Genomic DNA, 144,179 nt, shown 5'->3' with positions numbered 1-144,179 from the left:
TAAGGTGTATGCATATTAACTTTCTGTCCCCAAACACATGGGGTAGCCTAAGAGAAATAAAAGTTCAAGTTGTGCCTTCCAAACCAACATTTACAAATGGGGTTCAAAGGAATATAGGAAACTTTGGATCTCAGGTTTCATTGTGGCCAAATGTCAGTTGAATTCATACTGTATGTAGGAAATCAACACAAGTTGGGGGATAAGGTGAGTTTGGCACCGATGTGGTGATAAAAAATACACATTGAAGACAGAAGTTAGGCCTCTATGGCGTCCCATGTGGTTTTGCCAATGCTGGTTTATGTGCCACACCCAATGGGCCTTTACAAGAAGCTCATCCTAGTCCAGTAGCCACTAATACCTTTTGTTTAACAGCTGTTTTTTGCAAGAAAGATTCCTTGCCTTTGTTTTGTTAATAATTAAAAATGGGATGATCAAGTTATATCTGTGTGGTGATTTTGATTGATTGTGAAGCCGTTGCTTATTTGTCTGAGGATTATAACATAAAAAAAAGAAAACTGCCTTAGGTGCCCTAATAGAAGCAGTGGGTTTTCAAAGTAAATGAAAGGATTATATTAAATACCTCATTTATGCATAAATCAACTATTTAAACACCATAGTATTTTTTAGAAAATACTAAATAAAGTACATTAAAATGCTCACTGTTTGGTGTTACATTAATTCAATTTTGATTGATTCAGGTTTTTCTGTATGTGACCTACAGATTGACAGTCAATCTCAGTCAAAGGAAAACTTGGCAGATGGGTTGGTGTGACTCAGCTTGATCATTGTTAATCTTTCCCCTTTTTTCATATTTTAGCTGCGGACTGATGCTCGCCCTCTCCACAAATCTTGTTTTATGGATGACTGAAGTTACAGAGGAGTCCCTTCACCAAACAATTTCTCCTGAGTTCTCAACCGGCCACGCTAAGCTCTCAGGACGGCAGTAGTACATCAAGAGCGGTAGGCTCAGCAAATGAAAGCTGATTTTTGCAGTCAATATGCAGAAACAATGGAACACTTTTATATCGTGTTATATGATTTGTGGTCTTACAGCCAGTTATGGAGATGACCAGTGTACGTGCAGCCACACTTCCTGTGACATCTTCAAGGATGCCTATTACTACCTGTACCCCTTCAACATCGAGTACAGCCTCTTTGCCTCCACCATGGCGTTCGTCATGTGGAAGAATGTGGGCCGAGCAACGCCCGAAAGCAACCACCACCACCACCACGCCAGATTCAGCCTCAAGGATGTGGTCATTGGCCTCGTTTTGGGCATCCTCCTCGTGGCAGCAGGCATCGCGACCTTCGTTGTGTATGAAATCGATATGAAAACGAATTTCTCTGACAAAGAAAGCCATGACACAGCATTGATGATGCACTTTGTCATGAACATAGTCATTGCGACCACGATGTGTGTCTGCACCATCGTCGGAAGCGCTATCTTCATGGTGGACCACAGGGAGCACATCTCGGAGAAGAACCCCACCCAGAGTCTGGACGTGGGGCTGCTGGTGGGTGCCTCACTGGGGAAATTCATTGTTAGTTATTTCTCCATTATTGCCATGGTTGCAACTGGGGCCAAGGGCCACCTGAACAGGCTCAACTTGAGTTGGGGCATACTGATGGTACTCCAGCTCGGCCTACAGAACTTTTTCATAATTGTGGGCCTGCACCGGGAGCCCTTTCATGAGGCTGAGCCTGACACAGTGGTTGCAAATCCATATGCAGCGGAGTCCAGCAAAGATGGAAGCGGACTACAAGTTAGAGACTTAGGCCAAAAATCCAACCCTGACACTGAAGCACGTGGCCACAGTAAGGCAGCGGAAGACAGACACAAACAGCAGTGGAAGAGGCGAGTGTTGAGAGAGGTCTGCGCGTTCCTGCTACTGGGTAACGTCATTGTAAGTATCTTTCTCCCGTTCTCTCTCACATTCACAGCAGCCAACTTCCCGGACGCTAAGCCTCTTCTTTTTGTATTTCACAGCTATGGATCATGCCAGCCTTTGGTGCTCGTCCCCAGTTTGATCACGACACTGAAACACAGTTCTACCAGTTCAGCATGTGGGCTGCTGTTGTGAACGTGGGCCTTCCTTTTGGCATCTTTTACCGAATGCACTCCGTTGCCAGTTTATTTGAAGTCTACCAGAAGTTGTAAATAAGCACATAGAAAAGAGTGTACAGAAAGTTGTAAACTGGCATTTTTAACTGTTTTGTGGAGCCTTTTTTGATTTGCATTTTTTGTCAAGGAGAAACTAAATAACTTGTTTTATTTTTTTCTATTTTTTATTTAGTAGTATGTTTATGCAACAATGTAAATATATTAAAACTTTATTTTTGCAATTTAAATGTCTTGTAAAGCTTATCTTGTGCAATCCAGTTTACACAGTAATATCTGTTTGCAAGCAATAAAAAAGAAGAATCTAAGTCCAAGCCAATGTTATTATTATTATTAAATATTATTATTATTATTATTATTATTATTATTATTATTATTATTATTATTATTATTATTATTATTATTATTATTATTATTATCATCATAAATTGCAGTTGACTTTGCTGCCCTTAGTCTAATGTAAAGCAATACATTTGTCAGAGACCATGTTTTGGTGCACAATTAACAACCATGGTTTCCCATTATTAGTTCTAAAATTAATAAATAAATGTATATACATAATTGACCCAGATTTAATAACGTGAATTTTAGTTTTGAAAAATCATCCAGTTGGTCCCACAATAATATAACTAGGCGTTATATCAAAACTAAAGTCATAGAATAGAAAATATCTCATTCATCTTAAATCTTATGCTTTCTAAAGGAACAAACGGGTATGTGCTTAACGGAGCCCCCTGGTGGTACAAAAGTGTCACTATAATACCCAAAGAGCAAGCTTGAAAAGCTGGGCTCACAAAACCTTTACGTTCATAATCTATAAAAGAACAATGGAAAGTGTTGCCAGCAATGACTTATTTAAAAAAAAAATATAAACCTATAGAAAAAACTATAGAATGACATTGTTAGGACTCAGCAGGCAACGCCAGTCAGGCCTCTGCTGGCTCTGACCCCTTTGAGTAAGGAATAACCGCAGCGCTGTGTGGGCGTCCCTACTGCATGTCATTACCGGGTGTGACGTCATCCTCCCATTGTTTTGTTTTATTCTTATTTCCATTATTTTTTATTAAACAAAGCATACATTGCAAAATCTTGCAGAGGTACACAACAACTGCAAAACTGCAATAATGGAGGAAAGAACACAATAATAACGGATTACGGTAGGGTGACCACGCGTCTGGCGTAAGGCAGACAGTCTGAGTTTTGAATGCCCCACCCAAATATTTGTCTTTCGTTTTGAGGCACTAGGCTTGGGAGCAGATTATTTTTTTTTTTCAAAGGGTATAACTGCGGAGACAACCAGCAGCAAACACGCCCCTCTGGGAGGTCCGACAGTGTGGGTGTGTTGTTAGTGCAAATGCTTATTGGTTTGTTTATTTACCAACCTCAATCCCAATTTTTTTCCTTCCATTTTCTTCATTGTCACTGGATTTGCCTTCTGTCGTTTTTCTGCTGATTCCCCTGAACACCTTTTTTACTTGTCCTATCGCAAGTACATTCTGGAGAGACATCAAAGAAGGGTTATGTTGAAAATAACTAAACATTCTACAGTTTTCAATCACCCATCATGTGTACTATGTTGATGGTCTAGATAATGAATCGTCTGATGTGGTAAATATTGTTTTCTTGCTAGCTAAGTATTACATACACTGCTGTTCACTGAAAAAAATATATGTACATTTTCCATCTACTTAGGCATAGTTACTTTAGCACAATTGTTTTATGTTAGCAGGGTAGGACCTGAAACAATTGCGTCAAAGTAACTAAATATGCCCAAGTAGTTGCAAATGATGCATGAAATCTTTAAGTGGAAAGACTCTCCTACGTGCTTCCCTGTCTCCCGCACTCCCTGTTGCCTTCTACGTCATAACACTGCCCATGCTCCACCCTGTACAGCCTGTAGCCTAAACAAACATCTTAACCATTCTCCTGCCTCACGAGTGTGTTCTGCACGTTGGCCAAACACGAAAACACCATGACAGACATTATGACAATATTATTCTACCTGTATCAATTTCATCACATTTATTATAACAGTTGTGGCATAACTGTTCCACAAAGTTACTTTTAATTATAAAATGACTTATATGGATCATGCCAACATTTTTTTACAGAAACCGATACGTTAGTGGCTTATTTTCAAAGGCAACACATGGCTGAAACTATAGTACACATTTAGATTTAACTCAGGCAAACTGACGGCCACCCTTTCTCTGGGTCCTTCCACGCCACCAGGTAAAATCCTGCGTCAGAAATGCATCAACTGGTGATTTTCTTTTAATAGTTATATTTTTTTGTCGCATTTAGGAGCGTATTGCATATTTCAGTCACATTTTCGTTAATATCTAAAATAGACAAAAATGCGTGCTTAGAGTCGGCAGCAAGATTCTTGTTAATCTTTCTGGTGGATTTTGTTGTGCGTTCTATTTTCCAGGACTCTCAAGAGTCTCCTTTTTTTGGTGAGGAGGACGAAACCTTTAGGCTAAAATGATCTAACATTAGGTGAAATTGTTTGTATGTGTACTTGCTGCTCAGTGAGGAAAAATTTAGCATTTTAATTGTAACGTGAGGACATGTAACCCTTCTTTTTGGTCCCCGCATTTTTTGGGCTAGAGTTAAGAGTTAGGATTAAGGTGTCAGTTAGGTTTAGGTTAGGATTAGGTTTATACTGGAAAAGGTTAAGTTTAGGGTTAAGGTCAGAGTAAGTACCCATAGATAGGATTGAAAATGAAAGGAAGTCAAGGCACGATCCTCAGTAAGTATTTAAACCAAGGATGTGTGTGTGTGTTTACACCCTATCAGTACATTATCATTACCAAGCGGATCTTTGAAACATAAAATGCAACGGATGTTGCAGACACCCTTTGGCATCCTTCTTCCACCTCTTAATCCGGACATGTACCATCTTTGTTTATTTACTATGTGAATTTCTCAGTTTTGGCTTTATTCTCTGCATGGTCACCATCATCCTTTTGCTGTTGTGCGACTTCTGGACTGTGAAGGTTAGTAAAATACTTAGTAATAGGGTTTGTGATTATTTTTATTTGTTTATAAAACAGACCTACATGGAATTAATAGTAACAAACACATTAACTAAACCAGGCGTGGAATTTTCATAGAAAGAAATTCAAAGAGGTATGAGAAATAGCGTTCTTATATTTACTTGGAATATGGTCCAACCCATTCTGACCCTCTTTGTTTTTCTTCTCATAAAAAGGCAACGAAGGAAACAGAAAACCTGAAACTGAACAGGAAACCTTCAGACAAAAACAGTTTCAGAATCGAAGGGATCCATTATATTCGCTTGATAAGGTAGAGGGTCTTCTTAAAGTTCCTTCACATGTGGTGGTTCTGAGGAAATTCAGTGTCAGATTATAATGAGGATAAAAATGAAAGCTTAAGCGTTTTTTTGTAAAAACATTTGGTAGCTTGAGGACGTGTAAATGTAAAACTGTATAAATATAAAAATGTTTTTTGACCAAACTGTATGTTTCTTTGTGAAAGTTTATTATAGTTTGCTATTTGATCAATTCTGATACATTTATAACTATGAAAATAAAATAATTATCTACAAATAGCATTTTTGAGAATGTTTGTTTTGTTTTTCGGTTTGTCCAAAAAATGTGTCAAATATGTACTTATTTTAGAATATTTCAGCTAGGGGCTCTTTTAGTAATAACATTGGATAAATCTAATTTAGTAGGAGGGGGAAGGGGACACTCCAGGTAAAAATTTGTCCACACGGTGGCAACAAACATCATGGTTAAAGTATTAACCATGTGTTAAATTATTTGGCAAATAAATGCACTTTAATATACCTAGCTTGATTATTATTGATAATCATAATAATTGATTATTAGTTATTGTATCTCCCCATTGCACCCCCTTAGTAATGAGGACTGCTCGTTACTAAGGGGGTGGAGCTGTTTCAGTTCAATTTGCATGTTATCTAAGCCATTACAAGGTCTTTGTTGGACAGTAGTATAAAGCTTGTAACTCCACACTACTCCAGACGTTTTGAATTGAGAAAGCTTCCAGGACACGAAGCTAAATATTTTCAAACTTTGGACAAAAGTCCAGTTGTTTTGTTTTTTGCTTTTTTGGAATGACCATTTTCACCAGCATCTAGTTGCTTTAGACCACGTTACATTCTTTCTTAGTACCAGAGACCAATCTATATGCTCCCTTGACCAAAATTATTTGCTTTTGTATCACATTCCTTTCACGATGATGAAGGGTCCCCACAATCCCTTCAGTTTCAGTAATGTCTTGGACAGCTCCTGACCCAGGTCGATCCATCCATTCATTATCTATACAAGCTTATCCCTCATGGGATCGCGATGCGTGCTGGTGTCTATCTCCAGCTATCAATGGGCGAGAGGTGGGGTACACCCTTGGCGGGGTGTACCCCACCTCTCGCCAGTCTATCACAGGGCAACATAGAGACAGACAGGACAAAGAGCCATCCACGCACTAAGGAGAACTTCGAGAGACCAATTAACCTAACAGTCATGGTTTTGGTCTGTGGGAGGAAGCCGGAGTACCTGGAGAGAACCCACCCACGCACAGGGAGAACATGCAAACTCCATGCAGAAAGACCCAGGGTTGGAGTCAAACCCAGGACCTTCTTGCTGCAAGGCATAGTGTACTTATGGGAGGCCTAGTACCTATTTGCTTTGGTAAATTTAGGTAGTGACTTTTTTTGCCTCTGAAAAGCTGTGTATTTGTTTTGAATTTGTTTTACTATACCCTTCGATGTGAAGCTTGCAGTTTGCTTATATTATTTACTGTATTTCTAGTTTTTAATAAAAAGTGGCCCTATACACGAGTACCTTGATGAAATAGTTGGAAATGCTTAAGTACTGACAAGTAACATGGTTTAAGACAACAGTGCTTTTAGCAAATAATCCTATTATAAGGATCTACATCTATTATTAATTTAGGGATCAAAGACAATTAGGTATTATCTGCTTGCTATGTTACTCCCAAAAAGTAAATTGGTGAAATCTGCAATCATAATGTAGAATATTAGAGGATTTGGCAGCAATGTATACCACATTAACAATAAAAGGTCTTATCCAGCTTATCTGCAAGCATCTAATAATGTTCACTTTCTGCTTGTTTGGTGTCATAAGCAATCTGACCATCTTCAGGAGCCTTTGAGAGTCCTCAGACGCATCACGCCGTATGATGCTGATGTCACCTTTGGCTTCTGCAGAGATCAAAGTTATAGATAGAGTTGGTCACTCCATGGGACAAAATTCACTGAGAAAATGCTTCAGTCTCGATATGTGTACCCTGTTCCCCTGGCAACAAACCCAGACTCATCTCCATCCTCGTTTTCTTTGTGGTCTCTGGCATTTTGACGTTTTTACAGAAGCAGGCATAAAAGACAAACCCATCTTGAGCCACCTTTGTCAACACTATTGACACCAGGATGCTTGTCACCATCAGGACTTAAGAAATTCAGAAATGGATTCCTGTGCCGCATTAAGATGATAATAGTTATTTGTCTTGCTTATCATTTTTTTATGTTTTGCTCTATTTGCACAGTACAAATCGTTTTGTCTGTACCCCGACTCACAGCATCTACTGTCTTCAGGGAGCACGTTGGTGAGGATGTTTAGGAACAAGATGAAACTGAGCACCAACGTAACCTTGAACGAGTTGCGTTCACCACCTTGCAGTGGCAGAGCACCGCTGAATATATCAGCCAACACAATCAGTAAATTGGGCAAGAGTAATGTGATGAAGGGTTGCTATATCCTGATCTCCACATGCAAGTTTTTTTTAAGGGTTTTAATAAATCTTCCAATAATTTTGTTAGAACATGCTGAGAGTTCCTGCAAGCTACCAAAGAGCAATGGTTCTGGGTGTAATACTTTATGGGAACAGAATATATAAAATGCCAGCGTGAGCAGAAGGGAAAAGAGCTCTGAGTGCCTTAAAGTAAATCAAATAATCCTCATACTGAGATCAAGGCACATCAGTGAAGACGCTGTCAACGTCCTGCAGTGTACCAGAAAGAACCACATTAATATAAACTGTAAACTCAGTTTTCAAAGGAGAAGATTTAAATTGTCATTTTTAACAATCATATTATATCAAGTTAAATTTTCTTACATGGATTTCATTAACTTTACCTGATCACAATTAGTAAAAACAATAAATCACATGGCAGCAACCTGATGCATTTAAGCATCTAGCTCTGGTATTTACAGAAACAATAAGTAAGAATAACACCTAGTAGTTAAAATTTAGAACCGAACAGACACACAGCCTGTAGTTTCATAACGCTCCGTTGATTCTGGGAAACCCCACAGAATTTTTCTTCCACAGGACAAATTTATGATGTTGTATTCTGTTCTATTTCTGGGCCGCTTCTCTTACTGGCTTCCATGTTTGCAGGCAAATCTAATCTATGCTTTTATATTTAGACGAATTGATTAGTGCAACAGTGTTTTCACAGGTCTGCCTAAAAAGCGGATCAGACAGCTGCAGCTGATCCAGAACCTGCTGCCCGCGTCCTCACTAAGACTAAGAACGTAGAGAATATGGACCCGGTTCTAAAGTCCTTCCATGGCTCCCTATATCTCAGAGAATAGACTTTAAAATACTTCTGTTGGTCTATAAATCCCTGAATGGCTTAGCACCTAAATACATCACAGACTTGTTATCAGGGCATCAACCCTCCAGACCACTAAGGTCTTCTGGCTCCAGCCTGCTCTGCAGAACCAGAACCAGAACCAGACATGGAGAAGCAGCATTTAGTTCCTATGCTCCACTGATCTGGAACAAACTTCCAGAAAACTGTAAAAGTGCTGAAAGCCTGAGTTCCTTTAAATCAAGATAAAAAAAACACATCTGTTTAGGATTGCATTCAACTGTTCTAGTTAAACTAATTTACTGAAACATCATTAGTTAAACTTTGTAGTCCAGCAGTTTTTAAAATTATTCATATTTGGTTTCTGTTTCCATTTCCTATTTTTTATTTTGCTTATTTTTTCTAAATTTTTTCCAACTTGCTTTTATTCTGTTTTTATTGTCCTATATTTTAATCATGTCAAGCCCTTTGCATTATCTTTGTACTGAAATTTGCTACAAATAAAATTGCCTAGTGACCAGTTGGCAAGGCATTCTTATTTGAAGCACATTTAAGTAACAAGACAATTCAAAGTGCCGTAAAAGAACGGAACAAAGAAAAGCATACCCCCCCCCCCCCCCCCCCCCCCCAAAAGGTGACCTCTGCTCCTTATTCTGCAGGCTGTAAAACCTGATAACCCTCCCTGTTCTTCCTGCTCTCAGACACACCTTGAAGCTGGTGGAGCAACATCTGCTGGAGGTGAAAGCTGATTGGCTGCAGCCTCTCTGCTCTGACACGTGATTCGTAGATCAGAGCTCAGAGCTGTTGCTGTTTTCAGGAAGTGAAACTCACACAGTCACTGTGACCGAGAGGAGAAATGGAGCAGAACCAGCTGGACCGAGAAACCTTGTCCTGTTCGATCTGTCTGGATCTACTGAAGGATCCGGTGGCTATTCCCTGTGGACACAGCTACTGTATGAAGTGTATTAAAAACTTCTGGGATGAAGAGGATCAGAAAGGAATCCACAGCTGCCCTCAGTGCAGGGAGACCTTCACACCGAGGCCCGTTCTGAAGAAAAACACCATGTTAGCAGCTTTAGTGGAGCAGCTGAAGAAGACTGGACTCCAAGCTGCTCCTGCTGATCTCTGCTATGCTGGACCTGAAGATGTGGCCTGTGATTTCTGCTCTGGAAGAAAACTGAAAGCCATCAAGTCCTGTTTAGTCTGTCTGGCCTCTTTCTGTGAGAAACACCTTCAGCCTCATTATGATTCAGCTGCATTTAAGAAACACAAGCTGGTGGAGCCCTCCAAGAACCTCCAGGAGAACATCTGCTCTCGTCATGATGAGGTGATGAAGATGTTCTGTCGTACTGATCAGAAGTGTATCTGTTATCTCTGCCCTGTGGATGAACATAAAGGCCACGACACAGTGTCAGCTGCAGCAGAAAGGACTGAGAGGCAGAGAGAGCTGGAGGTGAGACGAGAAAACATCCAGCAGAGAATCCAGGACAGAGAGAAAGATGTGAAGCTGCTTCAACAGGAGCTGGAGGCCATCAAGCACTCTGCTGATAAAACAGTGGAGGACAGTGAGAAGATCTTCACTCAGCTGATCCGTCTCATCCAGAAAAGAAGCTCTGATGTGAAGCAGCAGATCAGATCCCAGCAGGAAACTGAAGGGAGTCGAGTCAAAGAGCTTCAGGAGAAGCTGGAGCAGGAGATCACTGAGCTGAAGAGGAAAGACGCTGAGCTGAAGCAGCTCTCAGACACAGAGGATCACAACCAGTTTCTCCACAACTACCCCTCACTGTCAGCACTCAGTGAGTCTACACACTCATCCAGCATCAAGATCCGTCCTCTGAGCTACTTTGAGGATGTGACAGCAGCTGTGTCAGAGCTCAGAGATCAACTACAGGACATCCTGAGAGACGCATGGACAAACATCTCACTGAGACTCACTGAGGTGGATGTTTCACTGTCAGAACCAGAACCAGAGAGCAGAGCTGGATTCTTGAGATATTCATGTGAAATCACACTGGATCCAAACACAGCAAACAGTTATCTGTTACTATCAGAGGTGAACAGGAAGGTGACATGGATGAAACAACCTCAGTCTTATTCTAGTCATCCAGACAGATTCACTTATTGGTATCAGGTTCTGAGTAGAGAGAGTCTGACTGGACGTTGTTACTGGGAGGTGGAGAGGAGAGAGAGAGTTTATGTAGCAGTCGCATACAAGAATATCAGCAGAGGAGGATATGGGAATGAATGTTTATTTGGAGCTAATGACAAATCTTGGGCATTAGTTTGTTACCAAGGAGGTTATACATTTGGTCACAACAACATCTGGACCTCCATCTCAGGTCCTGGTTCCTCCAGAGTAGGAGTGTACCTGGATCACAGAGCAGGTATTCTGTCCTTCTACAGCGTCTCTGAAACCATGACTCTCCTCCACAGAGTCCAGACCACCTTCACTCAGCCGCTACATGCTGGAGTTTGGGTTTATCCTGGAGGTTCTGCTGAGTTCTGTAAACCCAAATAGACAGAATCCACTGAAGGTGGAGTTTGATTCTGGTTTTTAAATCTCCAGCAGATTATTTTCTCGATCTTTGTTGTTTTATGTCTAAACTGCACAGAAATCAATAGCCAGAGATTGTCAGCACTTGTTTTTCTTCAGAATTGATGTTCTGGTTCTGTTGGGTTTGTTCATTTCTCAACATTGTTTTCTAAACCAGCTGATCAGCACCAGAATATTTGCTGTTTTTCCTCCTTGTTGCTTTTAGCAGCAAAAACTGTGAACTCAGCAATAAAATGTCAAATGATTCCCCAGGTTTAAAAAGTGGAACCAGTTCTTTGATCCGGTTCTGGTTTGGACCCGTTTTGTTGAGTCCAGACACACATGAGACAACAGATATCATCTAATATTGTAAATTTCTCATCTGAGAATTATCATATTTTGAATGTTTTACTATGTTTAACCATTCATTTAAAACATCTTTAAGGTAAATAAACTCAAAACAACAAAATCACCACAACTCTAATTAGTATTTCAGTAAAAATGACAATGCAGCTGTACAATATAGTTTTATTTGAAACTTAAAACTTACAGGATGTGTTTAGCAGCAAAATCTGTGATTAAGAGATATAATGTGAATTTATGGTGTTTCATTGAATGAGGCGTTACAGATTTATACCACAATTATGACCTAAATCTAATATTTTTGATGAAAATTAACGTGTTTTCAATAAATAAAGACTTTAAGTATTAAAGTGAGACATTGTTCCTGTCCACTGATAAAACTCTGGGCCCGTTCCTACTCCAATATTACCACGGCCCGTCTCACCCATCTGGTTCGATGATTTGGCAGCAAGAGAGGACACAAATAATCAAAGGCAGAAACAGTTAAAACATATATTTATTTTAATTTGGAATTCCAAATGGGAGACAACTTACAAGTTTTATCAACGACACGGATAGCCTAATCTTATTCCGAAGTATCTTCCATGAATTGTAAGTTGTGTCTGTCCGTTTACCCTGGGAACATGTCTTTTATCACACACACGGCTCCAAAAGGGGGCTGGACTAACCCCCCTTTCTGGAGACATTCAGTCTGCCACAGACATGTGCTTTCTGACACTCGGCCGTTAAATGCAATCTATTTAAAGCTTTTTAAAAAGCATTATCTGCTCTACAAGGCTCTCGTAAATTTCTCGTTCAGTCCTGCAGCTGGCACCATTACTGAAGTCTGAATATAACCATTGTATTCAATAGTTACATATTTTTGTGGTGTCATAAACTCCTAGTTTTCCCAGCTTCACATGGTGCTTCCTGTCAGACAGGAAGTCTGTAATCCACCTGCAGGTGGAGTCGGGCACATTCAGCTGGGAGAGCTTCTCCTGAAGCAGAGCTGGGATGATTGTATTGAAGGCAGAGCTGAAATCCACAAACAGGATCCTGGTGTAGGTTCCTGCAGAGTCCAGGTGCTGGAGGATGTGGTGAAGGGCCAGGTTGACAGCGTCGTCTGCAGACCTGTTGGCTCTGTAGGCAAACTGTAGGGGGTCCAGGAGGGGGTCGGTGATTTCTTTCAGGTGTGAAAGCACAAGGCGCTCAAAGGACTTCATAACCACTGAGGTCAGAGCGGCGGGTCATATACCTCATGCACCTTTTCCTTCTTTTGGCACCTTCTTTTGATCATTGAGCCGATGTGACACGTGAATTTCTCCACTGCGAGATCAATAAAGTCTCTTATTTTATCTTTCCTCCACACATGCGACCACAACATTTCTCCTTTGAGTCAGGCTAACGATGAGCCTAACGACTCTTCATTGTGGGGGCGACCAGTTCCAGGTGAACCTAAGCTCTAAAAAGGCCTCGTCTGCAGGTCTGTAAAGCTTGGAACTCCAGGATGGGAAACAGAACGCCTTCAGCTTCAGAAAAGAAATCCTGTTTTATTTTTTTTAACCTTTTTTAGATTGATCATGACCTGGATGACTGAGAATCTTCACCACCACACCATATATTTCACATCATACCCATAAACTTAAAATAATGTATAAGGACTTCCTGTTCAGGGTAGAAGTAGACCAGCTATGTCACTAGAAAGACACAATATATATTTACGGTATATCTGCCGTAAAATCAGAAGCTAGCTGAATATTTCAATATCCTTTATATATTTATCTATTATAGATTAGTTCCACATTTTGAAAAAGGTCTTCATAATGACATTACACTGAGCTTAATTGGATGTTAACAGATTGTGTTTCAATAGTCAAACTCTAGACCCTAAAGTAGTAAGAAACAGGCTACATTGTTACCATAAATGATCAAATAACCTATTTGTGTAAAAATCTTGTTTGCTAGTTTAGAACTCTGTAACCTTTCACAAATTATCCATTAGTAATTTGTACAAAGTTCTCCTTTTTAATACTTTTCTATTTTATTACTTTCTTGATGCATGACTTAGATTAGATTTGCTTCATTCAGCATGTTTGCCTCAAAAACCTCTGAAGATGTAAATAGGTTTGTTTAAAATTATTTAATTTGACCTTCACTGTATAAAGTCACTTTCCAAGTGTTCTGAAAATATAATTATTGTTTAAAATATACGGCATAGAATTATGCTTTAAAAAGGATGTACATGAAATGCTTATTTTGTGTCACGTAGTTAAACTGACTAGCTGTTGTGGAAACCTTGAGGCGTCCGTCTGGATTCCTGAAGCGGTTTCCTGCCTCTCAATGCTGCGACGTCAAATGCCGACGTCTTGAATGTGATGTTTAAACAACTGTGAGTTGAACTAAGATTTGCTAACCGCTCACTTTAATCCATTTTTGACTTTTATTTCCACATACATTGTGCATGATTTAGTTTAGTAGCGAGTAGTGTTCCAAGGTTGTTGAATCAGATAATTACTGTAACAGGGAATTACCTTTGGTTTAATAAAACAACAACTGTGGAATAGTAATTGTTTGTGTTCATTGCAATTCACAGTTGCATGGTTATTCAGAACTCAGAGCTACTTCTTTTCGGAATTAACATACGATTTTAACACAGACATTTTATTTGAATTGGTGATAAAAAGGGTAACGGTTTAAACTCTAATTGCAGTTATAAGTTGAGTTATCACCGTTGCTGGATAAATCTTAACCGTCAGAGTCCGATCAGATCATTTGTTCCAGCACAACTGAGTTCATAACAGCTAATTAATAAATGCATTAGTAGTATAAATCATTACAAGCTTCTAGCTCTGGCATCACCAACATTTGAATCATATTTGTTATAGCTAATTTTTGAGTTTGAATGAATTATTTAAAGTATAATACCAATTTATAATTAATAATAATAATAATCATATTCAATCGGCGGAATTGGACTTCAGATTGGGACGAAAGGACAAGGGACACTGGCTGGCCACAACAAAACAAGGTAAGCAGAACCTGTTTTATCAAATCTGCATTTTCGGTTAAGCAACATAGTCTAAATTATGTGTCCCAAGTCTCAGTAGTACCAAATCTGCTAAATTAATGCTTTGGAGTGCCTTGGAGCAGTATTAAATAAGTGTGGTTCAGAGATGTATTGAGTTTTTTTTATATAAAAAAAAAACAAAAAAACATTGAGAACGACAAGGCAAATAGTTCTGACATAAAATGACAGAACTAAGAATAGAGTAAGTCTTGTGACTTCAAGAAATCTAAAGGCTTTCTTGAGCGTGGCGGCTCACTGCGGTTCTCGACGGGGAACCGTATTTTTGCTGGGTTAGAGGCCCGAGGACCTGAGGAACCTCGAATTTTACATAAAAGGTTGAGAGCGAGATCAGGCAATACACACTGAATGGATGCGGAGATCTAACAGAGTGACTCTGTGAAGCTCCGATTACATACGTAATAAAGTTCTAAAATGAAGCTGAAGGCGCAAGTTCAATTGAAGAAACTCATCGCCTGCCTCCATTCAATCAGAGTCCGATACGCCTCTGATGTGAGCCAATCAGCTACGAACCGCACCTCCATGAAGCCAATCAGCATCCCACGCTCATCTTAAAAGCAACTTCAAATCCACGTCTCAGCCTGCTAACCAGCAAGCGCAAACGGATTGCATGTTGGATTTCGAATCAGATGTCCGATTCAAGACGATAACAACTCATCCTCAAATCCTGCTGCTCTTAGGAACGCCATCTAGCCGCGCATCCATCCTCTGCAATCTCTGTATTCGCTCCAGCATATCTTAATCAGCACTGACCTGGATTCGCTCTCTTAGCGGGCCTTCTTCCGCCGTGGCGTCTCATTCCGTCTCCCAACCTCTGTTTTCATCAGCTCCGATTCCTGGCGCTATGAACTTGCAAATCCCCGCTTTTCACAAGCGACGTAGACGCCGTCACAACTCTAACTCAGTTCCGGTCCCGCTCTGCTTCGTAGCCGAGAGCGGCTATCGTCCTGCGCAACTTTCAGTCTGATCTCCTCTCATGCCCGCTCCTAGCAGCTCAAGGTAACACGTATCCATTCATGTTTTCATTCTTATTACATGCATTTCGCTCATCATGCTCCTGAACTGTCCGTCTGTTAGGCAGAAGTATCCCATCCATTCTGTTTGTTTTCGTTTTCTTCTTCTTCTGGTTTTGGCGGTTGGCTACAGGCTTGTAGTAGCATTACTGCCACCTACTGGTTGCAGTATGGTTCGTGATGGACTCCATTAATCTTCTCTTATTTCATAATTATGTCATTCTAATTCAACTCATTGTTCATATTTTCTACAGTAATTTCTTGTCCATAGTATGCTTGATTTTAAGTGTTAATTAAGTTTGTAAGTTGAAATGTTAACCTTACCATTTTCCTCTTTGGTTTTTCCCATTCCTGTGTTCTCTTACTATCTTTGATATGGCAACGTTCTTCTCGTCTCCCCTTTATCATCAACCTGCAGGCTGTATTAGCAAATGTCTCAGCATTTTAAATCTCTGATTTCGTCATTCAAAGACTTACTATTGGCAATCCTTCCGCATTAAGTATCTTCAATGTCATTCACGTTCAGTTTAACCGGACAGTAGGGTTGAGTTGTTACTTAACCCATTTTATTTCAGAAGTGCATTTTAAATCCAGCGATTTATACCAATTGTTGTGCCCTTCACGAGCTCTGCTGCTCTGGCCAGGCATTCATAAAGTATTCTGTCAAATTCTCTTCACCTACTTTCATCGTGCACTGCCACGTGCTACGTTGTGTGCCTTGTCTCGTGCCCTGTCTCGTACCCCGCTCGTACCTGTCTCATACCCCTGCCATGTGCCCTGCCATGTGCCCTGCCATGTGCCCGGCCATGTGCCCGCCATGTGCCCTGCCATGTGCCCGTCTCCTACTCCTCATGTACTCTGTATGTGCCTGTTTCGTGTCCTTCATGTCATGAGCATTCATTCTTTCATGTCCCCATGCATCAGCCCCATGCATCAGCCATGCAGCAACCCCGAGCACCAGCCGAGCACCTCACCATTCATCTCACCTCATCTCACCATCCATCTCACCGTTCCCCTCACCTCACCTCACCATTCACCTCACCTTCATCTCCCATTCCACATCACTGTTTTGTAGGCCTTCGCGGCAACGGCCCTGTTTTGTAGGCCTTCGCGGCAACGGCCCTGTTTTGGTAGGCCTTCGCGGCAACGGCCCTGTTTTGGTAGGCCTTCGCGGCAACGGCCCTGTTTGGTAGGACTTCGCGGCAAACGGCCCTCTCATTAAGCTACGCTGCTTCTCCTTTTCATTCTTCTCTGCCCGTCTGGTGCACGCTTTCTCTGTGGTGCCTGAATTAGCACAATGTTCAGTCATGTTACCATCTTCATCCTCTTCATTCATTCATCTTGTGGTCACTTCCTCTCCTAGATCTTCCTTTCACTATTCTCAGTTTGTCCTTTTTAAATTAAACCTGTCGGCCTGCAAATCGAGTTCTAGGTATTGATCTCAACTTGGTTCCAGCATGGTTCCTGCCTGCAGTTAAGCTCTTGAATTCACAAGATATCAGTCTCGTCCCATATCAGTTATTTTCAACTGTCAGCTGCCCTCCTTGCTTGGTCACCTCAATCTCACAAATGCATCATTGCCAGAGTCATGCTTTATTTCCAGGCAGCTAGAGTTCACTAAATTTGTTCTTTCCTTCTTGAACAGGATACTCTGGTTGAGAGCTGCCGTTTTGACCGTCTGGTCTGCTTCTCGCCTGATCGAAATATATTCTATAATGCCTTTCTGTCGTGGATGTGTTTAAAAATTTACGGATGCTGCCATCCGTAGGTTTTGGTGGGGGGGTTCTTTATAATTGTTTCACAGGTTCCTGATCACTCAAACAATGGGCTCGGTCATCATCATCATGCCTCACACATCGTTCTGAGCTTCCATTCATTTTAGCTGCCCAATGCCTCTCGGCTTTAAGGTAATCTAACTGCAAATACTGGTGGTGGATTGAAACTTTTCACATGTTTCGTCAGACCCTTCATGTTTCACTCTTTCAAATTGAGTTTATCATTCATAATCATCACAGTTCGTAACTCTCCTATCATATAGTTGATCTTTCACGCTTCTTTCATATCATCATTAATCATATGTATACTTTCATTCATATCGCAACTCATATTGACAGTTATCCCGTCACTCATTCTGTTATGTATCCTTTCATGCATTCTTTATGTATCCTGCAATGCACTCTCTCGTGCGTCTCGTAGTATCTGGTCCTGCGTCTTGTCATGTGTTCTTTCATGCCTGCGTCAAGCATTCTGTTATGCATCCTGTTATGCATCATGTCACCTGTGTCGCATCTTGTCATGATTACTCATTTCTCTATGTGCATCATCTGCAAGACATCTTCCGCAAGAAAGCATAATCAAGACATCTTCCGCAAGAAAGCATACGCAAGACATCTTCCGCAAGAAGCATACGCAAGACATCTTCCGCAAGACATCTTCCGCAAGAAGCATATGCAAGACATCTTCCGCAAGACATCTTCCGCAAGAAAGCGTACGCAAGACATCTTCCGCAAGAAAGCGTACGCAAGACATCTTCTGCAAGAAAGCATAATCAAGACATCTTCCGCAAGAAAGCGTACGCAAGACATCTTCCGCAAGAAAGCGTACGCAAGACATCTTCCGCAAGAAAGCGTACGCAAGACATCTTCCGCAAGAAAGCGTACGCAAGACATCTTCCGCAAGAAAGCATACGCAAGACATCTTCTGCAAGAAAGCATACGCAAGACATCTTCCGCAAGAAAAGCATCTATGCTCACATCTTCCGCAAGAAAGCATACGCAAGACATCTTCCGCAAGCAAAGCATTCATGCTCACATCTTCCGCAAGAATGCATACGCAAGACATCTTCCGCAAGAAAGCATCTCTGCTCACTTCTCCTTGTTCATTTCGTTCATTTCATTCACCTAATCATCTCCCATTCAAATCACTATTCCGTCACACTGCCTTATGAGCCAGGCGCTCTGACCTCGGCATTTTTGGGGGGAACATCCCTGTTCTCATACATCTACTTATGCATATTAAAGTATAATTCAGCATTAATGTTCCTGCCGAGGTCTGAGCGCCAAAGACTTAAAATATTGTATCAATAAAATCCTTCTAATTGCCATTTCTTTCTCTGTGAGTTTTTCAGATTGAAATGAAGCTGAAGGCGCAAGTTCAATTGAAGAAACTCATCGCCTGCCTCCATTCAATCAGAGTCCGATACGCCTCTGATGTGAGCCAATCAGCTACGAACCGCACCTCCATGAAGCCAATCAGCATCCCACGCTCATCTTAAAAGCAACTTCCAATCCACGTCTCAGCCTGCTAACCAGCAAGCGCAAACGGATTGCATGTTGGATTTCGAATCAGATGTCCGATTCAACCCACCCCCAACCCCTTCTCCACCATCGTAGCTGAGTTCATCTAGCTTCCAAGACGTTCCTCCATCCTCAACCCATCAGAGTGTTTTCTCCCTTCAGTCTTCATCACTCCCTATCGCCTGTTATTGGTCCGGCAGAAGACCACCATGTTGGGCCCGGTTCTGCCAGAGGTTTCTTCCCAAAGGGGAGTTTTTCCTCTCCACAGTCGCTTCAAGCTTGCTCATCATGGACAGTTCATGCAAACCTGTGTTTATCAAGTTGGACATCTATCTTAAACAGATCACCATATGGACTGAACAAACTTCTTCTATCTCCACTCCACCACCAGTTTCAGACCTGGGGGGAACATCCCTGTTCTCATACATCTACTTATGCATATTAAAGTATAATTCAGCATTAATGTTCCTGCCGAGGTCTGAGCGCCAAAGACTTAAAATATTGTATCAATAAAATCCTTCTAATTGCCATTTCTTTCTCTGTGACTTTTTCAGATTGAAATAACAGAACTAAGAACAGAGTAAAAAGATAAGTTGTGCGGATAACACAACAAGAAAAAAAGTCCTGTGAGTTCAAGAATTTTTTTTATATAAGAAACCGTGACCTGACGTAGAAACAGGGAGAAAGGTATATATGAGTCGTGAAGCTGGACACACAACTGGGGAATCGGACGAGGGATAAAGATAAAAAAAGAGCTCTTAATTGAACACACAATCAGCTATAAGACTAATTTAGCAAAAAACAGTTTGAATGTTGAGCGCGACTGGGGGAGAACGCCAAAGCGTGAGCGATTACCATGGCTGCGGGGTTTTCATGTGACATAACATTGAACAGCAGGACCCTGATAAAATTAAACATTTAGCTACATGGGTAAAATAATATAATGCAGGTTTAAGGGGTGATTTAACAGACAAAAAACAGCTAAAATTCCAGGAAGCTATTGTTAATAAATCAGGAGATTTAAAGGGGAATCCCCGAGCAACAATTTGGGAGTTTTTTGGAGACTCTTTACGCGCAAGCTGTCTGTCTGATATTGTGTCCTTGTCATATCTTATCCAACATATTGTGTCGGTTAAAATGGGATCATTGTGTTTGAATGAGTAAAGGAGAGACTGAATCAGCGGCTCTGAACAGAGTGTGTGTGTGTGTGTGTGTGTGGCTCAGAAGATATTTACGGTGGAAAGTCACTGTGCGGAGTTGAGTTTACTCTCGAGAAACAAGTAAAAATTGTTCATCCACTGGCACCTCTAGAAATTTTTCATAGGGGTGGCCAGATGGTGCCACTTAAATTCTTGGGGTGGCACACTGAAACTAAAAGCCATATTTTCAGGATTTTATTCTACGGTTGTAGTAAAGCTGCCTGTAGAAAACTACCAGAAAGACTTAAATAAACACCTATTGATATATTTTGGGTTATTGTGTGATTTTTAATGTTACTAATGATCTAATGTGCATAGATATAGACAAATAACAGTACAGTTAACATTTTGAGTTGAACAATAATTGCTTTGTATTATGGAATCATATTAGGAATAAGGTGTAATTTTATTTCTTTATTGAAAACTAAATGATACTGGGGAAAAGCAGATACTGGCAGATAAAAATAAAATCAACAACAGAAATGATATCTTTATTTATGTAACAGAAAGACCTTCCTATATGGCTCCAGAAAGACAGTGAGCTCTGTTAATGTCTTTGGTGTTTCCTGACCACTACTTTGCTTCCTTTCAAGAATCAGCTTAAGCTCGGGGATCTCATACTGCAGATCCTCAGTACTGCAGTTGTATTGTGAGGCAAATGGAAACACATCCTTCTCACAAAATGTGGCACTGCACGGGTTCAAGGCCTGTATCCCCTAGCAAACATGAGATCTATTTGGGCTAATAAACCTCTTGCCTCTATAGCTCTGTCACCATTTTGCTCTTCTGATATTTCTTTTAGTAGCCGTATGATGGCTGGCATTCTGTCCCTTACTGTCTTGCAGGCATTATACCTACATGCCCATCGTGTCTCTATCAGTCTTTGTAAATCTCTTGGGGTCCCCGAAAACATCTCTCTCTGTACCTCAAGCCATTTTTGGTGCACATATGACCCTGACACAAAGATATAAAGTTTCCGCAAAATAGAAAAGAAACAATTAGCTTCAGGAATGCATTTCACACTGTCAACTAATACTAAATTCAAACAATGTGCATTGCAATGCACATAAAAGGCTAATGGGGCCTCTAATTTCATGCGTGCCTGCACACCTGTGTTTTTTCCGCTCATGACTCAGGCGCCGTCATATGCTTGCCCTACAAGGTGGTTTTTGTCGTCAAGACCATGCTTCTGCAAAAGGTGAATTATTTTCTGTTAAAGTGATGCAGCATCGAGGCGCTGTGCTGCTTCAAAGGCAAGGAAGCTCTCACATACTGACCCATTGTAATAGTATCTTATTACAAAGGACATATGTTCTTTTTTGCTGAGGTCTTTAGTCTCATCAACCAAGATGCTGAAAGCCTCACTTTGGGCAACTTCACTCGTTATTGAAGAGCGGACCATTTCAGCTAGACAGTCAACCAAGATATGTTGCATTTTTTTGACTTGTATTTTTTTTTGACTGTGTTTGGCTATCAGTTCCATAATAGAGAGAAAATTTCCTTTATTCTCACCATCTGATTCTTTATGTGCTCTCTGTGCTATGTTCTGTGTAGCTGTGAGGAGCAAGGTTTCTCCAATAATTTTAATGTACTCTATATTTTCCTTCACCAATTTATTGTATTCTGCACTTAAGGAAGCGGAGAGAGAGGATGTGCCTGCTGTGGATTTTTCATACTCTGCCCATGCTAACATGACATTAGTATGGGCGTCAGATTTGGCATGGCCTAAAAGTCCCCCATCTTTAAAGGTTGCCTTTTTCCAATTTTTAAAGCCCTCTTCAGATGTAAATACAGAATCACCTGAGGAGGGCAGACTGAAGTGCCGACAGGCATAACAGTAAGCAGAGTCTTTACTCTGAGAATATTCAAGCCATTTATATCTGCTGTACCACTCTTTAGAAAAGCATCTTTTTCTGTCCCCATGACAGGCACCCTCTGCCTCACATAGAGCCTGTCACCGTATCTCTCAGCTGATCAGCTACACCTGTCATGCCTAATCAGATCCGGACTCATTTCACCTGCCAACCCCTCTATAAAAGCTTACCTCAGTGTACCATTCCCCGCCGGATAGTCTGCAGTTGTCTTCTCAGTGTCATTATGGCATCCTTACCTGATCCTTGCTGCCTGCCTGCTCCCTTCATCTGCCAGCTTCAGCTCTGCCGTCCAGCTCCAGCCATCTCCACAATTCCTCTGCAGCAGCCTGGTACACTCTTCGGTTCTTCATCCACTGTTCAACCTCTTCAATAAAGACTCTTTAAGTGTGGCTGAATTCGGGTTCAACTCCACAAAAACCTGACAAATGCTGTCAATAATTCTATCAGCAGACAAAAAAATTAACAATTTTACAACTGATGATCCTGATCATATTGCTAAATACTGATGTTCATTTTATGAGAATCTGTATCGTTCTAACCTCTGTCAAGCCTCAATTGATTCCTTATTAAATAATTTAATAATGAAACTGATTTCTAACATTGACCAGAAACGCTGTCAGGAATCAATCACCACTCATGAAATTCTTGATGCTATTGAACATCTCAAAACCAACAAATCCCCTGGGACCAATGGTCTAAGTGTTGATTTCAATAAAAAAAATTCTAACGCCCTCGCCCCTTTTTTAATAGAGGTATTTAATGAATGCATAAAAAATGTCTCTCTGCCTACAACTCTTACTCAGGGCTTATCCAGCCTTATACCAAAACCCAACAAGGATCCTTCTTGATAATTGCCAACCTATTTGCCTTTTTAATACCCACTATAAAATATTAGCCTTGGTGATCACTAAAAGATTAAAATCAGTTCTTCATTCAATCAGGATTTATGAAAAATCGGCATATCACAAATAACATAAGACTTGTTCTTGATGTCTTAGATTATCCTATTTTGTTTCTGATAATGGATTTATTTTAGACTTCTATAAGGCTTTTGACACTGTAGAATATGGTTTTAGATTTGAAAGTTTAGAAAAGTTTGGATTTGGAAAGCTTTTTATATCGACTATCAAAACTCTGTATAAAAACAACAACAGCTCTATCAAATGAAGGAACGGCTCCTCTCCTAGATCTAACATCAGCAGAGGAACCAGACAGGGGTGTCCTGTCTCCCCCTACCTGTTTCTTTTGTTAGCTCAGCTTCTGGCAGATCATATTAAAGGAGAAGTCCGGTCAACAAGGAAAAATCAGGGGACCATAAGCTATAACTAAAACTAATACGTTTGTGGTTATTTAATGAACTTATCTTTAATCAATAAGAAAATAAAACCATAAATTGTCGTCTGGATCACTGTGTATGGACATCACTGACATCACATCCTGCGACGTGGAAAAGCGGAAGCGGCGACAACATTTCTCCGCTCTTTCCATGCAAAGTCAATAGAAGCCGTTCTACACAGCTGCGATCATCAACAATTTTTTCGGATTTCCAGAGGACTTCACCACTGACATTTGCAAGAGCTATTGTTAAAGCAACAATGGTCACGTGCATGGCCATTGGATGTTCCAACACAACTGGTAAAAGTGGAAAAAACATTGCTTATTTAAACTTTCCGATTCATGAGGGGCGGAGGGATACCACATGTTATGTGGTATCCCTCCGCCCCAGCATGTGCTGGAACGCTTTTATATTTTAATATTTATACAATAATGACCACCTGCCCTATTTACTAGGGGGCAAATATAACTCAAGTCACTTCAGTCATCTCTCCTCTGCTGCAGTGCCGGTAAAGCCGAGCTGCGGCGGAGCGAGCGCGCGCACACACATACACACGCGTACGTATATATATATATATCTTGGGGGGCCCGACTGAGTTTGCACTGCAAATAAGTCCGGTTTATGTCAAGAAACTCTTCTAAAAAATCCATATCGCTATCAGATGATGATAGCTCCACGGAACTCCCATCACTGTCACTAAGTATTTCATCACTCTCTGCTTCGTACAGAGCACCAGTCGTCGCCATCTTGGAAAATAGTGCGTCGTGACAAACCACAGAGCGTTGGGACTTGCTCAACAGTGGGTCCGCCGAGTGACGTCACAAAATGGGAGGTGACAGTACTATAGGGTAGTTCATTGTTATTGTTTTCATCCGGGTTTTTCGCACATGCGCGCCGGACTGGTAGGCAAAAGGCAAACACAATGGCGGACGCAAGCAAAGAAACTGACGAATTCTCCACGTATTTTTCTTCCTTAGATAACGTATCACAAGATCGTTTTAAGAGTAACTTTATGGTTGATGGTATCAGATTGCCAGATCCACACAGCAAAAGCCGGAAGGGACGGAGCCAGTCTGTGAAATGCTGGCCAAGTGTTCCGTACCGTGACATAAGCATTACAGCTGCCTTATAAACACGCAGGCCAGTGCAGACGAGAGAGCAAGAAAGCCCTGAAATTACTGGACGGCTACAATTATTTTATATCGGGACATAGGCACCAGCGACGCCATGAGGGATTGAGAGGGTCAGAAAATGGATGGATGGATGTTCAGACATGTTTGTGTAACATACGAAAGTGGTGTCGGACACAGACCACACCTCAGCAGAGAGGAAGACCCGCCCGGTAGGTTAAAAAAACATTGTTCACTACAGATTATTTTGGTGTTTTTGTCTTGTTAAAATGGGTGTGGGTGTCGGCGACATTGCAGCGTAAACACAGACGTACTAGTGTCCGTGAACGGGGGCGTAATGGAGCCGCTGTCTGCTGCTCCAGACAGCGGCTGCTGCTGCTGCATCAACTCCGCTTCTCTCGGCCCCGTCTAGCGATCGCCACCTCCCCTTCGCCGCTATTTAAGTAGAACAACGACTAGAGCAGAATTAAGTTGTATTTACCGGAGATGTGTAGACTGCAAATTCTGTCGTAGTATGATGCCTCCCACAGTCCATTCGGATCGTCTGCCTGTGCTCTTTTCATTGAAATTATCCATTTCTTTCTTCTTTCTTCGTCCTTCGGTAAACGAAAGAAACGTACATCCAATGATTTGGAATGCCTCTGTGTGCAACCGGGAGCACAACAAGTCGTAGGCATTGTTTAGATTCCAAAAATAAACTAACCAAAAGTACGCTCTAAATCACCCGTTTTGTCATGTAGTAGACGAGAACAGTCCTGTTTTTTGCCTACCCGCGGGACCCGGATGTAGCGCCGACGTCACACGTGACCTTGTCTATAGAGAACAGTGATTTGCTTCAAGCAGGGCTACCCGTGTGATTGTTTGACCAGCAGTGATTTATGTGAGCCCTGCAGGACGACAGCTGAGGACAGGGAGCAAGAGGAGGCACATTTCTCCAACAGCATAAATGCAGCAGACTCAGCCAGCGGTGTGAGTGAGTCAAACATGGACACCTCTTCAGCTCAGATGGCGTGGGACAGGGGCAAAAACTGGGGTTGGATGCTTTCTGCATTCATCTGCCTGAACATCCTGATTCTGGGTTGCGCCTTTGTCAGCGCGGGCACTTCAGAGATTGTCAAAATCAGCAGCCTGGACCTGCAGAGTTTCCTCATCTTCCTCTTTCTGCTCACCTCGATCTGGATGGTCTATTTCACCTACAATTCCAGGGCGGGAAATGTTTCTGTCTTCAAGGATAGACATGCGGGACCCATTTGGCTCAGAGGTAAAGTACAATTTTAACAATTAAACATTTAATGTAAGGAGTTTTATTTGGACAAATCGATAATTGTCTGCTTCTCTAAATGTTGGTTGTCCTTCAGGTGGACTTCTGCTCTTTGGAATCCTCAGTATCATCATGGACATCTTTAAGATAGTCAGCTATGTGGGGTACCTCCACTGTGATTCAGCCATTAAAGTTGCATTCCCTGTGGTGCAAGTTGTCTTTGTTCTCGTACAGGTAGAAATCAAATATTGTTTAATGTTCTTCAGTCCTGATGTTTGAAAAGTATTGATATTTTGCATATTGCACTTGTAGACATACTTTTTCTGGATCCATTCAAGGGACTGTGTGCAGGTCCAAAAGAACCTTTCACGGTAAGCTTTTAAGGTGTATGCATATTATCTGCCAACTTTCTGTCCCCAAACACATGGGGTAGCCTATAAAGAAGAGAAATAAAAAGAGAAATAAAAGTTCAAGTTGTGCCTTCCAAACCAACATTTACAAATGGGGTCCAGAGGAATATAGGAAACTTTGGATCTCAGGTCTCATTGTGGCCAAATGTCAGTTGAATTAATACTGTATGTGGGAAATCAACACAACTTGGGGGATAAGGTGAGTTTGGCACCGATGTGGTGATAAGAAATACACATTGAAGACACAAGTAAGGCCTCTATGGTGTGCCCATGTGGTTTTGCCAATACTGGTTTATGTGCCTCACCCAAATGGGCCTTTACAAGAAGCTCATCGTAGTCCAGTGGCCCACTTAATAACCTTTTGTTATTAAGTAAGCTGAGCATTGTTAATCTTTTCCCTTTTTTGATATTTTAGCTGCGGACTGATGCTCGCCCTCTCCACAAATCTTGTTTTATGGATGACTGAAGTTACAGAGGAGTCCCTTCACCAAACAATTTCTCCTGAGTTCTCAACCGACCACGCTAAGCTCTCACGACGGCAGCAGTACATCAAGAGCGGTAGGCTCAGCAAATGAAAGCTGATTTTTTGCAGTCAATATGCAGAAACAATGGAACACTTTTATATCGTGTTATGTGATTTGTGGTCTTACAGCCAGTTATGGAGATGACCAGTGTACGTGCAGCCACACTTCCTGTGACATCTTCAAGGATGCCTATTACTACCTGTACCCCTTCAACATCGAGTACAGCCTCTTTGCCTCCACCATGGCGTTCGTCATGTGGAAGAATGTGGGCCGAGCGGCGCCCGAAAGCAACCACCACCACCACCACGCCAGATTCAGCCTCAAGGATGTGGTCATTGGCCTCGTTTTGGGCATCCTCCTCGTGGCAGCAGGCATCGCGACCTTCGTTGTGTATGAAATCGATATGAAAACGAATTTCTCTGACAAAGAAAGCCATGACACAGCATTGATGATGCACTTTGTCATGAACATAGTCATTGCGACCACGATGTGTGTCTGCACCATCGTCGGAAGCGCTATCTTCATGGTGGACCACAGGGAGCACATCTCAGAGAAGAACCCCACCCAGAGTCTGGACGTGGGGCTGCTGGTGGGTGCCTCACTGGGGAAATTCATTGTTAGTTATTTCTCCATTATTGCCATGGTTGCAACTGGGGCCAAGGGCCACCTGAACAGGCTCAACTTGAGTTGGGGCATACTGATGGTACTCTAGCTTGGCCTACAGAACTTTTTCATAATTGTGGGCCTGCACCGGGAGCAGTGGCGGCTGGTGCTAAAAAAACTGAGGGGGGCGCACACAAACAAACAAATGAAAAACAAACAAAGCAAATCTTAAAAAATAGCACTATTTGAACATGAATTTTGCCCTCCTTTCCTTCTGCCCAGCAAATTTCTCAATTATATTCTTAATTGTTAAAGTCAGTCATCTCTGTGACTAGTCTTTTCTCCATTGACAACATGGCCAATGCATTCAGCCTGTCCTGAGTCATTGAGTTTCTCAGAAAAGTCTTGATTCTTTTCAGAGTTGAAAAGCACCTTTCAGCTTCTGCTGTGGTCATGGGTGTGGTGATGAGGATCTTCAAGAGCGTGACAGTTTCTGAAAAGACTTCTTCTAGATTGTTTTCCTGATTTTAATAACATTTGCTGCCATTTTTTAAGGCTGCGTTATGAAATGTGTTACAGCATTTTTGTGGGACAAGATTATACAAAATTCAGTAACCAAATGTTTTATTCCCCATTACCCATAAACTTCAGTACAACTTAAATAATAAAATATCTTGCTGACAAACATTACATCAACATACCTACACAGCATAGACACAACTAAAGGTATTTCTAACTACAAAGCACATCTTCCTAATATATTAAATAACATTACTATAAACCAGTGTAACAGTGATTTTCCACAACAACTCACCTCTGCAGCAATCCTTTCATGGTCTTCTACACTGAGTGTCCAACACTTCTTCACTGGCTGACTACTACCTACACTGCTTTTTCCAACCACGGAGTGGAGAGATCACTTGCCTGCTGCTGAATTTGTAAATTAAGACAATCCGGTCCAAGCTCCTTTATCCTGTTATTTTCTTCAAGTGAACGCTTTGTAAAAGCATTTTTTGTAAAGACAAAACAGAAGTTTCTCTCATTTTGAAACTACTCAACTTTGCAAGCATAACCGTGAATCAACCTAACGAACTGCAGCTGTGCTGAGTCGAATCGGGGATTGTCCAATCACACAATGTTTTAAAAAAAATTAGCCAGTACTGACACTCTACCAGTAATGACACAACAGAATGGGTGTGTCCGGGGCGCAGAGCCGTGCGCCCCTATGCAAAAGCCTAGATGACCAATTAAAAGTCAGCCTCAGGTCACCTGCTTACCAAAGTTGACGCGGCTACATTCACTCTCATTAGACCGGCGCCCTGCACATAGGAAGTGTGCACAATGTGAGCAATTAAATAGAATTATGTATTTACTATTTTAATAAATTCTAACATGTCTATTGAACACAGTATGAATAAATACATTTCTAAGTACTTTGCAGTTCAGAAATCATTTATTATCTAAACGATTTAAAGGGGGCGGCGCCCGAGCGCCCCCTACTGGCCAGCCGCCACTGACCGGGAGCCCTTTCATGAGGCTGAGCCTGACACGGTGGTTGCAAATCCATATGCAGCGGAGTCCAGCAAAGATGGAAGCGGATTACAAGTTAGAGACTTAGGCCAAAAATCCAACCCTGACACTGAAGCACGTGGCCACAGTAGGGCAGCAGAAGACAGACACAAACAGCTGTGGAAGAGGCGAGTGTTGAGAGAGGTCTGCGCGTTCCTGCTACTGGGTAACGTCATTGTAAGTATCTTTCTCCCGTTCTCTCTCACATTCAGAGCAGCCAATTTCCCGGACGCTAAGCCTCTTCTTTCTGTATTTCACAGCTGTGGATCATGCCAGCCTTTGGTGCTCGTCCCCAGTTTGATCACGACACTGAAACACAGTTCTACCAGTTCAGCATGTGGGCTGCTGTTGTGAACGTGGGCCTTCCTTTTGGCATCTTTTACCGAATGCACTCCGTTGCCAGTTTATTTGAAGTCTACCAGAAGTTGTAAATAAGCACATGGAAAAGAGGGTACAGAAAGTTATAAACTGCCATTTTTAACTGTTTTGTGGAGCCTTTTTTGATTTGCATTTTTTGTCAAGGAGAAACTAAATAACTTGTTTTATTTTTTTCAATTTTTTATTTAGTAGTATGTTTATGCAACAATGTAAATATATTAAAACTTTATTTTTGCAATTTAAATGTCTTGTAAAGCTTATCTTGTGCAATCCAGTTTACACAGTAATATCTGTTTGCAAGCAATAAAAAAGAGGAATCTAAGTCCAAGCCAATGTTATTATTATTATTATTAAATATTATTATTATTATTATTATTATTATTATTATTATTATTATTATTATTATTATTATTATTATTATTATCATCATAAATTGCAGTTGACTTTGCTGCCCTTAGGCTAATGTAAAGCAATACATTTGTCAGAGACCATGTTTTGGTGTTAGTGCACAATTAACAACAATGGTTTCCCATTATTAGTTCTAAAAATAATAAATAAATGTATATATATAATTGACCCAGATTAAATTACGTGAATTTTAGTTTTGAAAAATCATCCAGTTGGTCCCACAAAAATGTAACTAGGCGTTATATCAAAACTAAAGTCATAGAATAGAAAATATCTCATTCATCTTAAATCTTATGCTTTCTAAAGGAACAAACGGGTATGTGCTTAACGGAGCCCCCTGGTGGTACAAAAGTGTCACTATAATACCCAAAGAGCAAGCTTGAAAAACTGGGCTCACAAAACCTTTACGTTCATAATCTATAAAAGAACAATGGAAACTGTTGCCAGCAATGGCGGATTTAAGAAAACAAAATATACCTCAAGAAAAAAACTAAAGAATGACATTGTTAGGACTCAGCAGGCAACGCCAGTCAGGCCTCTGCTGGCTCTGACCCCTTTGAGTAAGGAATGACCGCAGCGCTGTGTGGGCGTCCCTACTGCACGTCATTACCGGGTGTGACGTCATCCTCCCATTGTTTTGTTTTATTCTTATTTCCATTATTTTTTTTATTAAACAAAGCATACATTGCAAAATCTTGCAGAGGTACACAACAACTGCAAAACTGCAATAACAGAGGAAAGAACACAATAATAACGGATTACGGTAGGGTGACCACGCGTCTGGCGTAAGGTAGACAGTCTGAGTTTTGAATGCCACACACACATATTTGTCTTTCGTTTTGAGGCACTAGGCTTGGGAGCAGATTTTTTTTCTTCAAAGGGTATAACTGCAGAGACAACCAGCAGCAAACACGCCCCTATTGGAACGCCCACACACGCCCCTCTGGGAGGTCCGACAGTGTGGGCGTGTTGTTAGTGCAAAGGCTTATTGGTTTGTTTATTTACCAACTTCAATCCTTTTTTTTCCTTCCATTTTCTTCATTGTCACTGGATTTGCCTTCTGTCGTTTTTCTGCTGATTCCCCTGAACACCTTTTTTACTTGTACTTCCTATCGCAAGTACATTCTGGAGAGACATCAAAAAAGGGTTATGTTGAAAATAACTAAATATTCTACAGTTTTCAATCACCCATAATGTGTAGACTGCTGTTCACTGAAAAAAATATATGCACATTTCCATCTACTTAAGCATAGTTACTTTAGCACAATTGCTTCATGTTAGCAGGGTAGGACCTGATACAATTGCGTCAAAGTAACTAAATATGCCTAAGTAGTTGCAAATGATGCATGAAATCTTTAAGTGGAAAGACTCTCCTGCGTGCTTCCCTGTCTCCCGCACTCCCCGTAGCCTTCTACGTCATAACACTGCCCATGCTCCACCCTGTACAGCCCGTAGCCTAAACAAACATCTTAACCATTCTCCTGCCTCACGAGTGTGTTCTGCACGTTGGCCAAATACCAAAACACCATGACAGACATTATGATAATATTATTCTACCTGTATCAATTTCATCACATTTATTATAACAGTTGTGGCATAACTGTTCCACAAAGTTACTTTTAATTATAAAATGACTTATATGGATCATGCCAACACTTTTTTTCATAAACCGATGTTACGTTAGTGGCTTATTTTCAAAGGCAACACATGGCTGAAACTATAGTACACATTTAGATTTAACTCAGGCAAACTGACGGCCACTCTTTCTCTGGGTCCTTCCATGCCACCAGGTAAAATCCTGTGTCAGAAATGCATGAACTGGTGATTTTCTTTTAATTTTTATATTTCTTTGGCACATTTAGGAGGTTTTTGCATGATTCAGTCACATGTTTGTTAATATCTAAAATAGACAAAAATGCGTGCTTAGAGTCGGCAGCAAGATTCTTGTTAATCTTTCTGGTGGATTTTGTTGTGCGTTCTATTTTCCAGGACTCTCAAGAGTCTCCTTTTTTTTGGCGAGGAGGATGAAAGCTTTAGGCTAAAATGATCTAATATTAGGTTAAATTGTTTGTATGTGTACTTGCTGCTCAGTGAGGAAAAATTGGGCATTTTAATTGTAACGTGAGGACATTGATGTAACCCTTCTTTTTGGTCCCCGCATTTTTTGGGCTAGAGTTAAGAGTTTGGATTAAGGTGTCAGTTAGGTTTCATTGAAAATGAAAGGAAGTCAAGGCACGGTCCTCAGTAAGTATTTAAACCAAGGATGTGTGAGTTTGTTTACACCCTATCATTACTAAGCGGATCTTTGAAACAAAAAAAATGTAACGGATGTTGCAGACAACCTTTGGCATCCTTCTTCCACCTCTTCATCCAGACATGCACCATCTTTGTTTATTTACTATGTGAATTTCTCAGTGTTGGCTTTATTGTCTGCATGGTCACCATCATCCTTTTGCTGTTGTGCGACTTCTGGACTGTGAAGGTTAGTAAAATAATACTTAGTAATAGGGTTTATGGTTATTTTTATTTGTTTATAAAACAGACCTACATGGAATTAATAGTAACAAACCCATTAACTAAACCAGGCGTGGAATTTTCATAGAAAGAAATTCAAAGAGGTATGAGAAATAGCGTTCTTATATTTACTTGGAATATGGTCCAACCCATTCTGACCCTCTTTGTTTTTCTTCTCCTAAAAAGGCAACGAAGGAAACAGAAAACCTGAAACTGAACAGGAAACCTTCAGACAAAAACAGTTTCAGAATCGAAGGGATCCATTATATTCGCTTGATAAGGTAGAGGGTCTTCTTTTTGTTCCTTCACATGTGGTGGTTCTGAGGAAATTCAGTGTCAGATTATAATGAGGGTAAAAATGAAAGCTTAAGTGTGTTTTTGTAAAAAAAATATTTGGTAGTTTGAGGACGTGTAAATGTAAAACTGAATAAATATAAAAATGTTTTTTGACCAAACTGTATGTTTCTTTGTGAAAGTTTATTATAGTTTGCTATATGATCAAATTATGATATGTTTCTAACTATAAAAATAAAATAATTATCTACAAATAGCATTTTTGAGAATGTTTGTTTTGTTTTTGGGTTTGTCCAAAATATGTGTCAAATTTGTACAGGCACCCTGTTATTTCAGAATATTTCAGCTAAGGGCTCTTTTAGTAATAACATTGGATAAATCTAATTTAGTAGGAGGGGGAAGGGGACACTTTCTAGGTAAAAATTTGTCCACAAGGTGGCAACAAACATCATGGTTAAAGTATTAACCGTGTTAGAATTATTTGTCAAACAAATGCACTTTAATATACCTAGCTTGATTATTATTGAATATTATAATAATTGATTATTATTTATTGCATTTCCCTATTGCACCCCCTTAGTAATGAGGACTGCTCGTTACTAAGGGGGTGGAGCTGTTTCAGTTCAATTTGCATGTTATCTAAGCCATTACAAGGTCTTTGTTGGACAGTAGTATAAAGCTTGTAACTCCACACTACTCCAGACTTTTTCAGTTGAGAAAGCTTCCAGGATAGGAAGCGAAACATTTTCAAACTTCGGACAAAAGTCCAGTTGTTTTGTTTTTAACTTTTTTGGAATTACCATTTTCACCAGCATCTAGTTGCTTCAGACCACGTCACATTCTTTCTCGGTACCAGAGACCAATCTATATGCTCCCTTGACCAAAATGATTTGCTTTTGTGTCACATTCCTTTCATGATGATGAAGGGTCCCCACAATCCCTTCAGTTTCAATAATGTCTTGGACAGCTCCTGACCCAGGTCGATCCATCCATTCATTATCTATACAAGTTTATCCCTCATAGGATTACATGGAGTGCTTGTGTCTATCTCCAGCTATCAATGGGCGAGAGGTGGGGTACACCCTTTCTCGGGGTGTACTCCGCCTCTCGGCAGTCTATCGCAGGGCAACATAGAGACAGACAGGACAAAGAACCATCCACGCACTAATTTCAAGAGACCAATTAATGACGCTGATGTCACCTTTGGTTTCTGCAGAGATCAAAGTTACAGATAGAGTTGGTCACTCCATGGGACAAAATTCGCTGAGAAAAAACTGAATCCCTGAATGGCTTAGCACCTAAATACATCACAGACTTGTTATCAGTGCATCAACCCTCCAGACCACTCAGGTCTTCTGGCTCCAGCCTGCTCTGCAGAATCAGAACCAGAACCAGAAATGGAGAAGCAGCATTTAGTTCCTATGCTCCACTGATCTGGAACAAACTTCCAGAAAACTGGAAAAGTGCTGAAAGCCTGAGTTCCTTTAAATCAAGATTAAAAACACATTTGTTTAGGATTTCCTTTGACTGTTCTAGTTAAACTGTTTTACTGAAACATCACTAGTTCAAGTTTGTAGTCGAACTGATTTTAATATTTGCTTTTAGTTTCTATTATGCCATGTTTTATTTTGTTTAAAGTTTTTCTACATTTTATTCCAACTTACTTTTAATCTGTTTTAGTCTTTGTACTAAAATGCTCTACAAATAACTTTGCCTTGCCTAGTGACCAGTTGGCAAGGCAAATTTATTTGTAGCACATTTTAGTAACAAGACAATTCAAACTATGAGTGCTGTAAAAGAACAGAGCAAATAAATACATACTGCCCAACCCACCAGAAAAGAATAAATATAAATGAATACCAAAAAAAGAAAAAACATTTTAGTTAGCTGATGGACACTGAGTGCTGCATGGTCACCTTTTCTGCGCTCTGGGGTTGGAGAGCTGCCTTTCAGCACCTGGAGGCGGGTGTAGCCTCTTCTCCCTGCAGGTTATGGCAGAATGTAAAGCTCAGAGTCTAAAGCGGTATATAGGCCAGTCATCATCATTGGTTAGGAAATATTTTAACCTTGAAAATGTGTTTCCTCCTAATTCTCCCTCATCCAAGGTCTTCCAACAGTACCAATGCATCGTCAGCATTACACATGAGTGTGTTTGACCGTTTACAGCAATTAATTGCTGCACACCTTTTCACAATAATCTTGTAATCTATGGAACACGTCACCCTGGTAATAATCGGGGAAATTGATGGTAGAAAACCCTGATAAAATGTTAAGATTTAAGTTGGCTTATGGGCATTTTTATTTTATTTATTTAAAGGTCCTTTTTGTGGTTTTAAAGGCTAATGATGAAGTTGATCTACGATTAAAGTCTGATATGGAGTGAAATTGAACGTCTGAGAGGAATCATGACGCAGTTTGGCTGCAACCACTTTACCATCTGTGTCGCCAATTTCCTCCGTTTTCAAAATGAGCGTCAGCCTGGGTCAGAGCTGCCGTGAGGACCGAACATTTTCCCCACAAGTAATTTTTTATTCTAGATCTGAATTTTGCGTGGAAATGGTGATTCACACGTTTCAGGCCCATTTTGTTCAAACGCAAGCTTTATAAAGGCGACCTCTGCTCCTTATTCTGCAGGCTGTAAAACCTGATAACCCTCCCTGTTCTTCCTGCTCTCAGACACACCTTGAAGCTGGTGGAGCAACATCTGCTGGAGGTGAAAGCTGATTGGCTGCAGCCTCTCTGCTCTGACATGTGATTCGTAGATCAGAGCTCAGAGCTGTTGCTGTTTTCAGGAAATGAAACTCACACAGTCACTGTGACCGAGAGGAGAAATGGAGCAGAACCAGCTGGACCGAGAAACCTTGTCCTGTTCGATCTGTCTGGATCTACTGAAGGATCCGGTGACTATTCCCTGTGGAGACAGCTACTGTATGAAGTGTATTAGAAACTTCTGGGATGAAGAGGATCAGAAAGGAATCCACAGCTGCCCTCAGTGCAGGGAGACCTTCACACCGAGGCCCGTTCTGAAGAAAAACACCATGTTAGCAGCTTTAGTGGAGCAGCTGAAGAAGACTGGACTCCAAGCTGCTCCTGCTGATCTCTGCTATGCTGGACCTGAAGATGTGGCCTGTGATTTCTGCTCTGGAAGAAAACGAAAAGCCACCGAGTCCTGTTTAGTCTGTCTGACCTCTTTCTGTCAGAAACATCTTCAACCTCATTATGATGTGGCTCCATTAAAGAAACACAAGCTGATGAAGCCCTCCAAGAACCTCCAGGAGAACATCTGCTCTTGTCATGATGAGGTGATGAAGATGTTCTGTCGTACTGATCAGAAGTGTATCTGTTATCTCTGCTCTGTGGATGAACATAAAGGCCACGACACAGTGTCAGCTGCAGCAGAAAGGACTGAGAGGCAGAGAGAGCTGGAGGTGAGACGAGAAAACATCCAGCAGAGAATCCAGGACAGAGAGAAAGATGTGAAGCTGCTTCAACAGGAGCTGGAGGCCATCAAGCACTCTGCTGATAAAACAGTGGAGGACAGTGGGAAGATCTTCACTCAGCTGATCCGTCTCATCCAGAAAAGAAGCTCTGATGTGAAGCAGCAGATCAGATCCCAGCAGGAAACTGAAGGGAGTCGAGTCAAAGAGCTTCAGGAGAAGCTGGAGCAGGAGATCACTGAGCTGAAGAGGAAAGACGCTGAGCTGAAGCAGCTCTCAGACACAGAGGATCACAACCAGTTTCTCCACAACTACCCCTCACTGTCAGCACTCAGTGAGTCTACACACTCATCCAGCATCAAGATCCGTCCTCTGAGCTACTTTGAGGATGTGACAGCAGCTGTGTCAGAGCTCAGAGATCAACTACAGGACATCCTGAGAGACGCATGGACAAACATCTCACTGAGACTCACTGAGGTGGATGTTTTACTGTCAGAACCAGAACCAAAGAGCAGAGCTGGATTCTTGAGATATTCATGTGAAATCACACAGGATCCAAACACAGCAAACAGTCGTCTGTTACTATCAGAGGGGAACAGGAAGGTGACATGGAGGAATAAACCTCAGTCTTATTCTAGTCATCCAGACAGATTCACTGATTATCTTCAGGTTCTGAGTAGAGAGAGTCTGACTGGACGTTGTTACTGGGAGGTGGAGTGGAGAGGGATACAAGTTTTTGTAGCAGTCGCATACAAGAATATCAGCAGAGCAGGAAGAGGGAATGAATGTGTATTTGGAGCTAATGACAAATCTTGGGCATTAGAATGTTACCAAGGAAGTTATACATTTGTTCACAACCGCATCAGGACCTCCATCTCAGGTCCTGGTTCCTCCAGAGTAGGAGTGTACCTGGATCACGGAGCAGGTATTCTGTCCTTCTACAGCGTCTCTGAAACCATGACTCTCCTCCACAGAGTCCAGACCACCTTCACTCAGACGCTACATGCTGGAGTTTATGTTGTAGGTTCTGCTGAGTTCTGTAAACCCAAATAGAGAGAATCCACTGAAGGTTCAGTGACTTTGATTCTGGTTTTTAAATCACCAGCAGATTATTTTCTTGATCGTTGTTGTTTTATGTCTAAACTGCACAGAAATCAATAGTCAGAGATTGTCAGCACTTGTTTTTCTTCAGAATTGATGTTCTGGTTCTGTTGGGTTTGTTCATTTCTCATCATTGTTTTCTAAACCAGCTGATCAGAACCAGAATATTTGCTGTTTTTCCTCCTTGTTGCTTTTAGCAGCAAAAACTGTGAACTGAGCAATAAAATGTCAAATTATTCCCCAGGTTTAAAAAGTGGAACCAGTTCTTTGATCCGGTTCTGGTTTGGACCCGTTTTGTTGAGTCCAGACACATATGAGACAACAGATATCATCTAATATTGTAAATTTGTCATCTGAGAATAATCATATTTTGAATGTTTTACTATGTTTGATCATTATTTCAAAACATCTTTAAGGTAAATAACCTCAAAACAACAAAATCACCACAACTCTAATTAGTATTTCAGTTAAAATTACAATCCAGCTGTACATTATAGTTTTATTTGAAACTTAAAATTTACAGGATGTGTTTAGCAGCAAAAGCTGTAATAAAGAGATATAATGTGAATTTATAGCATTTTACTGAATGAGGTGGTACAGATTTATACCACAATTATTAATCTAATATGTGTGATGAACATTACTGTGTTTTCAATAAATAAAGAAACTTCAAGTGTTAAGGTGAGACATTATTTCTATACAGCGAATCACTTTATTTCATTTTTCTGTTGACATTAAAAACATTTTTATAATTATCTTTCACATTGTAGTGCGATTAAGCCATGATAAGAAAAATTAAGTCAGATTGAATTCCGAACATGTAGCTGGAGGACAACTCAAAAGGGGTTTGTGAGCAAAAGAATTTACACTTCCAGAGAGACAACCCTCTCTGCAGGGTGCGATCAGGTGGAGGAAGAGCTTCCACATCAGAGGAGGATCTCTGAAACCACATCAACACCTGGAGAAACATCTAATCAGCTCCTTGTTGTTGACTGGAACCAGATGTTTGAAACTCACCTCCACAGATCCAGAGAATGGAGCCTGTTGGATTCTCTGCAGATCTTCAGCCAACTTTCCCCAGTCCACTCTGGGTCCTCACATCCAGGGGCGGTCCTAGCCTGTTTGGTGCCCTGGGCCAACAACCCAACCACTGAACTCAAGTCGCACTCAGTGGACTAAATACATTACAGACTTATCAGTGCATCAACCCTCCAGACCACTCAGGTCTTCTGGCTCTAGCCTACTCTGCAGAACCAGAACCAGAACCAGACATGGAGAAGCAGCATTTAGTTCCTATGCTCCACTGATCTGGAACAAACTTCCAGAAAACTTCTGGAGTTCTTTTAAATCAAGATTAAAAACACATTTGTATATGGCTGCCTTCAACTGTTGTAGTTAAACTTGTTTTACTAGAACATCATTAGTTCAACTTTGTAGTCTAACTGTTTTAAACATTATTAATATTTGCTTTTTGTTTCCATTGTCTCATTTTTTATTTTGTTTAAATTTTCAAAACTCACTTTTATTCTCTTTTTAGTTTCCTGTCTATAAATCATGTAGAGCAATCGTCTTCCTTGTACTAAAAAGTGATTTGCAAATTACAAATATACATAAAGCGAGAAAAAACAACTTTAAACAGAGGAGGACTCAGGTTTTAACTTTCAAAAACTTACAACACAGCTATAGATTTGATTCCTGCCAAGTTTCACCCTAATTCATACCTCAATGCATTTGATCACAACATTCCTCCTGTGAGCCAGGCTAACGATGAGCCTAACGATGAGCCTAACGATGAGCCTAACGACTCTACGTTGTTGGGACGACCAGTTCCAGGTGAATCTAAGCTCTAAAAAGGCCTGGTCAGCAGATCTATAAAGCTTGGAACTCCACATTACTCCAGACATTTTGAATAGGGTAGTTCACGCGTGACGTCAGCACTACATCCGGGTACTGTGGTTGGCAAAAAAAAGAGCTGCTCTCGTCTACTACATGACAAAACGGGTGATTTAGAGTGTACTTTTAGTTTGTTTAATAATTCATATTGTGCCTTTTATAATCAACTACAGTATTTTCTTATCAAGCGAGCTCTGCATAATTCACCCAGCGCGATGGGAGACTCGTTTTGAGGAAACTATGGTTGTAGCTCAGTGTCTCCCTTGCTGTGGTTGCGGAGAGGTGTCTGTTTTGTAGAATAAATCATCCGCCGATGAGTTACTGATCTGGAAAAGCCGAATCTGAAACCACAGAAAAAACATTCAGATCCCAAATGTACAGCGTTCTAATTCTTCCAGTCTATTAGCAGCTTTCCTTAAGAGGTCGGACACTGAACGTCTGCCTGCTGAGTTTGACATTACTTAAGCTTTAGTGCGGGGAAAAGCCATGTAGATTGACCGATGCAGTAAAAATGCTAACCAACCAATGGGAAGAAGTTGAGCCCTTAAGACACAGCCCCTCCTCATTTGCATAATGAGGCAGAAATGCATACAGAAATGTAAAAAGGACAGGCAGAAATGTAAAAAGGACAGGCAGAAATGTAAAAACGACAGGCAGAAATAAATAGCATCACAGAAATATATAGGGTAAAAAAATACAAAGGAAGAATAAAACAAAAACAAACAAAAATATTATAACATGCACATAAATAAATACTTAAAAAATATAAGTAATTAATAAATAAAGTTGAAGATTATAACACACAATAAATAAATAAGGTAATTATTACAAAGGCGAATAAATAAATAAGCTAATTAAAAGAGATATATACATTTATGTCTCACTGTATAATTTAATTTCTACCTATTCAATTCAATTCAATTCAATTTTATTTATATAGCGCCAAATCATGAAACATGTCATCTCAAGGCACTTTACAAAGTCAAGTTCAATCATATTATACAGATTGGGTCAGATTATACAGATTGGTCAAAAATGTCCTATATAAGGAAACCAGTTGATTGCATCAAAGTCCCGACAAGCAGCATTCACTCCTGGGGAACCGTAGAGCCACAGGAAGAGTCATCTGCATTGTACATGGCTTTGCTGCAATCCCTCATACTGAGCAAGCATGAAGCGACAGTGGGAAGAAAAACCACCCATTAACGGGAAAAAAAAAAAAAAAACCTCCGGCAGAACCGGGCTCAGTATGAACGGTCATCTGCCTCGACCGACTGGGGTTACAGAAGACAGAACAGATACAACAAGAGAGACAAAAAAGCACAGAAGCACACATTGATCTAGTAATCTGTTCTACATTAGATGGTAGTAGCGGGTGAGCCGTCTTCTCTGGATGATGTCACAGTTAACAGAACGCCAGACCAGGTGTACCTACTATGAAGAGAAAAGAGAGAGAACAGAAAGTTAAAGCAGAAATGACAACACATAATGCATAATTGAAGAACAGTAGAACTCAATATAGTGAGAAAATTAGATCCTGATATACTCCAGTAACCTAAGCCTATAGCAGTAAAACTACAAAGGTGGCTGAGAGCAACATGAGTCACTAGTTATAATTTTTGTCAAAAAGAAAAGTTTTAAGCCTAGTCTTAAAAGTAGACAGGGTGTCTGCCTCACGGACCAAAACTGGGAGTTGGTTCCACAGGAGAGGAGCCTGATAGCTAAAGGATCTGCCTCCCATTCTACTTTTAGAGACTCTAGGAACCACCAGCAGACCTGCGGTCTGAGAGCGAAGTGCTCTGTTAGGAACATACGGGGTAATCAGAGCTCTGATATATGATGGAGTTTGATTATGAAGGGCTTTATACGTTAGAAGAAGAATTTTAAATTCTATTCTTGATTTAACAGGAAGCCAATGAAGGGAAGCTAAAATTGGAGAAATATGATCCCTCTTGTTGATTTTCATCAGAACTCTTGCTGCAGCATTTTGGATCAGCTGAAGGCTTTGAACTGCATTTTGTGGAATTCCTGATAGTAAAGAATTACAATAGTCCAGCCTTGAAGTAACAAATGCATGGACCAGTTTTTCAGCATCACTCCTGGACAGAATGTTTCTAATTTTGGCGATATTCCGGAGGTGAAAAAAGGAAACTCTGGAAACCTGTTTAATATGGGATTTAAATGACATGTCTTGGTCAAAAATAACACCAAGATTTTTTACTTTATTACCAGAGGCCAGTTTAATGCCACCCAGATTAAGTGATTGGTTAAGAAGTTTATTTTTTGAGGACTCTGGCCCAAAGATTAAAACTTCGGTCTTGTCAGAATTTAGATGCAGGAAATTTAAAGTCATCCAGCTTTTGATGTCATCAAGACATGACTGCAGTCGAAGTAATTGATTGGATTCATCAGGATTTATGGATAAATATAGCTGAGTATCATCAGCATAACAGTGGAAATTAATCCCATGCTGTCTGATAATTCGGAATCGGAAGCATATATATAGTAAAGAGAATTGGTCCAAGGACTGAACCCTGTGGTACTCCACAAGTGACCCTAGAGTTTGAGGAAGATTTATTATTAACATGAACAAATTGGAATATGTCTGACAGATAAGATTTAAACCAGCCTAATGCTTTCCCCTTAATCCCTACAGTATGTTCAAGTCTTTGTAGGAGAATATTGTGATCAACTGTATCAAACGCAGCACTGAGATCTAACAGGACAAGTATAGACACAAGTCCATTATCTGAGGCCATGAGAATATCATTAGTGACCTTCACCAGAGCTGTTTCAGTGCTATGATGTGCTCTGAAGCCTGACTGAAACTCCTCAAGTAGGTCATTACTTTGTAAATGTTCACAAAGTTGATTAGCAACTACTTTCTCAAGAATTTTAGATAAGAAAAGAAGATTAGATATAGGTCTGTAATTTACTAACTCATCTTGATCAAGAGAAGGTTTCTTAAGTAAAGGTTTAATAACAGCTACTTTCAAAACCTGTGGTACATATCCATTTACTAAGGATAGATTAATCATGTCTAAAATAGTGCCACTGATCAGAGGGAATACCTCCTTAAACAACTTGGTTGGGATTGGGTCTAACATACAGGTAGAAGGTTTAGATGAAGCTAAAATTTTAGATAGCTCAGAAAGCTCTACTGCTTCTAAACAGTTCAAACACTGCGCAGATTCTAAAGATTCCTCCAATGCTGCCTCACTTACTGAGGACGAGGTAATCATGTTTGGGAGGATGCCAATTATTTTATTTTTAATGGCATCAATTTTATTTATGAAGAATCCCATAAAATCATTACTACTGAGAGCTAAGGGAATGGATGGATCAACAGAGCTGTGGCTCTGGGTAAGTTTGGCAACTGTACTAAAGAGAAATCTAGGATTATTTTTATTCTCTTCAATTAATGATGAAAAATATGCTGCTCTAACTCTGCAGAGGGTCTTGTTATACAACAATAGTCTGTCCCTCCAGATTAAGTAGGATTCCTCTTGGTGTGTAGAGCGCCATTTTCTCTCCAATTTCCTAACATTGCGCTTCAAGGAACGCAGCTCTGAATTAAACCAAGGAGCCAGCTTCCTGTGAATAATCACCTTCTTTTCACCTACATTTATTAATTTGGTGGCAATTAATTGTATGCTTATTTATTTATTGAGCATTTATTTATTTCTGTATTTATTTTTAGATATGGAAGACTTGGTCCTCCATAGCGAAAAACCCGGATCAAAACAATAACAATGAACTGATCTATAGAGAAAGCTTCCTGGATGGGAAGTGAAACGCCTTCAGCTTCAGAATAGAAGTTCACTTGTTTTATTTTGAACCTTTTTTGGATTAATTATGACCAGGATGACTGAGAATATTCACCACCACACCACGTATTTCACATCTTACCCAGAAACGTATCTATAAGAACTTCCTGTTCAGGGTAGAAGTAGACCAGCTATGTCACTAGAAATACACGATATATCTGCTGTAAAATCAGAAGCTAGCTGAACATTTCAATATCTGTTGTATATTTATCGGTTACAGATTAGTTCCACGTTTTCAAAAAGGTCGTCATGATGACATTACACTGAGCTTAATTAGATGCTTTTACAACAGATTGTGTTTCATTAATAGTCAGACTGTATGACCCTAAAGCAGTAAGAAAACAAGGAACAATGTTACAAGGAAAGATCAAACAGTCTTTTCATCTAAAATCATATTTGCTAGTTTAGAACTCTGTAACCTTTCAAAAATTATCCATTAGTAATTTTTACAAAGTTCTCCTTTGTAATGCTTTTCCATTTTATTCCTTTCTTGATGCATGACTGAGATTAGATTTGCTTCAGTCAGCATGTTTGCTTCAGTCAGCCTCAAAAAACTCTGTAGATGTAAATAGGTTTGTTGAAATTATTGAATTTGACCTTCACTGTAAAAAGTCACTTTCCAAGTGCCCTGAAAACAGAATTATAGTCCAAAAAATACGGCATAGAAAAAGGCTTTAAAAAGGATGTACATGAAATGCTGGTTTTGTTTTTATCGTGAATCACTTTGATTTTAATGTCTGTGAAAGGTGCTATACAAATACATTTTACTCACTTTTACTAACTTACAACCTTAATATGGGAAATAAATGCAACTTTATTATATAGACTGTCTGGATTTTCAAAGCCTCCAGAGTAATAAATAAGACTGGCAGATCATTTTGTGTCAAAATTGTTGAAATGTTTATTTAAATGAAAGTCATGACATAAACACAATTTTAAAACTTAGAAAAAAAAATCTGACATACATTTGGTGAACAGAAAAAGAGGAATAGTGAAGAAAGTGCTTTATTTGTTTAAAAAAAATGGAACCGCATGTTTGTGTAAAAATACGAAGGGCTCCTCTCTGTGACATTTCCAGCTGGAGTGGCGTCTCCAGATGAAGTCAGCGAGGCGGGAGTGCAGAAACGAGGCCGGCGCTGCTGCTGATCTGTCTGAAGGGACCAGTTTCATCCCAGTGAACACAGGTTAAATAAATTTAATACCTACTATAATTAAAAGTTTTGAAAATATGCTTGTTTCCTGGTAAAAGGGAAATAAACAGCATCCTTTACAATTAGCATCAGCCCTGGTAGAGACGTGTTTTAGCCTGAAAATAAATCCATATTCTACTGCTGTAGCACAATCCAAAAAACGGGGACTCTTAACAATTAATTACCTTATAAAATCAACATAACTTTAACACTTTTGATAATTTATTTATAATTTAAGTTGATTATTTAGGTCAGTCAGGTGTGCCAATCATTAGTCAGCAAATGGTGATGACAGAACAGCTGTTAAATTTGCCCACATTTACGGTCAGAGAAGAAAAAAAGACTCTTTCTGTCTTACCATCACAAATGTAAACATGATGGTGGGTCTTTACCTGAAACCTTTTGCTTTGGTGAACTGGTTTGAAACAAAGGATGACTGTTTCTCACTGTTAACTACAGACAAGGACCTGCGATGTTGTGGGCCTGTTTTTCTCCAAAGATCAAAGTACCAGGACATTAGCATTGAATCTGGTGTTTCCTCTGCAACTAAACTAAGATCTGGTTTGGCCAAAATAACAGAAATAATTCACCAGACACAAAATCAACGTTCTTCCAAGGCCGTCTCCGTCCCCAGACCTAAACACTAGAGAGAGCTGACGAGACCATCATAGAGGATTATAAATAACTTCATAAATTAACCAATGTTATTGGTTCCTACATTTTTCTATGTGAGATCATTCTGCTTCAAAAAATATGAATTTATCATAAGGATTTCTACACATCTTTATCAGAGCTGGCAATAATTGTAGAGGGTGATGTGTTTTAAAAAAGGTCTTGTTCAAAAGGACTGCGTGTGCTACTCCTGGTGACCACTAGAGGGAAGCAGAGCCACAGATCTCAGAGCTCTGTTTATAGTGAGGAAACTTTCACCTTAAAACAATTTATTTACCCAAGTTTCCTCTTGTTCTATAATATTAGGCTCAAAAATATAGTTCCTTTTGATTTCTAAAAACTTTACCTTGAACTGGCAATTAATAGTAAGTTGATGAAGGAATCTGACAATTTAACATTTAGAGAATTGAACAAGCACGTATGATCAATGCCACTTGGATAGTTACGTTTATTTCCCTTGCTAAAGAAAACCCCCAAGGAAACTTCATGCACAAACTTCTTGGAAACTGGATCTGGATGTTTCTTTTGTGAGCTGGAATAAAACTTAAAGTATTTATTTTTTTAAACTGGACATGTTTTAGACCAAAACGCAGACAAGCAGCATCGTAAACCAACCTGCTTTTTGCTGAGATATTACCCTTCGTCTTCAATATAATCTTTCATTATATATTTGTATTTTATATAATATGCTTAAAGTGAGTCTGTTTCACTCAAGATAATACAATTTCTTTTTATATTAGCAAATATTCAAGAGCAAAAGAACATTCTTGAATCATAAACTTTTAAAAGAGAAAATAAATTAAATTAGTTTCTTTTTTGTAAGTACTTACATGATACAAGTTGTTTAGGGAAAAATAAACGGAGATAAAGGCTGCGCCTGTGTGAACGTGAGCACAGACATGTATACGTAGACGCCGCGTTCTCGGGTGAGAGGCGTGCCGACAGAGCGGCCATCTTAGGTCAGACCAAGCTGCAGTCAGACAGAATACAAGTCAGTTCAGGTAAGTGGTGCTTTATGTTTTCAGACACTCCGGTGTCTGAAAACTGAATCCGGTGAATTCTCACCCGATTTCCAGATGAATCAACTGACTGAAAACGTCACCCCTTTAGGGGCTACATGGGACCAATTGATTGAATTAAATGATTGTCTTACTTAATAAATAATTTCGATTTTGTATTGAAAGTAAGCAAACTTCCAGAGCTCCGTCTCAGGAAGCCCGACTTTTACTCTGCTTATGGGTGCGCAGATAAAAGGACACTAGGAACCAGATCCTGGGGAATTACCTTCCATAAGTAAGATTGTCTGATAGATAATCCTCATGCTTTACAGTTACAATTTTTCCAGCATAAACACAATATGTGCTAATGGGTAGCAGGGATGGAAGCAGAGAAAAGTACATTAAACACCCTGATTTCTAAAAGATCTGACTGAGTATATATATATATATATATATATATATATATATATATATATATATATATATATATATATATATATATATATATATATACAAACAAACAAACAAGATGGTGCTAAATTACTGGACGGACATGATTTATGGGTAAAAATAATAATATACAGTATAATATACAGATTTTGAATGAGCTGCCGTCTGCGTCTTCCCACGCCACAACCTCAGACCTCAGCCCTGCGTCAGCATCTCTATTATGAAACCTGAGAATTTACTAGTGTACTATTCCCACCTAAATAGGCTATTTTATTTATTTATTTGGTATATTTATTTCGGTCATTTTACTGGTCACTTTAGTTTATTCTTTGTCATTATTTAATAACATAACTCAGGTCTCTTAAGTTAGTTTTCTTTAAAAAAAATTCTGGACACCTCTTCAGCTGAGATGGCGTGGGAAAGGGGCAAAAACTGGGGGTGGATGCTTTCTGCATTCATCTGTCTGAACATCCTGATCCTGGGTTGCGCCTTTGTCAGCGCGGGCACTTCAGAGATTGTCAAAATCAGCAGCCTGGACCTGCAGAGTTTCCTCATCTTCCTCTTTCTGCTCACCTCGATCTGGATGGTCTATTTCACCTACAATTCCAGGGCAAGAAATGTTTCTGTCTTCAAGGATAGACATGCGGGACCCATTTGGCTCAGAGGTAAAGTACAATTTTAACAATTAAACATTTAATGTAAGGAGTTTTATTTGGACAAATCGATAATTGTCTGCTTCTCTAAATGTTGGTTGTCCTTCAGGTGGACTTCTGCTCTTTGGAATCCTCAGTATCATCATGGACATCTTTAAGATAGTCAGCTATGTGGGGTACCTCCACTGTGATTCAGCCATTAAAGTTGCATTCCCTGTGGTGCAAGTTGTCTTTGTTCTCGTACAGGTAGAAATCAAATATTGTTTAATGTTCTTCAGTCCTGATGTTTGAAAAGTATTGATATTTTGCATATTGCACTTGTAGACATACTTTTTCTGGATCCATTCAAGGGACTGTGTGCAGGTCCAAAAGAACCTTTCACGGTAAGCTTTTAAGGTGTATGCATATTATCTGCCAACTTTCTGTCCCCAAACACATGGGGTAGCCTAAGAGAAATAAAAGTTAAAGTTGTGCCTTCCAAACCAACATTTACAAATGGGGTTCAAAGGAATATAGGAAACGGCCTAAAATTTGGATCTCAGGTTTCATTGTGGCCAAATGTCAGTTGAATTCATACTGTATGTGGGAAATTAACACAACTTGGGAGATAAGGTGAGTTTGGCACCGATGTGGTGATAAAAAATACACATTGAAGACAGAAGTTAGGCCTCTATGGTGTGCCCATGTGGTTTTGCCAATGCTGGTTTATGTGCCTCACCCAAATGGGCCTTTACAAGAAGCTCATCCTAGTCCAGTAGCCCACTTAATAACCTTTTGTTTAACAGCTATTTTTGCGAGACAGATTCTTTGCCTTTGTTTTGTAATAATTAAAAATGGGCTGATCAAGTTATATCTGGGTGATTTTGATTGATTGTAAAGCCGTTGCTTATTTGTCTGAGGATTATAACATAAAAAAAAGAAAACTGCTTTAGGTGCCTTAATAGAAGCAGTGGGTTTCAAACAGTAAATGAAAGGATTACATTAAATACATCATTTATGCATAAATCAACTATTTAAACATCATAGTATTTTTTAGAAAATACTAAATAAAGTACATTAAAATGCTCACTGTTTGGTGTTACATTAATTTAATATTGAATGATTCAGGTTTTTTCTGTATGTGACCTACAGATTGCCAGTCAATCTCAGTCAAAGGAAAACTTAGCAGATGGGTTGGTGCCACTCAGCTTGATCATTGTTAATCTTTTCCCTTTTTTCATATTTTAGCTGCGGACTGATGCTCACCCTCTCCACAAACCTTGTTTTATGGATGACTGAAGTTACAGAGGAGTCCCTTCACCAAACAATTTCTCCTGAGTTCTCAACCGACCACGCTAAGCTCTCACGACGGCAGCAGTACATCAAGAGTGGTAGGCTCAGCAAATGAAAGCTGATTTTTGCAGTCAATATGCAGAAACAATGGAACACTTTTATATCGTGTTATATGATTTGTGGTCTTACAGCCAGCTATGGAGATGACCAGTGTACGTGCAGCCACACTTCCTGTGACATCTTCAAGGATGCCTATTACTACCTGTACCCCTTCAACATCGAGTACAGCCTCTTTGCCTCCACCATGGCGTTCGTCATGTGGAAGAATGTGGGCCGAGCGGCGCCCGAAAGCAACCACCACCACCACCACGCCAGATTCAGCCTCAAAGATGTGGTCATTGGCCTCGTTTTGGGCATCCTCCTCGTGGCAGCAGGCATCGCGACCTTCGTTGTGTATGAAATCGATATGAAAACGAATTTCTCTGACAAAGAAAGCCATGACACAGCATTGATGATGCACTTTGTCATGAACATAGTCATTGCGACCACGATGTGTGTCTGCACCATCGTCGGAAGCGCTATCTTCATGGTGGACCACAGGGAGCACATCTCGGAGAAGAACCCCACCCAGAGTCTGGACGTGGGGCTGCTGGTGGGTGCCTCACTGGGGAAATTCATTGTTAGTTATTTCTCCATTATTGCCATGGTTGCAACTGGGGCCAAGGGCCACCTGAACAGGCTCAACTTGAGTTGGGGCATACTGATGGTACTCCAGCTCGGCCTACAGAACTTTTTCATAATTGTGGGCCTGCACCGGGAGCCCTTTCATGAGGCTGAGCCTGACACAGTGGTTGCAAATCCATATGCGGCGGAGTCCAGCAAAGATGGAAGCGGACTACAAGTTAGAGACTTAGACCAAAAATCCAACCCTGACACTGAAGCACGTGGCCACAGTAGGGCAGCAGAAGACAGACACAAACAGCTGTGGAAGAGGCGAGTGTTGAGAGAGGTCTGCGCGTTCCTGCTACTGGGTAACGTCATTGTAAGTATCTTTCTCCCGTTCTCTCTCACATTCACAGCAGCCAATTTCCCGGACGCTAAGCCTCTTCTTTCTGTATTTCACAGCTGTGGATCATGCCAGCCTTTGGTGCTCGTCCCCAGTTTGATCACGACACTGAAACACAGTTCTACCAGTTCAGCATGTGGGCTGCTGTTGTGAACGTGGGCCTTCCTTTTGGCATCTTTTACCGAATGCACTCCGTTGCCAGTTTATTTGAAGTCTACCAGAAGTTGTAAATAAGCACATGGAAAAGAGTGTACGGAAAGTTGTAAACTGGCATTTTTAACTGTTTTGTGGAGCCTTTTTTGATTTGCATTTTTTGTCAAGGAGAAACTGAATAACTTGTTTTATTTTTTTCTATTTTTTATTTAGAAGTATGTTTATGCAACAATGTAAATATATTAAAACTTTATTTTTGCAATTTAAATGTCTTGTAAAGCTTATCTTGTGCAATCCAGTTTACACAGTAATATCTGTTTGCAAGCAATAAAAAAGAGGAATCTAAGTCCAAGCCAATGTTATTATTATTATTATTAATTATTATTATTATTATTATTATTATTATTATTATTATTATTATTATTATTATTATTATTATTATTATCATCATCATAAATTACAGTTGACTTTGCTGCCCTTAGTCTAATGTAAAGCAATACATTTGTCAGAGACCATGTTTTGGTGTTAGTGCACAATTAACAAGAATGGTTTCCCATTATTAGTTCTAAAAATAATAAATAAATGTATATACATAATTGACCCAGATTTAATAACGTGAATTTTAGTTTTGCAAAATTATCCAGTTGGTCCCACAATAATATAACTAGGCATTATATCAAAACTAAAGTCATAGAATAGAAAATATCTCATTCATCTTAAATCTTATGCTTAGGAACAAACGGGTATGTGCTTAACGGAGCCCCCTGGTGATACAAAAGTGTCACTATAATAGCCAAAGAGCAAGCTTGAAAAACTGGGCTCACAAAACCTTTACGTTCATAATCTATAAAAGAACAATGGAAAGTGTTGCCAGCAATGGCGGATTTAAGAAAAAATATAAACCTATAGAAAAAAATAAAGAATGACATTGTTAGGACTCAGCAGGCAACGGCAGTCAGGCCTCTGCTGGCTCTGACCCCTTTGAGTAAGGAATAACCGCAGCGCTGTGTGGGCGTCCCTACTGCACGTCATTACCGGGTGTGATGTCATCCTCCTATTGTTTTGTTTTATTCTTATTTACATTATTTTTTATTAAACAAAGCATACATTGCAAAATCTTGCAGAGGTACACAACAACTGCAAAACTGCAATAACGGAGGAAAGAACACAATAACAACGGATTACAGTAGGGTGACCACTTTGAATGCCCCACACACATATTTGTCTTTCGTTTTGAGGCACTAGGCTTGGGAGCGGATTTTTTTTTCCCAAAGGGAATAACTGCAGAGACAACCAGCAACAATCACGCCCCTATTGGAACGCCCACACTGTCGGACCTCACAGAGGGGCGTGTGTGGGCGTGTTGTTAGTGCAAATGCTTATTGGTTCGTTTATTTACTAACTTCAGTCCTAATTTTTTTTCCTTCCATCTTCTTCATTGTCACTGGATTTGCCTTCTGTCGTTTTTCTGCTGATTCCCCTGAACACCTTTTTTACTTGTTCTATCGCAAGTACATTCTGGAGAGACATCAAAGAAGGGTTATGTTGAAAATAACTAAATATTCTACAGTTTTCAATCACCCATCATGTGTAGACTGCTGTTCACTGAAAAAAAATATATGCACATTTCCATCTACTTAAGCATAGTTACTTTAGCACAATTGTTTTATGTTAGCAGGGTAGAACATGAAACAATTGCGTCAAAGTAACTAAATATGCCTAAGTAGTTGCAAATGATGCATGAAATCTTTAAGTGGAAAGACTCTCCTGCGTGCTTCCCTGTCTCCCGCACTTCCTGTTGCCTTCTACGTCATAACACTGCCCATGCTCCACCCTGTACAGCCTGTAGCCTAAACAAACATCTTAACCATTCTCCTGACTGACGAGTGTGTTCTGCACGTTGGCCAAACACCATGACAGACATTATGACTGAATATTATGACTGAATAATACTCTACCTGTATCGATGTCATTACATTTATTGTAACAGTTATGGCACAACTGTTCCACAAAGTTACTTTTAATTATAAAATGACTTATATGGATCATGCCAACATTTTTTTTCAGAAACCGATGTTACGTTAGTGGCTTATTTTCAAAGGCAACACATGGCTGAAACTATAGTACATATTTAGGTTTAACTCAGGCAAACTGACGGCCACCCATTCTCTGGATCCTTCCACGCCACCAGGAAACATCCTGCATCAGAAATGCATCAACTAGTGATTTTCCTTTAATATTTTTTTTTTCGCATTTAGGAGCGTATTGCATATTTCAGTCACATTTTCGTTAATATCTAAAATAGACAAAAATGCGTATAGAGTCGGCAGCAAGATTCTTGTTAATCTTTCTGATGGATTTTGTTGTGCGTTCTATTTTCCAGGACTCTCAATAGTCTCCTTTTTTTTGGTGAGAAGTATAAAAGCTTTAGGCTAAAATGATCTAACATTAGGTGAAATTGTTTGTATGTGTACTTGCTGCTCAGTGAGGAAAAATTGGGCATTTTAATTGTAACGTGAGGACATTGATGTAACCCTTTCTTTTTGGTCCCCGCATTTTTTGGGCTAGAGTTAAGAGTTAGGATTAAGGTGTCAGTTAGGTTTAGGTTAGGATTAGATTTATACTGGAAAAGGTTAGGTTTAGGGTTAAGGTCAGAGTAAGTACCCATAGATAGGATTGAAAATGAAAGGAAGTCAAGGCACTATCCTCAGTAAGAATTTAAACCAAGGTTGTGTGTGTGTGTTTACACCCTATCATTACATTATCATATTAAGCGGATCTTTGAAACAAAAAATGTAACGGATGTTGCAGACACCCTTTGGCATCCTTCTTCCACCTCTTCATCCGGACTTGCACCATCTTTGTTTATTTACTATGTGAATTTCTCAGTTTTGGCTTTATTGTCTGCATGGTCACCATCATCCTTTTGCTGTTGTGCGACTTCTGGACTGTGAAGGTTAGTAAAATAATACTTAGTAATAGGGTTTGTGGTTATTTTTATTTGTTTATTAAACAAACCTACATGGAATTAATAGTAACAAACACATTAACTAAACCAGGCGTGGAATTTTCATAGAAAAAATTTCAAAGAGGTATGAGAAATAGCGTTCTTATATTTACTTGGAATATGGTCCAACCCATTCTGACCCTCTTTGTTTTTCTTCTCCTAAAAAGGCAGTGAAGGAAACAGAAAACCTGAAACTGAACAGGAAACCTTCAGAATAGAAGGGATCCATTATATTCGCTTGATAAGGTAGAGGGTCTTCTTTTTGTTCCTTCACATGTGGTGGTTCTGAGGAAATTCAGTGTCAGATTATAATGAGGGTAAAAATGAAAGCTTAAGCGTGTTTTTGTAAAAAAATATTTGGTAGCTTGAGGACGTGTAAATGTAAAACTGTATAAATATAAAAATGTTTTTTGACCAAACTGTATGTTTCTTTGTGAAAGTTATTATAGTTTGCTATATGATCAAATTATGATATGTTTCTAACTATAAAAATAAAATAATTATCTACAAATAGCATTTTTGAGAATGTTGGTTTTGTTTTTGGGTTTCTCCAAAATATGTGTCAAATATGAACAGGCACCCTTTTATTTTAGAATATTTCAGCTAAGGGCTCTTTTAGTAATAACATTGGATAAATCTAATTTAGTAGGAGGGGGAAGGGGACACTTTCTAGGTAAAAATTTGTCCACAAGGTGGCAACAAACATCATGGTTAAAGTATTAACCGTGTTAGAGTTATTTGTCAAACAAATGCACTTTAATATACCTAGCTTGATTATTATTGATAATCATAGTAATTGATTATTATTTATTGCATCTCCCTATTGCACCCCCTTAGTAATGGGGACTGCTCATTACTAAGGGGGTGAAGCTGTTTCAGTTCAATTTGCATGTTATCTAAGCCATTACAAGGTCTTTGTTGGACAGTAGTATAAAGCTTGTAACTCCACACTACTCCAGACTTTTTGAATTGAGAAAGCTTCCAGGATAGGAAGCGAAACATTTTCAAACTTCGGACAAAAGTCCAGTTGTTTTGTTTTTTGCTTTTTTGGAATGACCATTTTCACCAGCATCTAGTTGCTTCAGACCACGTCACATTCTTTCTCAGTACCAGAGACCAATCTATATGCTCCCTTGACCAAAATGATTTGCTTTTGTGTCACATTCCTTTCATGATGATGAAGGGTCCCCACAATCCCTTCAGTTTCAAAAAATGTCTTGGACAGCTCCTGACCCAGGTCGATCCATCCATTCATTATCTATACAAGCTTATCCCTCATAGGATTACATGGAGTGCTTGTGTCTATCTCCAGCTATCAATGGGCGAGAGGTGGGGTACACCCTTTCTGGGGTGTACCTCACCTCTCGCCTCTCGGCAGTCTATCGCAGGGCAACATAGAGACAGACAGGACAAAGAACCATCCACGCACTAATTTCAAGAGACCAATTAATGACACTGATGTCACCTTTGGCTTCTGCAGAGATCAAAGTTACAGATAGAGTTGGTCACTCCATGGGACAAAATTCGCTGAGAAAAAACTAAATCCCTGAATGGTTTAGCACCTAAATACATCACAGACTTGTTATCAGGGCATCAACCCTCCAGACCACTCAGGTCTTCTGGCTCCAGCCTGCTCTGCAGAACCAGAACCAGAACCAGACATGGAGAAGCAGCATTTAGTTCCTATGCTCCACTTATCTGGAACAAACTCCCAGAAAACTGTAAAAGTGCTGAAAGTTCCTTTAAATCAAGATTAAAAACACATTTGTTTAGGATTTCCTTTGACTGTTCTAGTTAAACTGTTTTACTGAAACATCACTAGTTCAAGTTTGTAGTCGAACTGATTTTAATATTTGCTTTTAGTTTCTATTATGCCATGTTTTATTTTGTTTAAAGTTTTTCTACATTTTATTCCAACTTACTTTTAATCTGTTTTAGTCTTTGTACTAAAATGCTCTACAAATAACTTTGCCTTGCCTAGTGACCAGTTGGCAAGGCATTTTTATTTGTAGCACATTTTAGTAACAAGACAATTCAAACTCTGAGTGCTGTAAAAGAACAGAACAAATAAATACATACTGCCCAACCCACCAAAAAAGAATAAATATAAATGAATACCAAAAAAAGAAAAAACATTTTAGTTAGCTGATGGACACTGAGTGCTGCATGGTCACCTTTTCTGCTCTCTAGGGTTGGAGAGCTGCCTTTCAGCACCTGGAGGCGGGTGTAGCCTCTTTCCCCTGCAGGTTATGGCAGAATGTAAAGCTCAGAGTCTAAAGCGGTATAAAGGCCAGTCATCATCATTGGTTAGGAAATATTTTAACCTTGAAAATGTGTTTCCTCCTAATTCTCCCCCATCCAAGGTCTTCCAACAGTGCCAATGCATCCTCAGCATTACGCATGAGTGTGTTTGACCATTTACAGAAATTAATTGCTGCACACCTTTTCACAATAATCTTGTAATCTATGGAACAAGTCACCCTGGTAATAATCGGGGAAATTGATGGTAGAAAACCCTGATAAAATGTTAAGATTTAAGTTGGCTTATGGGCATTTTTATTTTATTTATTTAAAGGTCCTTTTTGTGGTTTTAAAGGCTAACGATGAAGTTGATCTACGATTAAAGTCTGATATGGAGTGAAATTGAACGTCTGAGAGGAATCATGACGCAGTTTGGCTGCAACTCACCACTTTACCATCTGCGTCACCAATTTCCTCCGTTTTCAAAATGAGCGTCAGCCTGGGTCAGAGCTGCTGTGAGGACCGAACATTTTCCCCACAAGTTATTTTTTATTCTAGATCTGAATTTTGCGTGGAAATGGTGATTCACACGTTTTAGGCCCATTTTGTGCGTATGCAAGCTTTATAAAGGCGACCTCTGCTCCTTATTCTGCAGGCTGTAAAACCTGATAACCCTCCCTGTTCTTCCTGCTCTCAGACACACCTTGAAGCTGGTGGAGCAACAGCTGCTGGAGGTGAAAGCTGATTGGCTGCAGCCTCTCTGCTCTGACACGTGATTCGTAGATCAGAGCTCAGAGCTGTTTCTGTTTTCAGGAAATGAAACTCACACAGTCACTGTGACCGCGAGGAGAAATGGAGCAGAACCAGCTGGACCGAGAAACCTTGTCCTGTTCGATCTGTCTGGATCTACTGAAGGATCCGGTGACTATTCCCTGTGGACACAGCTACTGTATGAAGTGTATTAAAAACTTCTGGGATGAAGAGGATCACAAAGGAATCCACAGCTGCCCTCAGTGCAGGGAGACCTTCACACCGAGGCCCGTTCTGAAGAAAAGCACCATGTTAGCAGCTTTAGTGGAGCAGCTGAAGAAGACTGGACTCCAAGCTGCTCCTGCTGATCTCTGCTATGCTGGACCTGAAGATGTGGCCTGTGATTTCTGCTCTGGAAGAAAACTGAAAGCCATCAAGTCCTGTTTAGTCTGTCTGGCCTCTTTCTGTGAGAAACACCTTCAGCCTCATTATGATTCAGCTGCATTTAAGAAACACAAGCTGGTGGAGCCCTCCAAGAACCTCCAGGAGAACATCTGCTCTCGTCATGATGAGGTGATGAAGATGTTCTGTCGTACTGATCAGAAGTGTATCTGTCTTATCTGTTTAATGGAAGAACATAAAGGCCACGACACAGTGTCAGCTGCAGCAGAAAGGACTGAGAGGCAGAGAGAGCTGGAGGTGAGACGAGAAAACATCCAGCAGAGAATCCAGGACAGAGAGAAAGATGTGAAGCTGCTTCAACAGGAGCTGGAGGCCATCAAGCACTCTGCTGATAAAACAGTGGAGGACAGTGAGAAGATCTTCACTCAGCTGATCCGTCTCATCCAGAAAAGAAGCTCTGATGTGAAGCAGCAGATCAGATCCCAGCAGGAAACTGAAGGGAGTCGAGTCAAAGAGCTTCAGGAGAAGCTGGAGCAGGAGATCACTGAGCTGAAGAGGAAAGACGCTGAGCTGAAGCAGCTCTCAGACACAGAGGATCACAACCAGTTTCTCCACAACTACCCCTCACTGTCAGCACTCAGTGAGTCTACACACTCATCCAGCATCAAGATCCGTCCTCTGAGCTACTTTGAGGATGTGACAGCAGCTGTGTCAGAGCTCAGAGATCAACTACAGGACATCCTGAGAGACGCATGGACAAACATCTCACTGAGACTCACTGAGGTGGATGTTTTACTGTCAGAACCAGAACCAAAGAGCAGAGCTGGATTCTTGAGATATTCATGTGAAATCACACTGGATCCAAACACAGCAAACAGTCGTCTGTTACTATCAGAGGGGAACAGGAAGGTGACATTTATGAATCAACCTCAGTCTGATTCTAGTCATCCAGACAGATTCACTGATTATCTTCAGGTTCTGAGTAGAGAGAGTCTGACTGGACGTTGTTACTGGGAGGTGGAGAGGAGAGGAATAGTTTATGTAGCAGTCGCATACAAGAATATCAGCAGAACAGGAGAAGGGAATGAATGTTTATTTGGAGCTAATGACAAATCTTGGGCATTATATTGTTCCCAAGGAGGTTATAAATTTGGTCACAACAACATCTGGACCTCCATCTCAGGTCCTGGTTCCTCCAGAGTAGGAGTGTACCTGGATCACAGAGCAGGTATTCTGTCCTTCTACAGCGTCTCTGAAACCATGACTCTCCTCCACAGAGTCCAGACCACCTTCACTCAGCCGCTACATGCTGGAGTTTATGTTTATTATGGAGGTTCTGCTGAGTTCTGTAAACCCAAATAGACAGAATCCACTGAAGGTTCAGTGAGTTTGATTCTGGTTTTTAAATCTCCAGCAGATTATTTTCTTGATCGTTGTTGTTTTATGTCTAAACAGCACAGAAATCAATAGTCAGAGATTGTCAGCACTTGTTTTCCTTCAGAATTGATGTTCTGGTTCTGTTGGGTTTGTTCATTTCTCATCATTGTTTTCTAAACCAGCTGATAAGCACCAGAATATTTGTTGTTTTTCCTCCTTGTTGCTTTTAGCAGCAAAAACTGTGAACTCAGCAATAAAATGTCGAATGATTCCCCAGGTTTAAAAAGTGGAACCGGTTCTTTGATCCGGTTCTGGTTTGGACCCGTTTTGTTGAGTCCAGACACACATGAGACAACAGATATCATCTAATATTGCAAAATTCTCATCTGATAATTGTCATATTTTGAATGTTTTATTATGTTTGATCATTATTTTAAAACATCTTTTAGGTGAATAACATCAAAACTACAAAATCACCACAACTCTAATTAGTATTTCAGTAAAAATGACAATGCAGCTGTACAATATAGTTTTATTTGAAACTTAAAATTTACAGGATGTGTTTAGCAGCAAAATCTGTAATGAAGAGATATAATGTGAATTTATGGTGTTTTATTGAATGAAGTGTTACAGATTTATACCACAATTATGAACTAAATCTAATATTTGTGATGATCATTAATGTGATTTCAATAAATAAAGACTTTAAGTATTAAAGTGAGACATTGTTTCTATCCACTGAGTCACTTTATTTTATTTTTGTTGGCATTAAACTGTTTTTTTAACATAATCTTTTTTAACCATATTCTTTTTACTTTTCTGTATTTCAGATATTTTCTGACCCAAACTCTTTGAAACACTTTCCACTTGTTTTTGGACCAGAACTGCAGGGATTTAAAGCTGATTTTTGCTGCTTTTCATTCTAATTCAGTTGATCTTGAACTCTTTTTGCTGGTGGAAACATTTCTTTGCTTCAGTTTGCAGACAGCAGCAGTAAAGTGTGACTGAATATCCAAACCCAGAAGCTATGGCTCTCCACAGAACCTGGCTTTGTTCTGCTGAAGAGAGGAAACCTTCATGTCAGCGTCCTGCTGTGAATAAACATGCTCTACAGATCTGAGGTCAGATTCACCAGCAGCTTGAAATTAACTGATTGTTGCTCGTCTTGCTGCTGTGACTCATGCAGCCTGTGGAAAACACAGCAGAACTGCTCCTTATTCCAACACCAAACACATTTAATCCCACTTTGGATCGTCTCACCAGAACAGACACACAGACTTTGTTCTGATGAAGCGTTTCAAACACCCACAAACAGCAGAATGTCCCATTTCCCTTGAACGCAGCTTCTGCTGAGTGTTTTCCAGGCAGAAAGCTGAGCAGGTGATGGAGAAGGTGTTGCATCGCTCCTCAGAGATTGGACTTGTTCTGAAGACGCAGAACCAGAGAGACGCTGCCAGAATCCTCCCAACAGTCCAACACTAATGAGCAAAAGGTGCTGCCATAAAAACTGAAGTTGTTTTTACCATCATCAAGTAGAAACAACATCAGGACCAGACGTCTGAGGAAGAGCTTCCACATCAGAGGAGGATCTCTGAAACTTATGACTTCCTGTTCAGGGTAGAAGTAGACCAGCTATGTCACTAGAAATACACGATATATCTGCCGTAAAATCAGAAGCTAGCTGAATATTTCAATATCTGTTGTATATTTATCGGTTCTTCGTTTTGAAAAATGTCATGATGACATTACACTGAGCTTAATTGGATGCTTTTTCAACAGATTGTGTTTCATTAATAATCAGACTCTATGACCCCAAAGCAGTATGAAAACAGGGAACAATGTTACAACAAATGATCAAACAGTCTATTCATTTAAAAACCATATTTGCTAGTTTAGAACACTGTAACCCTTCACAAATGATCCATTAGTAATTTTTACAAAGTTCTCCTTTTTAATACTTTTGTATTTTATTCCTTCCTTGATGCATGACTTAGATTAGATTTCCTTCAGTCAGCATGTTTGCCTCAAAAAACTCTGTAGATGTAAATAAGTTTGTTGAAATTATTTAATTTGACCTTCACTGTATAAAGTCACTTTCCAAGTGTTCTGAAAACAGAATTATAGTCCGAAAACTACAGTATAGAAAAATGCTTTAAAAAGGATGTACATGAAATGATTTTGTTTATCGTGAATCACTTTGATTTTAATGTCTGTGAAAGGTGCTATGCAAATACATTTTTCTCACTTTTGTAACTTACAACCTTAATATGGGAAATAAATTCAACTTTATTATAAATACTTCATGTCTGGATTTTCAAAGCCTCCAGAGTAATAAATAAAACTGGCAGATCATTTTGTGTCAAAATTGTTGAAATGTTTATTTAAATGAAAGTCATGACATAAACATAATTTTAAAACTTAAAAAAACCTGACATACATTTTGCTGAACAGAAAAAGAGGAATAGTGAAGAAAGTGCTTTATTTGTTTAAAAAAATGGATCCCCATGGGTTGAGTGTGGAGCATTCTCAGTTGCGCTTTAATGAGTTAAAGGGTCTCTGATAAAACACTTTTATTTCTATCAATGACATCACTGTTTGAGCCCTGAACCGTGTGTTTGTGTAAAAATACGAAGGGCTCCTCTCTGTGATATTTCCAGCTGGAGTGGCGTCTCCAGATAAAGTCGGCGAGGCGGGAGTGCAGAAATGAGGCTGCTGCTGCTGCTGCTCTGTCTGAAGGGACCAGTTTCATCCCAGTGAACACAGGTTAAATAAATTTAATACCTACTATAATTAAAATTTTGAAAATATGCTTGTTTCCTGGTAAAAGGGAAATAACCAGCAGCCTTTCCAATTAGCATCAGTCCTGGTAGAGACGTGTTTTAGCCTGAAAAGAAATCCATATTCTACTGCAATTAATTACCTTATAAAATCAACATAACTTTAACACTTTTGATAATTTATTTATAATTTAAGTTGATTATTTAGGTCAGTCAGGTGTGCCAATCATTAGTCAGCAAATGGTGACGACAGAACAGCTGTTAAATTTGCCCACATTTACGGTCAGAGCAGAAAAAAAGACTCTTTCTGTCTTACCATCACAAATGTAAACATGATGGCGGATCTTTACCTGAAACCTTTTGCCTTGGTGAACTGGTGTGAAACAAAGGATGACTGTTGCTCACTATTAACTACAGACAAGGACCTGCGATGTTGTGGGCCTGTTTTTCTCCAAAGATCAAAGTACCAGGACATTAGCAATGAATCTGGTGTTTCCTCTGCAACTAAACTAAGATCTGGTTTGGCCAAAATAACAGAAATAATTCACCAGACACAAAATCAACGTTCTTCCAAGGCCATCTCTGTCCCCAGACCTAAACACTGTAGAGAGCTGAAGAGACCATCATAGAGGATTATACATAACTTCATAAATTAACCAATGTTATTGGTTCCTACATTTTTCTATGTGAGATCATTCTGCTTCAAAAATATGAATTTATCATAAGGCTTTCTACACATCTTTATCAGAGCTGGCAATAATTGTAGAGGGTGATGTGTTTTAAAAAAGGTCTTGTTCAAAAGGACTGCGTGTGCTACTCCTGGTGACCACTAGAGGGAAGCACAGCCACGGATCTGAGAGCTCTGTTTATAGTGAGAGGAAACTTTCACCTGAAACCTATTTATTTACCCAAGTTTCCTCTTGTTCTATCATATTAGGCTCAGAAAATATAGTTCCTTTTGATTTCTAAAAACTTTACCTTGAACTGGCAATTAATCGCAAGTTGATGAAGGAATCTGTCCATTTAACATTTAGAGAATTTAACAAGCACGTATGATCAATGCCACTTGGACAGTTAAGTTTATTTCCCTTGCTAAAGAAAACCCCCAAGGAAACTTCATGCATAAACTTCTTGGGAAACTGGATCTGGATGTTTCTTTTGTGAGCTGGAATAAAACTTAAAGTATTTATTTTTTAAGTGAATTCTCACTCGATTTCCAGATAAATCAACTGACTGAAAACGTCACCCTTTAGGGGCTACGTGGGACCAATTGATTGAATTAAATTTTTGTCTTACTTGATAAATAATTTCGATTTTGTATTAAAAGTAAGCAAACGTCTAGAGCTACATCCCAGAAAGCCCGACTTTTGCTCCGCTTATGGGTGCGCAAATAAAAGGACACTAGGAACCAGATCCTGGGGAATTACCTTCCATAAGTAAGATTGTCTGATAGATAATCCTCATCCTTTACAGTTACAATTTTTCCCGCATAAACACAATATGTGCTAATGGGTAGCAGGGATGGAAGCAGAGAAAAGTACATTAAACACCCTGATTTCTAAAAGATCTGACTGAGTATATATATATATATATATATATATATATATATATATATATATATATATATATATATATATATATATATATTAGTGCTGTCAGTTAAACGCGTTATTAACGGTGTTAACGTAAACCCATTTTAACGCCGACAATTTTTTTGTCGCCGTTAATCGCGCGTCAAAACACACACACCGTTCCCTAATGTTTTTCCCCCCGCCGCGCTCTTCGCACTGTGTTTCTTTTACCCTCGGCGCTTTCCGTAGTTTCAAGAGTGCTAGAAAACTGTAGCAGAACAGACCCGCGCTGCGCTCTTTTACCCTCGGACACATGCGACTTTGGGCTTCTTTTTTCTAAAAGCGCTTCTAAATTGCGGTTGCGGTTTTTTTTGGGCACGTTTCTGAAAGTGAAATAGCTTATTTAGGCTCTAAAATAAGTGACAAAATAGGGGTTATTATGAGACCTGCCTTCACTACATTTGAGTGTATCCAGCTGAAATATCCCTCCGCCATAGGAGCCGACGGTAGTAAAGGCAGACAGAACAACTCTGACCGTATTTTCTGCAGTTTACGGTGCAATAACCGCTGATAACTGCTGAAAGTAGATTACTTGGTGCAGATCACCATTTTAAGCAGACATTGGTTCTGAAGATGAGTTTTTAACATGCTGATAACATTGCAGAAACCCAACCCATAAACCGTACTTTAATGCTTATTCATTTGTTGTCTGTATTTGACAAACTAAGGCTGAATTACGTTGCCAAACGAAGGACCTGGAGTTACTAAACAGTTGCTAAACAGTCTCTTTCAGGGTATTAAGCTCCTGCCCAGTTGCAAGCAAAGTGTAAGACTGGAATGACCTGGAAATTTAAAATCTTTTTCCAGGCTTAAACTCTATGAATTTGGATAGAAATAGCAAGCAAAAATATTCAAAGAAATGATGGTTGTTGGTGTGAAATCTCAGAATTAGATGTGTGTGAGAGAGAGAGAGAGAGAGAGTGAAGAAATGAACAAAACTTATGACTTTATTGAAATGTACAATTTTTATTAATTTATATGTTTATGCATAATACCATGTCTATCTTTGTTTAAGAGGCAAAGAAAATATATCGGCATGAAAACAGGTATTTATTTACACATTTGTTTACACACTGTGTAAACATCAGGGCGTCATGATTAGTCATTTAGTTATCATAGTCCAGAGTTTGGCACCAGGATGTTTTCATTCCAATTATGAAAAGTGCGTGAAAAATAACAAAATAAAAATATTTTTGTACAAGCATGTATTTTAATAGTGTCATTTATTGCAAAATTGCATATTAAAAATGCCCAAACAGGCTATTACACTTTCAGAAATAAAAGGATAAAATATGCGATTAATTTGCGATTAATCTCGAGTTAACTATCGACATTATGCGATTAATCGCGATAAAAATGTTTAATCGTTTGACAGCACTAATATATGTATATATATATATATATATATATATATATATATATATATATATATATATATATATATACAAACAAACAAGATGGTGCTAAATTACTGGACGGACATGATTTATGGGTAAAAATAATAATATACAGTATAATATACAGATTTTGAATGAGCTGCCGTCTGCGTCTTCCCACGCCACAACCTCAGACCTCAGCCCTGCGTCAGCCTCTCAATTATGAAACCTGAGAAGTGACTAGTGTACTATTCCCACCTAAATAGGCTATTTTATTTATTTATTTGGTATATTTATTTTGGTCATTTTACTGGTCACTTTAGTTTATTCTTTGTCATTATTTAATAACATAACTCAGGTCTCTTAAGTTGTTTTTCTTTAAAAAAGAAATTCAATCTGAAAAACTCACACAGAAAGAAAAGGCAATTAGAAGAATTTTATTGATACGATATTTTAAGAGTTTGGCGCTCAGACCTCGGCAGGAAAAATTCACGCTGAATTATACTTGAATATGCATTAGCAGGCGTATGAGAATAGGGATATTTCCCCCCGGGTCTGAAACTGGTGGTGGAGTGGAGATAAGCAAAGTTTGTTCAGTCCATATGATGATCTGTTTGAGCTAGATGTCCAACTTGATAAACACAGGTTTGCATGAACTGTCCATGATGAGCAAGCATGAAGCGACTGTGGAGAGAAAAAACTCCCCCTTGGGAAGAAACCTCTGGCAGAACCAGGCTCAGCATGGTGGTCTTCTGCCGGACCGTTTTAAGGAGTGACAGGGAATTCCATGAGAGTCCAGGAGGAACTACACTCTGATAGGGACGAGGTTGAAGGAGGACCGTAGGAAAGCCAGGCGGAGCTTGGTACGATGGTGGAGAAGGGGATGGAGGTGGGTTGAAACCGGTCGACAGAGTCCAAACCGGACACGCGCAGCCACTGCTTGCTCGCTGAGGAGAAGGCCGAGATGAGGATGTGGAGTTCTTTTTAAGATGAACCCAGGATGCTGATTGGCTTCGAGGAGGAGCAGTTCAAAGCTGATTGCCTTGCGTCGGAGGCGGATGAGTCCCTGATTGATGGAGGTAGGCAATAGAGTTTCTTCAGTCTGAATTTTCGCTTAAGCTGCATTTCTGTTATGGTTAAAAAAGTTGGTTAAATAAAGATTTAATTGGAATTCTGTGTTTGTGTTCTTTATTAAAATTAAATCATTTGGCAATATCATAAAATGTCCACATAAAATATGGTTTTAAATATTTTCAATAATTATCGATATCGATCAATATGCATTTTTTTTATCAATAAGCTTTTTTTCTATATCGTCCAGCCCTAGTGTCACGTAGTTAAACTGACTAGCTGTTGTGGAAACCTTGAGGCGTCCGTCTGGATTCTCAAAGCGGTTTCCTGCCTCTCAATGCTGCGACATCAAATGCCGACGTCTTGAATGTGATGTTTAAACAACTGTGAGTTGAACTAATATTTGCTAACTGCATATTTTAATCCATTTTTGACTTTTATTTCCACATATATTGTGCATGTTTTAGTTTAGTAGCGAGTAGTGTTCCAAGGTTGTTGAATCAGAGAATTACTGTAACAGGGAATTGCCTTTGGTTTAATAATACAAAACAACTGTGGAATAGTAATTGTTTGTGTTCATTCCAATTCACAGTTGCATGGTTGTTCAGAATTCAGAGCTACTTCTTTTCGGAATTAACATCCGATTTTAACACAGAGAAATTCTATTTGGATTGGTGATAAAAAGGGTAATGGTTTAAACTCTAATTGCAGTTATAAGTTGAGTTATCACCGTTGCTGGATAAATCTTATCGGTCAGAGTCCAATCAGATCATTTGTTCCAGCACAACTGAGTTCATAACAGCTAATTAATAAATGCATTAGTAGTATAAATCATTATAAGCTTCTAGCTCTGGCATCACCAGCATTTGAATCATATTTGTTATAGCTAATTTTTGAGTTTGAATGACTTAAAAATTATAATACCAATTTATAATTAATAATCATATTCAATCAGCTTCTGGCATAATGTGTGTATTGTGAAATGTATTAACTTTGATCAGTTTTTTAGTACACATTTATGAAGGTTTAACATGCTTTTAATATGCAATGTTTTTGCTTTAAGGCCGTGTCTGTTGATCAGAAGAAGAGAATGTGAATAAAGTATCAGGAGAGAGTTTCAAGGCCAGTTCCTAGGCAGTGGGAAAGAACAGCAACTCCAGTTCACACGCAGCAGGAGAAAACAACAAGAGAAGATAGTTATTAGGAAGTAAGATAGCAATAAGGTGTGTGTGTCATTCCTTGTGTGACTTTGTGTAGTCTATTTTCTAACATTAATAAAAACAAGCCTAAAGGACCTGTTTTATCAAAACTGCATTTTCTGTTCTGTTTAGAAACATAGACTAAATAATGTGTCCCAAGTCTCAGTAGAACCAAATCTGCTAAATTAATGCTTTGGAGTGCCTTGGAGCAGTACTAAATAAGTGTGGTTCAGAGATGTATTGAGAATAAAAAAAAAAAAGATTGAGAACAACACCATGCAAATAGTTCTGACATAAAATGACAGAACTAAGAATAGAGTAAGTCCTGTGAGTTCAAGAAATCTAAAGGCTTTCTTGAGCCTGGCGACTCACTGCGGTTCTCGACGGGGAACTGTATTTATGCTGGGTTAGAGGCCCGAGGACCTGAGGAACCTCAAATTTTACATAAAAGGTTGAGAGCGAGATGACGCAATACACACTGAATGGATGCGGAGATCTAACAGAGTGACTTGTGAAGCTCCGATTACAGACGTAATAAAGTTCTGATATAACAGAACTAAGAACAGAGTAAAAAGATAAGTTGTGCGGATAACATGTTGTATTAATCTTTGCCCTACAGTCAAAGTGACCTGTTGCCTCTCGGACACAGAGCCAGGAGACAAGATGTCTGTGTATGTAATCCACTGTTACTGAGTGCAAGGCCGAATGCTGCAGCATAACACTGTATGGCTGAAGACTGTCTAGGATGGGCTGTCTTTGTTTTGTCTCCTGCCAAGGCCACGGTGCAGTATTAGGGAGAGCCGAAAGCGAGGTTGGGCAGAAACAGGGGCAGACGCTAGGCTGCAGACGCTAGGCTGCAGACGCTAGGCTGCAGACGCTAGGCTGCAGACGCTAGGCTGCAGACGCTAGGCTGCAGACGCTAGGCTGCAGACGCTAGGCTGCAGACGCTAGGCTGCAGACGCTAGGCTGCAGACGCTAGGCTGCAGCCGCGCGGCGCGAGTATTTTGTCCATGTGTTGCTCTGCTCTGTTTCTCAATAAAGTGCTGGAATTGTAACACTCCACGTCTCCTTCTTCAGTAAATCTCAGGGAAGTCAGTTATCTGTTCAGAACTCCCATAACAATTTGGCGTCAACGAACAAGATCTCCGACCGGCGGGCCAGGGGGTCCGGGGACAGGAGCAGCTTTGGCCGGCCCGGAGAAGTTTATCCGGCCTCTGTTACCCCGAACGGATTTTCAAGGGATGAGGAGGGGCTCCTGATCTCGGGGTGGCTCTGGAGCGTCGGCGCGGGATCAGATTCGAACCTTTCTTTTCATGAGACGGTAAGAGAGATACTTTCTAGCATTTTCTTTAAATGCAATTGCTTAAAGGAAAATTAAGCTTAAATTAAAAAAAAACAAACAAAAAAACCCATTGTTGTTAGAGAAAAAAATACTGAATTTTTTTTAGATAACAGTGCCAATACTGCAAAACTTTAAACCTACAAAATGGAAATTAAGAAAACCTATAAAAATATTAAATAAGTTTAATCTTTGGGGCAAATAAAGTAGGACCCAAAAATACAGACCAGTTTTAAAGCTTTGACATTAAACTAAAATTCAAAATTCAATTAGAATACGTTTTCAGCTGAAATACGGACTCTCCCGCTGGGGGGGAGGAGGGGCAGAGTGATTTTCACCTGGAGAACAGGTGACCGGCTGAGCAGTTTGCAGCTGGTCCATTAAAGTCCTCTTGTCTTGGGTTTGTGCAAGAGGCTGTCCACTTCTGTTGTGGATGAAAGCGGCAGGGATGCTTAAGTCCTTGACTGTTGCGATGATGTTTGCAGCTTTGATAAGTGGGGACCCCGACCATTATACCAAAAAGGCGACCTTCGGATGTGAGGACTTTCATTTAGTTGGTCGATCGTGCTAAGGAAGAGTAAAAAATAATAAAAAACACAAAAAAGGATAAAATAAATAAAAATAATTTAAAAAAAAGTCTGGAAGCAGAAGAGTCCGTGTAATGGGTCAAAGGCAGAGTTCTCGGGGTCCAGCCTTGCCCCATGGTGAGACGTTCGATTTCATGCTGAAAAAGTATGGGCCCGAAAGCATGACATGCATAAATGATTGGATTAAACATGCAGATTTCCCACAAGGGGGGTCATTTAATATGGCAGTACTAAAAAGGATTGAAGACAAAATAAAAGAACAAGAAAATAAATTAGAAACAAAGAAGACAGTCAAACAAAAAGAAATATTGGGAATACGGAGACAACGGGCGTGCCTTAAATGTTGGAAAGATGAAGCTGAGAGACGGCAAAGAAAACAAAATAGTAAACGGTTGGCTGGGAGACTGGATGTGACGGGAAGCGTGTGTGGTCGTGAAGACAATTGCTCTGTCCCCTCCGCTTCTGTCCCTAATGTCCAGAATAACTCTGGCGTTTCTGCAACACACACACACACGCACACACACTAGAGAGAAAACACCTCCTCCATACAAAGCTTCTGGAAAACAGGATTTGTCTAATAACCCTCCTTTCTCTTCTACTTCCATGTATCCTGATCTGAGCGCCCTCACAAGCGTGATGGACCACGACCTCGACTCGTACGCCTTTGGCCCAGGGCAACCACAAGCCAAACCACAACCCCAGCATGTGAGCAGCAGCAGCCACCCAGACGACACATCTTCTGAGGGGGGGGGATCTGCATCAGCATCGGCCCCCACGCAGCAGGCAGCCTTAAAGACTGAGGCCGATACACCAAGAGGGGCTGCTGGGGCGGGTCGCTCCTACGAACTGAGACAAGACATCAAACCTCCTGACCGCTACACGGACATCAGTGCCCCGATGGTTGAAGTTATGGGCCCGAATGGACGAGACCTGGTTTTCAGGGCCTGGACACCACAGGACATTGAAGAGAACGCTAAGTCTCTCCCTGATCACACCCTGTGTGGTGAGAAGTTTGCCACTGCTTTCACTGACTTCTGCAAGGAACTGCGTCCAACGGGCGCTGAGATTCGCAGAGTTTTCACACGCAAACTAAGAGCAACTGAACTGGCAAAGATTCATAACAAACTGCCTGAAATGGGACTGCGAGTTCTTAACGCAGATTGGGATCATGCGGACAATCAAGGGTTCGTGAATGCAGTCAACGGCCTGGCCGCAGAGATTAAGAAAACTTTCCCCACAAAAATCAACATGACAAACATCTACACCTGCAAGCAGAAGGCTGACGAGTCCACAGACGACTTCATCGAAAGAGTGATAGAGTGTGTCACACGTCACAGTGGACAGCCAAAACCTTCCACACTGGGGGTGGACGGTAACATCACAGTTTGGGAAACCCTGGTTTGTGATTCGGTCATTAAAGGACTTCTCCCACAAGTTGCTGAGGCATTCAAAGCAGCCTACGTGGGGTGGGTTGAGGAACCAAAACTGTCCGAAGTCCGGAAACACGCCAGACATGCAGCCAGTCTGGTGGATGAGCAAAAAAGAACAAAAAAGGACAAGACTGAGAAAGAACTGCATCTGGCTGCCATCTCCACGTATCAATACATCGGCAGAGGAGGAAGAGGCCAAGGAGGGAGAGGCAGAGGAGGAAGAAACCGAGAAAGATCCTGGCCAGAACAGGGGAACCAGGGGCAAGAGGATGTCTGTCATCGCTGTGGGAAAAGAGGCCATTGGTGGAGGGACTGTCGGGTTCGTAAGGGTCGCCCTTCGCGGCGTCAGGAAGCAGATTGACGCTGTAAGCCGGAGGGGGGCGAGCCGTCACGCTTGTGGGGTCAACAGATTGGTAATGTACCCCATAGGGGATCTGAAAATGATCTTTCTTTCCCCTCTCCTTCTTTTTCTCACACTGCTTCCACACATAGCAACACTGAGAGCACACACACACACACACATGCAGATAACGGGCTGCAAGCTTTTGCACACACAAACACAGCTGCGAGTGTTGCCTCTCTGCCTGATACAGAGACACACTTGCTGGACAATATCAACACGCACACACATTTGGAATCCTCTGCTTTTCGCAATGAAGTACCTGCTTTGAAATCTTTTGCGGCTGTGTGGAGTCTTGAAAGTGCAGAAAATGAGTGTGTGGACAGTAACATTTTGACTGAACCATTTTTGGAGAAAAGGGTTGAGGAGGTGGTTCCGACTTATGCTCACTTAAGATCTGAAGCATATAGGGCTTTTCCAACTCTGGAACTGGTGGTTGATGGACACAGAATATCCTTTATGGTTGATTCTGGAGCGACATCATCAGTGATCAGAGCAGAGGAGTTTCAAATTCCTCCACGGCTCAGTGGAAACCATGTTTTCTCATTGTCTGCCTCAGGTCAGGTGACAAAAGAGCAGTTTACAAAACCCCTCACCTGCGTAACTCCGGAGGGGAGTTCTTTCAAACACAGTTTTCTGCTATCGTCTCTGTGCCCTGTGAATCTGCTGGGAAGAGATTTGATGATTGAGTTGGGAATCGTGCTGATCTCCACACCAGAAGGTGTTCTGGTGAGCACCAGAGATCAGACAGTGGTCAGTGCTGTGAAATACAGCCCGCAGAACTTGCTTTATGCTTACGAGTGGAAATTTCAGAACTCTCTGTTTAGCGGGCAGCTGATGGAGGAAGTCAAACAGCTTGTAAATCCTCTTTCAGAGACTAAGAGCTCTACTGATCTGAGCTGCACAGCACACACGTCACGGGGCCCAGATGCAGACTTTGAGGAGGCATGGTTCCGGGTGTCATCTGAGAAACTAACCTTTTCCACACTGTATTGGAGTTCCCAATACGCTGCGCTTGCGATCAATTTGGTACCTCAACAGCTAGCATTTTTCAGAGAAAATGGAATCCCACACATTCCATTAACAAAGCCCGTTAAAGGGAAATGGAGTGAATTAACAAATTTTGTCTCACAATGTCAAACGAATTGTGATAGGACTGTGGTACCACAACATTCCAAACTGTAAAAAAAAAAAAAAAAAAAAAAAAAAAGGGACAGAAGAGGACAGAAGGACGACGCGTTGGCATCGTTTTATTCATCATCATTCTACATTCTACACCATCATTCTACACGCCGCATCAAGATGACCTTCTTCAGGACGGCTGAGAAGCTGGCAATATGTTGCCTTATGGTTGCATTCTTACTTATATTAATTACATGGGTTTGTGATCAAAATGATTCTAATGTCCTTAAGCGTGTTTCTACTGTTGCTGTGTTAAATTCAGCTGATCCAACCATCAGTCAGGCTTTTAAGACACCTCATTTGCAAAGAGGGGTAAAACGACATGTTATTGCTCATCATGGCGTGACTGACAATCTCTGGTGGCAATTGGCAGTTACTACTGCTCGAAAGGTTACAAATGGTAGTTGTTATGTTTGCACCCGCTTGCCGCATGCAACTCAGGGGTCATCTTTACTCCAACCATGGCAAGTTAACATCACCACTGTGTTATCATTTTTTTCTGCCTGTACAACAGCGCCCCGTAACAGGTCCTATATCCTTGGGGCTTCTAAACCCCTGAAACATTTTCCCTGGGCAATTAATTTTTCTCATCATTCTGTGCGCTTCCCTTATGGTTTCTCAAATGCTACAAATGTTAGTGTCGCGGGTTCTGTTATGACCCATTCAGTGTCATCACATATGCGGTCAGCACCCCTGTGTTTTGTTCTTCCCTGTGTCAGATCCAGTTTTAATTTGGGCAATGCAGTTAACTGTGACAATACTGTGCCAGCTTCTTGTGCGCTTACAGATAATAGACCTTTATGTGCAGACGACCCATTGAAACCATGGCTAAGACTTTTTAATTTGACCAAATGGGGTTTAAGGGGTGGTGCCTTTTCTTCCCTCCAGGTGTATACTCCATCTCCTGATGGTTGTCCATGTCCTACTAATATGGTATGGGTTTGTGGTCATCGTTCCTACCTGTATCTCCCAAGTAATTGGTGTGGTGCCTGTTATTTGTCTTATCTTATTCCCTCTGTTAGGATAGTTGCGTCTGTACCAGTGGGTGCCCAGAATCGCAGAAAAAGGGGAACCAGGATATCAATGGGACGCGAGATAGCCTCAGCAATTTTTCCTGGGTATGGTGTTGTTAGTAATGCTGAAGCCATTAACAGACTGGCTGCAGATTTAGAGAACTTGACAGCTTTGGTGGATGAGGGATTTCAAAGCTACGCCCCGGAATTGAAGGCTCTAAGATTAACTTCCTTACAGAACTGCATGGCTTTGGACATGTTACTGGCAACACAAGGGGGCGTCTGTAAAGTCATTGACTCAGAGTGCTGTACTTATATCCCAGACTCTTCATCAAACATAACCTCTATCCAGCAACAAATGCATGATTTGTTTAACTCCATGGTTAAAGCTGATTCTCCCTCAGCTGAATATGACGGATGGGCGTGGCTTACAGGGAGTGGATGGCAGTCGATCTTGGTTCGTATTTTCACCCCAGTCCTAGTGGTCATTGCCCTGCTGATTGTTTTGTCGGGCTGCTTAATCCCTCTGGTTAAACGAATGTTAACTTCTGCAGTATCAGTTAGCTTCTTTACAGGTCAACCGGATGCAGAACCTGGTGTTTTCCCCGAGAACCATGCCCAAGAAGTTGAAAGTTCTGATCTTAGTAATGATGATATTTCTGATCTGAGTGATTATGACGATGGTGATTATGATAATAATGATTGTGATGTTAATAATACTTCCTGCTAACATGGAATACTTTTCCTGTGGGTGACTGTTCCTTGAGTTTTATTTAATTTTTTTTAAATGTTCCTGACAATGATTCATTTGATTCAATCCTTTTTATCAGGGGCTATTCCACAGTCATAATGTCAGATGGGGTTTCCTATTTTCCCCTCATTCGTTGTTTGGTCTAATGTCAACTTTGATATAGGCATAGATCTAAGTTTTGATGTGTTACCTCGGTTATGCGTAATCACTTTATTTTGTTATTGGAGTTTTGAATGTTTACCCAATATGATTCTCAATTGTTCTCACTGTCTGTTGAAAGAAAAGGGAATGTTTTCTCACACTAAAGAGCACTGATTTATGCAACCATTGATTTTCCCTTAGGTGGACCTGGGATCTGATTGGCTCTAAAGATCCTTTAATATTAGCTGGTAATGATAACACTTAGATTCAATACAGGGTTTTCGGGCTCAGATTGGCCGAGAGCAGATCTCCCTGGGGGGCTTACCAGTTTTTTGCTACTCCTGTGGGTAGTTTTTTTCGGTTGTTCCCCTGCCCGCACTGAACCTCCTTTGCTCCTGGTGTTGTAAGTTTGGTGTGGTGGATTATTGTCCACTGGAGGGGTAAGTGGAGAAAGGAGTAGGGGGGTATTCAGGGCGGGGTGAGAGTAGACAGATTTGACCTTAATTAGTATACAGGTTTTAGCTTACCTAGTTGAATACACCTAAAATAATGTGCGCATAGGACCTAAAACAGGCCTTACTTTAATTAGATGAACCCTAAATTGTAGGCAAATGCTAAACCTTGATCTTGTGTGATAAAACTCTCCGAAGCATTCATGTTAATCATTACTGAAGTTCCAGCACACATGATTTCTACTTGCATGTTCATGTCACGGGTCTTCTTGTTTTTACTTTGTGGGTGATCACATAGATTATACATATTCTATGCGATCAAGGGGTGGAATGTTGTATTAATCTTTGCCCTACAGTCAAAGTGACCTGTTGCCTCTCGGACACAGAGCCAGGAGACAAGATGTCTGTGTATGTAATCCACTGTTACTGAGTGCAAGGCCGAATGCTGCAGCATAACACTGTATGGCTGACGACTGTCTAGGATGGGCTGTCATTGTTTTGTCTCCTGCCAAGGCCACGGTGCAGTATTAGGGAGAGCCGAAAGCGAGCCCGGGCAGAAACAGGGGCAGACGCTAGGCTGCAGACGCTAAGCTGCAGACGCTAGGCTGCAGACGCTAGGCTGCAGCCGCGCGGCGCGAGTATTTTGTCCATGTGTTGCTCTGCTCTGTTTCTCAATAAAGTGCTGGAATTGTAACACTCTACGTCTCCTTCTTCAGTAAATCTCAGGGAAGTCAGTTATCTGTTCAGAACTCCCATAACATAACACAAGAAAAAAAGTCCTGTGAGTTCAAGAATTTTTTTTTATATAAGAAACCGTGACCAGACGTAGAAACAGGGAGAACAGTATATATGAGCCACGAAGCTGGGGACACAACCGGCAAATCGGACGAGGGATAAAGATAAAAAAAGAGCTGTTAGCTGAACACACAATCAGCTATAAGACTAATTTAGCAAAAAAAACCACCAAGATTTTTTTTCACCAGCCACCACTGGAAACGAGGTTGTTTATTTAGGCATAACCACCACAAAAGAACAAAAGAAACCATAGCTCCTTAAATTTTGATCCTTTAACTCTAAAAGCTAAAAAGAAACTTAATCAGTGGTCTGTGATTACAGACTCCACCCAACAGATCACCTCATCCTCAGTGACAACTCTTTCCATACATGAGAGAGATGTTAACAAACTCTTCAGAAGACAGAACCCCAGGAAAGCTGCTGGACCAGACTCTGTCTCTCCATCCACCCTGAAGCACTGTGCTGATCAGCTGTCTCCAGTGTTCACAGACATTTTTAACACCTCACTACCGACATGTCACGTGCCAGCCTGCTTTAAAGCCTCCACCATTATCCCTGTTCCAAAGAAGCCAAGGACCACAGGACTTAATGACTTTAGACCCGTCGCTCTGACCTCTGTGGTTATGAAGTCCTTTGACCGCCTCGTGCTTTCACACCTTAAATAAATCACCGATCCCCTCCTGGACCCCCTACAGTTTGCCTACAGAGCCAACAGGTCTGCAGACGACGCTGTCAACCTGGCCCTTCACTACATCCTCCAGCACCTGGACTCTGCAGGAACTTATGCCAGGATCCTGTTTGTGGATTTCAGCTCTGCCTTCAACACAACCATCCAAGCCCTGCTTCAGGAGAAGCTCTCCCAGCTGAATGTGCCCGACTCCACCTGCAGGTGGATCACAGACTTCCAGTCTGAAAGGAAGCAGCACGTGAAGCTGGGAAAACATGACTCTGACTCACAGCTCATCAGCACTGGTTCCCCCCAAGGCTGTGTTCTTTCTCCTCTGCTCTTCTCCCTGTACACCAACAGCTGCACCTCCAGTCATGAGTCTGTCAAGCTCCTGAAGTTCGCGGACGACACCACTCTCATCGGACTTATCTCTGATGGTGACGAGTCCGCCTACAGGTGGGAGGCTGACCATCTGGCGACCTGGTGCAAGGAGAACAACCTGGAGCTCAACGCTGTAAAAACAGTGGAGATGGTTGTGGACTTCAGGAAGAACTCAGCCCCAGCTACGCCCATCACCCTCTGTGACTACACCATGGACTCTGTGGAGTCTTTCCGCTTCCTGGGAACTATCATCTCCCAGGACCTAAAGTGGGAGCTGAACATCAACTCCCTCACCAAGAAAGCCCAGCAGAGGATGTACTTCCTGAAGAAGGCAGCTGAAGAAATTCAACCTGCCAAGGACAATGATGGTGCAGTTCTACTCCTCCATCATTGAGTCCATCCTCACCTCCTCCATCACCATCTGGTACGCTGGTGCCACCACTAAGGACAAGAGCAGACTGAAGCGTGTCATCCGGTCTGCAGAGAAGGGGATTGGCTGCAATCTTCCATCTCTCCAGGACCTGTACACCTCCAGGACTCTGAGGCGTGCAGGGAAGATTGTGGCTGATCCCTCGCACCCCAGTCATGGACTATTTCAGTCACTTCCGTCTGGCAGGAGGCTGCGGTCCATCAGGACCAAAACCTCACGCCACACGAACATCCGCTAGCAGTTTACTAAAAAGGCCAAAAGCCGTCCATGACACTTGACACTGCCTCTCTCCCTCCTCCGTTCAGGACCTACAAGCTACACATAAGTAGCATCTCCAAACCTTCTGCGTTACATTAACGCACAGTCTACGTGTATATAGCTCTAGATTCTGTATATATATATATATATATATATATATATATATTAGGGCTGGGCAAGTTAACTCATTAGACTATTAGCGGTGATATTTTCTTTAACGCGCATTAACGCATGTTGCTCACATGCTTTTATTATGTGAAGGTCTGTTGCTGCGGTGTAGGGGTTTGAATCAGAACAGTAGGTGGCGATAATGCACCAATAACCTCGCTGTCAGCCAAACCTCGGATTCAAAGAAGAAGAAAGGTGCTGGCTGGAAAAAAACAAAGCGACATGCGGAAGGCGGTGTTTCCCGCAGGAATTTGCTTAGGCGAGGCGGTGAGTTGGCGGCCGGAACAAGTTTTGTGCTGAGCGGAGCGGGGTCTGCATCGACGCTGTCGGTGAAGTCGCTTCTCGTTTTAAAGTATCCATGTATTTTTGCCTGTTTTTCCCTGCCATTCTCTATATGCACGCGAGAAAGCAACAACAAAAAACCGCGTGTTAACGTCAAATAAAAGCAAGCAACGCAAGCATATCGAGTTAGCAAGCATTTCAGTTTAAAGTTCTTCCAGCATCGAATATGACAGAAACAAGTTAGTTGTAACCACTGCCAAGTTAAACTTTGGTATTGAATATAAAATGGTAATGCTGCTCCCTGCGGTTACCTCAGAAATTGCCTGTTTTTGGTAGATTTTTTCCCAATAAAGAGAATTCCCTGTCAGTGGCAATAAGCTTTAATTTATTATTATTGCTATATTTTGTTTTACATGTTTAAGTTGAGCTTTACACTAAATATGTGTTACTGATAAGTGCTACAAATGTTACAACACTTTTGTTCATATGGCAGCAGAACATTAAAATAAAAGTGCTCTTTACACCACTTTTGAATTCATTCTTGGAGTTTGTAAATACAATGCGATTAATTGCGATTAATCACGATTAATCAGGCAAATTAGGCGATTAATCACAATTAAATATTTTAATCGTTGCCCAGCCCTAATATATATATATATATATATATATATATATATATATATATATATATATATATATATATATATATATATATATATATATATATATGTCACCCTCTGGACCAAATCCTGACTGACAGGGATTGATTATTGACTTTTGTTAGGTTCTGTTTCTCCGCCTTCTTTTAGGAAACAGACCTCACGTTCTCAGTAAAGGTACCAGATTTGAGGCGTTTTCTGACCACAAGGTCACAATTTTGATTATGTGATTGTTTTAGTTACTTTGGGGCTCCATCATTTTGCGAAAACATATCATTGTCAAAGAAACGGCAAACAAGCTCATTCCCCTGGATGAGAAGGAATCCTATAGTTGGACCAGGTCAAGATGCTTCATTGCTGGCACCTAAAATAGTTCTCCATCCTTTCTGGGCCATTGACAACTCTTGACTTGTCCATTTTGATTAAGCTCTGCGCTGGTGGCAACACTTTTTTTGGGAGAAACTTGTGTAACTTCCTAGATGTCCTGAATTGTTCTTCACTGCAGCTTAACCCGTCGGCCCAAATTTCTTGACCTCCATGAAAAACCCTCCCTGAACTAATTCAATGGTCACGTTTGTCTGTAGCTCAACATAAAGCGAGTTAACATACATTGCACCGTCTTAGAGAAACTCTCAGCTTCTCTACACTCAAACTTGTTACTGTCTCACCAGAACTATGGCAAAAAAAATCTTGTTTTCATGGTTGCAGTCCTTTGCTTTGTCTTTGTACTAAAAGGTGCTATAAAAATTCATTTGCCTTGCATGGTGACCAGTTGCCAAAGTATTTTTATTTGTAACACATTTAAGTAACAAGACAATTGTAAGTGCTATAAAAGAACAGAACAAAGAAAAGTATACCCCCCACCTCCCCAGAAAAAAAATATATAATTGAAAACTGCAAAAAAACATTTTAGTTAGCTGATGGACGCTGAGTGCTGCATGGTCACCTTTTCTGCGCTCTGGGGTTGGAGAGCTGCCTTTCAGCACCTGGAGGCGGGTGTAGCCTCTTTCCCCTGCAGGTTATGGCAGAATGTAAAGCTCAGAGTCTAAAGCGGTATATAGGCCAGTCATCATCATTGACCACACTGCAAAAACGGATCTAAAAATAAGTAAAATGTTCTTAAAGTTAGTGTATTTGTCCTTGATTTGAGCAGGTAAATAAGATTATTTGCCAATGGAATGAGTATTTTGACCCCTAAAATAAGATAATTAGACATCCTGCACTTGAAATAAGATGATGGAGATGAGTTGTTCCTATTTTAAGTGAAAAAATCTTATTCCATTGGCAAAACATCTTATTTACCTGCTCAAATCAAGGACAAATACACTCATTTTAAGAACATTTTACTTATTTCAAGTTCCGTTTTTGCAGTGCAGGAAATATTTGATCCCTGAAAATGTGTTTCCTCCTAATTCTCCCCATCCAAGATCTTCCAACAGTACCACTGCATCCTCAGCATTACGCATGAGTGTGTTTGACCGTTTACAGCAATTAATTGCTGGACACCTTTTCACAATAATCTGGTAATCTATTAAACACGTCACTCTGGCTTATGGGCATTTATTTGATTTATTTAAAGGTCCTTTTGCGGTTTTGAAGGCTTATGATGAAGTTGATCTATGAATAAAGTCTGATATGGAGTGAAATTGAACGTCTGAGAGGAATCAGGACGCAGTTTGGCTGCAACTCAACACAATTTGCATCTGTGTTGCCAATTTCCTCCGTCTCCAAAATGAGTGTAAGCCTGGGTCAGAGCTGCTGTGAAGACCGAACGTTTTCTCCTGAAGTTTTTTTTTGTTCTAGATCTGAATTTTGCGTGGAAAGTGGGATTCACACATTTCAGGCCCCGCAAGCTTTATAAAGGCGACCTCTGCTCCTTATTCTGCAGGCTGTAAAACCTGATAACCCTCCCTGTTCTTCCTGCTCTCAGACACACCTTGAAGCTGGTGGAGCAACATCTGCTGGAGGTGAAAGCTGATTGGCTGCAGCCTCTCTGCTTTGACACGTGATTCGTAGATCAGAGCTCAGAGCTGTTGCTGTTTTCAGGAAATGAAACTCACACAGTCACTGTGACCGAGAGGAGAAATGGAGCAGAACCAGCTGGACCGAGAAACCTTGTCCTGTTCGATCTGTCTGGATCTACTGAAGGATCCGGTGACTATTCCCTGTGGACACAGCTATTGTATGAAGTGTATTAAAAACTTCTGGGATGAAGAGGATCACAAAGGAATCCACAGCTGCCCTCAGTGCAGGGAGACCTTCACACCGAGGCCCGTTCTGAAGAAAAACACCATGTTAGCAGCTTTAGTGGAGCAGCTGAAGAAGTCTGGACTCCAAGCTGCTCCTGCTGATCTCTGCTATGCTGGACCTGAAGATGTGGCCTGTGATTTCTGCTCTGGAAGAAAACTGAAAGCCACCAAGTCCTGTTTAGTCTGTCTGGCCTCTTACTGTGAGAAACACCTTCAGCCTCATTATGATTCAGCTGCATTTAAGAAACACAAGCTGGTGGAGCCCTCCAAGAACCTCCAGGAGAACATCTGCTCTTGTCATGATGAGGTGATGAAGATGTTCTGTCGTACTGATCAGAAGTGTATCTGTTATCTCTGCTCTGTGGATGAACATAAAGGCCACGACACAGTGTCAGCTGCAGCAGAAAGGACTGAGAGGCAGAGAGAGCTGGAGGTGAGACGAGAAAACATCCAGCAGAGAATCCAGGACAGAGAGAAAGATGTGAAGCTGCTTCAACAGGAGCTGGAGGCCATCAAGCACTCTGCTGATAAAACAGTGGAGGACAGTGAGAAGATCTTCACTCAGCTGATCCGTCTCATCCAGAAAAGAAGCTCTGATGTGAAGCAGCAGATCAGATCCCAGCAGGAAACTGAAGGGAGTCGAGTCAAAGAGCTTCAGGAGAAGCTGGAGCAGGAGATCACTGAGCTGAAGAGGAAAGACGCTGAGCTGAAGCAGCTCTCAGACACAGAGGATCACAACCAGTTTCTCCACAACTACCCCTCACTGTCAGCACTCAGTGAGTCTACACACTCATCCAGCATCAAGATCCGTCCTCTGAGCTACTTTGAGGATGTGACAGCAGCTGTGTCAGAGCTCAGAGATCAACTACAGGACATCCTGAGAGACGCATGGACAAACATCTCACTGAGACTCACTGAGGTGGATGTTTCACTGTCAGAACCAGAACCAAAGAGCAGAGCTGAAATCACACTGGATCCAAACACAGCACACAGTCATCTGTTACTATCAGAGGGGAACAGGAAGGTGACATGGATGAATAAACCTCAGTCTTATTCTAGTCATCCAGACAGATTCACTGGTTTTCTTCAGGTTCTGAGTAGAGAGAGTCTGACTGGACGTTGTTACTGGGAGGTGGAGATGAGAGAGAGAGTTTTTGTAGCAGTCGCATACAAGAATATCAGCAGAGCGGGAAGAGGGAACGAATGTAGATTTGGATGCAATGACAAATCTTGGGCATTATATTGTTACCAAGGAGGTTATAAATTTCGTCACAACCGCATCTGGACCTCCATCTCAGGTCCTGGTTCCTCCAGAGTAGGAGTGTACCTGGATCACAGAGCAGGTATTCTGTCCTTCTACAGCGTCTCTGAAACCATGACTCTCCTCCACAGAGTCCAGACCACCTTCACTCAGCCGCTACATGCTGGAGTTTGGGTTGGAGGTTCTGCTGAGTTCTGTAAACCCAAATAGACAGAATCCACTGAAGGTTCAGTGAGTTTGATTCTGGTTTTTAGATCTCCAGCAGATTAATTTCTTGATGGTTGTTGTTTTATGTCTAAACTGCACAGAAATCAATAGTCAGAGATTGTCAGCACTTGTTTTCCTTCAGAATTGATGTTCTGGTTCTGTTGGGTTTGTTCATTTCTCATCATTGTATTCTAAACCAGCTGATCAGCACCAGAATATTTGCTGTTTTTCCTCCTTGTTGCTTTTAGCAGCAAAAACTGTGAACTCAGCAATAAAATGTCAAATGATTCCCCAGGTTTAAAAAGTGGAACCAGTTCTTTGATCCGGTTCTGGTTTGGACCCGTTTTGTTGAGTCCAGACACACATGAGACAACAGATATCATCTAATATTGTAAATTTCTCATCTGAGAATTATTATATTTTGAATGTTTGAGTATGTTTAATAATTTTTTTTAAACATATTTAAGGTAAATAACCTCAAAACAACAAAATCACCACAACTCTATTTAGTATTTCAGTAAAAATGACAATGCAGCTGTACAATATAGTTTTATTTGAAACTTAAAATTTTCAGGATGTGTTTAGCAGCAAAATCTGTAATAAAGAGACATAATGTCAATGTCAATCTATGGTGTTTTATTAAATGAGGTGTTACATATTTATACAACAATTATGACCTAAATCTAATATTTGTGATGAACATGAATGTGTTTTCTATAAATAAAGACTTTAAGTATTAAAATGAGACATTGTTTCCATCCACTGAGTCACTTTAATTTATTTTTGCTGCTGGCATTAAATAGTTTTTTTTTAGCATTATCCTTCACATATTATATTTTTTTTTTATTTTTGTGTTTATTTTGCTTTTCTGTATTTCAAATATTTTCAAATAGGTTTGATTCATATCAAGTTTCACCCTAATTCACACCTGGCCAGCAGAGTGGTGCAGGTGGTCGATGGATCGAAACCATCCTGTGCTATACAAGCTCTTCCACAACCTGTTTTCACTGACCGTCCTCAGCACAGCTGTCAGTCAGAGGTGGCAGTCTCCGTTTCTCTTCACCCTCTACACCTCGGACTTCACCTACAACACGGACAGCTGCCACCTTCAGACGTTCTCCCATGACTCGGACATTGTGGGTTGTGTGTCTGAGCTGGAGTACCGGTCGGTCATCATGGACTTTGTAGACAGGTGTGAGAAAAACCACCTGTGTCTAAACACCAGTAGGACCAAGGAGATGGTGATCGACTTCAGGAGAAGACCCCCACCTCAGTCCCCCATGAACATCCAGGTGCAGGACATAGAAACGGTGGAGAGTTTCAAATCAATGATAAACTGGACTGGACTCATAACACCGACGCCCTGTATAAGAAGGGCCAGAGCAGGCTCCACCTCCTCAGGAGGCTGAGATCCTTTGGAGTGAGCAGGCCTCTGCTTAAGACCTTCTATGACTCTGTGGTGGCCTCAGCCCTCCTCTACGCTGTCGTCTGCTGGGCCCCAGGCAGTGCAGAGCGGGACAGAAAGAGGCTGAATAAGCTGATGAGGAAGTCCACTTCTGTCCTGGGCTGCTCTCTGGACCCTGTGGAGGAAGTGGCTGAGAGGAGGGCGTTGTCCAAGCTCACATCCATCATGGACAACACCTTCCACCCCCTGCACCAGACTGTAGAGGAGCTGAGCAGCTGCTTTAGTGACAGACTTAGACATCCTGTCTGTAAAAAGGAGCGCTACCGCAGGTCATTCATTCCTGCTGCTATCAGACGTTACAATGCTGCACTAAAACTGTAATAACTTATGTGCAATTACTATTTAATACCCTGTGCTATAACCTGTGCAATAATGGTGTTAAATATGTTAAATAAGACTTCAGCTGTCATAATTATCTCACTAACTCACTGTTGTTCTTTACCTGGTACCACTTTAATGCACAAAGTCAAATCCATATGTGTATAAGTCACCTTAAATGTACATAAGTAATCTTAAATCTCTGCTTTATTTCTTTTTTTTCTCTCGATCCACAGTATATACGTGAACACACTGTATATACCGCATGCACCTTTTCCTCCTTTTTGCTCCTTTTTTGATTAGCTTACCTTATCTTACCTAGACAAAGAAAACTGGCCGATATTACAGAGAAGTGTCCCAAGAAAAGTGAAACAGCAACGGTTTGTTCTAACAACAAATCATTGAAATAAACCTGTTGAAAATGTTAGAATTTTATTACAAAACAGATTTGCTCCGCTCCAACATGAGACCCAGGAAGAGCACGACAACAATCAAAGGTATATCAACAATCTTCACTCTAAGCTACCAGAAAAAAAAAAATCCACAGGACCAACAACACTAATATTATGCACTGGATTTATATGTAGGATTAAACATTTCTATAACAAGAAAAACACAGAGTTGTTGATTTATAACTCGTTGAACTGTGGCCTGGTGTCTAATGTATCAGACATCATTCCAAGGATCATGAAAGTACGCCCGACCCTGGAAAATCACATTACAAACAATAATATCAATGTCATGTTTTAAACAGAAACATGGTTATATGAATTTAATGTAGCACCTATTCTGATAGAGTCGACTCCTCCAAACTACAATTTTCTTTTTTAAGAGCAGACAACGAAGGAAAAGTGGAGGAGTTGTAAAAAGGTGTTTTTGGGAAAATTCAGCTCTTTCAAATAGTTTTGGCTCTCCTGGTAAAGAGCTTGGTATGAACTATGTTCTTTAATGTCTACAGGCCTCCTAAGTCCTTTAACTTTTTTAATAATCTTAGTGACCTCCTAACTGTGACTTGTGCTGATTATGACTATGTAATTATTTTGGGAGACTTCAAGTTTCACATTGACAACCCTGAAGAAAGAGTTGCGAAAGAACTGTGTCACACTTAGAAACTTTGGTTTGACCCAATATAACTAGATATAACTTAAAACTGAAAAATGCAAGGGAATCTTTCTTCTCTGAGATCATCAACAAAAACATTAAGAATGCTCGTGTCTTATTTGCCACAGTCAACAGGCTAACAAATTCTCCTGTGTCCATGGTTTCTGAACTCCACTCCACCAGGGCCTGCAATGAATTTGCTAACTTCTTTACTGAGAAAATCCTAAAGATTAGAGGATCAGTTTAAACATCCATATCAAGTTCAGTATCAAAGCTGTATCCAACTGGAACTTATCTTGAAAAAATGTCCCAATTCAGCCAAATAAACTACAGAAGCTTAGAGGAGATCATTTAACAGCTAAGTTCCTCCTCTTGCTGCCTTGATGTTCAAACCTCCTCTTTATCAGTAAGATTATTGAAAAAGCTGTGGGGGAGGTGTTGTAGAAGGGGTTGCAAAATTCCAAGGGAGATGAGCGGCTGAGATCTCGCGAGAGCTGTGAGCTGTGCGTAAGTAAAATGGCGGCATACATGTAGTTAAAAATTAAATCCACTCAGGTAAGTAATAACCAATAACTGGAAATTTAAACAAAGTAAAGTTTAAACATTAACAATTGTCTCATTTTCACGAGGAAACAAACTGGAAGAAGAGACCTTGACGAGCCTGTAGAGCTACCTGGACGAGTGTTTTGACAACATTGTGATGGGGAAGAAAAAAATTCCCGCCGCCACAAACACACCTTTACTCAAACGAACCCGGTCTAGCTCTACCGGTGCCTCAACTTCCACTTTGTCTCCCGACAGGATCTACAGCGACGTCCTGGAATCCATCGACAAAAAGCTTACTAGCCTGGACGCTCGCCTCGCCTTGGTAGAGGTGCTCCACAAAGAGTTCCAGGCTTTGAGAGAAGCGGTCGAATTTAGCCAAGCCCAGATAGCTTCTGTTGCCGCGGAGAATGACGCGCTGAGGGGGAAAGTCACGGAGCTTACCGAGGGGTTGACGCAGCTGACCGGCGAAAATAAGAAGATGAAAGAATCCATTCTGGACATAAAGTCGCGAAGTATGAGAGATAATCTCGTCTTTGCAGGCATCCCGGAGCGCCAAGAAGAGGACCCTGAGTTTGCTATACGTGAGTTTCTCCAGCAGAACCTGAAAATACCGGCGGATCAGGTAAAAAACATCACCTTTCATCGCGTTCACCGGCTCGGAGGTAAGAAACCCGGTAAAATCCGCCCTCGTCCGATTGTAGCCAAATTTGAAAAAGCTATGACCGCGAATTGAGAGGAACGGATTTCAGTGTTAATGATCAGTTTCCTAAGGAAATCCTAGACCGTAGGCGAGTGTTATTTCCAATCAGATAAAAATACATTAATGATGGCGTCAGAGCTAACGTTGCAGTTGACAAACTTTATATCAATGGTCAGTTGTTCAGGGATCAGAAGATCACTCCTTGGCTCTATTAGATGTACAAAGGGTGGATTTATAGCCTGTCATGCTTGGAAAAAAAAAATGTGTTCGGAACACAGTGATAAAAGAAATAAACGCACAGCTCAAGAGCACGTTGGCACGGTATGGTTGTAAGTCACGGTTGGGTACACGAGGCATTGGTGATGGTTATTTCTCTTTCATCTTTTCTCACTCTTTGCACTTTCTTAATTCTCTGTCTTTCTTTATATTATTCATCTGCTCCTCTCCTGCTGACCAGGAAATCACAAGCACGTCAGATGATGCTACCTGGGTCTTTGTATAACTATTCTTCTGAGGACATGCACTTTTCAACTTCTCACTTTCACCTATGATGAATGTAAAGTTTGTGTCATGAAATGTGCATGGAGCAGGCACCAGGGAAAAACAGCTAAAGATCTCTAACCAGCTTACAAGATTAAAGGCAGATGTTGTCTTATTGCAAGAAACCCATAAATCAGATACAACTGTAAGTGATCTTAACTCACCCACATTGAGTTCCCCAATGTGTTTCCTGCCTGCTATAACTCTAGACAGAGAGGAATAGCAATTTTAATCCACAAAAACGTTAGTTTTAAAATATTAGACAAAATTCAGATTCATAATAATTAAAATATCTATTCATAACCAGAAGTTATGTATTGTTAGTGTATATGGTCCAAATGTTGATGAACCCTCATTCTTCCACAAACTCTTCCATGCACTTTCAAAACACGGGGATTGTTCTCTAATTATTGGGGGTGACCTCAACTTTGGTCTAAATGAGGAAATAGACAGGCTGAATACAACAGGGTCTCAGCGTAGTTGGCAGTCATTAAATATAGTCAAACAATACATGAGTGATTTTGGTCTTTGCGATGCATGGCGTTCTCTTCATCCTAATAGTAAGCAATATACTTTTTTTTCAAATGTTCACCACTCGTATTCTCGTTTGGACTATTTCTTAATCAGCAGTTCGCTGCTGTCGGACGTTTCAGATGCTGTAATTCATCCTATCGCTATTAGTGATCATGCTCCTGTTACTTTAACCCTAACAAATAAAAAAATAACCCCACAAAACAAGAGCTGGAGATTTAATACATCGCTGCTTAAAGATGAACAATTTAATACATTTTTCAAAGAAGAGTGGGCTTCTTACTTAGAACACAATGATCTGCCAGGCACTTCAGCATCTATACTTTGGGAAGCAGGGAAAGCAGTGATAAGAGGCAAAATAATTTCATTCTCATCTCACAAAAAGAAGTTGGAAAACAAGAAGATTCAGGAATTAGAAGAAAAACTTAAGTTACTAGTAACTTCCCTGGAAGAGGGAAAGTTGGGTAAAATCCGTAAAATAAAACTAGAATTAAACCAGTATATTGAAAAGCAAAACAAATTTCTAATAGAAAAACTTCGATTAGAAAATGTTGAACATGGCAATAAGTCAGGAAGCTTCTTAGCTAATCAGTTAAAAATAAATAAAGAGAAAACGACTATATTTGCAGTTACAGATTCCAATGGGAATACATTACATGATCCAGAATGTATAAATAACACCTTCCGTGATTTCTACAAAACTTTATACACGTCACAGATAAATCCATCAGACAATGTCATCGAGCAGTTTCTGGATAAAATTACACTTCCTAAACTATCAGATAACCAAAGAACGACACTGGACTCACCGCTGACAACAGTTGAAGTTCAGGAAGCTTTAACAAGCATGCCCAATAAAAAGGCTCCAGGCCCAGATGGATTCCCTACTGAGTTTTATAAGGAGTTCTGGAGTATTCTGGCACCAACGTTTCACAGAATGTTGCAAGAAATTCAGGAAAATGGCAGATTTCCAGCTAATATGAACTCTGCCACCATCAGTCTTCTGCTTAAGCCAGGCAAAGATCCTATGTTGCCCACCAGCTATCGTCCCATATCCTTAATCAACGTGGATATTAAAATAATATGTAAAGCTTTTGCAAAACGATTAGATAAAGTCACTCCTTTGATTATTTGTCCTGTGTCAGGACAAATAATCAAACATCTTCCAGCTTTTGTCTCCAGAGGGGCACTAGGCAAGGATGCCCACTTTCCCCCTCACTTTTTGCCATTTTTATTGAACCTCTAGCAGCAACAATTAGACAAACAAAGGTTATTAAAGGTATAAAATGCATGAATATAGAGCATAAGATTAGTCTTTATGCTGATGATGTATTACTCTATCTTCAGCACTCAAACTCTTCCCTTTCTCAAGTAATTAGATTACTAGAATCCTTCTCAAAGGTTTCTGATTACTTTATAAACTGGTCTAAATCTAGGGTACTGCCAATTAATTACTCTTTCCAAAACCCCCTAGATATACATTTGTGCTCAGGAAACATCACATATTTGGGTATCACTGTGTCGTCTAAACTTGCGGATTTAGTAAAATCTAATCACATCCCACTTTTAAAAAAGATAGAAGATGACCTGGATAGATGGAAATCGCTTCCAATTTCACTCATGGGTAGGGTAGCTTCGATTAAAATGATGGTCTTACCTAGAAGTAATTACTTATTTTCAATGATCCCCAATAAACCATCATCTGACTGGTTTAAATCTCTAGACTCTTCAATCTCTAAATTTCTTTGGAAAGATAAACCGCCCCGTATCAGCTTAAAGACACTACAGAAAATTAAAGACAGAGGGGGACTAGATCTGCCTATCTTCCATAAGTACTACTTGGCAAATAGACTACAATATATCACTAAATGGATAAAGCATAATCCTTTAGACGAGCCCTGGATAGATATAGAACAGAAAATATGCAATAATATCATGATTTCAGATTTGCCGTTTATTAGCTCAAATATAAAACAGCATACATGCTTTAAAAATATCAATATCAGCTCTACTCTGACAGCATGGTGGGAGTTTCTTAAAATGACAAAGTCGTCACTTATCCCATGCAGTCGTACACCCATCTGGAACAACCCTGACATCCTACAAAATAATAATATGATAAACTTTACATACTGGAAGAATAAAGGTATTGAATATCTGGAACATTTACTTGATGGAACCGAGTTCAACAATTTTTCCAAAGTAAATATGCAATATGGCATTAGTAAAAATAAATTTTTGGAATATGAACAATTTAAATCTATAATTAGAAAAAATGTAAGCATATTAAAGGTGGTTTACAAATTTCAAGTAATATATTAGAGTTCCTAGATTTAAACCCCCCCAAACTACTGTCTAAATCATACAGGACACTGACTAAAATAGATGATTCAATATCTCTTCCTATTATGAAATGGGAAGAGGATCTATCAGTCAGCTTTGAACAAAACTTCTGGGCTCAGATATGTCTAAGAACTTTCAAATTGACTAGAAACACCAACTTACAACTAATACAATACAAAATCCTTCACAGAGTACACTACACAGGACAAAGATTATTCAAGATGGGTCTGGCACAATCTAATATCTGTCCACACTGCATAGGCAATCATCCTGATAATTATATTCATGCGTTATGGTTATGCACACCAGTCCAGAGGTTCTGGACACAGATATGTAAGGACTTATCAAAGTGCTTGAGCTGTAAAATTACACCTTCCCCATCAGTTTGCTTGCTTGGTAATTTTGAGGAAAGCCCTCTGGGGAATAAAATAGTTTACATGGTTTTCACTGCACTATGTATCGCAAATAAAACTATCCTCATGAATTGGAAAAGTAAGGAGAATCTCAGTATCAATCAGTATAGAGATCTTTTGTTGGATCATATTAATCTTGAGACAGCATCTGCATCCACATCTGTTCGATCTCTTTGGGCTCCTTTGATTAGCACTATCACTTAGTGGAATGGGGGACGGTGGGTTGCTTCCTGCAGGGCGCAGTGGCTGGGTGGAGGGGTTCCTGGGACTCTGGGGGCACTTGGAGTGGGGCGCTTGGTGGGTCTGACTCCAGGGTCTGTTGCCCCCATCTGGGAGGAGCTTGGGAGGCCTACGGGTGGCCCACAGCACCGCTTGCGGCGCTCTTGGGGAGCTACGCGGACGTGGGTTACTGACCTGGTAGCTGTGCTGTCGCTGGGTGGGTCCTGGGTGGGTCTGGGGGCCTGGGGTCCCTGGGGCGCGGCGCCATCGGGCGGGGGCCCCGGCGGGGCCTCGGGGGTTCCGGTTCCGGGGAGTGTGCCGCTTGGGGTCTGGGCCGGCGTGCGCCCAGGTGTCTGTCCCTCTGGTGCGCTGGGGGGCCTCCAGGCCTGTTGAGCTGGTAGGGGGGCATGGTCATTAACATCTCAGGGCAGATGCTCTTCCCCTTCTTTGGGTTGGCACTCTGCTAGTGGGGGGAGGGGAGGGAGGGGGAGTAGTGACTTACCCAGCCTGGATGTCTAGTGTCGAATGTGTGGTGAGATGTTTGAATGTTAGTGTTGGGGAGGGGTTAAATCTACGGGTGGGGTGGGGGGGGGGGGGGGGGGGGGGGGGGTTTGGTGGACGTTCTGGTGGGCTTGTGTCCGGCCCCCTGTCCCGGTCCTGGTCCATGTAGTCTCCCGGTGCGGGTTTCACCTGGGGGGTTGGGTTTGGGATGGCTCGTGCGGGTCCCCCATCTTATTACAGTTTTTTACAATTGCTATGACACAGTTTTCAATACATTTAACAGGTTTCCTAAACTCTTAACGCACCAACACACCTAAAACACACAATTGGCAAAACTGTTAATTTCATGTTCAAATTCACACATCGCAAACTAAACTCCAAAACTAATTTTCAAAATACAATAATACACTAACAAAACACTGCAAACATGTTTCAAAATTAAATAAGTATTCAAAACACTAACACATGTTCTCTTCCAACAGGAACATTTAGTCAATCATAACACAATGACAAAAAAAAAACACTATCATCAGCTGAAATTACAGAAACTGCATTATTTTGGATGTGTCAAGTGCATATATATATATATATATATATATATATATATATATATATATATATATATATATATATATATATATATTAGGGCTGGGCAAGTTAACGCGTTAATTTTGCGTTAATTCATTAGACGGCGATATTTATTTTATCGCGCATTAACGCATGTTGCTCACATGCTTTCAGTCAGTGTCAGTCAGCAGGCGCGCTGACTGCAGCGCGCTGTCACGGCAGCAGCACTCTCCCGCTCCCCCTCCCCTCTCCTACATGGCTCAGCGGCGCCAGCCAATCAGCACGCAGGCTCAGCCTGGCCCGCCCACTCAGCTCTCACACTAACTTAATACACAAACAGCTGAGAGAGACCACAGCAGCGGAAAAACATGAACAGAGGAAGTAGCACGTTTGGCTTTATTTTAATACCGTAAATGAAATCAAGCTGTATGTTTTGTAAAAAGCCGGTTCATTTCAGTGGAAACACAACAAATTTATCTAAGCACGTGAAAAAACATGAAAACGTCGAGCCCGAGAAACGGAGAGAGGAGACGAAACTTCTCTCACTGCCCCGACAGACCCACAGACGTCTCTGACTGAGGCGTTTCAGTCCTCCAGGGAACATCCAGGTAGATCAGTGGATGGATGGATGGATGGATGGATGTTACTGGAGCCCACACATAACATGTAATTAAGACCTTGAAAGAACCCAGTACATATATTAAAAAGTGTTATTTAAGATAAGATAACATTAGCTAATCCTTTTTTTATCCCACGACGGGGAAATTTATAGGATTAAAGCAACAGGCAGGTGCACACAACACAGACAAAATTACATAAGGATTGAAATATATAAGAGGTGGATTAGCGAAAAAACACTGAACATAACATTATTATTATTATTATTAGTATTATTATTATTATTTAATTGTAATAATAAAATAAAAACCACAAAACCCAAAAGGTCAACAGTTTCATGATACATCAAGCTTAGGGACTGGCTAATATACAGCAGGTCAAAAAAGGCCATATTTTGGCTGCAGTGCTTGCTGTTCTCTTATGAAGAAAAGATCAACTAGTGCACTAAATTCAATAGATGGGTTGAAAATATCCAGTATAAAATAAGTGCTACAAATGTTACAACACTTTTGTTCATTTGGCAGCAGAACATTAAAATAAAAGTGCTCTTTACACTACTTTTGAATTCATTCTTGGAGTTTGTAAATACAATGCGATTAATCGCGATTAATCGCGATTAATCAGGGCGATTAATCGCGATTAAATATTTTAATCGTTGCCCAGCCCTAATATATATATATATGTATATATATATTCATATTCATTCAGGAGCTTATAGTTACAAGTAGTTACATATCAGAGACTGGAGGCATAAAGTCACTCTAAAACTATAAAGGGTCATTTTACAGTATTTACACTTTGGAGTAGGAGAAGCAATATCCTAACTGTTGGTTTCCTCGAAAATACGGACAATAGATGCCACTGTGTCCCAGCTGATATTTGGCTGCACTCTTTCACCACCCTCTGTGTGATAGCCCGTGGTTTATGACATGGTCAATGATAGTGGCTCTAATTTGATCAGTTACCTATATATATATATATATATATATATACATATATATATATATACATATATATATATATATATATATATATATATATATATATATATATATATATATATATATATGTGTGTGTGTGTGTGTGTGTGTGTGTGTGTGTGTGTGTGCATATATGTGTGTACATATATATATATATATGTGTATATAACTGGTACACATGACATCATCTGCCTACTCTGACTTCTTTTGTATTCTTTTTTTTATATATTCTTATGTTTTTCTCATTTTCTTTTTGATCCACTGTATATAACCCTTTCCTACTCCTGACTATTGAGCCGATGTGACAAGTGAATTTCTCCAATCTGAGATCAATAAAGACTATCTTATCTTATCTCTGGTCCTTCTTTGAGCGCCACCACGCATTCTTATTCCCAACCCTCTACCTTGTCCTGGTACTCGTCTTTGTGGGTGGAGCATGTGGAGCATGTGGTGAGTGGACTGAGAGATTGAGAACCTCTAACTTTGCTTTTTTTCACCTCTTTTGGTAAATGTATGGGTATTGTTCTTTAAATATTGTGGTTGTGGAGTAAAGTTGAGGGTATTTGAGTACTTTTTTGTGGGTTGTTCCGGCATTTTCTGGCCTTTTGGCTTGAAATGCCGGAGATGGATTTGACCAAATTAACGAGACAACATGGGTTGAAAATCATACCCAGTAGTCCCACTATGACAGTGGAGGAATGTAGTTTAGCGGTGGGAGAAGTTGTAGGCTGTAGCAGCATTAAATCCGCTGCTCGGATGAATAGTGCTGTGGTTATTTTTGTTGATAGCGTGGAGAAAGCAAACAAAGTGATTGAAAAAGGCATTGTTGTCAATGACGTTTTTTTGTCTGTTTCTCCATTGAGTACTCCAGCTAAAAAAGTCTCGATTGCGAATATTCCTCCCTTCATTAGTGATGATATGTTAGTGAGAGAGTTGTCGCGTCATGGGAAAATTGTTTCTGCGATCAGGAAATTACCATCGGGTTGCAAATCACCGCAGTTAAAACACGTGGTTTCACACAGGAGACAGGTTCTAATGATCTTGAATAAAAAGGATGAAGATCTGAATTTTGTTCTCAATGTGCGAGTAGATGGTTTTGATTACGCCATTTACGTAAACTCGGGTACTTTGGTGTGTTTCGGTTGTGGTGAAAGTGGTCACTTAGTTCGAGCGTGTCCGAGGAAAAACTCTTCCCCTGATGATTCTCAAAATCCGAATAAAGAAGGCGAAAATTTGACAAATCAAACTGAAGATTCAGATTTGAGGAATGCTGAGCCAAAAAAAAACAGAAGGGCAAATATCTGAGAAAAATGTCCGCAGTGAAAGGGAAGTGCAGGAGATGTGTTAGAGGATGGAGAACAGACCTTGGAAAGTCAAACAGTAAATGATTCACAAGAAAAACAAGAAAACAGCAGTGAGGAGGGACAGAGTCAGAGTTTGCTAAAGTCTTTTATTGAGAAAACAGACACTGAGGTTGAGGGTTTTAGTCAGACTATAGAGGAAGATGGTTGGGAAATTGCCAAAAAAAGGAAATTTTCTGAAGGCTCTATTGTTTCTCAAATTGAAAATGATGACAGAGATACAGAATTGGAATGTTCAGGAAAAATTCTGGAATCAGAAAGTAATTTGGATGAGGAAGAGGAGGGGGACGGTGAAGATGAAGGCTGGACAGAAGACAGTTTAGCCTCATCTAGCAGATCCCTAACACCAGCTCAACGAAAGAAAGGTTATGGTGTATTAGAGGTTAAGAAGTTTTTAAAAGTAACTAAGAATATGAAGAATGTGAAAGTAGAGGATTTTTTTCCTGACAAGAAACTTTTCTTCATGCATGTGGGATCTCAGTTGAAAAACAAGAGAAAAGGAGGATATAGTGATAAAGAAGTCTACCGGTTAAAAAAATTGATTGGAAAAATCAAGCAAGAATTCAACAACAATGATGAATTTGAGGTTTAAATGTCTGTGTTTTTTTTTAGTGTTTTTTCTTTCATCTCTGGCAGAAATGAGTCATTTCAGAGTTTCCACATTAAATTTAAATGGAGCCAGAGATGTCAAGAAGAGAATTAGTGTTTTTGAGTTAATGAATTTAAAACATATAAATGTGTTAATGGTACAAGAAACACATAGTGACTTTTTAAATGAAATAGATTGGAGGAGGGAGTGGGGAGGAGAAATAATTTTGAGCCATTTAAACCAAGCCAGTGGGGGAATTGCAATTTTGTTTTCGAAGAATTTTCTTCCAGTGTCTTATCATTTTGAGGAAGTAGTCAAGGGTAGATTAATGGTGGTGAAAGCAAAATATGAGTGTTTTAATATTGTTTTTGTAAATGTTTATGCCCCTAATACAAGAGTAGGGAGAATTAATTTGTTACATGAAATTGAAGATGTATTGTCTAAGTGTGATACGGGTGATTTTCTTTTTTTGGGTGGAGATTTTAACTGTACAGAGAACGATCAGTTGGACAGGAATCATTTTGAGCCACATCCAGCCTCAACAATATATTTAAAGCATTTGGTTGATTTATTTTCATTGGTTGATATTTGGAGAGAAATGCATGGTCATGAAATACAGTATACATGGGCTAGAAATACAGATGCTTCTTTTTCTGCAGCTAGGTTAGACAGGATATATAGTTTCAGACATAATTTTGGAATTTTTCAAAATTGTAGTATCCATCCTGTAAGTTTTTCAGACCATGCTTTGGTTTCTTGCAGTGCATTTATTGCCAATATTAAACATAAATCAGCGTATTGGCATTTTAATACTGCTTTGTTGTTAGATGCAAATTTTAAAGATGTGTTTGTTTCTTTTTGGAAAATGCATAAAACTAGAAAAGATGATTTTGCGTCTTTAAGACAGTGGTGGGATCGGGGGAAAATTGAAATTAAAGAATTGTGTCAACAGTACACTGTCAATGTTTCGTCGGTTTTAGCCAAGTCTATTAGAGATCTGGAGATTGAGATAGTGGAGTTGCAGGTTTCTGTACACTCCACAGGAAATCGAGGTGATTTGGAGAACCTCAATTTGAAAAAGGCCGCTTTGGCAGATTTGCTGGGATCGAGAACCCAAGGAGCAATGGTTCGATGCAGATTTCAGAAAGTCGCCTTAATGGACGCACCGACAAAGTTTTTCTTCTCTTTGGAAAAAAAGCAAGGACAGTGTAAGTTTATGCATGGTCTGAAGTCGTCTGAGGATATTCTTCTGACTACGGATGGTGACATCAGGAAGAGAGCTGCAGAGTTCTATGCGGATCTCTACAGCTCTGAATACGTTGAAGACGACGATAATTTCAATGACTTTTGCAGCGATCTCCCAAGGGTCTCTGAAGATGTTGCTAAGGAGTTGGGAGAACCCATGACACTGGAGGAGATTCATGCTGCCCTGCAAAGTATGGAAGGAGGGAAAGCACCAGGCATCGATGGACTTCCTAGTGAATTCTACAGAGCGTTCTGGTCTGTCCTCTGTATCGATCTTTTGGAGGTCTTTGAAGAAAGTTTTGCTGAAGGTTCTTTACCTCAGAGCTGCAGGAGAGCAGTTCTTACACTGCTACCAAAGAAAGGCGATCTTCAGGAAATTAAAAACTGGCGACCTGTTTCTCTGTTGTGTACGGACTATAAGTTATTGTCAAAGGTGCTGGCAAACAGATTGAAGAAGGTGATGGATGAGGTGGTTCATCAAACACAAACTTACTGTGTCCCTGGCAGATCAATGATTGATAACGTTTCCCTTGTTAGGGATATTTTGGACGTCTCCAGTTCTTTGGGACATAATGCTGGTTTAGTTTCTTTAGACCAGGAAAAGGCTTTTGACAGAGTCGAGCACCGATACCTATGGAAAGTGTTGGAAAGGTTCGGTCTCGACTTCGGCTTTATTGCCAAGACTATGGTTTTATACGAAAACATTGAGAGTGTACTGAAAATTAATGGTTGCTTATGTAAGCCGTTTAAAGTCACAAGAGGTGTTCGACAAGGTTGTTCCTTGTCTGGAATGTTATACGCTCTGTCTATTGAACCACTGTTAAGAAAAATTAGATTTAACATTGAGGGGCTGGTGTTTCCAAGTTGTAATGTGTCTTTTATTTTATCCGCGTATGCTGATGATGTCATTATCATGGTTAAAAATCAAGAAGAAGTGAATAGTTTAAGTAGAATTGTTAAATCATTTTGTAAGTTGTCCGCTGCTCGTGTCAACTGGGCTAAAAGTGAGGCTCTAGCAATAGGAAGCTGGCTTGGTGGGCTTCCTCGTCTTCCAGGTGGTTTAAAATGGAGAAGAGGGGGTCTGAAGTACCTTGGGGTACATTTGGGGGATGAAGATACAGAAAAAATGAACTGGGAGGGAGTGATGGAAAAAGTGGAAGAAAGGTTAGCAAAATGGAGATGGCTGCTACGGCAGATTTCTTATAGAGGAAGAGTGCTAATTTTAAATAATTTAATTGCTTCTTTATTGTGGCACAAGTGAGCATGTTTAGAACCGCCTGCTGGATTGCTGAACAAAATTCAGTCTTGTATGATTAAGTTTTTTTGGGATGATAAACATTGGGTGTCCCAAGCTGTGCTTTTTTTACCTAAGGAGGAGGGTGGACAAGGTTTAATTCACCTGGAAAGCAGAACTGCTGCGTTCAGGTTGCAGTTTATTCAAAAATATCTAATGGGAAGGGAGGAGGATGTTTTGTGGAAGCCAATAACAAGTATTATTCTGAGGAGAATTGGAAATTTTGGTTTAGATGCTTCTTTGTTTTTGTTAAATTGTAAGTCATTATTTTTGTATGAAATGCCAATGTTTTATAAAAGTTTGTTTAGAGCTTGGACAATTTTTGAATGGAAAAGACTTGAACCAACTGCATCCTTGTTTTGGCTTCTAGAGGAACCTTTAATTTTCGAAGCTCGTTTGGCGCTAGAAGATGGAGTCGGAGTGTCAAGTAGACTGCTTCAAAATAAAGTTGTAAAATTTGGACACATTGTGAAGACGGCTGGACCAGGACTTAAAAACACAGAAGCGACAGCTTATCTACTTGGTTTAAAATCGATCCGAGTTATGAGAACTATTTTGGACCAGTGGATTGGAAAGCTGACGCTGGATGAAAAACAGTTACTGGAGGACTTGAGTAATGGAGAGGAATTCCCAAATTCTACAGATCCGTTTCCAGAAATGGGACTGAACATTGATTTCTCGGATTTAACGGGTCCTCTTTTGATCACTCAAAGAGACTTTAATTTCTGTATGTTGAATGGAAAATGTTTGTATAGATTAGTTGTTCAAGGGTTGAAAAAGAAACATTTAAGTGGAAGAACTGATACGGTTTGGAGAGTCAAGTTTAAAGTCGGAGATAGTCAGAAACCAATCTGGAGAGTTTTTTATAAGGCCCCCTTGAGTAAGAGGGTGGGAGACCTTCAGTGGAGGATATTGCACGGTGCTGTAGGTGTAAACAGTTTTGTAGTTAAATTCAGGAAAGATATGAGTGAATTATGTCCTTTTTGTGAAGAGATAGAAACTGTTTTTCATATGTTTCTCGAGTGTAAAAGACTCTCACCATTGTTTATGTTATTAGAGGATGTTTTTAAAAAATGTGGTGTTTATTGGTCTGAAGTAGCTTTTATTTTTGGTGCTGGTTACACTAAAAAGGAGTCGAGTAAGTGGAATTTGTTAAATTTTCTCGTTGGACAAGCAAAATTATCCATCTATGTTAATAGGAAAAATAAAATCAATGGTGGTCAGGGGGAAAGAGTGGATAAGATATTTATTTTGTTGGTAAAAAGTAGAGTAAAAGCAGAATTTATGTTTTTTTCAATGATGAATAACTTAATTGATTTTGTGTCTTTGTGGTGTTTTAATAATGTTGTATGTTCTGTGGTTGATGAGGAGCTAGTTTTCAGTCAAACATTTGTGTGAAAGTTGAATTGAGCTATGCTAAAATGTATTGTTATTGAAAATTAAATGTGGTGTTAAAAATCAAAAAAAAAAAAAAAAATCTTTCTTTCTTTCTTTCTTTCTTTCTTTCTTTCTTTCTTTCTTTCTTTCTTTCTTTCTTTCTTTCTTTCTTTCTTTCTTTCTTTCTTTCTTTCTTTCTCACATTGTGTTGCTCCAAATTGTTCCTTTTCCAGCCAAGACCAGCCCAAAGAGTCCTCTTTTATAGCATATGATCATGTGATTGAAAGAAAATCAACACTTGAGTGAGCTTCCTAGATGGGAATTATCTGTGATTTCAACAACTGCATAACTTCAATCAGATGTTTCTCGTTAGCAATGGAATAAAATACAGGGAATATATTTGTGTTTCAATTCAATATGAAGAGTTGTTCACCTTGACTTTAGCCTGTAAGGTTAGGTTTAGAACGTGGTGTTATCTGTTCTGACATACAGTGTTAAAGCATTGGTAAATTTGGCTGTAAAATTCTACTGTTTTGGTCTTGTTTGAGCCGGTGTGTAAAAGGAGTTTAAGCAATTTTAATTTGCGTTAATTGTATGCATTATGTGTTAAAGCAAGAAGAAATGTGTTAATTGTATAGCTTACACATGTGGATGTAGTGCTAACTGTGTTAAGAGTTTTGGAAAATTGTTAAAAGTATTGAAAAATCTGTCATAGCAATTGTAAAAAACTGTAACTTATTTTTTAATTTATTTATATATATATATATATATTATTATTATTATTATTATACATTTTTTTTTGGGGGGGGGGGGGGGGGGGGTGGGTTTAAAGCCAGTAGGCTTGGGGGGTGGGCTGGGGGAGGTAGAGGTGTTGGTCCTGGTGGGTGGTTGGCTGGCGGGCCCTGCGGCCTCTACCCGGCCCCCGGGCTATGGTGGTGCCGCTGGAGGGGCCCTTTTCTCCGGGTGGAGCTTTCGGGGAGCGGGGGTGCCTATTGGAGTCAGTAGGGGAGCTGGCTCCCTGGGTTGGCGCCCCAGTCCTTTGCTCCCCATTCCCGGACTCATCCCTCTGCCTGCTCCATCACGCCGCCACACATGTAGGTCCTTGGGGAGAGGGCGTTACTGGAGGTTGCCACCTTTTGGTGACGTCCCTCTCCCCAATTTTATCATGCATTTTAGACACTTTCACTCCAAACATTTTCACAACGCACATTCATGTAGGCCACGATATGGGGGGTGGGTGGGGGGAAGACGTCTGGGGGGGGGGGCTTATGTTGTGTGAGCCTCGCCTCGGGCGGCTCCCTTCACCTCCTCTCGCATTTAGACATTGAGGGTTCTGGGTAGTTGCTTGGAGGGGGGCGCTGGCACCAGCTTCCTTCCGGAGGGGGGGTGGGCTGTGCCTTACACCCCCTTCGGTGCTCCCAGTTTTAAACACACCTGAGATCAACATGCAACAACACAACATCTGAGCGGGCGTAGGGAGGATCGGGGGTCTTCTGCACACCCCCGATCTCTGATCGCGGCACGGAGTCTGGGGCCTGGAGGAGGTGGGGGCCACTGGGTCCGGGGTCTTGGCGGGGGGCTGCTGTGGGTAGCCAGCGGCTTACCGGGTCTGGGGCTGACGCCTCTGCTCTCCCCAGGAAGGGATGGGGGGCAGGGGTGGCTAGGGTAAGGTCGGGGTGGGAGGGGGTTTATTAGGTATATAGTGGGTGAGGGGGGCTCTGGTCGGGTGGCCCGTACGGGTTGTGTCGGCCCCCCCTCTTTGGGGGACCTGGTCCGGGGGGCGTCTGGTCCGGGGCCGGGGGTCGGGCACAGGCAGTCGTATTGTTGAATTGTGGGGCCCCCCCCCCCCCCCCACTTGGGATTTTTGGATGTGAATGCTATGTGGGAATGTGTGTACAGCGTCCTTTTTTTTGTGTGTCTGTGTGTGGCGAGTGGGGCACAAGGGAGGGATGGTGTGAATGAGTTTTTTTTTTTTTTTTTTTGTTTTTTTTTTCCAGGTTCGGGTCCGGTCCGCTCCCTCTCCCAAGATCATCTCAAGTCTCCGATAGGTGCGGAGCCCATCCCCCCACGTCCTGCCCTCCTCCGCTGCGTTGGCAGGCGCCTTGGCCCTCTGGCGCGTTGACGGTCCTCGGGTTTGGGGCGGGTTCCCGGGTGGGCGCCGGCCCATTCCCGGCGGTGGCTTCGCGGGGCCTAGCCCCCCGGGCGGCGGCTGGGGCCCCTGCCGCGGGGGCGGGGCGCCCCTGGGGCCTCTGGCCCCCAGGGCCTGTGGCCAGGACCACTTCAGCGCGGCCGGCTGCCGGCGGAGCCCACGGGCTCGTCCCCGCGGCTCTTGGGGGCGTCGGCATTGCGGTGGCTGGGGGATTTCCTCGGGGTCGTCTCTCCTCTTTCCTCGGGGGGGGGGGGGGGGGGTTGCAGATTTCCTGTGAAGGCCCCTCTCGGGCGCACTGCTTTGGGGGCCCCTTTGGGAGTCCGGGGTTACGGGTCCCCTGACTCCTGCCTCTGTGCTCGGGGAAGGTGGGTCTTCGGTTCTCCACAATCACTATCGAACTATTTCCTTCTGGATAAATTTTCACCTAAACTAGTGCACTCTCACAAACTCCCACAGGTGCTGGGTCCCAGGTATTAAATGTTCACTTATATACAGAAAGGCTATAATTTATTTATTTACTTTCTTTTACTTTCTTTTTTAGGTATCACATTATACATGTCAGCTTAAATAATAATACATATGATTTAGCAATGGTATCAAGGTGTTACACGATTGTATCTGTTACTTTATGTCTGTTGGTTGTGCTGTTCTTTTTGTGTCTCTTTCCAGGTGATGGAGCAGACAGAGGACGTTTTATCATTCTCTTCCTTTTATCTCTTCTTTCTTTCACCTCTTCTTTCTTTTTTTTTCTCTTCTTGTTTTTCTTTTACTCTCCTACTTTCCCATTGTAGTGTCCATATAATTTGAAATTCTCCCTGCAGGAATCACAATAAAGCTATTTACACGCACAAATCAAGCGGAGCATTATGGCGAAAGCTGTTTGCTCCACTTGTTGAAAGTAAAATCTGTCGAGCTCTATTTGGCATTAAGATATCAATTCTTATTGCCACATTGCTAGAAAGGACACTGGAAAAATAAAAAAAATAAAAAAAAAGAAAAGGCTATGTTCCAACAATTAAACACCTTCTTAACAACGACCAGCCGCGTTGATGTTTTCCAGTCAGGTCTCTGTGCTCACCACAGTAAAGAGACTGCCCTTATCAAGGTGTTTAATGACATCCATATAAATACAGACTGTGGAAGAACCACAGTCTGCATTGGACTATTGGACGTCAGTGCAGCATTCGATACTGTTGATCACTCCATTCCAGACATGTTCACAAGTCATTTTTGTCAAGTCCAAGTCAAGTCTCAAGTCTTGATTATGCCTGTCGCAATAATCAATTAATCGCACAATAAATTCTAATCACATTCATTAATCATAATAAGTCCCCTTGTGTTTTCATCTCCGTCACTAAGGCTACGTTCCCACTGCAGGTCTTAATGCTCAATTCCGATTTTTTTGTGAAATCTGATTTTTTTGCGTGGTTGTTCACATTTCCAAATATATATGACTTGTATGTGATCTCCTGTGTGAACTGAAAGCGTTCAACCTAAGTGTCCTGCATGAGCACTCGAGGACGCGATGACGTCACACGTAACAAGCGTCCTCAGTGTTTGCGGAAGTAAACATGGATTATAAAGCTGGCGCGCATTTTGCGGTCATTAATTTATTTTCTAACCGAAGCTTTCCCTCCATTGACTGCTCTTCTCATTGTTGTCCACTATGGGTGTCGTCTTTCTTCACGCTTCTGCATAGCAGGACGCAGAATAGTGACGTTTGTCAAGTATCGGTGACGTACAGGTCGGATAAATGCGACCTGGCCGTACAGACACAGGTCGCATTTAAAAAGATCAGATACGTATCAGATTCAGGACCACATATCCAAGTGGCCTGGGTCGCATTTAAAAAAATCTGATCTGTGTTGTTCAGACTGTCATAAAAAGATCAGATACAGGTCGCATATGGGCAAAAAAATCGGAATTGGGTCACTTTAGGCTGCAGTGTGAACGTAGCTTAAGACGGGATAGCAAAAAGGTTACATTACGCTGCATTGGTGTCTGCTCACCCCTTCCTTCCTTCTCATTTCCTGAGTGTAGGAGGGGTTAATTCTTGCCAGGGTTTCCCACAGAAAATGGGGGAATCTGGACAATAGTCGTTTGGTGGCTCACGGGAGGTGTGTGAGGAAGCACGAGGAGTGTTGCGCAATGCAGCTCGAAGGAGGGGTACAGCCCTTTACCGGGTAATGTAGCTGATAACTGCTAGTGTGCTTGGTTAGTTGACCACAAGGTTTTATTCCAGAGGGGAACTTTACTTACCGTGTTACTGTATGTTTCTCTCAAACACGACAGCTGCAGGATGGGAGTTTTAAGATTTAAACCAACTGATGCCACCTGCTTAATTTATCAGACTCAGTAGGTCAAGAGGATATACTCGCGTTATTATGGTAATATCATATTAGTTGAAAAAGGTCCCCAAATGATAATAATATGATGTATCGCAATAATATTTTGAAAAAATTATCATCCAGTAAAATTGTGACAGGCCTAGTCTTGGGTAAAGTCCTGGGTATTTGAGTTAAATGACTTTATAGTACTAATGATCTATCATGAGACTTGCTAAATGGTTTCCATAGAGAGCCGCACTGTTATATCTATGGAATGATCATTACCTTGAACTGGTATATGAAAAATACAATTAAAAAAAGCATATCCGCAATTTTTTTCCAAAATAAATTTTGCTTCTATATTCTTTTCACTTTAAAAAAAACTATGTTCTTACAGTATTTAACTGACATTTGTGGTTACATATTTTTCTTGGTTTAGCAGTATGTCTGCTCTTTTATTTTTAAGCGAATGTGAGGGCTGTGGAAAAAAAACAATCACAATCCTGCCCTTTTATATATATATATATATATATATATATATATATATATATATATATATATATATATATATATATATATATATATATACTCGCGTTAAAAAGTTGTAACCACAAATGTCAGTTAAATACTGTAAGAATTTTTTTTTTTTAAAGGGAAAAAAATACAGATGCAAAATTTATTAGGGAAAAAATTGCGTGTGTGCTTTTTTTAATTGTATTTTTCATTAACCAGTTCAAGGTAATGCAAAACATCGATCAAAGCCAATCTGGCTGCCAATGTCTATCAATTATTCTCTATATATTTCTTTACAAGTATAAAAAAGCTCCATCTATATCTTTCTATCTGAATACTTAAAACATATACACAGGGAACATAGACGTTCACTACTTTCTGCCACATACAGGTGACATTGACGTGGAAACCTGCGCCCAATTGGGCGTCTACATATATGATGTCTATGGTCGCCTCCATATCTGTATGGGTGCATGTTTCGCGTTACGTCAGTGACGCTACGTTGTGCTGCATGACTGTTTGACAGCCCCTCTGCTGTTTTTCTACCTCTGCTGTGTGCGGGTAAGAAAAGAAGCCGAGCGGCGAGCAGTCAAGTTAGTAAAACAACAAAACATTTAAAATACAAAAGATTTTTCACAAGTCGGAAATTGCCGGTCTCAGTCGAATCTGAAGTCATTAAATGTGCGACTTAAGTGCGACTCGAGTACGAGTCACAAACTCGAGTCCCCATCTGTGCTCCATTCTGTTAGAGCGCCGAGAAAACTTGGTCGGCCTTTCAGGTACAGAAGACTTTTTGTGTCAGCAGGTAACTTTACATCAGAGATGACAAAAATCACATGTGGGGTTCCCCAAGGGTCCATCCTGGGTCCTCTCCTGTTCAATAATAATCTATGGAACACGTCACCCTGGTGAAAATCGGGGAAAGTGATGGTAGAAAACCCTGATAAAATGTTCTGTGGACTTCTAAGATTTAAGTTGGTTTATGTGCATTTTTATTTTATTTATTTAAAGATCCTTTTGCGGTTTTGCAGGCTTATGATGAAATTGATCTATGATTAAAGTCTGATATAGATTGAAATTGAACGTCTGAGAGGAATCATGACGCAGTTTGGCTGCAACTCACTTTACCAACTGTGTCACCAATTTCTCCCGTCTCCAAAAAAAGCGTAAGCCTGGGTCAGAGCTGCTGTGAGGACCAAACATTTTCCCCTCAAGTTTTTTTTTTTCCCGTAAATCCGAATTTTGCCTGGAAAGGGGAATTCACACGTTTCAGGCAGCATTTTGTGCGTACGCAAGCTTTATAAAGGCGACCTCTGCTCCTTATTCTGCAGGCTGTAAAACCTGATAACCCACCCTGTTCTTCCTGCTCTCAGACATGCCTTCAAGCTGGTGGAGCAACATCTGCTGGAGCTGAAAGCTGATTGGCTGCAGCCTCTCTGCTCTGACACGTGATTCGTAGATCAGAGCTCAGAGCAGTTTTTTGAATTTTTTGCAATAAGAACACATCTGCCTTTAAATGTTTCATTTTCTCTCTGGAACCAGCTCCATGCACATTCCATGTGAAAAACCTTAGCTTAACCATAGGTGTGAGTGAGAGGCTGAAGCTTAGAAAGTGCATGTCCCTAAAGAAATTTATGTTCATAGACTTAGGTAACATCATATAAAGTGCTTGTGGTTGTCTGATCCACAGGAAAGAAGCAGAGGAATAACATAAAGAAATGCAGAAAATTAAGAAAGTACAGAGAGTGAGAAGGGGTGGCAGAAAAAGGATTACAACCCATAACCCAGAAACCCAGGTGTGACTAGCCAACATACCGTGCAAACATCCTGCTGAGCTGTGCATACATTTAATTTATCACTGTGTTCAGTTCTATTCCCTTTAACAAGTATCACATGCTTTCAATTCACCTGTCGTGCTGCTAATAAAGCCACAGAGTGACCTTCTGATTCCTGAACAGCTGACCATTAATATAAAGCTTTTCTACAGCAACTGTACCCCTGACGCCCTCAGCCATATATTATTTTCTGACTGGGAATAAAACTTGCCTTTGACCAAGAATTTCTTTAGGAAACTGATATTTTTTTAGCTACAATTGGCCGAGGCCTGGTTTTATCAGGCTTCTTACCTCTGAGCCGGTAAACGAGGTAGAAGGTCATGTGTTTTTTCTCGTCAGTCGGGATTTACAGCTGCTGCCGGAGAAACTCACAAATTGTTTCCTCTGCATCCTCCTCTTACTGGCAAAGACTAGGTTACCGCTCATGCTTCGTGACTGAATATCCATAATGGATTCCTTCATCTTACTATTTTCAACGGTCAGCTGAATCATCCCCTTGGCGAGCTTCTTCACTTCCTCTCTCAGCGAATCGTTCTCGGCGGTGACATAAGCAAGCTGTTCCTGGCTGCAATCCAGTGAATCTCAGAGCTTGAAATTCTTTGTGTAGGACTTCTATCAAGGCGAGACGGGCATTCAGGCTAGTTAGCTTCTTATCTATGGATTCCTGAATGTCACTGTAGCTCCTATCTGGAGATATAGTGGAAGCAGCGCTGGCTGAATTTGGACAGGGCCATTTTGATGATGGTTTGTTTGTGGTACTTTTCGGCTTCCCTGTTATGAGGCTGTCAAAACACTCATCCAGGTGGCTCTCAGGGCTGGTCAAGGTCTCCTCATCAAACGTGTTTTATTGTGAAAAATTTTAAAATTGATCAAATTTAAACGTTACTTTGTTTAATGTTAAAATATTGGCTTCTTCTTACCTGGGTGGATCAGACTGATATTATGTGTGTTCCACCATTTTTACTTAAGTACAGCTCTCGCTAGATCTCAGCCACTCATCTCCCTCCAATCAATTCGGTGATGTTTGAATCACTGTTTACTTCTTAGGTAACTTTTCTTCTTAGCTGACATTTTCATTCGAATGCATTCTGCTTGTAGCCTGTCGATTTAGAATCCTCACACACCAAATGAAAAGAAAAATGTATTAATGACTTGCATAAACTGAAATTTAACGCTTTATGGTAGTAATTAATTCTATTCCTAATACACAGTTTATTGCTCTAACCATTGTCTTAGATTGAAAGCCGGGCCTTTCTACCTCTTCTTCCTGCTCTTGAGCAACACATCTGACCAGTTATTCCACATTCTTTGGAACTGATAGTTGGTTAAACAGACATGTAGGTGTGAAACCAGACAGACTGCATTCATCTGTAGAAACAAAATCTTAGAACATATTCTACGGGAGTGGAGCTCATAAAGTCAGTCTGACTCAGAGGAGAAATGGAGCAACATGCAGACTGGGAGACTTTCTGCTGTTCGATCTGTCTGGATCTACTGAAGGATCCAGTGACTATTTCCTGTGGACACAGCTACTGTTGTGACTGCATTAAAAGTCACTGGGATGAAGAGGATCAGAGAGGAATCCACAGCTGCCCTCAGTGCAGGAAAACATTTATACCGAGGCCTGTCCTGGGTAAAAACACAATCCTAGCAGCTTTAGTGGAGCAGCTGAAGAAGACTGGACTCCAAGCTGCTCCTGCTGATCTCTGCTATGCTGGACCTGAAGATGTGGCCTGTGATTTCTGCTCTGGAAGAAAACTGAAAGCCATCAAGTCCTGTTTATTCTGTCTGGCCTCTTACTGTGAGAAACACCTTCAGCCTCATTATGATTCAGCTGCATTTAAGAAACACAAGCTGGTGGAGCCCTCCAAGAACCTCCAGGAGAACATCTGCTCTCGTCATGATGAGGTGATGAAGATGTTCTGTCGTACTGATCAGAAGTGTATCTGTCTTATCTGTTTAATGGATGAACATAAAGGCCACGACACAGTGTCAGCTGCAGCAGAAAGGACTGAGAGGCAGAGAGAGCTGGAGGTGAGACGAGAAAACATCCAGCAGAGAATCCAGGACAGAGAGAAAGATGTGAAGCTGCTTCAACAGGAGCTGGAGGCCATGAAGCACTCTGCTGATAAAACAGTGGAGGACAGTGAGAAGATCTTCACTCAGCTGATCCGTCTCATCCAGAAAAGAAGCTCTGATGTGAAGCAGCAGATCAGATCCCAGCAGGAAACTGAAGGGAGTCGAGTCAAAGAGCTTCAGGAGAAGCTGGAGCAGGAGATCACTGAGCTGAAGAGGAAAGACGCTGAGCTGAAGCAGCTCTCAGACACAGAGGATCACAACCAGTTTCTCCACAACTACCCCTCACTGTCAGCACTCAGTGAGTCTACACACTCATCCAGCATCAAGATCCGTCCTCAGAGCTACTTTGAGGATGTGACAGCAGCTTTGTCAGAGCTCAGAGATCAACTACAGGACATCCTGAGAGACGCATGGACAAACATCTCACTGAGACTCACTGAGGTGGATGTTTCACTGTCAGAACCAGAACCAAAGAGCAGAGCTGGATTCTTGAGATATTCATGTGAAATCACACTGGATCCAAACACAGCAAACAGTCATCTGTTACTATCAGAGGGGAACAGGAAGGTGACATTTATGGATCAACCTCAGTCTTATTCTAGTCATCCAGACAGATTCACTGTTTATCTTCAGGTTCTGAGTAGAGAGAGTCTGACTGGACGTTGTTACTGGGAGGTGGAGTGGAGAGGGAGAGTTTATGTAGCAGTCGCATACAAGAATATCAGCAGAGCAGGATTTGGTAATGAATGTGGATTTGGAGCTAATGACAAATCTTGGGCATTAAATTGTTACCTAAAAGGTTATAAATTATCTCACAACAACATCTGGACCTCAGTCTCAGGTCCTGGTTCCTCCAGAGTAGGAGTGTACCTGGATCACAGAGCAGGTATTCTGTCCTTCTACAGCGTCTCTGAAACCATGACTCTCCTCCACAGAGTCCAGACCACCTTCACTCAGCCGCTACATGCTGGAGTTTATGTTGGAGGTTCTGCTGAGTTCATTAAACCCAAATAGACAGAATCCAGTGAGTTTGATTCTGGTTTTTAAATCTCCAGCAGATTATTTTCTTGATGGTTGTTGTTTTATGTCTAAACTGCACAGAAATCAATAGTCAGAGATTGTCATCACTTGTTTTCCTTCAGAATTGATGTTCTGGTTCTGTTGGGTTTGTTCATTTCTCAACATTGTTTTCTAAACCAGCTGATCAGCACCAGAATATTTGCTGTTTTTCCTCCTTGTTGCCTTTAGCAGCAAAAACTGTGAACTCAGCAATAAAATGTCAAATTATTCCCCAGGTTTAAAAAGTGGAACCAGTTCTTTGATCCGGTTCTGGTTTGGACCCGTTTTGTTGAGTCCAGACACACACGAGACAACAGATATCATCTAATATTGTAAATTTCTCATCTGAGAATTATCATATTTTAAATGCTTTATTATGTTTATTCATTCATTTAAAACACATTTAAGGTAAATAACCTCAAAACTATAAAATCACTACAACTCTAATTAGTATTTCAGTAAAAATGACAATGCAGCTGTACAATATAGTTTTATTTGAAACTTAAAATTTACAGGATGGGTTTAGCAGCAAAATCTGTAATAAAGAGATATAATGTGAATTTATGGTGTTTTATTGAAGGTGTTACAGATTTAAACCACAATTATGACCTAAATCTAATATTTGTGATGATCATTAATGTGATTTCAATAAATAAAGACTTTAAGTATCAAAGTGAGACATTGTTTCTATCCACTGAGTCACTTTATTTTATTTTTCTGTTGGCATTAAACAGATTTTTTAGCATATTCTTTTTACTTTTCTGTATGTCAGATATTTTCTGACTCAAACTCATTGAAACCCTGAGCAGCTCAACACTTTCCACTTGTTTTTGGACCAGAACTGGAGAGATTTAAAGCTTATTTTGCTGCTTTTCATTCTAATTCAGTTGATCTTGAACTTTGTTTGCTGTTGGAAACATTTCTTTGCTTCAGTTTGCAGACAGCAGCAGTAAAGTGTGTCTGAATATCCAAACCCAGAAGCTGTGGCTCTCCACAGAACCTGGCTTAAGATAAGATAAGATAAGATAGTCTTTATTGATCTCACAATGGAGAAATTCACTCGTCACATCGGCTCATACAAGAAGGTGCAGAGTAGGGAAGGTGCATTCAATTATATACAGTGATACATGCAATCCAGAAAACACAATAAAAAGGAGAAAGTAGGAAAAGAAGGGATACCGCCGATGTAACTGGCTGCTGCCTGCGCAGCGCCATCTTGAAAAAAAAAAAAAAAAAAAAAAAAAAAAAAAAAAAAAAAAAAAAAAAGCTTTGTTCTGCTGAAGAGAGGAAACCTTCATGTCAGCGTCCTGCTGTGAATAAACATGCTCTACAGATCTGAGGTCAGATTCACCAGCAGCTTGAAATGAACTGATTGTTGCTCGTCTTGCTGCTGTGACTCATGCAGCCTGTGGAAAACACAGCAGAACTGCTCCTTATTCCAACACCAAACACATTTAATCCCACGTTGGATCGTCTCACCAGAACAGACACACAGACTTTGTTCTGATGAAGCGTTTCAAACACCCACAAACAGCAGAATGTTCCATTCCCCTTGAACGCAGCTTCTGCTGAGTGTTTTCCAGGCAGAAAGCTGAGCAGGTGATGGAGAAGGTGTTGCAACGCTCCTCAGAGACCCAGAACCAGCGAGGTGCTGCCAGGATCCTCCCAACAGTCCAACACTAATGAGCAAAAGGTGCTGCCATAAAAACTGAAGTTGTTTTTACCATCATCAAGTAGAAACAACATCAGGACGTCTGAGGAAGAGCTTCCACATCAGAGGAGGATCTCTGAAACCACATCAACACCTGGAGAAACATCTAATCAGCTCCTTGTTGTTGACTGGAACCAGATGTTTGAAACTCACCTCCACAGATCCAGAGAATGGAGCCTGTTGGATTCTCTGCAGATCTTCAGCCAACTTTCCCCAGTCCACTCTGGTTCCTCACATCCAGGGGAGGTCCTAGACTGTTTGGTGCCCTGGGCCAACAACCCAACCGGTGAACTCAAGTCGCACTCAATGGATTAAATACATCACAGACTTGTTATCAGTGCATCAACCCTCCAGACCACTCAGGTCTTCTGGCTCCAGCCTGCTCTGCAGAACCAGAACCAGATGTGGAGAAGCAGCATTTAGTTCCTTTGCTCCACTTATCTGGAACAAACTTCCAGAAAGCTGTAAAAGTGCTGAAAGCCTGAGTTCCTTTAAATTAAGATTAAAAACATATTTGTTTAGGATTGCCTTCGATTGTTCTAGTTAATTTTTTTTACTGGAACATCATTAGTTCAACTTTGTAGTCCAGCTGTTTTAAACATTATTAATATTTGCTTTTTGTTTCCATTTTCTTATGTTTTATTTTGTTTAAATTTTCTACATTTTATACCTTCTTACTTTTATTCTCTTTTTATTTTCCTGTATATCTGTTGCGCTGACCTGCCAGCACTTTGCCTGAAAGACAATGATTAGGGCATTTATGACACCTGGGAGAGCAGCTGTGCTCATCCAGAACTGAATAGGGCTTTTAAAAAAAAAAATTATCAGCGCCGGCAAAAGATAGAAATTATTATGTTATGATTAGTAATTTAAGTGAAACTTCTAAAAATATTTTATTAGAACTGTATAATAGGATATGGGAAGATGGGCAATTGCCAAAAAGTTGGAAGGAAGCAGTGATTGTTCCAATCAGAAAACCATGGAAAGATGAGTCAAAACCAGGAAGTTATCGGCTGATAGCTTTAACATCCAACTTATGTAAAATAATGGAGAGAATGATAAATGAAAGATTAATATATTATATGGAGAGTAAGGGACTTATATTGTTTTATCAGAGTGGTTTTAGGAGAGGGAGAGGTACAATGGAACCAGTTTTATGTTTTAGAGCATGAAATTAGAAAGGCACAGGTGAATAAAGAGAGTGTTGTGGCAGTATGTTTTGACATTGAGGGGGCGTATGATATGATGTGGAGGGAAGGGTTATTAATTAAAATGAGAAGAATGGGTATAAATGGTTATATGTTTAGATTGATTTAAAATTTTCTACAAGAAAGACAAATACAAGTGAGGATAGGGAAGGATTATTCTAAGAGTTTGAAAATAGAAAATGGGACACCACAGAGAAGTATAGCAAGTCTGTTATTATTTTCAGTGATAGTTAATATGTTTAAAGAAATAGAGGGTGGAATGGGATTCTCATTATTTGCAGATGATGGAGCAATGTGGAAAATGGGAAGAAATTTAGACTTTATTGTAAAGAAACTTCAGGGAGCAATTTCAGTTGTAGAAAAATGGTCATATAAATGGGGTTTTAAATTTTCTGTAGAGAAAACTAAAATAATGGGGGTTTTTTACAAGGAAGTTGATGAAAAAACATATAAACTTAAAATTATATGGTCATGATTTGGAAAGAGTTAATTTAAATTTCTTGGGATGTGGTTTGATGAAATAATAACATGGGGTATGCACATTAAGAAAATAATCGATAAATGTAGGAAGGTACTAAATATAATGAGGTGTTTAGTTAAGGCGTATTGTGTCACTTCCTGTTGCTCCAGTCTCTCTCTCTTTTATCTTTAATCTCTTTGCTGTAACATCTGTTTTAAACACATAAGCACTTTTAAAACATTCTCTGTAGCTGCACATCGCGCTTGGAAACTCCTCGTGTTTCACACGGTTTGCTTTTTTAACGTGGTAAAAGGGTGCTAGCCTAGCTTTAGTTTCACAATGGCTTCTTCTCCTACTATTACTTCAGCTTCGCCGTCTCTGTCTAAGTCTTCCCCTATGTCCTGCTCTCTGTGTCAGATGTTTAGTTGTTCCTCTGCCTCCTTTAGTGATAGTGGTACTTGTAATAAATGTGTTTTTGTAGCTTAGGATGCGAGGGTGTCAGAATTGGAGACCCGGCTCTGTGCTATGGAAAAATCAGCTAGTAGCCGCCCCTTTGCTAGCGCAGAGCCACATAGACCTAGCGTTACCTCACTTACTGGTCCTCCAGAAGTACCACCTGCGCAGCCGGTGGTACCCAACCCAGCCAGCTGGGTGACCGTTCGTAGGAAGCATAGCTCTAGATTTCAGCCCCCAGTTCACCACCAACCCGTCTGCGTTTCTAACAAGTTTTCCACACTCAGCGACACACCCGCTGTGAAGCCAACCCTGATTATTGGGAGCTCAATAGTCAGAAACGTGGCATTAGAGACACCAGGGACCATAGTTAAATGCCTACCAGGGGCCAGAACGGGCAACATCGAATCCTACCTGAAACTGCTGGCTAAGGATAAGCGTAAATACCGCAAAATTGTTATTCACGCTGGCGGTAATGACACCTGGTCACACCGATCGCAGGTCACTAAAGTTGGTGTTGCTTCGGTGTGTAAGTTTGCTAAAACAATGTCGGACTCCGTAATTTTCTCTGGTCCCCTGCCTGATCTGACCAGTGATGACGTTTAGCCGCATGTCATCATTCAACCGCTGGTTGTCTAGGTGGTGTCCTGAAAATGACGTGGGCTACATTGATAACTGGTGAACTTTCTGGGGAAAACCTGGTCTGATCCGGAGAGACGGCATCCATCCCACTTTGGATGGTGCAGCTCTTCTTTCTAGGAGTCTGGCCGGATTTATTAGTTCTCCTAAATGCTGACAACCCAGGGCCCAGACCAGGAAGCAAAGCCGTAGTTTAACACACCTCGCTGCAGCTTCTGTACTGTTACCCACCCATTACCCTGTTGAGACGGTGTCTTTCCCACGGCCCAAACTTAACAGATCAAAATCTGATCTAAAAGGAACAAATCATAAAAATCAGATAAAAATCAATACAGCTCACCTTAAACCAAAAAAATAAAACAATTATATGTGGTCTATTAAATATAAGGTCTCTCCCTCCAAAGACTTTGTTAGTTAATGAGATGATTTCTGATAAACAGATTGATTTATTTTGTCTTACAAAAACCTGGCTACAAGAGGACTACGTTAGTATAAATGAGTCAACTCCCTCCAGTTACTCAAATTTCCACAATACCAGATCTGTGGGAAGAGGAGGAGGAGTGGCAACCATCTTTCAGTGTGATTTACTAATTACTCCCAGGCCAACTAATAACTACAGTTCTTTTGAACATTTAACCCTCAGTTTCCCTCATCCAAATTGCAAAGCAATAAAACCTCTTTTGTTTGTTGTTTTGTATCGCCCACCAGGCCCTTACACTCAGTTTTTGGATCAGTTGTCAGATTTCTTATCTGATTTGGTGTTAAATACTGACAAGGTTATTATAGTGGGTGATTTTAACATTCATGTTGACACAGAATGTGATAACCTTAGTGTAGTCTTTAAAACTATCCTAGATTCAATTGGTTTTGCTCAAAATGTGCATAAATTGAAGCATTCTCGGCTCCATACTTTAGACCTTGTGCTGACATATGGCATTGATTGTGAATATTAACAGTATTTCCTCACAACCCTGTTCTATCTGATAATTTTTTAATAATATTTGAGTTTAATCTAACTGAGTTCTCCACCCCCAAAAGAGGGTTCCATTATAGTAGATCTTTATCAGACAATGCTGCATCAAACTCTAAAGAGTCTGTCCCCCTTTTAATAACGTCAGTATTGCAGAAATACCCTGCAGATAGCAGCGATGTTGTTTCTTCCCATTGACAAATAGACGTCTTTGTAAACAGTGTGACTTCCTCATTGCGTTCTGCATTAAACAATGTAGCTCCCTTGAAAAAGAAGGTGATAATTCACAGGAAGCTGGCTCCCTGGTTTAATTCAGAGCTGCGTTCCTTGAAGCACAATGTTAGGAAATTGGAGAGAAAATGGCGCTCTACACACCAAGAGGAATCCTACTTAATCTGGAGGGACAGTCTATTGATGTATAACAAGACCCTTCGCAGAATTAGAGCAGCATATTTTTCATCATTAATTGAGGAGAACAAAAATAATCCTAGATTTCTCTTCAGTTGCCAAACTTACACAGAGTCATAGCTTCGTTGATCCATCCATTCCCTTAGCTCTTAGCAGTAATGATTTTATGGGATTCTTCATAAATAAAATTGATTCCATTAAAAATAAAATAATTGGCATCCTCCCAAACATGATTACCTCATCCTCAGTAAGTGAGGCAGCATTGGAGGAATCTTTAGAACCTGCACAGTGTTTGAACTGTTTAGAAGCAGTAGAGCTTTCTGAGCTATCTAAAATTTTAGCTTCATCTAAACCTTCTACCTGCATGTTGGACCCAATCCCAACCAAGTTGTTTAGGGAGATATTCCATTTGATCAGTGGTCCTATTTTAGACATGATTAATCTATCCTTATTAAATGGATATGTACCACAGGTTTTTAAAGTAGCTGTTATTAAACCTTTACTTAAGAAACCTTCTCTTGATCAAGATGAGTTAGTAAATTACAGACCTATATCTAATCTTCTTTTCTTATCTAAAATTCTTGAGAAACAAATTGGTTTAGCCTGATGCTAATTTTACAGCATCTCTCTGTAACTGAGTCGTTGCACTTACATTTTTAACCACAGGCTTTGGAAGTAGCTGCTATTAAACCTATACTTAACAAACCTTCTTTTGATCAAAATGACTTAATAAATGACAGACTTATATGTAATCTTTTCCTTTCTAAATTCTTGAGAAAGTAGTTGCTAATCAACCATGTGAACATTTAAAAAGTAATGACCTATTGACCTGAAGAGTTTCAGTCAGGCTTCAGAGCTCATCATAGCACTGAAACAGCGCTGGTGAAGGTCACCAATGATATTCTTATGGCCTCAGATAATGGACTTGTGTCTATACTTGTCCTGTTAGATCTCAGTGCTGCATTTGACACAGTTGATCACAATATTCTCCTACAAAGACTTGAGCATACTGTAGGGATTAAGGGGAAAGCATTAGGCTGGTTTAAATCTTATCTGTCGGACAGATTCCAGTTTGTTCATGTTAATAATAAATCTTCCTCAAACTCTAGGGTCACTTGTGGAGTACCACAGGGTTCAGTCCTTGGACCAATTCTCTTTACTATATATATGCTTCTGATTGGCAAAATTATCAGACAGCATGGGATTAATTTCCACTGTTATGCTGATGACACTCAGCTATATTTATCCATAAATCCTGATGAATCCAATCAGTTACTTCGACTGCAGTCATGTCTTGATGACATCAAAAGCTGGATGACTTTAAATTTCCTGCACTTAAATTCTGACAAGACAGAAGTTGTCTCATAATCATAATCCTCATTTGAACTGTTATAACTAATGTGCAATAATCTATTTCATACACTGTGCTATTACCCGTGCAATTATCCTGAAAGAAGCAACTTCTGCTGCTATCACCACGTGAAAATATGTCAACACATATGTATAGAGCCCAAGCTGCAAGCTCTGTGGAAGGACGGCTAACCTTGAACACATCCTCTCTTCATGTCACTCAAGCTTAGCAGATGGTAAGTTCCAGTGGCGTCATGACCAGATCCTTGCTCAATTGGCCGATGGCATCGAGCAGGCAAAGAAAAGGGCAAGACAGATGTCCAAAGGGCCTCGTTTTATACATTTTATCAGGGCAGGAGAAAGTGGAGCAGCAGGAGGGAGGAGCAAGGGGATCCTGGCCACGGCAAATGACTGGGAGATGCGAGCAGACCTAAAGAAGCAGCTCAAATTCCCTGAGGAGATAGCCCACTCTAGCCTGAGGCCTGATATTGTTCTGTGGTCTTAAGGTACCAAACAGGTGGTGCTCATCGAGCTGACTATCCCCTGGGAAGAGAGGATGGAGGAGGCCTATGAGCGTAAGCTCAATAAATACCAAGCCCTCATCCTAGAGAGCCAGCAAAATGGATGGAAGACCTGGAATCTCCCAGTGGAGGTGGGCTGCAGAGGCTTTGCTGGACGGTCGCTTTGGAGAGCCCTTGGACTCCTGGGAATCGAAGGGCTGGCCAGGAAGCGGCTTGTAGCCAACGCCACCAAGCGGGCAGAGGAGGCATCTCGCTGGATTTGGATGCAGCGGGAGGTGCGGTGGCAGCGCCGAAGCACTAAGTGAACGGAAAGTGAAGACAGAGTTGGGTGGCATTCAGTGGGGGTGGGTCCAGGACGCTGGATCTGCCGTTGAGCCCCTCCGAGGTGTCATGGGCTTAAATCAATGAAACACCAGTGAAGGGGGGTGCCCATTTGATAACCTGCTGAAGCTACCCAACTCCTATTCCAGTCACAGAGACCGAGTGGAGCCTTGAGGGAAGGAGGCAGAGAGAGCGAGCGATGCCACTGGCCCACAGATGGTGCAGGGGCAAGTACCTGTAAAGGTGGGCGAGTTGCGATACCCTTATCGTATTTTGCATATTCCTTTCTGGTAGACCCAGTGACCACTTGGAAAGACAAGTTGGCAACCGAGGAAGAACGGTGACAGCGAGGAAAGACTGCTGGCATCTGGGAAAGACCAGAGCTGGGGTGTGGCGGCTTGGCAGGCCGACCACACTCTCCGTGAGGAGAAAACCCAAACAACCGCTATGGAAAGGTATATTACAAGATACCCCCGGGGCCGAGCGAGAGCGGGGGAGGATGATCGACCCACCGGACAGAACAACGTTATGACCACTATCAACGGACAATCGACTAAGGAACAGCTAAGTGATTCATCCCGGGTCTGCAGATGTGGGAAAAAGTGCAAAAATGAGAAAGGGCTGAAGATACATCAGACAAAGATGAAGTGCTTGCAACCTGAAAGTTACGTGCAACGCACAGGGAAATCTGGTCAGACGGAGGAGAAGCTGGGGCAGGACACAAACCACAGTCTCCAGAATCTCCAGGCACATGATGAGGAGGGGAGCAGGAGCAGCATCGCTGTTGTGACGGAGGCGGCAAGGCAACAGAGTGAGAGGGAAGTGACTCAATATACTAGACAGCCTGCGCAGATCACTTGTGAAGGAGACGTCCGGAAACAACGTGTGAACTGGCCAACTGCAGCTGCAACAAAAGAATGGGAGATGTTTGATCGCGATGTGGACCAGGTGCTAGAAGCAGCCACTGCAGGAGATGTGGGGAAGAAGCTCAAAGCTATGTCCTCTATAATCTGGCGCTGAGCGATTCGGAAGGAAAGAGCAGAAAGGCAGAGTAAACACCCAGCTCAAGGAGAATAGACACCTGAAGGAGATAGCAACCCTGAGAGGGGATTTGCGGAGGCTGAAAAAGGCCTTTCGCAAAGCAACACCAGACGAGAAACCAGAACTCACAAAACTCTGGAAGAACCTGAGGGAGCGCATTAAGATCTTGCGACGAGCTGAGTGTCACTGCAGGGACTGGCTGCTAGACTTCCTCACCAACAGACCTCAGTCAGTCCGGGTCGGACAGAACACCTCTGATGTCATCACCCTCAGCACGGGCTCCCCTCAGGGCTGCGTCCTGAGCCCCCTGCTGTTCACCCTGATGACACACGACTGCGTCCCCAGGTTCACCACCAATCACATCGTGAAGTTTGCAGACGACACAACGATGGTGGGCCTGATCAGAGACGACAACGACCAGGACTACAGAGAGGAGGTGGAGCAACTGGTGGGCTGGTGCAGAGACAACAGCCTGATCCTGAACGTGGAGAAGACGAAGGAGGTCATCGTCGACTTCAGGAAAAACCGGCCTCACCATGCTCCACTGCTCATCAACAACTCAGTGGTGGAGGTGGTCACCAGCATCAAATTCCTGCGGGTGCACATCACGGACAACCTCACCTGGACTGTGAACACCACGTCACTGGTGAAGAGGGCACAGAAGCGACTGTACTTTCTGCGGAGGATGAGGAGAGCCCGTCTGCCCCGCCCATCCTCACGACCTTCTACAGAAGCACCATAGAGAGTATTCTGACCAGCTGTCTCACTGTGTGGTGTGGAGGCTGCAGTGCCTCCGACTGGAAGAACGTGAGGAGAGTGGTGAGGACAGCAGAATGGATCATCGGGGCTCCTCTTCCCTCCATTAAAGACATTTCATCGCAGCGCTGTGTGTCTCGAGCCCGTAACATCATCAGGGACCCCTCACACCCCACCATAGACTATTCTCCCTGCTGCCCTCTGGAAAGAGGTTCCGCAGCATCCGCTGCAGGTCCACTAGGTTCTGCAAAAGCTTTTTCCCTGCTGCCCTCAGACTGTTGAACCGCTGAACAGCTGAAGTATAAAAACGGACTGTGTACCACACTCGACTCGCTGATTTGCACATTTGCACATTTGCACATTTGTATCGTATCCTGCAAAATTGCTGCTGCACCTTACCCAGAAACGTACTGAAAAACTGTTTACAATGCAACTGTCTACTTTTAAATCACTGCTGCACCTTACTGCATATTTGTTTACATTTGTTTTACATTGTTTACATTTCAACTGCCTACTGTTCACTGCTGCACTTTATCCGGAAGTCAATAGAAACATATCCTGTAAGCGACTGCGATTTATCACTGCACTTTATCCTGTACTGTAATGCACTGCAAGGTATCTTGTAGAGTTACTGCAATCTTTCTGAGCTGTGTGAAAACGAAATCTCGTTCTGTATGCACTCTGTCTATACAAAATGACAATAAAGAAAGTCTAAGTCTAAGGAAGCGGCGGTTGAAAGACAGGGCAGCTTTCACCAAGAATCCATACCAATATCTGTCAAAACTCCTAGGTGACAAAAGATCAGGGGAGTTGAAAGCAACAAAGGAAGAGGTGGAGGAACATCTTCGTCAGGTCCATAGTGATCCCAAAAGGGAGGTCCGTTTGGATGAGATGGAAAAGCTCATCAAACCAGCCGAACCAACAATCTATTTGTTTTCTATTTTTTTCTCATTTTCCTTTTGATCCACTTTATATATGAAAATACACTGTATATATAACTGATGCACCTTTTCCTACTTTGGCACCTGCTTCTGACTATTGAGCCGATGTGATAAGTAAATTTCTCCAATGTGAGATCACTAAAGCCTATCTTATCTTATCTCATCTTAGCTGGGCCCAGTCTCGGCTAGAATTCTGGTCCCCTGCCTGCCATTCATGATGCCTACAGTCAGTTCAGCCAGTTTACCATCCCTCCAATTCTCCCACTGAATTGGAGGATGCCATCGATTTAACCCGTGTTCCTGAGCAGTATCACGACCTGCGTCTGGTTTTTAGTAAAAGTCAGGTGTGCTCACTTCCTCCGCATCGCCCATACGATTGCGCTATTGATTTGCTACCGGTGGCTCCGCTACCCTCCAGCCGCCTCTACAATATCTCGAGGTCTGAACGTCAGGCGCTCAAGAAATATATAGGTGAGTCTCTTTCAGCTGGATTAATTGCCCTTCCTCCTCTCCATTAGGTGCGGGTTTCTTTTTTGTCGGGAAGAAAGATGGTTCCCTCCGGCAGTGTATCGACTACCGAGGGCTAAATCAAATTACTGTTAAGAATAAGTCCCCGCTTCCCCTGTTGTCTTCAGCCCTAGAACCAGTCCAGAAAGCCGTCATTTTTACCAAGCTTGACTTGCGTAACGCTTACCATTTGGTCCGGGTTTGTCAGGGAGATGAATGGAAGACGGCTTTTAAGACCCCGCTTGGTCACTTTGAATACTTGGCCATGCCTTTTGGCTTGTGTAATGCTCTGTCCGTCTTTGAGCCATTAGTTAATGATGTCCTACGGGAATTTTTGAACGTCTTTGTTTTTGTCTATCTAGATGACATTCTGATTTACTCTAGTGATCCAGATCAGCACCGACAACATGTTCACCTAGTCCAGGGGTGTCAAACTCATTTCTATATGGGGCCACTTTGGCGTCATGATGCCATTAAAAGGGCCGGTTGCACGTGTATAGACGATACTTTTCATTTCATAATTTCATTCTAGTTCACATAGAAGTATAAAAAATGCACAGTAACATAAAAGTAACAACCTTAGGCCCAGTTTATACTGTTTATCTGCAGAAAAAGTTGATATTGGGGTGAGTCACACTTACAGGAGGCACAGTTTTAGCCACTTTATACACTTTAAAAGGATATATGCCTCTACGTTATTACATGATGTGTCTTTTTTTTTGGCTCTTGAGGGCCGGATAATTTACCTTGACGGGCCGGATTCGGCCCGCGGGCCTTGAGTTTGACACCTGTCAAACTCAAGGTGTCAAACTCAGTTTGACACCTGTCAAACTGCTCGCCGGCAAACGCCGGCGAGCGGTTGGTCTGGCTGACGCCTCGGCTCCTGTCCCTGAGGGGTTACCGCCAGCGGGCGATGTGGGGGCCCAGGAGGGTCCTCCGCCAGCGGGCGACGTGGGGGCCCAGGAGGGTCCGCCGGCAGCGGGCGCCGATGGGGCCCTGGAGGGTCCGCCTCTGCCCAAGTCTCCAGAGGGGGCCCTGGAGGGTCCGCCTCTGCCCAAGTCTCCAGAGGGGGCCCTGGAGGGTCCGCCTCTGCCCAAGTCTCCAGAGGGGGCCCTGGAGGGTCCGCCTCTGCCCAAGTCTCCAGAGGGGGCCCTGGAGGGTCCGCCTCTGCCCAAGTCTCCAGAGGGGGCCCTGGAGGGTCCGCCTCTGCCCAAGTCTCCAGAGGGTTCGCCGCCAGCAGGCGACGAAGGGGTCCAGGAGGAACCGCTTCCGCCCAAGCCCCAAGAAGGGGTCCTGGAGGACCCGCCCTCGATTTCAGCTCCAGTGCCGGCTCCCCGCAGCTTTAAAGCACAGTCTCCAGTGCCGGCTCCCTGCAGCTTAAGGACTCAGTCTCCAGTGCCAGCTCCCCGCAGCTTTAAAGCCCAGCCTCCAGTGCCGGCTCCCCGCAGCTTTAAAGCACAGCCTCCAGTGCCGGCTCCCCGCAGCTTAAGGACTCAGTCTCCAGTGCCGGCTCCCCGCAGCTTAAGGACTCAGTCTCCAGTGCCGGCTCCCCGCAGCTTTAAAGCCCAGCCTCCAGTGCCGGCTCCTCGCAGCTTTAAAGCACAGTCTCCAGTGCCTGCTCCTCGCAGCTTTAAAGCACTGTCTCCAGTGCCAGCTCCTCGTAGCTTTAAAGCACTGTCTCCAGTGCCAGCTCCTCGTAGCTTTAAAGCACTGTCTCCAGTGCCAGCTCCTCGTAGCTTTAAAGCACTGTCGCTCGAAGCCTTTAGTCAGGCCCTGCCTGAAGCCTTTAGTCAGGCCCAGCCCGAAGCCTGTAGCAAGGCCCAGCCCAAAGGCTGTAGCCAGGCCCAGCCCGAAGCCTGTAGCCAGGCCCAGCCCGAAGCCTGTAGTCAGGCGCCCCCTTTAGTCGCCTGTAGTCAGGCGCCCCCTTTAGTCGCCTGTGGTCAGGCACCCCCTTTAGTCGCCTGTGGTCAGGCGCCCCCTTTAGTCGCCTGTAGTCAGGCGCCCCCTTTAGTCGCCTGTAGTCAGGCGCCCCCTTTAGTCGCCTGTAGTGCGGTACCCCCTGTAGCCTGTAGCGCGGCGCCCCCTTTAGTCGCCTGTAGTGCGGCACCCCCTGTAGCCTGTAGTGCGCCGCCGTCCCCAACCTTTAGTCCGGCGCCAGTTTCTGTTTTCTCCCTCTCCAGGCGTCGGGCTCTGAGGTTCCTGGTCCACTGACGGCCTCCTGAAGTCCTGTCCCACCTGGGCCGTCCGCCGGGACGACCGCCGGAGATCCTGTCCCGCCTGGGCCGTCCGCCGGGACGACCGCCGGAGACCCTGTCTCGCCTGGGCCGTCCGGCGGGACGACCGTCGGAGACCCTGTCTCGCCTGGGCCGCCCTCCGGGACGACCGTCGGAGGCCCTGACCCGCCGGGGCCATCCGCCGGGGCCGCCCTCCGGGACGACCGTCGGAGGCCCTGACCAGCCGGGGCCGCCCTCCGATGCGACCGTCAGAAGTTCTGACCAACCGGGGCCGCCCTTTGGGACGTCCGCCAGAGATGCAGCCACTTTGACTGTTTTGGGACTGTATTATTGGGATTCGCCCTTTGAGGGTTGTTTTTTGTTTTGGTTGTCTTTTTCTGACTCTGACCCTCCAGCCAGTAGCCAACTCCACCCGCCCGATCTGACTTGTTTTTCTTTTGACTCCTGTAGACGTTAAAGGGCGTCTGGAATCTGCCCTTGAGGGAGGGGCTCTGTAATGTTCTGGGTTCTGTTCTGGTTTGTTAGTTATTTTACTCCCCTGTCTTAGGTTTTCTGGCTGCTTTGAGTTTTGTCTTGTCCTGTTAGCTGCTTAGTTTAGGTTTGGTTTCTGATTTATTTCTTGTTTTGAGCCTCTGCACTGATGTCTGGTCTAATTACTTACTCTGCACACCTGCCTTACTCCACCCCTGCTGCAATCATCTCTGACCGGTTTCACCTGCTTCATCCTCCATATTAACTGTTGAGACCAGACATCAGTGCCAGGTCGTCTGTTTGCGTATGGGTGAGTCTCCTCCTGCAAATTTCTGTTAATTGGTTGCTTTTGGATTTTTGACCCCTTGTCCCCAGAGATCTGAGGCACCCTGTTTCTGTCTGTTCCTGCCTTGCCTGCCCAACTGGACTGTTTGTTTCTCTGCCCTTTTTGGTTTTTGGATTTTGTTAATAAATATTCTTTTACCGAACCTCTGCTGGACTAGTTGAATTCTGGGTCCTCTGCTCTGATTCGTGACATGAGATGAACCCGATATTCAGCCAAACACTTGAAGTGATGCTCAACAGGATTTATTGAATTGAAGAGCAGGGTGAATCAGGCCAGTAGGCAAAAATAATCCAAGCAGGGTACAAAGCAGACATCTTAGCAAAAAACTAACAAAAACTGGGCAGACTCAAAAACAGGCAAACAGGTCAGATAATGTAAACAAGCAGACAGATAGAAATACAAAATGCTGGGGAGCTCTTACCGGATGAGTAAGGAGGACTAGGACATGAAACATGGGGACAAGAGATGTGACGTTCTGGCAGGGAGCAGAGAACTGAAGCAGGTATAAATAGGCAGGAGAACAAAGAAGAGAGGGAGAGCTAATTAAGCAGAACAGGTGGAAGTAATCAAAAGGGGAAGAAGTGGCTGAAAGACTAACAGGACAAGTGGCAGGAAACAGGACAGAACTGAACTAGACAAAATACTTAACTAAAGTATTCATACAAACTACACCCTAGAAAGAAAACAAAAACTAAGACAGAGCAAAAACACAAGCACCTAATAAAAATCAGAAACTAATGTAAGTACAGGAACCATGACTAAATAAACTATAACTGTGCAGAAGCTATGAAAGAATTCAAAACAAGACCTAGACCAGAAATAAAACCTGAGGCAGAGGAGTGAACTAACTGATCAAATAATAAACATAAACCAAGATGGAAACCAGAATATTACACCAGGTACCGGGCCCGCTGGATTAAAATATGTTCCCAAGTCTGTCCGTCCCGATGTGTTACGTTGGAGCCACGATTCAAAGTTCTCAGCTCACCCCGGAATATATAGGGCACAGTCTCAGGTGTCCCATCAGTTTTGGTGGCCGTCTTGGACGAAAGACGTGCGTGATTATGTCCGTGCCTGTCCCATTTGTGGTCAGAACAAACATTCCAATCAGCCTCCCTCCAGTTTGCTCAATCCACTCCCCTGGTCCCACATCGCTTTGGATTTTATTACTAGACTCCCATCATCCCAAGGAATGACCACTATATTGACTGTCGTTGACCGGTTTTCAAAATCATCTCATCTCATCCCGATACGTAAATTGCCTAACACCCTGCAAACTGCCCAACTACTCATTAAGCATGTATTTAAACTTCATAGCATCCCCGTTGACATCCTTTCTGACCGGGGTCCCCAGTTTGTGTCCCAGGTCTGGCGGCACTTTTGTTATGCTCTTGGTGCCTGCTACACCCTTACCTCTTGGTGCCCGCTATACCTCGCCAGACCCAAAGGATGAATCAACAATTAGAGACCACCCTTCGCTGCCTCATCTCCTCGTCACCTACCGATTGGAACAAGTTTTTGCCATGGGTTGAGTATGCCCTCAACTCCCACGTTTCGTCAGCTACTGGACATTCACCCTTTGAAATTGCCCTCGGCTATCAACCTCCTCTCCTACCTGCCGATGAACTCCAGATACCGGTCTCATCAGTAAACCAGTCAACCACTGTCAGGAAACTTGGAGATCCACCGTCACTGCTCTCACTCGCACCATAGAGCAGAACAAGAGGTTCGCCGAACAGCACCATGTTCCTGCCCCCCAGTTTCGCCCCAGTCATAAGGTCTGGTTATCATCTAGAGACGTCTTAGCTAATCCGTCTGCCAAGAAACTTGCCTCCCGATTCATTGGACCCTATGAAATCAAAACCGTTGTAATGCCAGTTCAGACATGACAAACTGCACACAGAAGACACACAGCTGTTACATTCCGTTGGAATTACCCTCACGCTACGTGCTAGATAACTTCGCTGGACCGAAGGTTGTCAAAGCAAACTCATCCCTGCATTAACTATAGCAGGAGGTTGACACTAAAAGTACTTTTGAATTCCCTCTGATCAAAGACTGAGAGCTGTTATTTCCCGGTGATTGAAAGAGGACCACGCTTTTGTTTGGCCGAACAAAGCGTCTGAAAGCCCGGAGAGAGAGAGACGAAGGAACTTTCTCATTCCGTTCCCGCTGCCCGCATGCACCTGTGTTTCGTCAAGACCCCTCCAGGACACCGCGGATCTGGTACTGGGACTTCACTCCTGAATCAACATCAGAGTAAAGAAAGATTTCCCTTTTATTTTTCTCTTCACCTATAAGGTGGTGTGGTGGGATGGTGTTCCCCCTCCCTACTCAGTACCAGGTGCAGCAAGAGGTGCACTGTTGATTGGTGGGCGGGGTTAGAGGGCTTTATAGCTGCGCAGGCCACTGTGAGGTGCATGTGTCGTTGTTTCCCCTATTACATTGACTGCCCAAGTGGCTGGTGTGCTGGATCCACTCATTTGAAGTTGTTAGTGGCATTTGTGCCATCTGTGGCTGGGGTTGTGGTTGGCTTCTGGTGCTACACCTGCTGTGCGTTTCTGCAGTGTTGCTCTGCTGGTGTTAGGGGCTGTGGCTGGGGGTTGTTGCGGCGGGCGGCTTCCATCTAGTGCTCACCTGCTGATCTGCTTGCTCCCTGGTCAGCTGTGTCCCACTCCTGGGTAAGATACCTGTTATTTACATTTTAATTTACCTTACCTTAAGCTAGAATAAATGAGTGTTCTGTTTTAGGCACCAGATTGTTTGGTGTTGCAGCACTTTGGACGCTCAGCTGTCTTGTTTTGCCGGTGTTTGTTTGGGTCGCTCTGGATGAAACTACTTGCTGCTTGGACCAGCTGAGTGGGCAGGCATGACTGCTTTGGCCCTGTAGAAAGGCCTTTGAAATTGGACAAACGACCATTTATTCCACCGTTTGAAGTGTTTTCTTTTACAGTTTGTTTATTATTGAAATTATTAATGTGTTTGCTCTTGTTTTGATTTACTAACTTGTTTTCTTTTGCATGGTATGTTTTGTTTGTTCATTTATTTTTTTCTTTGGAATAATTGAAACTGTCTATTTTATCTGCTCCCTTTTGTGTTTCTTAAATGCAAGTAGTAGGCCTGAAGCCATGGGTTTTTAGAAAGAAATGTTTTTTTAGAAAATTGTCTAATAAAATATTGTATGTTAGTCTGTGTTCTGGTGCATCTTTTCGAACGATTCACCTCCCCCTGTCTGATCACACATACGATCTGTATAGATTCTGTAAATCTTATCTACCATTATTTATCTTGTATTATAAACCCGCGAATATACATATAATCCTTTTCCTAACATTCCTTTATATTCTGTATAATCTGTGCATATAGCTCCCATATTTATTGTATTCTGTATAATATGTGCATATAGCTCCCATATTTATATTTATACACAACATTTTACAGTAACCTATTATTACTTTTTACTTATACATACACTTATAAATAATATTTATATCCTGTATAGCACTTCTGCATAGATGCAAACCACATTTCGTTGCTTTGTACTTTTGAGAGTGCAATGACAATAAAGTTGAATTCTATTCCATTCTATTCTATATTCTAATGTTTTTGGAAGTGATTTTAATTATATAATGTCTCTGTTTTAGAATAATGTAAGACTGATACAAGAGGAGACAGAAAGAAGATAGGAAGACAGACCGGAGATTAAATGAGTGGAGGAAAATAGGAACACTGATAGAACGGTTGACAAGAAGGAAGAAAAAATTACTTAGAGTATTAATAAAGTTTAAGTGATAAAGCGTTGACATGATTTAAGTGATAAAGTAACATATTGAGTAATGCAGTGTGTGAAGTATGCTATGTAAAACAGAGTGACTCAGGTTTTGGTTGAGAAGCCCAATGTCTGAGGATATAACCTCTTTCTGAGTCTCTGCACTGAACATGAGTTTCACTGCACTTCCCTAGCTGTGGCAGAATGAAGAGGCAGTTTAGTTGTATTTTTTTCTTGTGTTTTAAAAATTTCTGTTCTGCACATAACATATCCTCTTCTCTTCTTATTTTATCAAGACCTGATTACCATGGCTGATGGCTATTCAGACACAGAAGGCCTTCAAGAAACCAGAGATGATCTCATGTTAGCTGACTCACTGACCGGAGTTAAGCTTAATGGCTTTAACGACTGCCCATTACTAAGGGGTGGACATGTTTCGGATGTATTTGCATGTTATCTAAGCGATTACAAGGTCTTTGTTGGGCAGTAGTATAAAGCTTGTTACTCCACATTACTCCAGACTTTTTGAAATGAGAAAGCTTCCTGGAGAGGAAGCGAAACGTCTTCAACTACAAAAAACAAGTCAAGTTGTTTTGTTTTTTACGTTTTTTTGGAGTGACCATGACCTGGATGACTAACCATTGTTTTATATTGAAAGCCGGGCCTTTCTACCTCTTCTTCCTGCTCTTGAGCAACACATCTGACCAGTTATTCCACATTCTCTGGAACTGATGGTTGATTAAACCGACATGTAGGTGTGAAACCAGACAGACTGCAGAAACAAAATCTTAGAACATATTCTACGGGAGTGGTGCTCATAAAGTCAGTCTGACTGAGAGGAGAAATGGAGCAACAGGCAGACTGGGAGACTTTCTGCTGTTCTATCTGTCTGGATCTACTGAAGGATCCGGTGACTATTTCCTGTGGACACAGATGAAGCTGAAGGCGCAAGTTCAATCGAAGAAACTCATCGCCTGCCTCCATTCAATCAGAGTCCGATACGCCTCTGATGTGAGCCAATCAGCTACGAACCGCACCTCCATGAAGCCAATCAGCATCCCACGCTCATCTTAAAAGCAACTTCAAATCACGTCTCAGCCTGCTAACCAGCAAGCGCAAACGGATTGCATGTTGGATTTCGAATAAGATGTCCGATTCAAGACGATAACAACTCATCCTCAAATCCCGCTGCTCTTAGGAACGCCATCTAGCCGCGCATCCATCCTCTGCAATCTCTGTATTCGCTCCAGCATATCTTAACCAGCACTGACCTGGATTTGCTCTCTTAGCGGGCCTTCTTCCGCCGTGGCGTCTCATTCCGTCTCCCAACCTCTGTTTCATCAGCTCCGATTCCTGGCGCTATGAACTTGCAAATCCCCGCTTTCACAAGCGACGTAGACGCCGTCACAACTCTGACTCAGTTCCGGTCCCGCTCTGCTTCGTAGCCGAGAGCGGCTATCGTCCTGCGCAACTTTCAGTCTGATCTCCTCTCATGCCCGCTCCTAGCAGCTCAAGGTAACATGTATCCACTCATGTTTTCATTCTTATTACATGCATTTCGCTCATCATGCTCCTGAAATGTCCGTCTGTTAGGCAGAGGTATCCCATCCATTCTGTTTGTTTTCGTTTTCTTCTTCTTCTGGTTTTGGCGGTTGGCTACAGGCTTGTAGTAGCATTACTGCCACCTACTGGTTGCAGTATGGTTCGTGATGGACTCCATTAATCTTCTCTTATTTCATAATTATGTCATTCTAATTCAACTCATTGTTCATATTTTTTACAGTAATTTCTTGTTCATAGTATGCTTGATTTTAAGTGTTAATTAAGTTTGTAAGTTGAAATGTTAACCTTACCATTTTCCTCTTTGGTTTTCCCATTCCTGTGTTCTCTTACTATCTTTGATATGGCAACGTTCTTCTCGTCTCCCCTTTATCATCAACCTGCAGGCTGTATTAGCAAATGTCTCAGCATTTTAAATCTCTGATTTCGTCATTCAAAGACTTACTATTGGCAATCCGTCCACATTAAGTACCTTCAATGTCATTCACGTTCAGTTTAACCGGACAGTAGGGTTGAGTTGTTACTTAACCCATTTTATTTCAGAAGTGCATTTTAAATCCAGCAATTTATACCAATTGTTGTGCCCTTCACGAGCTCTGCTGCTCTGGCCAGGCATTCATAAAGTATTCTGTCCAATTCACTTCACCTACTTTCATCGTGCACTGCCACGTGCTACGTTGTGTGCCTTGTCTCGTGCCCTGTCTCGTACCCCGCTCGTACCTGTCTCATACCCCTGCCATGTGCCCTGCCATGTGCCCGGCCACGTGCCCGGCCATGTGCCCGCCATGTGCCCTGCCATGTGCCCGTCTCCTACTCCTCATGTACTCTGTATGTGCCTGTTTTGTGTCCTTCATGTCATGAGCATTCATTCTTTCATGTCCCCATGCATCAGCCCCCATGCATCAGCCCCCATGCATCAGCCCCCATGCATCAGCCCCCATGCATCAGCCCCCATGCATCAGCCCCCATGCATCAGCCATGCAGCAACCCCGAGCACCGGCCGAGCACCTCACCATTCATCTCACCTCATCTCACCATCCATCTCACCGTTCCCCTCACCTCACCTCACCATTCACCTCACCTTCATCTCCCATTCCACATCACTGTTTTGTAGGCCTTCGCGGCAAACGGCCCTGTTTTGTAGGCCTTCGCGGCAAACGGCCCTGTTTTGGTAGGCCTTCGCGGCAACGGCCCTGTTTTGGTAGGCCTTCGCGGCAACGGCCCTGTTTGGTAGGCCTTCGCGGCAAACGGCCCTCTCATTAAGCTACGCTGCTTCTCCTTTTCATTCTTCTCTGCCCGTCTGGAGCACGCTTTCTCTGTGGTGCCTGAACTGGCACAATGTTCAGTCATGTTACCATCTTCATCCTCTTCATTCATTCATCTTGTGGTCACTTCCTCTCCTAGATCTTCCTTTCACTATTCTCAGTTTGTCCTTTTTAAATTAAACCTGTCGGCCTGCAAATCGAGTTCTAGGTATTGATCTCAACTTGGTTCCAGCATGGTTCCTGCCTGCAGTAAGCTCTCGAATTCACAAGATATCAGTCTCGTCCCATATCAGTTATTTTCAACTGTCAGCTGCCCTCCTTGCTTGGTCACCTCAATCTCACAAATGTATCATTGCCAGAGTCATGCTTTATTTCCAGGCAGCTAGAGTTCGCTAAATTTGTTCTTTCCTTCTTGAACAGGATACTCTGGTTGAGAGCTGCCGTTTTGACCGTCTGGTCTGCTTCTCGCCTGATCGAAATATATTCTATAATGCCTTTCTGTCATGGATGTGTTTAAAAATTTACGGATGCTGCCATCCGTAGGTTTTGGGGGGGGTTCTTTATAATTGTTTCACAGGTTCCTGATCACTCAAACAATGGGCTCGGTCATCATCATCATGCCTCACACATGGTTCTGAGCTTCCATTCATTTTAGCTGCCTAATGCCTCTCGGCTTTAAGGTAATCTAACTGCAAATACTGGTGGTGGATTGAAACTTTTCACATGTTCCGTCAGACCCTTCATGTTTCACTCTTTCAAATTGAGTTTATCATTCATAATCATCACAGTTCGTAACTCTCCTATCATATAGTTGATCTTTCATGCTTCTTTCACATCATCATTAATCACATGTATACTTTCATTCATATTGCCACTCATGTTGACAGTTATCCCGTCACTCATTCTGTTATGTATCCTGCAATGCACTCTCTCGTGCGTGTCGTAGAATCTGGTCCTGCGTCTCGTCATGTGTTCTTTCATGCCTGCGTCAAGCATTCTGATATGCATCCTGTTATGCATCATGTCACCTGTGTCGCATCTTGTCATGATTACTCATTTCTCTACGTGCCTCATCTGCAAGACATCTTCCGCAAGAAAGCATACGCAAGACATCTTCCGCAAGAAGCATACGCAAGACATCTTCCGCAAGAAAGCGTACGCAAGAAGCGTACCCAAGACATCTTCCGCAAGAAAGCGTACGCAAGACATCTTCCGCAAGAAAGCGTACGCAAGACATCTTCCGCAAGAAAGCGTACGCAAGACATCTTCCGCAAGAAAGCATACGCAAGACATCTTCTGCAAGAAGCGTACGCAAGACATCTTCCGCAAGAAAGCGTACGCAAGAAAGTGTACCCAAGATATCTTCCGCAAGAAAGCATATGCAAGACATCTTCCGCAAGAAGCATACGCAAGACATCTTCCGCAAGAAGCATACGCAAGACATCTTCCGCAAGAAAGCATACGCAAGACATCTTCCGCAAGAAGCATACGCAAGACATCTTCCGCAAGAAAGCGTACGCAAGAAAGCGTACCCAAGACTTCTTCCGCTAGAAAGCGTACGCAAGAAAGCGTACGCAAGACATCTTCCGCAAGAGAGCGTACGCAAGACATCTTCCGCAAGAGGGCGTACGCAAGACATCTTCCGCAAGAAAAGCATTCATGCTCACATCTTCCGCAAGAAAAGCATTCATGTTCACATCTTCCGCAAGAAAACATAAGCAAGACATCTTCCGCAAGAAAGCATCTCTGCTCACATCTTCCGCAAGAAAGCATAAGCAAGACATCTTCCGTAAGAAAGCATAAGCAAGACATCTTCCACAAGAAAGCATAAGCAAGACATCTTCCGCAAGAAAGAACCTCTGCTCACATCTTCCGCAAGAAGCATACGCAAGACATCTTCCGCAAGAAAGCATCTCTGCTCACTTCTCCTTGTTCATTTCGTTCATTTCATTCACCTAATCATCTCCCATTCAAAACACTATCCCGTCACACTGCCTTATGAGCAGGCGCTCTGACCTCGGCATTTTTGGGGGGAACATACCTGTTCTCATACATCTACTTATGCATATTAAAGTATAATTCAGCATTAATGTTCCTGCCGAGGTCTGAGCGCCAAAGACTTAAAATATTGTATCAATAAAATCCTTCTAATTGCCATTTCTTTCTCTGTGAGTTTTTCAGATTGAAATGAAGCTGAAGGCGCAAGTTCAATCGAAGAAACTCATCGCCTGCCTCCATTCAATCAGAGTCCGATACGCCTCTGATGTGAGCCAATCAGCTACGAACCACACCTCCATGAAGCCAATCAGCATCCCACGCTCATCTTAAAAGCAACTTCAAATCACGTCTCAGCCTGCTAACCAGCAAGCGCAAACGGATTGCATGTTGGATTTCGAATCAGATGTCCGATTCAACCCACCCCCAACCCCTTCTCCACCATCATAGCTGAGTTCATCTAGCTTCCATGACGTTCCTCCATCCTCAACCCATCAGAGTGTTTTCTCCCTTCAGTCTTCATCACTCCCTATCGCCTGTTATTGGTCCGGCAGAAGACCACCATGTTGGGCCCGGTTCTGCCAGAGGTTTCTTCCCAAAGGGGAGTTTTTCCTCTCCACAGTCGCTTCAAGCTTGCTCATCATGGACAGTTCATGCAAACCTGTGTTTATCAAGTTGGACATCTATCTTAAACAGATCACCATATGGACTGAACAAACTTCTTCTATCTCCACTCCACCACCAGTTTCAGACCTGGGGGGGAACATACCTGTTCTCATACATCTACTTATGCATATTAAAGTATAATTCAGCATTAATGTTCCTGCCGAGGTCTGAGCGCCAAAGACTTAAAATATTGTATCAATAAAATCCTTCTAATTGCCATTTCTTTCTCTGTGAGTTTTTCAGATTGAACTACTGTTGTGACTGCATTAAAAGTCATTGGAATGAAGAGGATCAGAGAGGAATCCACAGCTGCCCTCAGTGCAGGAAAACTTTTATTCCAAGGCCTGTCCTGGGTAAAAACACCATGTTAGCAGCTTTAGTGGAGCAGCTGAAGAAGACTGAACTCCAAGCTGCTCCTGCTGATCTCTGCTATGCTGGACCTGAAAATGTGGCCTGTGATTTCTGCTCTGGAAGAAAACTGAAAGCCATCAAGTCCTGTTTAGTCTGTCTGGCCTCTTTCTGTGAGAAACACCTTCAGCCTCATTTGTCATGATTTGGGTTTTGTTATAGTTTATGTTGGTCTTTTTAATTAGTTCACTCTCCTGTCTTAGTATTAGCTCTGGTTTTTATTATTTGCCTATGTTCTGTTTGGTCTTTATGTTGATTTTGGTTCTGGATTAGTCTAGTTTAATTTCTGTTTTGGTTTAGTAATTCTCTCCATGTAATCAATTCTGTCTTAAGTTTAGGTTATGTATTAGTTTTGGTTAATGGAATAGTTTGAGTTTTAATGTGGTTTGATTTTGTACTTTGTTTTATATTATCAGTTTCTTCTGGCCTGCTCTGATCAGTTCTGTCACCAGCCTTTATTCAAATCACCTGCCAGCAATCTTTTGTCTTCCTGTCACTCCCCTTCACCAGTCACTATCCAATCAGCTTCAGTTTACTTCCAGCCATTTTGTCCCCCCTTGATCAGCTCCACCCATTCTGGTAATTAGTTTCACTCTGTTCACCTGCTCACTCCCCTACTTATATCTGCCTCTGTCTCCTGCACTCTGCCAGATCATTGTCTTTACGAGCCCTTGGTGAGTTTTGTCCAGCAGTCCCTTTGTGTCTTTCTGTCGACGTTACCCAATTGCATCTTTTTTGACATCTGAGCCAGCCTGTATCCTGAACCTGATTTTCCTGCCCTGTCTGACTGCTCACCCGTTTTACCGACCCGAATCTGCTTTAGGATTATCTGAGCTTGCCTTATCCCTGTCTGTACTCCTGCCTGTTTTTGGACTGCTTTTCGTGTACCGATTTTTGGACTGCCATACTGACCATTGAGTCTGCCTTTCCCTGTATTGTCAAGATCGCCTCCATTAAACCTGTTTTTTCACTCATCTGCTTGTCCGGCCTGAATACTGGGTCCTCTGTCTCTGAATTCGTGACATCATTATGATTCAGCTGCATTTAAGAAACACAAGCTGGTGGAGCCCTCCAAGAACCTCCAGGAGAACATCTGCTCTCGTCATGATGAGGTGATGAAGATGTTCTGTCGTACTGATCAGAAGTGTATCTGTTATCTCTGCCCTGTGGATGAACATAAAGGCCACGACACAGTGTCAGCTGCAGCAGAAAGGACTGAGAGGCAGAGAGAGCTGGAGGTGAGACGAGAAAACATCCAGCAGAGAATCCAGGACACGAGGTGACGAGCTGCATACTATCCACTCCTTGGGCATGCTGACATCAAACGATTGGGCTGTTCTGAAACTCATCATGCTTCGCAAACTAGCCCCTGAAGAAGCGAATCCGGCAGCAGGCCCTTCAGTGAGACGAAAAACCAGCTTCATCCGACTAAACCCCCAAGAACCTATTCCAGCAGGGTCCTCTGTGAGACAACAAGTCGAGGATGGAATCAAGGATTCACCCCCCGCTAAACGGAGCAAACGGCCACGTCAACAAGTCGAGGACGGAATCAAGGATTCACCCCCCGCTAAACGGAGCAAACGGCCACGTCAACAAGTCGAGGACGGAATCAAGGATTCACCCCCCGCTAAACGATGTAAGCGAGTGCTGACCGACCTGAATGAAATTGACAATGTTTCAGGAAATAGGATCTTCTCAGCTACTTGGCAGTCGAAGACGGGGGTTACAGGCCGCTGGTTTTTCCGTGCAAGTCTCAAAAAGGCTCAAGATAAAACACAGACAATTATGTTCATGCTGGATTATTATAATTCTCAATGTGGGGTCTTCAGGACATTGCTAGCCGTTCCCTTTGATGCCTGGCGTGATAAGATGATTGCAATATCAGACCAGATTTCAACGCTTTTTCGCGATTGCCGCAACTGGAAAGACATTTTGGGGGTCAAGAAAGCACTTGCATTTTAGACCCGCCCCTCACAACTGCCAATACCACCCCTTCAACGTTAACCACGCCCTTCTCTGTATATAAATAGCACGGGTCCCTGGACGACGACAAATTGCCCCCGGAGCTGTACCCCTCTCCTTCAACCGCAGCCTCACCAAGAGAAACACCATGAACTGGTCCGGATCTCGCCCTGAAGGCCTCGACCTATACCAAGAGATCTTTGTTTTAAGGAGTGACAATTCCGAGTTTACTCCCTCACTACCTCAGACGGCGACCGTGGATGAAGATTCACAAGCGGTGAATCTTCCTGCCTCCCCACCGCTCTCCCAAGACTCAGACCTGCCCTGCGGTCATGGAGATCCGACATCCCCGGTGGAGCAAGTCCTTGAGAGTCAGAGGGAATCGGCCTCGGCACCCCCGGCGCCACCTGCGGACACGCAAGCCCTTGAGAGTCAGAGGGAATCGGCCTCAGCACCCCCGTCGCCACCTGCGGATACCCTGCCAGACGATGAGAGCGGCGCAGATGAAAACGATGGGTGGATTCGCTTCGGTTTCATCAAAGCGGTGAAAACTGTGCTGTATCGCCTTTTGACCGCTGCGATCGGAAAATACATGCACCAAATGTGTTATGGATGCGTTAATAACCGTCCTAGTCAAAAAGAGCATGGATGTTTGAAGCTGCTTGAGAATGTACTCTTCGAACATAACTACTATGGTATATTGCGAGTACTTTATAACGAACGTTTCATGGATGCAGTTCAACGGTTTCTAGCCGCTCGCAACATCCATCATGACAACGACGCTGTTAATGCTGTCATACAAGCGTATCTGTATGAATTAACGATGGTGAAGCGTGTATTTAATACAATATATGGCGGGTATGATCGGCTGGTTGAAGAAAACTGTGAACTAAAAGATCAACTTGATGCCATCACAGACTACTGGCGAGGGTCTTGAAACCAATGCATACATGTTTTCTCATGTCTTTTTATATATTAAACTAGTTAGTGACATCGTATTAAAAAAGAGTGTCTGTTTTATTTTCTACATCTTTTCTTTATGTATATAAAAAAAATTTTTTTCTTTTTTTTTTTACAATTACTTAGTGGTATAATAAATGAATGTAATTTCTTTCCTGATTATGTTAATAAAATATAAATATATAAACCCTGAATACAGACGTCTTCTCCTTCATTTAGCATCACTACATGTGTGTGGTAAGGTATGGCTGAAGAAAAGTTAATGAAACGTGTATATTACACACCTGCCCACCCTGGTTCTTTTGGCGGAGTAGATAGATTACAGAGGGGTATGGAAAGTGAAACTGGTAAGAAGGTCCCAATTGAAAAGGTTCAAGACTTTTTATCAGAACAAGATGCATATTCTTTACATAAACCAGCGAGAATAAGATTTCCTAGAAATAGAGTGTTCGTCACCAGACCTCTAAAACAGTTTCAAGCAGATCTTTGTGATATGCAGAGTTTATCCAAAGAAAACGACGGCTACAATTATTTATTAACCGTTATTGACGTATTCTCCAAAAGAGCCTATGTCAGAGTTTTAAAAAGGAAAACAGCGTCCGATATCGTAACAGCTTTCGAGTCTGTTTTAAGGGAGAGTGGGGTTCCAAAGAGACTTCAAACTGACGATGGTAAAGAATTTTTCAACAAATCATTCAAAGCGTTAATGGATAAAAACGGAATTGAACATTTTTCCACAGCTAGTGAAATAAAAGCCTCGGTGGTTGAGAGGTTTAATCGTACGTTAAAATCAAGAATGTGGAGATATTTCACAGCAAACAACACTCTCCGTTATGTAAACGTGTTTCAGGATCTGGTCAAAAGTTACAACCACAGCTATCATTCGAGTATTAAAATGGCCCCTGTGGAAGTCATTGCTACTAACGTTTTTCAGGTGTTTCAAAATTTGTACGGGACCAATTCCAAACGCTGCACAAAACTCAAGATGGCGTTTAAGCAGGGTGATCATGTCAGAATATCGAAAGTGCGTGGGGTGTTTGACAAAAAATATGAACAGAGTTTCACGGACGAAATCTTTATAGTTACAGAAGCGTTACAACGATCGCCTCCCGTATTCAAGCTGAAAGATTTAGACGGAGAGCCCGTCCGAGGTTCTTTTTACACGGAGGAGCTTCAAAATGTAAAAATGTCGAAAAACAAAATGTATCAAGTGGGTGAAATATTGGGCAAACGCACCGTTCGGGGGTCAGACAGGTCTTAGTACGATGGAAAAATTGGCCTGAGAAATTCAACACCTGGGTGAAAGCCGATGACCTGCGTGATGTATAAAGCAAGGTGCTGCTCTCCGGAGGGTTGAGATTGCACCATGGATCGCATGGCCGAGGACCAAGGGTTTCATCTGACGCTACCATCCAATGCAAGCGTTGATGTTTTTAAGGATAATAGCATATCTAGTTTCCGGGTGGATTTAGCCGAACCTATTAATTTACAAGGTCACTGGCAAGTGGCTTTAACAGAGGTTTCATACCCTCACACATGGCATAACGTCCCCTCAGAAAATGCTTATTTTGAATGGCGGAAAGCGGATGAGGAAAAATTCCAGCGCGTACAGATTGGAAACTACACTAATTTGAATCAGCTTATCACAGAGATTGAAGCCCATCTGAGAAAGATAGATTCTGATATTTATTTCAAAGTCAACCGAACGGCCAATATACTCCAATTTCAAGCCGGAGCTCAGAACCACCTACGTTTTCCCGCTCCAATTGCATACATGCTTGGAATGGAACCAGGAAAATGGGTCAAATTCGACCACTGGCACGCCCCTAACCCTATCGATTTTAGGGCTGGGTTCTACCATCTGTTTTTGTACAGCGACGTTGTTGCCTCACAGATGGTGGGCGACATTCATGTACCGCTATTGCGAACCGTTCAGGTCCGAGGTTCTTTTGGGGATATTATAACTGAAATCTTCCATAAACCGTACTATATTCCTGTTGCCAAGAAACACATTGAAAATATACAAGTTGAAATTAAAACGGATCAGAACACCCCGGTGAAATTTACATACGGAAAGTGCATTGTGAAGCTGCATTTCAGACCCGCTGCCTCACATCGAGCGTTTAGATGAAAACAGAATATGCATATAAAAAAAACACAGGACTGCGGCTGGAATCATTCATAGCAGTGCTGTCAGTCGTATCAGCACCGCTTAAGCGCTGTAAAACGTGAGAAGGAAAATAAATAAAAAATCAAGAAAACATGGTTTTCCTGAGAGAGGACCCACACCGTTTCATCTCCTATTACCAAAGCCAGGTCGGGGGCGCTTTACCAGGTTTCTATGGCGCTCCTGTTATGTACGGGCGGGGGATTGGATCCATATTTTCAAAACTATTCCGTTTCGTATCGCCCCTAGTTAAATCCGGCTTCGCAATAGCGAAACCCCATCTGAAAAGGGCTGCCACAAACATTGCTTCAGACGTCATAGGTAAAGCAATGACCAAAATAACAGGTGTGAATAACCAGGAGGGGTCAGGGGTGATGGTTTTGTTGAGAAGGGCTAAAAAGAGACCTCCCGGGCAACGTGTTTGGCGCTCACATAAACTCGCACCGCGGAGGAAGAAGAAGCCAGTTCGCAACAGCAAGCCTAGGAGTAGGAAGTCTGCTGCGAGCAAGGATATATTTAACTGATTTAGTATTTTCATTAAAAAACCAATCATGGCTCTTTTACATCAGAAATCATCAGAATGTACCCTGGCCGAACTGGATCTTTTCACGGTCCCTATGACTCAACTATCTGTGGAAGATAAGATTTACACCGAAATACTACCGGTGTCAGCTATTACAGACACGGGGCCTATTGAGTTCTTTATTCCCGGAGATGGAGAAAAATACCTGGATTTAAACGACACCTTACTCCATGTCCGTCTAAAAATTACCAACGCAGACGGGAGCAACTTGGCTAATGATGCAGCCGTCGGACTGATAAATTACCCTCTGAATACAATGTTCAGTCAATGCGACGTTATGCTGGGAGATAGGTTAATTTCACAGAGTAGCGCGACTCATCCTTACAGGGCCATCATTGAAACCTTACTCAATTATTCGGAGGATACTTTAAAGAGTCAATTTAGCGCAGGTCTCTTTTACAAAGATACAGCTGGAGCAATCGATTCTATTGTTACGTCAGATGGTCCTAACTTGGGTATGAACCGCAGAGCTTCATTCACCGCTAATTCAAGGGAATTACACCTGATGGGACCGCTTCACACTGATATATTCTTTTGCGAAAGACTCCTATTAAACTCTGTCGACATGAGAGTTAAATTGACCAGAGCTAGCGATGCATTCTCTTTGATGGGACCTCGTGATTCAACCTTCCGACTGAAAATTCTAGGGGCTTCTCTATTTGTGAAAAAAGTTTCAGTCTCCCCGGCTGTCCGGCTGGGTCACGCTTCAGCATTAATGAGAGGAAACGCTCTATATCCACTTTCGCGCGTGAACGTGAAAACATATTCTATCCCAGAAAATTCCAGGATATGTACACAGGAGAATCTGTTTTTGGGTACCTTACCTCGATACATAGTTTTAGCTCTGGTGGATCACGAAGCGTTCACAGGCCGGAGAAGCATGTCCCCTTTCAACTTTAAGCATATGGATGTAGAATATTTAGCTCTCTGCAAAGATGGCAGACAGGTGCCTGCCAAAGCGTTTCAACCTCAATTCAACAATGGTATTTCAGTGAGGGAATATTACAACATGTTCACCGCTACAGGTCGTCATTTAAAAGACCTTCCTTTAAGCATTGCTCGTGAGGAATTTAACGAAGGCTACTCCCTGTTTGTTTTTAATCTCACCCCGAGCGAGGACGCTGACGCTCTATCCCCGGTGTGTAATGGGAATTTGAGACTGGAAATGAGGTTCAGAGTTCCGTTGCCACACACGACCACCCTGATTGTGTACGCATGTTACGATTCAATTTTGGAAATCGACTCAAAAAGGCAGGTCTTGGTGGATTTTTATTAAAAACATGGATAACCACCAAATCGAGAATTTGATGCATCATCTCCTGGGGGATTTATTTCACGGCGTCTGGGCATCTGATCAGCTCCCCCTGCTGAAGCGCACGTACAAAGGACCGGCCTATTTCATCGTAAACACTCATCCTTCACACAAGCCTGGAGAACACTGGCTAGCTTTGACTTTGGCGGAGAATGATCAAGCCACCTTTTTCGACTCTTATGGATTCAGTCCTGATTTTGAATTTTATCCACCAAGCATAGTGACATTTTTGAAAGATAGATCCTCAAAAATATTGTATCATAATCGTCAACTTCAAGACATTCTATCCGTCGTGTGCGGTCATCACTGTGTTTATTATCTGTGTCATAAAGCCTGTGGGCTTTCAGTGCATGACATACTGGCTACCTACCGCAATGACGTTTATGAAAATGATGTCATGGTTTATGATTTTGTGAAAAAGTATCAGAATTGTAATAAAAATAGGGCCTCGTGCTCGTTTATTCACGGAACCTGCTCTTTACAAATGTTTAAAGATTGTTACAAGTTGTAACTTGTCTAAAATAAAAACACTGTTCACATGAATAATTTGAAACAATAAAGTTTTCTTTATTACAAATCCATTTCTCCAGTTTTTATTTCATACAGACTTTTAGGGTGAAAATTTCAACCATGCAGGGGTTATGTTGACTCTCTTGCTTCGAGCACGGCTGTTTTCAGGGGCGGGATGCTCAAAGTCTATTCCGGAGAATTTAGGGGACAACACAATTTTTCCTTTTCGTTTCACGACGGGCTTATCTTTGTTCTTCTCCAATACACCCGCTTCTGCCATGCCTCTGTATTGGTCACGAGCTTGCGGATTACTGACTGACGACACGGGGATGTTTAACTCCTTCAAGACAGCCATGAACGGGATCCAACCTACAGGTTCCTGGGTTTGTGTTTTCCTCTTAAAAGGGAGCAAAAGATTTTTCAGCAAATCAACCAGATGTGAGCCCCCCATCACACGATCGCGATAAACAAATTCCCCTTTCGAAGTCCAACTCGTACCGACGTGCATTAACCTTTTCAGTATGTATTCAGCATTTTTGCGATCTCTGTTAGGCAGAGCTCTTAAAACCTCGATAGCGGTCTGATCCAATTCAGCAGGAGAGGCTGTAAAACCGTTAGAACCAGAGCCAGAGTCAGCCTCATTATTTCCAGGCACAGGATCACGTTGCACATTTAAAGTCACCTGGGGTTCGTCCAGCTGACCCTGCTTCATTAGAGTGAGATATCTCTGCAGCAGAGCGTTGTACCTTTTAATTTTTTCATAAGAACTCAGTCCCGGTTCATTCAGTATCTCTCTCATTTTAGAATCCAAATCCTCTTCGGCCGTCTGTCTGATGGAAGGCTCTGACGGGATCAAACGTTTGAACTGATGCGGTGAAACCAGATACATCTTTTGCACAGTCCTAAGAGACATTTTCTCTCATCTCCTGATGACACCTCCCAACACCTCTCCTAATAAAGGCGCGACGACGCTCAGCAAGGGAAGAATAAACCCGCCTGTCTGATTTTTCAGAACCGACTGCTTGCGTTTTAAACCGGTTCTTTTATCAGCCAGCAGTCTGAGGATTTTTTTCTGCTTTGCCAGTTTTTTGTGTTGAAAAGGAGATATTTTCACGCTACCTTTTAGGACATTTAGAGCAATTTCACATAAGGCTTTAAGAAAGTCGGGTGAGCAATGGGTTAGAATGTCCTTACGTTTCTGAGGCGTTGCTTGACAGAGCGCCCTGAATAGGGGAACATTTCTTCTTATGCGAGATGACATGATAAATTAATGCAATTTAGGAACATACACAGTTGGCCACTGACCTGGGAGCATTCCAGTTCTCAGTCTGAAACGATCTGGGCAAGTGGGAGTGAGATCCACGATTAAATACCCATGAGGATCTTTGGTCGCGTCTTGAAAACTCTCCATAAAGAAAGTTTTCTCTGACGGAAATATCTGACGGGCTAAGATATTCAGTTGCAGTTTATATCTAGGGTTTTTAAACAGCACCATATAATTAGCATTTAAACTGATGGTACGGCTGTATTTACCTTGATGAAACACATTCTGGCTTAACATTATGACACTCATATTTTTATGATGTCTATATTGAGTGAAAATTTTCACCACTTCCGGATGGTCCGAAGCCTGGAAAATTACATCATCTAAAATAACCAAATGATTTTGATCAGGAGGAAACAGATTTTCATCATCAAAAGAATCAGGTAGTCCTTCGATGAATTTAATCTTTTTATTCATTTTCTGCAATTCAGAATACATACTTTGAAAACAGGTGTAAATCCAAACGATATTTACAGGAACAACATCCATAACATGGTTACAATTCTGCAAAACAGTTTTAACAAAAAAAGATTTTCCACAGCCACTCGGCCCTGCTATTAGAAGTGAAAAAGGGGTTTTGAATCTAGGATCGAATTCAACCTCCTGTGTTTCATGGGAGAGAGACATTTTTTTCCCCCCTCAGTTAACCTTTTAATAGCCAAATGGAAGGGTTGTCCCATCAGGAAAAAGCCTTCTTTTATCATAAACGACACGCACCTTTTTCTGAAATGCTGCATTTTGAAGCTGGAAGCTCCTTTTATTCCTTCTGATGGTGTGCTGTGGAGCCTGTAAAACATCCCCTGTAGAACCTTGCAGATAACCTTCTACCAGGTCTTTCACGCTGTCAAAATTCACCCTCTCACTGCACTGATGAGTCTGAGTGATGCCTTTAAACTTCATCACCACTTGTTTTCGGTGTCTCGTCTGGTAAGCGTAGCTCTTTGGGCCTGCGGAAACATACTCTTGTATAAAATCACCTGATAATTCATCAGTCAAGTCCCCAAGAAGGTTACCGAGCTTGAGGGAGGTCTGACCCGGTTTAACCACATAGATCAGACTGTCCGTGTCAATGTACAGAACGCGGTCCTGAAGTTGCTCAAGACAGGTGTACAATTTCAGACGAGCATGAGCAGTTGTAAAGGCAGCAATGAAGACGTTATTCACCTTGTTGGGTGGAGAAATACAACGCTTGCTGTATTTCCACTGAACCATGCACATTTCATCATTCAGGAAGTAAAAGTAGCTGACTGCGTATTTACCTGAAAAAAGGAAGTTAAAAAACTCTTCGGGCTCGCTCACAATGCTTGTCTGAGCCAAATCATTTCTCTGTGCAAATTTGCCCCAAAAACTGTTCAGACACAATTTAGCAACTTGTCTTTTAGCCGGATTCACCTCAATCTTCCGTACATCTAGCTGGATGCCTTGCTCACGTTTGTAGTCTGCCACATATTTCAAACGACTTTCCTCGTCCGTAGCTTCAGCCAGAAAACCTGAAGCCTCCTGCTTACCCTTGAGAAAAGTGTGGATATACGGTTTAAAGATTGAACTGCTCTGTTTTTCAAAATGCCAAACCTCAGTGATTTTAGCAAGCCTATATCCCAGCTCAAGAGCCTTGTTGAATTCCACACTTACCCATACACCTGTTAGCGCTCTCTCTTGGTCAGAGTGGGTACAAGGGCCCGTCTGGTAGTTCAACTCAGCGCAAGCCCGGCACAGTGTGAACACCAGTTTACCGGTAGAGGTCCTGTACGGCAAAACAGGGAAAAACAGACCACGAGGCGGGTACACGGTCGCTCTGATAAGTCCAAAGTAGCTACGGGGATCGTCGAAATCTTTGCATATGATTTCGGGATGGCCTAGTGGATAGCTGCAGCTAGCATTCACAAACGGATACAGAGATGTGAAGTCTACATAATGCACCGATTCTTCGACCCCTGCAGTGTACCTCAGCCTGAGGGCACTGGTTCTACCCCCAAACAGAGCGTCCCGCGGTCAAAGAGGTGCCGGGGCGTTGAAACAGTCGAGAAACCTTTTGAGACCAGAGTGTGACGACTTCATTAAATCCCAGCTATGCTCCCACATAACCTCCAGGCGCACCCCGTAAACCGACTGCAATACCCTGGCTCTCTCGATGGTAGCTGCATGGAACCTTTCATAGCAGACTCCTCTGAGCGGGCACGTCTGGTCGGCTGGAAAGCATGCAGGACAACCATGGTAAAAGCAGCCATTGAACTCAAATACAGTTCGGACGCCTCGGACCTCCGCGTATCCGTCCACATAATAAGGTCCCAGTTTCATTTCACCTCGATTAAGAGCATGTTGAATGAAAATGCCCCGTTCAGCAGCTACCCACTCCAGCCATTGAATGGAGGCCGATAATCCACTGGGGAAGGTATGGCTAGTGTGTTAGGCGGAAGAAAATTTGCTGTGAAAACATTCATACAGGCTGCTGCTATGGTGATGCTTTTAAAAGGATCGACGTTTGTCTCTTTAAAGAACTCTTCTCTGAATTTCACACAAGCCCTGAAGAGAATTTCCACATCATTCTGACAATAATAAAGAGCTTCTTTTTGAAAGTCAAAGGGATGCTTACAGGCCTCGTTGTACCAAATGGAAAAACGCTCCTGCTCAGCAGGGCTCATATGCTCCACAGCGTAGAAGCTGGGTGGAGGAAGCGGGCCGATGTAGTTCAATGTCTTCTCAGAGGAGAACAAGTGAGGGAAAAAACCCTTACAGTGATCAGTAAAACCTAACGCTTTTGGCATTTGAGTTTCATTGTAAGGAACGAGAGACTGTCAATGAATTTGAGACTGTAATCAGGCTCAGTAAAACAAAGGATTTTACTCCCCTGTGTGATCAAGAACGGTTTGATGCCGAGCTTAACCATCTCACTTAGAATCAAGTATGAGTCAAACCCACGACTGTTGTGGGCAAGAAAAGAATGACCTCTGAACCGAGGTTTTCTAAAATGAAGCAGAAAATCCCTGACGCAGTTCAAACCATAAGAACACCAAACATCCCCAGCCAAGGTTTTTGTGCTTACAAGATACGGGATGTGCTTTCCAGTTTGATCTGTAAAAGTTTCAAAATCATAAAAAACTAGCTTATCGCGGAGTTGCGCATCAGTCAGGGTCGGTTGAATATAGCACAGATGATCGTTTAACGTGACACAGACCGTGCACTTTGTTGAACAATCGTGGGGTTTGCTCTGTCCACCTGCGGCTACAAAATAAAGCTGTTTACACACAGGGCAGAACTTTGTCGTGTCACAGTTACTTACGAGCTTACCGAGTTTAGGTCTCAGTGCGGGTTCTCTGTGTTTAGCTAAGCAGATGGAATTACGACCGATTCGTTTACAATCTATGCACTGCACAGGGCTGTATTGCTGGAGAGTACAATTTGAGTCGAGGCATACCGAGCAGTGACCCTTACAGCTATGCGTGCCAATGTTGTCGTAACCGCTAAAGCAGTAGCCACAAATGTGCCTCGAGCCTGTGAAACCTGTGAGACTCTTTATTCCATAATAATGACTTTTGAACAAAAGCAGGAAAAGGGGATTTGAACGATCTGAAAAGCCTGTCTGAAATTTACGAAGCACTGCCTCCTTGTCGTCTTTAAAGAAAACAACAATTTTCCTATTGACTATCTCTTCAAATTTATGCACATCGCTGAAAGTCACAGGAGTTTGCTCAGTGAGGCCGGCTGTCCGCTGCCACAGTGAGGCTTGATGCATGGCTTGGGCGTCTGTAAAAGCAGGGTTACAAAGATGTGCTAGACTGGCAGCAAAGCAGAGCTGATTAGAAGCATTTTCAACAATATAGAGGTGACGTCTTTTTTTATGAATCAGCTCACAGTCCAACGTCTTTGTCGCCTTACGTTTAGCACCGCCGTGAGGGTTTCGTACAATCTGAAGTACTATGTCCAAGTTTTCAGGTCCTGGCAATTCTTCATTAGACTGTGTTAACTCGTCTAAAAATTCCAGAAATGCAGGCAGAACTGAATCACCGTCATCATTTACCTGAACCACTGTATGACGGGAAAACCCTCCCCCGCTTAATTCAAGCTGTATAACATCATTGCGTGATGCTGAATGTGTAACAGAGTCCGCCAGCTCTGTGAGAAGATGATAAAGTGTGTAAAATTCGGCGGGGTTAGGAATTTCACCGGGTCGTGAAGCTGTCACGCTGAAAGGACGTCTTATTTCTGTTACATTAAATCGCTCACGTTCAATGCATGGGTTAACAGCCGGTTGAGACTGACTCGTGCTTGGCTGATCCTCCGGGTTGGACGTGGGAACGACAGGTGCGCTCGAGCATGGCTGTTGAGGGGAACTGGATGAGGGATTCTGCAAAACAGTATGCGAAGAACCAGACCTATCATTTTCACCTCTTTCACTTTGATTTAACTGACCACCTTGCTGCTGCTGCGGGAACTGATGGCTTGTAGGATTGGAGGTAAATGTTTGAGAGAAAGAAACATTTAATTGATGGATAGCTTGTTCTAGTGATGATAAACGCTCATAATTCGAACCCGAGTGCGTATGACCCTGCTGTCTATCTGGTGAATTACCCCGGCTTAAATCGGCAACCCCCACCCTATGCTGAATGGGTATATTCCGGAGGTTGTTAACCATTTGCGTGATGTCACTTAAAACATTTGTAACTCGTTGTTGAAATTCTAGCGAGTCGTTCAAAGACGTGATTGATTGAGAGAAAGAATCATTTAGCTCGCCAACAGTTTGTTCTAACCATAGAAACCGCTCAAAATCCCAATCCGGATCACTCTGCCCCTGAAGTCTGACAGGAGATCCTGGGGTAAGATTTACAGATTCGGTTGCATGCTGAACAGGGAGATTCCGGAGTTGATTTACAGCCTCAACAATTCCATCCAGAGCCTCTCTGATTTGTTGACTTTCCTTTTTTTTTTTTTTTTTTTTTTTTTTTTAAACAGAGGTCACAACTTAGCTGGTTAACGGTACTGGCATTGACGGGTCAACCAGCTCAACCA

The 144,179-nt window shown here is 41.8% G+C and overlaps 7 protein-coding genes and 2 pseudogenes across 8 annotated transcripts; all 9 read left to right on the top strand.

Annotated features, from left to right (window-relative positions):
- Positions 1-2,162, top strand: part of LOC118559599 — a 2,261-nt pseudogene extending 99 nt beyond the window's left edge.
- A 7,414-nt stretch (positions 2,163-9,576) lies between these two features.
- On the top strand, positions 9,577-11,250 carry LOC118559600 (tripartite motif-containing protein 16-like). The gene has a single exon (XM_036130290.1). The coding sequence runs from the start codon at positions 9,577-9,579 to the stop codon at positions 11,236-11,238; it is 1,662 nt and encodes a 553-aa protein (XP_035986183.1). The 3' UTR covers positions 11,239-11,250.
- Positions 11,251-19,915: 8,665 nt separating this feature from the next.
- LOC118559595 lies at positions 19,916-29,401 on the top strand (annotated as a pseudogene).
- Positions 29,402-35,092: 5,691 nt separating this feature from the next.
- On the top strand, positions 35,093-37,194 carry LOC118559594 (tripartite motif-containing protein 16-like). Its single transcript, XM_036130284.1, has 2 exons — positions 35,093-35,854; positions 35,888-37,194. The coding sequence occupies exons 1-2, from the start codon at positions 35,321-35,323 to the stop codon at positions 36,977-36,979; spliced, it is 1,626 nt and encodes a 541-aa protein (XP_035986177.1). The 5' UTR covers positions 35,093-35,320; the 3' UTR covers positions 36,980-37,194.
- A 7,117-nt stretch (positions 37,195-44,311) lies between these two features.
- Positions 44,312-49,316, top strand: LOC118559593 (proton channel OTOP2-like). Its single transcript, XM_036130283.1, has 7 exons — positions 44,312-44,317; positions 46,428-46,722; positions 46,820-46,956; positions 47,035-47,093; positions 47,938-48,080; positions 48,174-49,024; positions 49,108-49,316. The coding sequence occupies exons 1-7, from the start codon at positions 44,312-44,314 to the stop codon at positions 49,276-49,278; spliced, it is 1,662 nt and encodes a 553-aa protein (XP_035986176.1). The 3' UTR covers positions 49,279-49,316.
- Positions 49,317-55,301: 5,985 nt separating this feature from the next.
- Positions 55,302-58,744, top strand: LOC118559596 (tripartite motif-containing protein 16-like). 2 transcript variants are annotated; one of them, XM_036130285.1, is made up of 2 exons: positions 55,302-56,919; positions 58,157-58,744. In XM_036130285.1, exons 1-2 carry the CDS (start codon positions 55,302-55,304, stop codon positions 58,264-58,266), a joined length of 1,728 nt encoding a protein of 575 aa, XP_035986178.1. In that variant the 3' UTR covers positions 58,267-58,744. The 2 variants fall into 2 exon arrangements, with proteins under 2 accessions (XP_035986178.1, XP_035986179.1); XM_036130286.1 differs by lacking the exon at positions 58,157-58,744 and having other exon boundaries at positions 55,302-57,264.
- Positions 58,745-77,824: 19,080 nt separating this feature from the next.
- LOC118559598 (E3 ubiquitin/ISG15 ligase TRIM25-like) lies at positions 77,825-106,517 on the top strand. The gene is made up of 2 exons (XM_036130288.1): positions 77,825-79,723; positions 106,335-106,517. The coding sequence occupies exon 1, from the start codon at positions 78,053-78,055 to the stop codon at positions 79,685-79,687; it is 1,635 nt and encodes a 544-aa protein (XP_035986181.1). The 5' UTR covers positions 77,825-78,052; the 3' UTR covers positions 79,688-79,723; positions 106,335-106,517.
- LOC118559597 (tripartite motif-containing protein 16-like) lies at positions 104,609-106,299 on the top strand. The gene is made up of 2 exons (XM_036130287.1): positions 104,609-105,860; positions 106,112-106,299. Exons 1-2 carry the CDS (start codon positions 104,657-104,659, stop codon positions 106,207-106,209), a joined length of 1,302 nt encoding a protein of 433 aa, XP_035986180.1. The 5' UTR covers positions 104,609-104,656; the 3' UTR covers positions 106,210-106,299.
- An 18,739-nt stretch (positions 106,518-125,256) lies between the features above and the next one.
- On the top strand, positions 125,257-132,860 carry LOC110368018 (E3 ubiquitin/ISG15 ligase TRIM25; the record flags this gene model as incomplete). The annotated part of the gene is made up of 5 exons (XM_036130289.1): positions 125,257-125,393; positions 130,196-130,486; positions 131,379-131,574; positions 131,721-131,755; positions 132,446-132,860. Coding segments are annotated over exons 1-5 (1,026 nt in total), but the record flags the coding sequence as incomplete, so codon positions are not given.
- Positions 132,861-144,179: the final 11,319 nt, after the last annotated feature.

The sequence above is a fragment of the Fundulus heteroclitus genome, unplaced genomic scaffold (assembly GCF_011125445.2).
Source record: "Fundulus heteroclitus isolate FHET01 unplaced genomic scaffold, MU-UCD_Fhet_4.1 scaffold_324, whole genome shotgun sequence".
NCBI classification, from domain to species: domain Eukaryota; kingdom Metazoa; phylum Chordata; class Actinopteri; order Cyprinodontiformes; family Fundulidae; genus Fundulus; species Fundulus heteroclitus.
This window is presented reverse-complemented; position numbering and strand designations above follow the sequence as displayed.

Bases quoted from the DNA above. Each gene is read 5' to 3' on its own strand.
- LOC118559600 (XM_036130290.1), top strand. From the start codon at position 9,577: ATGGAGCAGAACCAGCTGGACCGAGAAACCTTGTCCTGTTCGATCTGT.
- LOC118559594 (XM_036130284.1), top strand. From the start codon at position 35,321: ATGGAGCAGAACCAGCTGGACCGAGAAACCTTGTCCTGTTCGATCTGT. The intron at 35,855-35,887 runs CATAAAGGCCAC...TCAGCTGCAGCA, and splicing joins ATCTCTGCTCTGTGGATGAA to GAAAGGACTGAGAGGCAGAG.
- LOC118559593 (XM_036130283.1), top strand. The intron at 46,723-46,819 runs GTAAAGTACAAT...GTTGTCCTTCAG, and splicing joins GGGACCCATTTGGCTCAGAG to GTGGACTTCTGCTCTTTGGA. The intron at 49,025-49,107 runs GTAAGTATCTTT...TGTATTTCACAG, and splicing joins TGCTACTGGGTAACGTCATT to CTGTGGATCATGCCAGCCTT.
- LOC118559596 (XM_036130285.1), top strand. From the start codon at position 55,302: ATGGAGCAGAACCAGCTGGACCGAGAAACCTTGTCCTGTTCGATCTGT. The intron at 56,920-58,156 runs ATGTTTATTATG...TGCTGCTGTGAC, and splicing joins GCCGCTACATGCTGGAGTTT to TCATGCAGCCTGTGGAAAAC.
- LOC118559598 (XM_036130288.1), top strand. From the start codon at position 78,053: ATGGAGCAGAACCAGCTGGACCGAGAAACCTTGTCCTGTTCGATCTGT.
- LOC118559597 (XM_036130287.1), top strand. From the start codon at position 104,657: ATGGAGCAACATGCAGACTGGGAGACTTTCTGCTGTTCGATCTGTCTG. The intron at 105,861-106,111 runs AGGTGACATTTA...AAATTATCTCAC, and splicing joins ACTATCAGAGGGGAACAGGA to AACAACATCTGGACCTCAGT.